General features: G+C 36.0%; 6 protein-coding genes, 4 long non-coding RNA genes and 1 pseudogene across 11 annotated transcripts; 2 read left to right on the top strand and 9 right to left on the bottom strand.

Annotated features, from left to right (window-relative positions):
* Positions 1-5,329: 5,329 nt before the first annotated feature.
* Positions 5,330-6,617, bottom strand: LOC119072770. The gene is made up of 2 exons (XR_005086917.1): positions 6,467-6,617; positions 5,330-5,852 (listed from the first exon to the last, which is right to left on the bottom strand). It is a non-coding gene; the product is annotated as an uncharacterized LOC119072770 (long non-coding RNA).
* Positions 6,618-13,936: 7,319 nt separating this feature from the next.
* LOC119072771 lies at positions 13,937-25,425 on the bottom strand. Its single transcript, XR_005086918.1, has 3 exons — positions 25,414-25,425; positions 24,094-24,098; positions 13,937-14,062 (listed from the first exon to the last, which is right to left on the bottom strand). It is a non-coding gene; the product is annotated as an uncharacterized LOC119072771 (long non-coding RNA).
* Positions 14,901-16,382, bottom strand: LOC119072769 (annotated as a pseudogene).
* Positions 25,426-27,053: 1,628 nt separating the features above from the next.
* On the bottom strand, positions 27,054-35,465 carry LOC119072774. The gene is made up of 2 exons (XM_037178064.1): positions 34,191-35,465; positions 27,054-27,758 (listed from the first exon to the last, which is right to left on the bottom strand). Exons 1-2 carry the CDS (start codon positions 34,456-34,458, stop codon positions 27,163-27,165), a joined length of 864 nt encoding a protein of 287 aa, XP_037033959.1. The 5' UTR covers positions 34,459-35,465; the 3' UTR covers positions 27,054-27,162.
* Positions 35,466-40,762: 5,297 nt separating this feature from the next.
* Positions 40,763-50,371, bottom strand: LOC119072775. The gene is made up of 8 exons (XR_005086921.1): positions 50,274-50,371; positions 49,532-49,580; positions 49,260-49,338; positions 47,629-47,681; positions 42,128-42,228; positions 41,738-41,792; positions 41,077-41,132; positions 40,763-40,892 (listed from the first exon to the last, which is right to left on the bottom strand). It is a non-coding gene; the product is annotated as an uncharacterized LOC119072775 (long non-coding RNA).
* Positions 50,372-52,860: 2,489 nt separating this feature from the next.
* Positions 52,861-59,880, top strand: LOC119072776 (sarcolemmal membrane-associated protein-like). Of its 2 annotated transcripts, none has more exons than XM_037178066.1 (8): positions 52,861-53,220; positions 54,662-54,871; positions 54,937-55,092; positions 55,159-55,511; positions 55,575-55,737; positions 55,796-56,266; positions 58,564-58,657; positions 58,724-59,880. In XM_037178066.1, exons 2-8 carry the CDS (start codon positions 54,665-54,667, stop codon positions 59,710-59,712), a joined length of 2,433 nt encoding a protein of 810 aa, XP_037033961.1. In that variant the 5' UTR covers positions 52,861-53,220; positions 54,662-54,664; the 3' UTR covers positions 59,713-59,880. The 2 variants fall into 2 exon arrangements, with proteins under 2 accessions (XP_037033961.1, XP_037033960.1); XM_037178065.1 differs by having other exon boundaries at positions 52,864-53,009.
* Positions 59,881-65,386: 5,506 nt separating this feature from the next.
* On the top strand, positions 65,387-66,422 carry LOC119072780 (tetratricopeptide repeat protein 36 homolog). The gene is made up of 4 exons (XM_037178068.1): positions 65,387-65,654; positions 65,713-65,904; positions 66,014-66,183; positions 66,252-66,422. The coding sequence occupies exons 1-4, from the start codon at positions 65,522-65,524 to the stop codon at positions 66,321-66,323; spliced, it is 567 nt and encodes a 188-aa protein (XP_037033963.1). The 5' UTR covers positions 65,387-65,521; the 3' UTR covers positions 66,324-66,422.
* LOC119072779 (calcium/calmodulin-dependent protein kinase type II subunit delta-like) lies at positions 66,415-70,362 on the bottom strand. Its single transcript, XM_037178067.1, has 7 exons — positions 70,138-70,362; positions 69,625-70,066; positions 69,480-69,565; positions 69,207-69,413; positions 68,713-68,836; positions 66,844-66,956; positions 66,415-66,779 (listed from the first exon to the last, which is right to left on the bottom strand). Exons 1-7 carry the CDS (start codon positions 70,276-70,278, stop codon positions 66,483-66,485), a joined length of 1,410 nt encoding a protein of 469 aa, XP_037033962.1. The 5' UTR covers positions 70,279-70,362; the 3' UTR covers positions 66,415-66,482.
* Positions 70,363-70,897: 535 nt separating this feature from the next.
* On the bottom strand, positions 70,898-90,436 carry LOC119072782. Its single transcript, XR_005086922.1, has 3 exons — positions 90,301-90,436; positions 81,380-81,385; positions 70,898-70,911 (listed from the first exon to the last, which is right to left on the bottom strand). It is a non-coding gene; the product is annotated as an uncharacterized LOC119072782 (long non-coding RNA).
* LOC119072781 lies at positions 79,595-81,088 on the bottom strand. The gene is made up of 4 exons (XM_037178069.1): positions 80,970-81,088; positions 80,879-80,911; positions 80,654-80,811; positions 79,595-80,574 (listed from the first exon to the last, which is right to left on the bottom strand). Exons 1-4 carry the CDS (start codon positions 81,010-81,012, stop codon positions 80,350-80,352), a joined length of 459 nt encoding a protein of 152 aa, XP_037033964.1. The 5' UTR covers positions 81,013-81,088; the 3' UTR covers positions 79,595-80,349.
* An 18,517-nt stretch (positions 90,437-108,953) lies between the features above and the next one.
* LOC119072811 (zinc finger protein Gfi-1b) lies at positions 108,954-138,739 on the bottom strand. Its single transcript, XM_037178105.1, has 6 exons — positions 138,481-138,739; positions 134,175-134,325; positions 133,946-134,098; positions 133,395-133,882; positions 119,964-120,114; positions 108,954-109,370 (listed from the first exon to the last, which is right to left on the bottom strand). The coding sequence occupies exons 1-6, from the start codon at positions 138,574-138,576 to the stop codon at positions 109,126-109,128; spliced, it is 1,284 nt and encodes a 427-aa protein (XP_037034000.1). The 5' UTR covers positions 138,577-138,739; the 3' UTR covers positions 108,954-109,125.
* Between the last annotated feature and the right edge of the window lie 5,440 nt (positions 138,740-144,179).

Raw genomic sequence — 144,179 nt, forward strand, 5'->3', positions numbered from 1 at the left:
CATTCAAAGGCTTCCCGGTTGATTTGTAAAGGATATATCAGCCTTTTAAAATGGTGAAATTTTTAATTTTAGCCACTATTGCTCGATGAAGAAATTATCGAGAGCCTTAATTTTTACACTGTAAATCTTAGAATTTGTCCCTCTACCAATTCCAATGTAAATTTTAAGCCTCACCGTGCAGCAACCAGGTTTAGCTCGACATTATCTGAAGCCTGTTTTGAGCGGTAGACCTTTCAAACCATGTGTATATCGATATCCATCCGAGACGAAATGGGTCCGATTTTGATAGATGGATTTTCAAAAGAAAACCGTTATTCTGTAATATGTTGAACGACATGTAAGAAAAGCCAAAAAGACTACTTGCTTCATCGACTAAAGAATCTTCAAAGTGGTTGCAAGTGATCCCATCGAGTCAATTAGGATTACTACTGGATAACAATTCTGCTAGGATTGCTGTTGGTCTTCCTTTCTCTAGTGCAGATGTTCCGAATATAGTACAGCCCCAGGTATTTCAAGAGATGTTGGCAAATGACGTACGGTATGACTTTGATACCATGAAGTCATGGGAGAACCACTTGATTAATGCCATCGCCGTTGACTTCCAAAACCTTGCTACCCAGGACCCTAATTTGATTTCTGAAAATTTTGTGCATCATTCTGCCGTGATTCTAGAGAAGAGACGATCCAGTAGTATTGATTTGATTTCATCATCGAGCGTGGTTATTCCGAAGTCATTTGTGAACAACGAAAGTAATGGACATTGAATGTCGGTGGTCTTTTGACTCGTTTTGTAAAGTTTTGGAAATTCATTCCCAAAATCGATTTCCAAATAATAGGCCCTGACTGATGAAAACTTTTAGAAAAGATTCTTCAATTTTTGATAATAAAAGTAACAAACATCAAGACTATGGACTTCCTTTACATTTATTCTATTCTACTTTCTGAATTAAATCCTTGGAATTCGCCTTAAATTTGTTTGTTTATTAAAAATTGTAGGACATTTTATCTATTTGTAAAAAAAAAACTCGTGTGAATTATGGTCCTCGCTTCGCTCTGGTCGCAAACTTCACACTGGCTAATACTTGGAAGATTAATTGGAAATTATTTATTTATTTATTTATTTCGTCAATGGCATCCGCCCCCTGACTACTTGCATTTTTACTTTTACAATAAAAGAACAGAAAAAGATTATACATGTCAAGTTGAATGAAAAAAAATAGAACAAAAACATAAATAAAAACATTCACCAACGTCACATAGGAGTGAGTCACGTCTCGTTTGACCAATAACCAGAAAGTCGTCAATAGATCGTTTTCTGAGCCACCTGGAAATGAACGGTTAGTGGTTAGTGGGAGCCAGTCGACTAGACTGGCTCGATTCGGCACAAGTCGATAAGACTCGGAGTTAAGTCGTGAGACCACTTTTTAAAGTCGTGAGACCTAAATAACCTAATCGATACCGATTAGAAAAAGAACCATAGGTCCAGCATATTTGCAAGTGAAATGAAATCAGTCATGACATTTTGATCTTACCATTCAATTTGATTGGAATCTTCAACATTCTAACAGTCGTTTTGAATGAGTTCCGCGGCATACCCTGAAACCAAAGCTGTGAGAAACGGTTAAATTCCAAGCACATGTTATTTATTGGTTCATGGTAACCATACTTAGTCCTGTGTTCATCGACAATGAGTAGATCGTCAGCTCGAGTGGGACGAGGATTTAGAGTAATTCTTCTCGTTATTTCAAATGAATCAAGACCACCACTTAAAAGGTCAAAAGTAAACAATGCACAGGCATTTATCCTGCGTCTAGCAAGCGGTTCAATGTCGATGGAGCAACATCTGTCAATGTAAGGTGGAAGTTTATAGTTCTCGTCACGTCTCACTGATCGTCTGAGTGCAAACATCAAAAACTTCTTCTGAATCGATTCAATCCTATCAATGAAAGTTTCTTGATACGGGTGCCAAACGACCGAAGCATTACTGACGTGATTCGTTCTCATCGAGTAATATTTTTCTTAGAAAATCTGTTGATAAATGGACGAATCGTCTCGCGATAAAGAAAATGTTGTTTCTAATTTAAGTTATTTAGCGAGCTCGATTCCAGGACTTGTCTCAACCCGAGCTGGAAGCTGAAAACCTCTTTTTTCTGTATTAAGCAACGAGGGAATAAGCAAGAAATGATTCACGAAATAAGTCCCATGTCGCCACACCAATGTCATCCATCTAAGGACTCAACGTCAAGCACTTAACCTGTCATACAACTATAATATCCATATGTTATCGATAACGACGACAAAAATAGTGACAAACTCTGAGTAATATGGTCCTTTATATGGTAAAATGCATGTTGAAAAAATTGAAGTACAAGATTTTAAATCAACAGACTAAAAATACTTTGATCCAGGGCCGTAGCTACTAATGGGCTTAGGCGGGCTGGGCCCGCCTTGGAATCTTGCGAGCCCGTCCTGGAACTTCTAGAGTTCATCTGGAAATTCTGTTAACTTAAAGACATATCGATTGAAGTTGATGTCTCTCATATGCCTTATGTATTTATCAACCTAATTCTGTTTGTTCATTTGCTGTGTATATCTTCTAAGTTCATAAAAAAAAGTCTCGCTGCGCGGCTATTTACATAGTAGAGACTTAAAACAATTTTGAGTTTTAATGCAGGACGTTGTATGAAAAACATTCAAGATGCTCAAAACGTTTTTTGCTTCAATCTTTGGCTATCCTAATCCCGAATTACCTTTGATGGACGTGTTGAGACAAAAACTTGCTTAGTTGCTTAAACACGAAATTTTTGAAATTTTTCCTTTTTGAGTCATCAAGTACTTTTGTTCATCTAAATCCTGATCAAGGTTTGAGGGCTCGGAATCGGGTAAATTCAGGTCAAAAATGAATGCTTTAGGTCTGATCTACGCTGAAAGCTGAAGGTCATAAAAGATGTTCAGCGTTCACTTGGCTCAGTAGCTACATTTTTCGCATTTTGAATTTTAAATGGTCGTAAACAAGTAACTTCCAGTGTAGCTACATGACTTTGTTAATGACATTGAACAGCTTTTCTGTACGATTTGCTTTCTCATAAAAAAAAATCGTTCTTGAACTACTAAAACCTGCTTCTAAAGATATCGGATCATGGCAGCGGTTTTCATAGACGAGTTGAGACGGCTGTTGTACCGCTAGAAAATTTTTGGAAGTTTTTTCTCAAAAATTTCATGTTTTTGATTTAAAATATTTCCTCAGCTTTCTGACTTCAAGATCACTGACAAAAAGTAAAAATTTTAGATCAGCCTGTAGTTTCTTGTTTGGAACAAATTGAAGCTATTCAGAGAATTTTGTGTTTCCTTAGTTTCTTCCATCCTTAACAAAGTTCAAGAGTACAATTTTTGGCTGGAAGTAAATTTTTTTTATGAAGCAGTGACTTCAAAAGTTATACTAAAAGACATCACTCTTCTTATTTTGAACTACATTTAACATACAAGCATGGATTTTAAAAAGGCAGTACGTTTTCGAAATCTAATTTTTTTTTGTAGTCAATTCTCAATTCTTTGAGTCTTTCTTGAGGTGATGGCCATTTCTTTAAGTTTTCAATAATGAAAGGGCGTTGTTGCAATAGTGAAGTCTCGGCATCAAATGGCCATCCTGACTGCTGATGTTATGTTCAAAAGAAATCAAATAAAAATTGAAATTGTCTCTATCATTATTACTGAAAAAATTTCGCTCGCTCCGCTCGCGTTGTCACAACTGACTACTACTTTACACAATCTAGTTTTAGTAAACATAAACAAAAATAGTAATAGTATAATAAATTACGACAATCGTTTTAACATCTGCACAATAAACGTAAAGCTTTTTATAAAGTTTCGATCTAAGGGCTTAAGCCCGGCCTGAAAATCTTGTCTAGCTACGGCCCTGCTTTGATCGATAATAGACCCGATTATAATACTGGTCATTTGCTTGCCGTCTGTAGAAGGTAAACCTTAGTCAACTCCAGCAAACATTTTGAAAAACGGATAAAAATTCCTCAAGCTAATATAAGAGGAGAGCTTTGGGAGAGTGTTATGCTATGTCATGTTTTGTTATAGACATTGGAAAGGAGGAGAAAAGAGAGGTTTAAAATTTAAAGAAAATCACGGACGTAATATTGAAAAATGGTTTTCTCAAAATTGCCCTGGATCAGATCTGAATATAAACGTTTCAGTCTCTTCATTTTTCGATTTTTCAGATTCAGATCGGGTAGAATCCGATCTGATCTATCTATCTGAAAATTGTGCATGAACATTTCAGAATAATTTGGATCTGAAACTCTTCTGAATGAAAAAAATCAAATTTTCGGATTTCAGTTTGACATAGATTCCAGATTCAAATCAGATTAAGATTACTTGGAAGACTTATCTGAAGTAGAATCACAAGAACCTGGTGTTGCTTGTTAAGTCTCTACATCTTTTAAAAAATCGTTTTAGGTTAACGAGATACTATACTTTTCGAAAATACCAAAAATGTCAGAATTATGAATCAATTGACTATCTAAATCCATAAAATAGAAACATTTGAATACGTATTTAAACCTGTTATGCTTAGTGCGGTTGCGTAAATTATTATCGCACCATGCACGACGCGTCATGACAAATTTTCAGCGTCGCGGTAAGTGAACTGTATGCATATAATGCAGACCTGTTGTGTGTATATTACTGCGAGTTGTGAAATAAACAGAGTTTGATATTTCCAGTTGAATAGAACCTGCTGTACGAAAATTATCAATTTGACCATACATTCACTGTAGTACAGTAGTGCTCAGAAAAAAAAACCCGATTCATTGAAATGGCACCAAAAATTCGTTCAAATTCTAACAACAAGAAAACCAGTGTGAAAGAAACCAAAACCGCTCAGTGTGTTGAAGTGAAAACTGATCGAAAATGCCGTGACTGCAATCGAATGTACGGAAATGCGTTCCTATATGCCAGCTATACACTAATGGTGCACCAGAAACAAGTCCAGTGTCCCGTGCTCGAATGCTGTCGGAAGCTGAAAAGTACTTCCGGCTTAATGAACCATTTCCGAACCACTCACAAAAATGCTTGCAGCTTGTGTGGACATTCTACCAAAAATAGGAAAGGGCTTCTCGTGCACCTGGCACTCGTTCATGATCTGAAACTCTGCGTCTGTGGCGTTTCCCGACGTGAGCGAATGAACGAGAATTTTGTTTAGATAGAGACTGTGCATGTCCACTAAAATTAAGACTCCTCCATTTTGTGGACACGAATTCAGATTTGTGACGAAGAGCACCCCGACTTCCATTAAGGATCCTAAATTAAACATTTCTTCGGTACACAACATGTATATTTATTGCGAACACTATACAAATCTGATGTAATTAAGCTGGAAGACAAATAAACTTACGGGTCGTACGTTTCTTAATTTACAGGATTTTATTCACATTTTGTACACTACACAATTCGCTTGTGATCAACAATTGTGCATTGGAACTACATCAAATTACGTTCACTGCTTCATTATATCCAGCAAACATTTTCTTGTTCAACTTTTTCGTCGTCCGTCCACTATCATCACTTCAACGGTCAAATCCAATCGACTTTACTTTGGTCGAATTTTCTCATAAAAATATTTCTGCGTCAAATTCTTCCCTTGTAATCGGATGTTGTTGCGCAATTTGTACAAAAAATGAAATTGCTGCAACGCAAATTCGTACAGTTCGTTTTCCATTTTCCAAATGGGAGACTTTGTTATATCACTTATTGTTTTGCTAGTCGGTTGCAGTTTCGATGCCGTCTGTCGCAGATGCGACTTGCTCGAATTCAGATAGTGGTCCAACGTTCCGTTGAATATTCTGCATATTGACGATAATGAGATGATCGACTATCAATTGGCCCCACATCCACAGTAGCTCAATCGGTAGAGCATAGGACTCATACCCAAGAGGTCCCGGGTTCGAATCCCGGTGCAAAAATGCTTGCCTGGTTTTATTCTAATCACTTGGTGATTAAGCACTCGCTATTAGTTATCTAATGGCTGTACGACCGTAACAAAGTCGCAAATTTCAAAGAAATCCAATATTCGATTTCTTCGCAACAATCACGCCATATTGACATAATGTCAATGACACAATTCACAATATACAACAGACTGTAGGATAAGCGCCATCTATGATCGACTAGTCGCTCATTGGGAAAATGCATGAGTCATTAGTGATGGTTGTGGTTGTGTTCGTTGTGTTCGCATACCACTCGTGGCTTAGAGAATTCACAACGTATGGGACGTTTACACGGTCGATTTGTGAACTATCTGAGTCCGGAGAGATATGATGAAAAATCACAATTCATATGATCAAGTGACTTGTGCAATAGCACAACAGGCCCACTAGAGGCTTAGGTGCTGGGCTAACCCCCTTCCCATCCAAATCCAATCCAATCCAATCAATTGGCCCTAATTAAATATATTTACCTCGGCAGTGAAAGTTCCAATAAATTGATGAAATCTTCCATTTGTTCCGTTACACCGACTAAGAAATAATTATTTACTAAATTTTGTTTTGCTTGGTTGAGCGCCCATTCATTGCCTGGGATCCTGGAATCAAGAAAGATATTTTATGGCATGATGTTGAACAGTAATAAGCTTACAAAAAGGGTACAGAGGTCGACAGAAATTGCTTTGTCGTAAAGGCATACCTCCCAATTATATCCTCCGATTTAGTTGTAAAAGTATTTGTAAAAAAAGGGAGTCTGGCAACACTGCAGTCAAGGCTAGATTGTAGGCTAGATATGTCTTTAATCAATTAATTTTACATCATCATTTTTGCTAAAGATTTGAAGTAGTCGCAAAACCAGCTTCAAAGCTTTGCAACTACTTTTACAGCTACTTTTTGATGAAATATAATTTGTTGTCTGATGAAAACCACTGACGAAATCGCATAATTTCCTATCGTTCCCTATTATATGGTCGAACAATATATTTCTTTTAAGTATTTCGTAAAAGGATGAATTGCCTATGGTTGAAAAAATTGCAAAAGTAGTTGCAAAACTACTTTTACAACTACTTCAGCAACCACTTAGTTGGTATTTAGCCTACAATTTAGCCTTACAGTGTTGCCAGTAGGGATTGCAAACCGAACTCGAATTCAAAAACCGCGGTTTCGGTTTTATTCCACTGAAAACTGCGATTAACCGGTTCACCGCGGTTTTTTCAACCCTAAGATCAAAAAAAAAAAAATTCTCTGAATTTCACAGTTTTAATACTTTTTTCGCGTTTATGACGCGGTATTTCATATTTAATTCAATGAAATTAAATGAATTTGTTTGGGAGGGAATTTGGGTTTATCTTTGCATCGACACATAAAATATCTTAAGTTTCTGCAGAAAAACTGGTTTATAATTTCGGAGGATTGCATCTCTTGACTTCGGCGCAGGATCTCCTCATCGAAGATAAACCAATTTTCGTATCACTTAATCTAGAAAGTAATTTTCTACATATAAAAGTCCAGCATTCGAAAATGTTCTCTCAGTGTCAACACTGTCAACATTTAAGTAAATGCTGATAAACGGTCCCTAGATTCGGTCCTCAAACACAGCCATCTTGTGTTTAATAACGTTTTCGATGTTGCGACTACCATTTGTCTACCATGAATGAGTACTGTCGCTAACTTCTGTTTTCTGCCTTATTCGTGCCTTCGGTGCTTCTATTTATCAACTACACATTTCACATGTCATGAGGAGTGCAAGGACCACAACGCCGGCTTCGATTTTTTGAAGTTTTTTATGTTTATTTTGAAATCATTAAAAATGTCAAAATTCCGAGACCAATGTTTTGCACCTCACATAGAGTTACACTCTATGGCACCTCATATCACACATTGCTCATGTCATAATTATTAGGAAACAAGGATAACTAAAATTGGAATTTTTGTTGCTGAACCATGGAAAAGTGGACCAATACAAAAATAAACTGAAGCAACCAATTGCCGATAAAATGAGGAAAATAAATCTATTTTTACAGATCATTTTCATTATTTTATTTTTGGAATCTATTTGGTGATGAATCACTGTGACACACACTCGATAGCACGGAAAGAAATTCACATTTTGAACATACAATCCAATTTTCCACTGGATCGCAATTTTTATTGCATAGCACCCAAATCGAAACAATCGAGGCAAAAAATTTCACTTTCGTGAAAATTGTTTCGTTTTTGTGTTCTGTCGTTTGACAGATCGAACTGAGTAAAGCTAACACCGAGACGTTTGTTTTGCAAAATGAAAAGTTATCGTTACGTTAGGCGGGTATATTTGAATATCGTGCTATGAACATAAACCAGGCCTGAATTTCATTTTGATTACTGCGAAATTTGAGTTTCGTTTTATGGAAACATTTCTCCGTTGAAAAAGTAAGTTACAAGCTGAAGTGAATACTGAGTCAGAAGAGTCGGACTATAGATCATCTTCAAGATAAGGTACTTTCAGACGTAACCTCACTTTAGTTTCGTTAAATGTTTCGTTTATTCATTCATTTGTATGAGATTTGTTTAACGTGGAGGGCATTTCTTAACGTGGATGGCATTTCAAACGGCCTTAAAGATGACCTATTATGCTCACGCTTATACAAAAGTCATATTAGTTTTGACGATTGGATATGATTGAGGGGTCAAAGTTTTCGAACTATTTTTAGCCCCATACGAAGTACTGGGGGCTTATAAGATTAATATGCCGTTTGTAACACGTCGAATTGGAAGCAGACAGTAAGGGTAAAGCATTTGGTTATGTTAATAGATGACGAATCCGCAATAAAAAAAATGTCCGTCCGTCCGTCTGTGACCCCTCTAGCTTGAGTAAATCACAACCTTTTTTGATAATTCTTTTTTTCCCCGATTGGTATCGACAAAAGTAAGGTCAAGTTCGAAAATGGGCATGGTAGGGTCGGCCCTTCCAGAGCTAGGGCCTTATAGGTGCTTTTCAGTCTTTCGACGATATCTACCGAAATACGCACGCAATAGCTGCTTGTGATATATCAAATGAAAGGTATTGACGAGTAGAACAAAGTTGCTAAACATTGTTTTTGGGTAAGATGCAACGTGGGCTTGTTGGGAGAGCTTAAAGGTTGTTACTAGGCCCTAAGTGTTTTTTGCACATAAATCGAGTAAATCTCATCCGATTTTGCCAGATTTAGTTTTTTATGGAAGGTAATTGAATACCGAAAAGAACGTGGCGAAAAAAGTTTCAAATTTGGGCCCTTGGACTAAGGCCGCTACTCGGCCCTAAGTGTTTTTTGCACATAAATCGAGTAAATCTCTTCCGATTTTGCCAGATTTAGTTTTTTATGGAAGGTAATTGAATACCGAAAAGAACGTGGCGAAAAAAGTTTCAAATTTGGGCCCTTGGACTAAGGCCGCTACTCGGCCCTAAGTGATTTTTGCACATAAATCGAGTAAATCTCATCCGGTTTTGCTAGTTTTTGTTTCATTTGAGAGATAATTGAATGTCGAATAGAATGATGGCAAAAAAAGTTTCAAATTTGGGCCCTTGGACTAAGGCCGCTACTCGGCTCTAAGTGTTTTTTGCACATAAATCGAGTAAATCTCATCCGATTTTGCTAGTTTTTGTTTCATTTGAGAGATAATTGAATGCCGAATAGAATGAGGGCAAACAAGTTTCAAAATTGGTCCCTTGGACTAAGGCCGCTACTCGGCCCTAAGTGTTTTTTGCACATAAATCGAGTAAATCTCATCCGATTTTGCTAGTTTTTGTTTCATTTGAGAGTTAATTGAATACCCAATGGAAGGTTGGCAAAAAATTTTGGGTTTCTAAAATAATGTCGTAAATTGTTGGTTTCATTTGAGAGGTACTTCGTACGGGCTTTCGTAATTGCGCTATGCGCAATTTTAGTAAATTGATAAGTTACTATAAGACGTCATAAATAAAAGACAACTTGACCGAATGCTTTTCGCAATTAAATGTTTTTGAAAGGTACAAACGCATCGCTTACCAGTTTCATTTTGTTCTCCAATACGTCTTTAGCTTCGTTTCGTGGCGATTTTTTAGTCTCGTGCAGGGACGCCGACTTGTGTTTGGGAGTAGTGGTGCTCATACAACAAGCGAATCTGGGAGTAGTGGTGCTCTTTCAAGTAAAACTGGAAAGATGTAGTGGTGCTCATCATTCGAGTAGTGGTGCCCGAGCCTCGCTTGTCCTTAGAAGTCGGAGCCCCTGGTCTCGTGTTGAATCATCATCTTCAGTTCGTTGTTCGTATACGGAACACTGACTAATGGATTTGTGCATATGTTTTCTATAAAATCGGATTTCTTCGATTGTTTTTTTTTTTATAAACATTTACGGCCTTTATTCATCAATCAATATCCTCGTTACAAAGATTTACATTAACTCAGATTTCTTCGATTTCTTCGATTGTGCGACCGTCTTCGCTTTGTTTTTGCATAGTTTTTCGAGTAACAATTGTAGTTCTGGTATCTTCCATTTTTCTAAATAATTGTGAAGATCCACCAATGATATCGGTTCCTAAATTGAATAAGAAAAACTGGTATAAAAACATAGCTAACGCCGACCCGTACGAAACACCTAATTTCAAAAACTTTTTTTTCCCTGATTGGTACGGTCAATACCTATCTAATAAAGCTAAAACAGACGAAATATGTTCAAATGTGGCCGACCTACAAGCAAAAACTGCTTGCCGCCCTGCCTGTTCCACACCAAGGGGTCTAACTCACGAGTCGGTCATCCGATTTCCATAAACTTTTTTTTGTCGATCGGTATTGTAAATACCTTTTATTTGACGTATCACTTACAAGTTTAACGTTTAAATGTTTGGAGATATCGTCGAAAAACACTTAAGCACTTATTGGGCCCCAGCTCCGGAGAGGTCGATCCGAAATCACCCAACTTCGAACTTAGCCTGTCTTTTGATAATACCAAACGGGGAAAAAAAGAATTTTAGAAATCGGATGTGTTTTACTCAAGTTAGAGAACGGACAGACAGACAGACAGACGGACATTTTTTTTTTCACTGATTTGGCATCTCTAGACAACCACAATAGGTTTCCCCTTACTCAGGGAGTCCAATTCGACGTGTTACAAACGTATGCGTAAACCTATAAGACCCCAGTACTTCGTACGGGTCTAAAAAATGCAAATTTAAGAAACTATCAATCAAAGAATTAGACTGCAATGAAACCGAAGGATGCATCTCTCTGAGGTCAAAAAATCAAAATTAATTGAGAAAAAAGTAATTAAAAGCGATGAATTGAATATCAAAAATCATATTGACAGATAATAGCTGGAGCTCGTTTGTCACTTAGCAGTATAATGGATCTGAAGAGCACCATTGATTGTTTGGAAAATGCAAGATCTCAATTAAAATCAAAAATTACTACAGTGTATGCTGGATATTTGTTTTGTCGGAACGTAGCTTGTGACTTGAAAGATGTTGACTAAGCGTCGCGTCGTAAGAAAGGTTTCTTTAAACATTTCATAGGTCAGGATATGTTTGTACAGTAACAGTTACGTTCTGACATTGCATTTCAACCATTTGATTCTTATTGAGATGAAAAAGCCGTGAATAGATCTTACAAAAAAATAAACAAAAATTACCGCTTTTGCAACGGTGATTGGCCAGGCGGTGTCGATTTTGTTGATTGCGAAGTCAATTGAGTCCAATGTGGACAATGTGGACAATTAAAACACTCCCGTCCAAGTATGCCTTAAGTCAAACATTTTTTTTTCTCAATTCAGGCTCTAATGTCGTGACGAATGTTTCTTTGAACAATGAGACGATTCGTTTTTCAATGAATTTTAGGTACGGGTCGCCAATATTTTTTGATATGGAGTCTAGGACGTACAAAAAAAATAGTCCCCGCACCTTACTAAACATTGTGACGATTTTTTGTGGTTCTTTTTTGGCTGTATCGTTATTCGCAAGTTCGGTTAATCGATTGATGTCGGCTTTGTTATTGGTCTTCAGTTGCGCCAGCAACTTTTTAAATTCTTCAAAACAAGACATGACAAGCGTACAACAATAATTCGTGCTATTTTATTGATTACACTTTCGTTCACACTTTTCAACAATAGTAACAAAAAATACGGATATCACGAATGTCATCGAAATAAAAACTGAAAGGACGTCTGAATGCCCAACAAAGTCCTAGTAGAAGGGGAATATTTTTCAATGTTTCGGACTCCGTAAAATGTGTTAGTTGAAACAATGAAAATATTTTATGTCAATCACGTAAACGTACAGAGTTGCGGGAAAACAAAAATGTGCCGTGATTTGGTTTTGAATTAGTTCAAAAATAAAATCAATTCAAGTTTTCTGACTTGTTATTCAAAAAGTGAAAATTTTCATTCATAATTTGCAATTTATGAATGAAATTCGGAGTTGGCCAGTAACGCTGTATGTATGCAACGTGAAGATAGTTCCACTTTTGAAACTTTTTGGAAATGGGGTGGCTCGATCTCGTTTTCTAATTTTTTGGACAGCATTCTGCAAGAAGAAAGTTTACTTTTTGTGGGAAGGCTTTCCGTGATAGGAAGATCTATGATTTTTGGGATGGCTTTTAGGAAACATTGTAGATCGACCCTAGCCATCTCCAATTTATGATCTCTTAGAAAACACTCATAAACCATAAACCATAAACGACACGAAAATAAAGGGTGTAAACATCTTTAAGTTATAAGACCCGGAGTAAGTCTTAATCAGATTAGTCGATATTTTCTGAATTACATTTCTTGTGACTTGTATGACTTGTGTGATTCGATATATTTTTACTAAACCACAACCAACATCAGCAACCCTTTTTCTCTGAAGTAAAGATATGGTAGAGATATGAAAAAAAAATCGAATTCTGATGTTGTTATCAGTGTTCGACCAATTGTGCTTATATGCATGTGTTGCACCTTTACTAACATTTATAAGAAAGTCTTTAAGACTACATCCTAGAGAGGTCCCGCTCTGAAGATGATCGCACGCGAAAAAGAATTGCAACTGAGTTGCCCGACTAATAACGAACTAGTGACACCTCGAGTGACACTAGTCTGCGTTAATTTGCTGGTGAAACAATTTAATTTTATAACTATCGAATAATACTGAAATAACATACATCCGATAAAACTAAAATTTTGTTCGATCTAAAATTGGGTGGTCTCCGTTGCGATGCAAAAATTAAGATTTGCACAATTTAGTTTGGTTAATAATAATGTTGACCTAAAAAACGAGAAAGTAGCTATTTTTTCGCCTCATGCTTTTGTTTCGGGGAGAAAAACGTTAAATCAAACCTTACAGACATGAAAAACGTTGTGTTAGCCTCGGGGAGAAAATAGGAAATTCCAACACGGGCGAATTGCGGCCATCGCTTCGCTCAAGTCGAAAGCTTCCTTTCCTATTTTCTTCCCTTGGTTAACAAATAACTAGTTCAACCTTTTCAACCTTTTTCGATTTCATTTTTATCACTCATGACAAAATATGATTTTCGCCTTAGTATTTTTTAACAATTGACAGGTAAAATGCGAATCTTCAGTCGGTTCAGCAGATGATATTTACTTGGCAGCATAATAGTGATGAAAAGTAGTTACTTTTAGTCACTTGTGATGAAAATTAAAGACACCAGGTAACCAGCGAAAAAAAGACCATGCATACGTCACCCAAATCGAGGCATTAGAAAGTTCACTTTTCGCAACAAGTGACGAAAAGTAAGACCTTCCGTTCAAGGCTGCATACTTTGGGGACGTCACGCAGTTTGCCATTTTATTAGATAATACACACCACATCTGATGATTTTATGTAAAGAAATTCACCACATCATCAAGACGACGAGAATCATCACAAGAGGTGAATTTTTGTATGAAATCGGCCATTTTATCATCAACTGTGATGTGTATCCCGCGTATCTGCATCTGCATGACCTCCCCAAAGTATACAGCCATGCTTCCGTTGCCTTTATTGCGAAAAAAGTTGTATACAACTCTGAGATAAATGATTTTTTAGGCACACGATGTGTATTGTCACACTTGACCTGCGGTCTCGAGTGACAATCACATCATTGTCTAAAAAAGCATTTATCCCTCGATTGTATAAATTACTATTTCGCAGCGCCGTTACAGAAATTCCTATTTTTAAATATTGTGTTGATTAATTTTTTACAAAATGTTTTTTTTTCTCATAAATTGGTTTTTGAATGCGAACCATCGATTTCCTATCAAAATTACGCATTATCTTGACGAATTCATAAAATTTAAGCACAGCCCCAAATTTAAATTATCGAACACCTCATTAGCCCAATATCCCATATTGCCCGGAGTCAGAGCAGGCCTAATGAAGTAAACACATTGTTAAGAATGTGTTTTGATTGTTTATCATACAATAAGTGTGTGTTAGTACATCCAGCTGGTGATATTCAGCTGGTGCTAATTCTGCATATATGAAACTTTTAACAATTGTACATATTCTCATTTTCTCAAAATGAGAGAAACGAAGAAAAAGATAATATGTAGCAAATAAGTAAAAATGGGAACATATGAACATAATATTGTGCATGACATACAGCCTGTAAATATTTTTCATTTTTACAGGCTGTACAGTAACCTAGAGTAGGTAATTTTTGTGAAATTTTGGGAATTTTGTGAATTTTTGTGAATTTTGGGAATATTTGTGAATTTTTGGGAATTTTTGTGAAATTTTGGGAATTTTGTGAATTTTTGTGAATTTTGGGAATATTTGTGAATTTTTGGGAATTTTTGGGAATTTTTGGGAACTTTGGGAATTTTGAGAATTAATTCCCCAATCTTAGGGCCTGGTTGACACGTACGGGATCACGTACCCAAACTCCCATAGACGATCTGCGAGCACCCAAAGACATTTTAATGAAAACATTGCCCGGTCAAATTTTTGTAACAAAATTTATTAGATTACTCCTCATCATCGGACATATCTTCGTCAGCATCTCCTTCTTCCTGCTCCATATCATCTTCAGCATTGCCACTGTCTGAGGCCGTTTCGTCATCGACAATCGCCTCAAAACCACCGTCTTTTGTCCAGCAACATTTTATCTCCAAATTGAATGTGGCCATTGGCTTAGCGATTAATTTTAAAACTCTGAAAAAACGAAACATTCGATTATGTCGAAGCAACATTGGATGTTGGCTCATTGTTCTGTGTACCTGGCTTGTTCGGGCGTTAATGCTTTATCCTTGACACAAACTGTGTGCTCTTTATATAATGTAACGATTCCCTTTTCTAGTTTAGTTGGCAGACCATTGGACCTACGAATAATTCGTTAATGACATCATCTCTCCACAAATCAGTCATTTCTATTGTTCCCTACCTTCAAGTAAAACAACAGTTTCTGTTGCCACGAAACCACTTCTTGCGTAGTTCTGAGACCATTCTATAACTTCTTCTTTTCACCTTTCAGTGAATAGTAAACCGCATTGACCCTGCAACCGTTTAGCTAGCTGATGATTGAATCAAATATTTAGATAAAATGAGATAAAATGAGATAAAAGGAGATGCGGAGGCACATTCATCATCTATACCTTATGTAGATCCACTTCAGGTTCATCACTTTCTGATTTTCCGAGTCCCAGCTGCATTATCCGATTTTTGCCGAAAATGAATCGCGAATTTTTCTTCCACTCCTGTCGGAGGTCTTTCAGTAGGTTGTTTCGCATATGTCGTACGGAAAACATGAAAATGTTTGGATACTTTGTAACACAGTTGCGAATGTCATCGACTATCTGTTGTTTCCACTGTAGACCTTTTCGCGTTGTTTTTGTCAACGAGACTAAAACAAGATTTTCGTTTAGTTTCTTCGTCAAGTAAAATGTACGGCTAAATACTGACCTTTCTTATCTCTCTTTGATCTAGGCATCACGAATTCAAATCAATTAAATCGGTTAAAAATGCGAGCTTCGGCAGCACAAGTTTCAAGGCACTTCGGATCGAAAGGAGGTCGGTATTGTCGCCAACATAGCTTTCTTGAAATCCACCTTGTCCCAATTAGCCTCCATTTGTTCAATTTGTTCGGTTGATATATTTAGACCCAGCTCCTGGATTACAATTACAAATCATATTTTGTTATTTACTTGACAAGAAAGCATTCAATTTCAGCACTCACCTGCTCCCCTTTAGCCAGCATAATCCACAACTTGCGCCAAGTGGAAAATTTGTGCTGATCACTGAAAATGTACAGCATTTCTTTGCTAGCATAGCGTGTGCTCAACGGGGACACTCATAGGTGTTATGATTGCTTTCCATTTTTATTTTCTCGTTTAGTATCCTCCCAAAATCCTTAGGAAGTTTCTCTGGCAAAATCGACTGTAGTTATAGAACTTCTGTGCAACTGTTACGACTGAAAGTCAATTTCAGTTGATAACAGTTAGCAAAGCAACAAACAACGTTTAATGGAATAACAAAGAATGACGTAAATTCGTTCCAAAAACGTTTTTTTCAACTCTTTATAGAAACGAGCTAAAATAAACGTTTTTTTCAACTCTTTATAGAAACGAGCTAAAATAAACGTTTCTTTCGACTCGTAATACAAACGAGCTAAAATAAACGTTTTTTTCGACTCGTTATACAAACGAGCTAAAATAAACGTTTTTTTTCGACTCGTTATACAAACGAGCTAAAATAAACGTTTCTTTCGACTCGTTTTACAAACGAGCTAAAATAAACGTTTTTTCGACTCGTTATACAAACGAGCTAAAATAAACGTTTCTTTCAACTCGTTATACAAACGAGCTAAAATAAACGTTTTTTTCGACTCGTTATACAAACGAGCTAAAATAAACGTTTCTTTCGACTCGTTATACAAACGAGCTAAAATAAACGTTTCTTTCGACTCGTTATACAAACGAGCTAAAATAAACGTTTCTTTCGACTCGTTTTACAAACGAGCTAAAATAAACGTTTCTTTCGACTCGTTTTACAAACGAGGTAAAATAAACGTTTTTTTCAACTCTTTATAGAAACGAGCTAAAATAAACGTTTCTTTCGACTCGTTTTACAAACGAGCTAAAATAAACGTTTTTTTTCAACTCTTTATAGAAACGAGCTAAAATAAACGTTTTTTTCGACTCGTTATACAAACGAGCTAAAATAAACGTTTCTTTCGACTCGTTATACAAACGAGCTAAAATAAACGTTTCTTTCGACTCGTTATAGAAACGAGCTAAAATAAACGTTTTTTTTCAACTCTTTATAGAAACGAGCTAAAATAAACGTTTTTTTCGACTCGTTTTACAAACGAGCTAAAATAAACGTTTCTTTCGACTCGTTTTACAAACGAGCTAAAATAAACGTTTCTTTCGACTCGTTTTACAAACGAGCTAAAATAAACGTTTCTTTCGACTCGTTATACAAACGAGCTAAAATAAACGTTTCTTTCGACTCGTTTTACAAACGAGCTAAAATAAACGTTTTTTCAACTCGTTATACAAACGAGCTAAAATAAACGTTTCTTTCGACTCGTTATAGAAACGAGCTAAAATAAACGTTTTTTTTCAACTCTTTATAGAAACGAGCTAAAATAAACGTTTTTTTCGACTCGTTATACAAACGAGCTAAAATAAACGTTTCTTTCGATTCGTTTTACAAACGAGCTAAAATAAACGTTTCTTTCGACTCGTTATAGAAACGAGCTAAAATAAACGTTTCTTTCGACTCGTTTTACAAACGAGCTAAAATAAACGTTTTTTCAACTCGTTATACAAACGAGCTAAAATAAACGTTTCTTTCGACTCGTTATAGAAACGAGCTAAAATAAACGTTTTTTTTCAACTCTTTATAGAAACGAGCTAAAATAAACGTTTTTTTCGACTCGTTTTACAAACGAGCTAAAATAAACGTTTCTTTCGACTCGTTATACAAACGAGCTAAAATAAACGTTTCTTTCGACTCGTTTTACAAACGAGCTAAAATAAACGTTTTTTTCAACTCGTTATACAAACGAGCTAAAATAAACGTTTCTTTCGACTCGTTATAGAAACGAGCTAAAATAAACGTTTTTTTTCAACTCTTTATAGAAACGAGCTAAAATAAACGTTTCTTTCGACTCGTTTTACAAACGAGCTAAAATAAACGTTTCTTTCGACTCGTTATACAAACGAGCTAAAATAAACGTTTCTTTCGACTCGTTATACAAACGAGCTAAAATAAACGTTTTTTTTCAACTCGTTATACAAACGAGCTAAAATAAACGTTTCTTTCGACTCGTTATACAAACGAGCTAAAATAAACGTTTTTTCAACTCGTTATACAAACGAGCTAAAATAAACGTTTCTTTCGACTCGTTTTACAAACGAGCTAAAATAAACGTTTTTTTCGACTCGTTATACAAACGAGCTAAAATAAACGTTTCTTTCGACTCGTTATACAAACGAGCTAAAATAAACGTTTTTTTCAACTCTTTATAGAAACGAGCTAAAATAAACGTTTTTTTCGACTCGTTATAAAAACGAGCTAAAATAAACGTTTTTTTCGACTCGTTATACAAACGAGCTAAAATAAACGTTTTTTTTCAACTCTTTATAGAAACGAGCTAAAATAAACGTTTTTTTCGACTCGTTATACAAACGAGCTAAAATAAACGTTTTTTTCGACTCGTTATAGAAACGAGCTAAAATAAACGTTTTTTTTCAACTCGTTATACAAACGAGCTAAAATAAACGTTTCTTTCGACTCGTTATACAAACGAGCTAAAATAAACGTTTTTTTTCAACTCGTTATACAAACGAGCTAAAATAAACGTTTCTTTCGACTCGTTATACAAACGAGCTAAAATAAACGTTTTTTTTCAACTCGTTATACAAACGAGCTAAAATAAACGTTTTTTTCAACTCGTTATACAAACGAGCTAAAATAAACGTTTCTTTCGACTCGTTATACAAACGAGCTAAAATAAACGTTTTTTTCAACTCTTTATAGAAACGAGCTAAAATAAACGTTTTTTTCGACTCGTTATAAAAACGAGCTAAAATAAACGTTTTTTTCGACTCGTTATAGAAACGAGCTAAAATAAACGTTTTTTTTCAACTCGTTATACAAACGAGCTAAAATAAACGTTTCTTTCGACTCGTTATACAAACGAGCTAAAATAAACGTTTTTTTTCAACTCGTTATACAAACGAGCTAAAATAAACGTTTCTTTCGACTCGTTATACAAACGAGCTAAAATAAACGTTTTTTTTCAACTCGTTATACAAACGAGCTAAAATAAACGTTTCTTTCGACTCGTTATACAAACGAGCTAAAATAAACGTTTCTTTCGACTCGTTATACAAACGAGCTAAAATAAACGTTTCTTTCGACTCGTTATACAAACGAGCTAAAATAAACGTTTTTTTCAACTCTTTATAGAAACGAGCTTAAATAAACGTTTTTTTCGGCTCGTTATACAAACGAGCTAAAATAAACGTTTCTTTCGACTCGTTATAGAAACGAGCTAAAATAAACGTTTTTTTTCAACTCTTTATAGAAACGAGCTAAAATAAACGTTTCTTTCGACTCGTTACAGAAACGAGCTAAAATAAACGTTTCTTTCGACTCGTTATAGAAACGAGCTAAAATAAACGTTTTTTTTCAACTCGTTATACAAACGAACTAAAATAAACGTTTCTTTCGACTCGTTATAGAAACGAGCTGAAATAAACGTTTCTTTCGACTCGTTATAGAAACGAGCTAAAATAAACGTTTCTTTCGACTCGTTATAGAAACGAGCTAAAATAAACGCTTTTTTTCAACTCGTTATACAAACGAGCTAAAATAAACGTTTTTTTCGACTCGTTATACAAACGAGCTAAAATAAACGTTTCTTTCGACTCGTTATAGAAACGAGCTAAAATAAACGTTTCTTTCGACTCGTTATAGAAACGAGCTAAAATAAACGTTTCTTTCGACTCGTTATAGAAACGAGCTAAAATAAACGTTTCTTTCGACTCGTTATAGAAACGAGCTAAAATAAACGCTTTTTTTCGACTCGTTATACAAACGAGCTAAAATAAACGTTTCTTTCGACTCGTTATAGAAACGAGCTAAAATAAACGTTTCTTTCGACTCGTTATAGAAACGAGCTAAAATAAACGTTTCTTTCGACTCGTTATAGAAACGAGCTAAAATAAACGTTTCTTTCGACTCGTTATAGAAACGAGCTAAAATAAACGCTTTTTTTCAACTCGTTATACAAACGAGCTAAAATAAACGTTTTTTTCGACTCGTTATACAAACGAGCTAAAATAAACGTTTCTTTCGACTCGTTATAGAAACGAGCTAAAATAAACGTTTCTTTCGACTCGTTATAGAAACGAGCTAAAATAAACGTTTCTTTCGACTCGTTATAGAAACGAGCTAAAATAAACGCTTTTTTTTAACTCGTTATACAAACGAGCTAAAATAAACGTTTTTTTCGACTCGTTATACAAACGAGCTAAAATAAACGTTTCTTTCGACTCGTTACAGAAACGAGCTAAAATAAACGTTTCTTTCGACTCGTTATAGAAACGAGCTAAAATAAACGTTTCTTTCGACTCGTTACAGAAACGAGCTAAAATAAACGTTTCTTTCGACTCGTTATAGAAACGAGCTAAAATAAACGTTTCTTTCGACTCGTTATAGAAACGAGCTAAAATAAACGTTTCTTTCGACTCGTTATAGAAACGAGCTAAAATAAACGTTTTTTTTCAACTCGTTATACAAACGAGCTAAAATAAACGTTTCTTTCGACTCGTTATAGAAACGAGCTAAAATAAACGTTTCTTTCGACTCGTTATAGAAACGAGCTAAAATAAACGTTTCTTTCGACTCGTTACAGAAACGAGCTAAAATAAACGTTTCTTTCGACTCGTTATAGAAACGAGCTAAAATAAACGTTTCTTTCGACTCGTTACAGAAACGAGCTAAAATAAACGTTTCTTTCGACTCGTTATAGAAACGAGCTAAAATAAACGTTTTTTTTCAACTCGTTATACAAACGAGCTAAAATAAACGTTTCTTTCGACTCGTTATAGAAACGAGCTAAAATAAACGTTTCTTTCGACTCGTTATAGAAACGAGCTAAAATAATCGTTTCTTTCGACTCGTTATACAAACGAGCTAAAATAAACGTTTTTTTCGACTCGTTATACAAACGAGCTAAAATAAACGTTTCTTTCGACTCGTTATAGAAACGAGCTTAAATAAACGTTTTTTTCGACTCGTTATACAAACGAGCTAAAATAAACGTTTTTTTCGACTCGTTGTACAAACGAGCTAAAATATACGTTTCTTTCGACTCGTTATAGAAACGAGCTAAAATAAACGTTTCTTTCGACTCGTTATACAAACGAGCTAAAATAAACGTTTCTTTCGACTCGTTATACAAACGAGCTAAAATAAACGTTTTTTTCGACTCGTTTTACAAACGAGCTAAAATAAACGTTTTTTTCGACTCGTTATACAAACGAGCTAAAATAAACGTTTCTTTCGACTCGTTTTACAAACGAGCTAAAATAAACGTTTCTTTCGACTCGTTATAGAAACGAGCTAAAATAAACGTTTTTTTTCAACTCTTTATAGAAACGAGCTAAAATAAACGTTTCTTTCGACTCGTTTTACAAACGAGCTAAAATAAACGTTTTTTCAACTCGTTATACAAACGAGCTAAAATAAACGTTTCTTTCGACTCGTTATACAAACGAGCTAAAATAAACGTTTTTTTTCAACTCTTTATAGAAACGAGCTAAAATAAACGTTTTTTTCGACTCGTTTTACAAACGAGCTAAAATAAACGTTTTTTTCGACTCGTTATACAAACGAGCTAAAATAAACGTTTCTTTCGACTCGTTTTACAAACGAGCTAAAATAAACGTTTCTTTCGACTCGTTTTACAAACGAGCTAAAATAAACGTTTCTTTCGACTCGTTTTACAAACGAGCTAAAATAAACGTTTCTTTCGACTCGTTTTACAAACGAGCTAAAATAAACGTTTTTTCAACTCGTTATACAAACGAGCTAAAATAAACGTTTCTTTCGACTCGTTATACAAACGAGCTAAAATAAACGTTTCTTTCGACTCGTTTTACAAACGAGCTAAAATAAACGTTTCTTTCGACTCGTTTTACAAACGAGCTAAAATAAACGTTTCTTTCGACTCGTTATACAAACGAGCTAAAATAAACGTTTCTTTCGACTCGTTATACAAACGAGCTAAAATAAACGTTTTTTTTCAACTCGTTATACAAACGAGCTAAAATAAACGTTTCTTTCGACTCGTTATACAAACGAGCTAAAATAAACGTTTCTTTCGACTCGTTATACAAACGAGCTAAAATAAACGTTTTTTTCAACTCTTTATAGAAACGAGCTAAAATAAACGTTTTTTTCAACTCTTTATAGAAACGAGCTAAAATAAACGTTTTTTTCGACTCGTTATACAAACGAGCTAAAATAAACGTTTCTTTCGACTCGTTATAGAAACGAGCTAAAATAAACGTTTCTTTCGACTCGTTATAGAAACGAGCTAAAATAAACGTTTCTTTCGACTCGTTATAGAAACGAGCTAAAATAAACGTTTCTTTCGACTCGTTATAGAAACGAGCTAAAATAAACGCTTTTTTTCGACTCGTTATACAAACGAGCTAAAATAAACGTTTCTTTCGACTCGTTATAGAAACGAGCTAAAATAAACGTTTCTTTCGACTCGTTATAGAAACGAGCTAAAATAAACGTTTCTTTCGACTCGTTATAGAAACGAGCTAAAATAAACGTTTCTTTCGACTCGTTATAGAAACGAGCTAAAATAAACGCTTTTTTTCAACTCGTTATACAAACGAGCTAAAATAAACGTTTTTTTCGACTCGTTATACAAACGAGCTAAAATAAACGTTTCTTTCGACTCGTTATAGAAACGAGCTAAAATAAACGTTTCTTTCGACTCGTTATAGAAACGAGCTAAAATAAACGTTTCTTTCGACTCGTTATAGAAACGAGCTAAAATAAACGCTTTTTTTTAACTCGTTATACAAACGAGCTAAAATAAACGTTTTTTTCGACTCGTTATACAAACGAGCTAAAATAAACGTTTCTTTCGACTCGTTACAGAAACGAGCTAAAATAAACGTTTCTTTCGACTCGTTATAGAAACGAGCTAAAATAAACGTTTCTTTCGACTCGTTACAGAAACGAGCTAAAATAAACGTTTCTTTCGACTCGTTATAGAAACGAGCTAAAATAAACGTTTCTTTCGACTCGTTATAGAAACGAGCTAAAATAAACGTTTCTTTCGACTCGTTATAGAAACGAGCTAAAATAAACGTTTTTTTTCAACTCGTTATACAAACGAGCTAAAATAAACGTTTCTTTCGACTCGTTATAGAAACGAGCTAAAATAAACGTTTCTTTCGACTCGTTATAGAAACGAGCTAAAATAAACGTTTCTTTCGACTCGTTATACAAACGAGCTAAAATAAACGTTTTTTTCGACTCGTTATACAAACGAGCTAAAATAAACGTTTCTTTCGACTCGTTATAGAAACGAGCTTAAATAAACGTTTCTTTCGACTCGTTATACCAACGAGCTAAAATAACCGTTTATCATACCTAGGACCCGTCGGATATGAAAAATATTATTCGTACCACGGACTAAAAGTCTTTTTTAGCGGGTCGGCTTCGGCTCTGTCTGGAATCCTCTCACACGCTCACGTTATCGATGTTTTACCTATTGACGTTACAATGAATTTTAATTACTGAACAATGCAAACGTCATTTAAACATCTTTTTATCAACTGATAAAGCATCGATAAAAAGTGGCTGAAATTGGTACCCAGCTTATCAGAACAGGTAAAACTTATACAACCAATGTTGAAATCTAACACATTCGTGATCGTTATTGCGGTCTTATATTTGTGAAAAGGGATTCTGGTGATCAAAAGTATCATCTTTTCAAGAGCTCACCGTTTCTTCAGAAATTCGTCGATTATTGTCGCAGTTTCATCAACTTTCAACTTAAAAAAATATTCTTTTTATAAATTGTTAGGAAACGGCGATTACCTACGGCACGAAGAATCAACAACTTCCTGAAATAACGGTGAGCCCCTGAAAAGACGACAACTAGTCGCTGTATACTTAAGTGAAGTGATTGTCACAGACCAAATCTTGAAAACGCAAAAGAATTTGCAAGTTACATCAACGGTTTAATAATTAGAGCAGTAATGTAGTAACAAGTAACAAAGGTTGGTAAAAATCGTCAATTTCAAAATGTATGAAAATGAATTTCTTCATATGATCTTTCAAAGTTTGAAAGTGAATATCTCGGCCAAATTGAACTTTATGAGGCGTGTGATAGTTCGTTGAACTCGTATGGACGCCTAGATTACGAATAAAATAAGTGGGTAGGGGTAGGAGCGAAGAGGAAAAAGTCAAAAAAGTCGTGTATATATGTTCCTTAGTCCTATGGAAAAAAAATTTTCAGTGTGAACGGACTTGCGTCACGGCCCTTCACTAACGTAGGGCATGATCCTTAGTCCTACGGAAAAAAAAATTTTGAAATTTTTTAGTGTGAACGAACTTTTGTCACGCCCGCTTACTACCGTGCGGGCATGATCCTTAGTCCTACGGAAAAAGTTTTTTTGAAATTTTTTAGTGTGAACGGACTTGCGTCACGCCTGCTTACTAACGTGCTGGCATGATAGTAAAGTTATAAAGTATGTTCAATTTTGGACTCAATTAAAAGTAGAATATGAAAACAAAGACCTTTAGCTAAAATTGTAGCCTTGTAGTCTACACTTGGTAATTTCGTCTTTTATTTTCGATGATATCTTTTTATATTTTTTTTCTCGAAAATGTGGAATGTGCAAATGTGTCAGATTTCAATAAACACTACGATTTAGTATAGTAAAACTAAAAAAAGTGGTACTATTGTAACGCTGCATATATGTAGCGTTACAATAGTACCATTTCTTAAGAAATTAAGAAAAAAAGTAAACATAGCTAACGCCGACCCGTACGAAACACCTATTCGTATCAAAAGCCTTTAATGTGAAACTCTTCATTTCTCTTACTTCATTTTCTTCTCTGCTGAAAAACTATTCTCCCTTTAAAATCACTTACATTATCCACTCTTTGCCTTGTTATCATATACAACTAAATTGCCGGAGGCAATATAGACAGCCCCGTACGAAGACAAATTTCATAAATTCCTATTTAAACAGCTATATACCGCTATATTTACCTATAAATAAACATTCCACAAATGAATATGCTATTATATAGCTCTATATGCCTGTATATAGCTCAATATAGCTGTATATAGGTATATATAGATGTCCATATATGGAATGCCTGAAACCCCTCACACTTAACACATTATTTCCATGTTAACAGAAACTCTCTAAGTATCATTTTTCCCAAGATATTTCTATTTTACTAAAATCCAATATGGCCGCCGGCAGCCATTTTGTTAGGAGACCGGAAATAGTACCGACGCTTTACATTCGTTAATACCTTTCAAACAAAAAAAAATTCATGAAATTCGGTCAAAATTTACTCGAGATATTGTCAAAATACACCACGTTCACTGTACTTCCGAGTAGCCAGATAAGAGCTCACTCCAAGAGACCTAGCTCACGCTCCGGAGAACATAATTTCATAAAAATTTTTTTCCCTAATTGGTACGGTCAATACCTATCTAATAAAGCTAAAACAGACGAAATATGTTCAAATGTGGCCGACCTACAAGCAAAAACTGCTTGCCGCCCTGTGCCTGTTCCACACCAAGGGGTCTAACTCACGAGTCGAACATCCGATTTCCATAAACTTTTTTTTTGTCGATCGGTATTGTAAATACCTTTTATTTGACGTATCACTTACAAGTTTAACGTTTAAATGTCCGGAGATATCTTCGAAAATCCGTAAAGCACTTATTGGGCCACAGCTCGGGAGGGGTCGATCCAAAATCACTCATCTTCGAACTTAGCCTGTCTTTTGACATTACCAAACGGGAAAAAAAAGAATTTTCAAAATCGGATGCGTTTTACTCAAGTTATCGTGCAGACAGACAGACGGACAGACGGACATTTTTTTTTCGCGGATTTGGCATCTCTAGACAACCACAATAGGTTTCCCCTTACTCAGGGAGTCCAATTCGACGTGTTACAAACGTATGCGTAAACCTATAAGACCCCAGTACTTCGTACGGGTCTAAAAAGTGGTACTATTGTAACGCTGCATATATGTAGCGTTACAATAGTACCATTTCTTAAGAAATTAAGAAAAAAAGTAAAAATAAAAAAGTGGTACTATTGTAACGCTCCATATATGCAGCGTTACAATAGTACCACTTTTTTCAGTTACACAAAAAAAGTGGAACTAAAATAGTGAAACTATTGTAACGCTGCATATATGGAGCGTTACAATAGTACCACTTTTTTAGTTGCACAAGCTAGCCGTTTCCAAATTTCGCTAGCTTGTGAAACTGAAAAAGTGGTACTATTTTAACGCTGCATATATACAGCGTTACAATAGTTTCACTTTTTATAGTTCCACAAAAAAAGTGGAACTAAAAGAGTGAAACTATTGTAACGCTGGTGTCAAAAATGGTGTGTGATATGTCAAATGAAAGGTATATTGACGAGACGTAACAAGGAAAATTGCATATTTTCCTACTTATCCTGTTTTCCCGCACCTCTCTCACTATAATGTCTATTTCGAGTAGAGACCATCGCGACAATGTCAGCAACTATATTGGTCCTCATGATTGTAGGAAACACACACTCCGCTAAATTCGTCTCATTTTACTATGCATTCCATTGTCGTGGAGAGCTTTGGATTTTCATGGGTCAAGATGACGTTTTCTCAATGCATGGAAGATTTACTCAATTCGAGGGCAAACTTGTCACACCTAATTCCATTGGCGTCGTTGGTGGGTATCAGTGGCTAAATATGAATGTTTCATCCATTTTGCTATTACTGTAAATCAAGAGATGGTAGCCAGCACTAAGACAACCGTTGACACATTTACCTTCATTGTCGTAACCTTGCTTCTAGTATTTCAAGAAAATAACTGCAAAGTTTGTTTTTAAGTTGTCATTGAACTTTAATCGGTAAAAAAATACAATTCGAGCCACACATCGTCTATATAACAAATAAAAATAGTTGAAACCCCGACACATAAACTTTAACACAATGAACCTCTGTGTTCCAGATGGCGTTGATGGCCCTGAAAAGCAAAATTTTCCAGGCCAATACACAACGATGAAGATCGATGTGAATGTGGAGACCATTTGATTTCCGGTCTTGACTTTTCTATTTCTTTGCTAATATTAAGGCTTCCTAAACTATTACTTATAAATACTGGATTGTGATTGGATGACTGTTCTCCATTCATTTGGTCACTTTGTTCGGGTGGATCGACAACAATTGAGCATTTAAACCGATGACTCGCTGCATTCGTATTCGATAACAATGAACTTTGGCTGAAATTCAAATCGGCAGAACCGTCAGTCGTACTGTGTGGTTGTGATCTGATTGAATCTTCATATGTTGGCACTGGTATATCTGGTTTTTGTTTCTTGGGCTTATCTTTAATGGAACCGAACATTTTCATAATTGTTTGATGATTGATTAACAGGTGGTTGGTGCTTCGTAAGCGTATTTGTTCCAGTGCATCATCGTAGGTGGGTAGTCCCGAAACCAATGTGTAATTTGGTAAACATTCTATGTCGCTACCAAGTCCACCAGGTGTGCTATTTGGCATTCTTAATCGTGCGTCATCTACACCAAACGAAAGAGAAAAAAAATTGGGAAAATTAACATTTGGTTTTCGGAGAAGCTTTTCAATTAAACATCAAACTGACGAGTGACGCCTAACATTGAAACAAGCAGACAGAAATGTGCAAATTCAAAAAACAAACAACTTTGTCACCGACTTCCTATATGCTAATGTTTTTCGAGTGAATGACGTCAACTCGATGAAGGAAGATCTTTTACACTCGCGGTAATACTGTCGCATTTGTCAGGTCAAAGACTTTAAGTAAGCAGTCAGATCCCACCGTTCGTTCATTCAACTACAGATATTTTAATATACGCGTCATGATAGTTACTGCGAGGTCTCTATTCCATTCATTTAATATTTTTCAAATTTGAATTTTTTAAGTGTAAAGGAAACCATTATTGTAACGGTAACAAGGACAAAGTGTACATTTTCTCTAGAGTTTAATTCTACATTTTACGAGAGAATACTCGTAGTAACTCTAGAGTAATCATGTGCCATGGGAGCATTTGTAATTTGAGCATCCGTAATCTCAACCTGTCACATACGGCTATTCATCTGTTATCGATAACGATGATAAAAATAATGACAAGCTCTGGGTAATATGGTCCTTTATATAGTAAAATGCATGTTTAAAAAAATGAAGTACAAGATTTGAAATCGATCGATTAGAAATACTTTGACAAGAATTATTTGTAAACAAACTGTATAAACTTGATTTGATTAAACGAACAATTAAAAAAAAAAAATTACTGGTCATATGCTTGCCGTCTGTAACGGGTTAATTAAAAATAATTTGAATTGCACTAGTAGGAAAACACCCCTACGTTTTGTGTGACGTTGTTACGTAGGTATCGCCACTGAATAAGCTATCAAAAATCACAGAGTCAACAACAGTCCCAAGTTTTTTGCATTCAAATAGCTGTAAAAGAGCTTTTGCTATAGATCACATTCAAGGAAGTTTGAAATGCCATCGACGTTAAAACAAATCATTATAACAGTGTAACGAAGGTGTGTTGGAAATCTATAGTTGTCCCACAGATCAACTGTACTAACTTGACACTAACACTATAGTAAGTGTAGCACAGATAAAACCATAGAAGCTAATGCTTAGTTTCCTCTTACTAAAAAAGTACTCCGTGTGAGAGACAAAATTGAATTTTTTTCAATTTTTTCTTTGTTTTTTTGTCAGCTCGCTCTCTCACGGAATACTTTTTGTTGAGTGCAGTGGACACTTAAAACTGTACTAGATGCCCGAAGTAAAACACTCTGTACACATGAATGAATGAACTAAACATTTAACGAAACTAAAGTGAGTTTACGTCTGAAAGTACCGTAACCTGAAAATGATCTATGCCTACTGGGATACTGAAAGCTCTAAATTATATGAAGGCTGGTACCAAAAGATAGTCGAAAACAAAAAATTTTGAACCCGCCTGATGCAAGATTTAAGACCATCCCTCTGCATAGTTCCATTTCCGAAGTTGTTCACTTTTATGCCGCGGGGACACAATAGAAGAAAATAGTTTCGTGTTCACTTTTGCAATTTTTAGACCCGTACGAAGTACTAGGGTCTTATGCGTTTACGCATACGTCCGTAACACGTCGAATTGGACTCCCTGAGTAAGGGGAAACCTATTGTGGTTGTCCAGAGATGCCAAATCAGCAAGAAAAAAAATGTCCGTCTGTCCGTCTGTCTGTCTGCGCGATAACTTGAGTAAAACGCATCCGATTTTGAAAATTCTTTTTTTCCCCGTTTGGTAATGTCAAAAGACAGGCTAAGTTCGAAGATGAGTGATTTTGGATCGACCCCTCCTGAGCTGGGGCCCAATAAGTGCTTTACGGTTTTTCGAAGATATCTTCGGACATTTAAACGCTATACTCGTAAATGATACGTCAAATAAAAGGTATTTACAATGCCGATCGACAAAAAAAAAGTTTATGGAAATCGGATGACCGACTCGTGAGTTAGACCCCTTGGTGTGAAACAGGCACAGGGCGGCAAGCAGTTTTTGCTTGTAGGTCGGCCACTTTTCAACATATTTCGTCTGTTTTAGCTTTATTAGATAGGTATTGACCGTACCAATCAGAAAAAAAAAAGATTTTGAAATTATGTTCTCCGGAGCGTGAGCTAGGTATCTTGGAGTGAGCTCTTATCTGGCTACTCGGCCATACAGTGAACGTGGAGTATTTTGTCAATATCTCGAGTAAATTTTGACCGAATTTCATGAATTTTTTTTTGTTTGAAAGGTATTAACGAATGTAAAGCGTCGGTACTATTTCCGGTCTCCTAACAAAATGGCTGCCGGCGACCATATTGGATTTTAGTAAAATAGAAATATCTTGGGAAAAATGATGCTTAGAGAGTTTCTGTTAACATGGAAATAATTTGTTATGTGTGTGGGGTGTTTCAGGCATTCCATATACGGACATCTATATATACCTATATACAGCTATATTGAGCTATATACAGGCATATAGAGCTATATAATAGCATATTCCTCTGTGAAATGTTTATTTACAGTGAAATATAGTTAAATATAGCGGTATAAAGCTGTTTAAATAGGAATTTATGAAATTTGACTTCGTACGGGGCTGTCTATATTGCCTCCGGCAATTTATTTGTGTATGCTAACAAGGCAAAGAGTGGATAATGCAAGTGATTTTAAAGGGCGAATAGCTTTTCAGTAGAGAATGAAGTAAAAGAAATGAAGAGTTTCACAGTAAAGGCTTTTGATACGAATAGGTGTTTCGTACGGGTCGGCGTTAGCTATGTTTTATATGGGGAAGTTGTTCACTTCAGCTCTTTACAGTGGCAACTCTTAGAGGCTGGTCTTAAACCTTGAAGGAGGCAAAAACAAAAAAAAAATTGTTTTGGACTAAGTTCACGGACATGTCTACTCGTGAATCACCACAGTCAACAACAAAAATATTTCCCGTATTTGAGATCATTGTGCAGCGAAATTGCGAAATAACGTTACAAGACTTCAATTTAACGAATTTTTTGGTGATAATTGAATCGATACAATGAAACAGATTTGCTTTTACAAGCAATTTGAATAACGTTTCCTTCATTAGCACCTTTACCCATAAATATTGACGCATGTGGCGCAGTTGGTAAATTAGTTTCGTTGTTTTTACAGACGTATTTTTCAGATCGATCGAAATTTAGCATGTGGAGGTCGGAGGAATATTTCATTTTTGCATGAGCTGGGTTTTTCCGGTTGCTTTTGGCTTTTGTTTTTTCTGAAACACAAGGTGTTTACTGGAAATCATATGTCAATTTAGAATTGAATCAACAAATCCTACAGATTAAATTCGAAGGCCTAATGAAGGTCTATCGAAGGTCAAGGAATTTATTTTCTTATTTAGGCGACGAGAGATATATTCCATTTTAGGAAAGTGAAAGAGTGGTACAGTTTTAACGACTCTCCTTACGTTGATCGTTTTGACAACATGTGGAACGATGTGGAACCACTAAAACTGTAGGACGTAGGTCGTCAAACACATATAAAAGAGTCAGAGTCAGAGTATCGCAGTACAAATGTGCTACTTCGCTCGTTTAAAGTGTCCGATAGAAAATCTATTACTTCAATGTTTTGAGGTTTTCCGTTGTCGTAGTGGATCGATGTCTACTCGTTCATAGAATGAGGATGGTTAACAACGGTCTTAAAGATAAGAACCCAAAAAATTGTTCTTTATATTCTTCCACGAATTAGAAATTCAATTGCAACTGTAAAGCATTGTTTTGCTCCAACAGTCCAACACACACACACACTCATTGTATAATAAGTTATTAAACAATCAAAACACAAGAATGTCTTCGATACGCAATACGTGCATCTGCGCACGTAGATGACTTTAACGTATATAGCGCTTTAGTACCTTTGTGTAGCTTGTCTTTGGATTGTTTACTATTCAGAGAGTGTTTGTCTGTGGGTGAATAGGTGAATTCAGCTGGAAAAAAACCAAGCAAAACGAAAATGACTTCGGGAATTACGCATTCGAACCATTTATATATCCTCATGTCAACAGCTATTGAGTCATAGATTTGAATCATTCTTTTCGTCTTAATGGTTCAAGAAAGAAAGCTTTCCGGTTGACTTAACTTAAAAGGGCATGGGAAGACGCTAGGATGTATGTGAATTCTCGATATTTTTTCGCGATTTACTTAAGGAAAACCACAATCCATAAAATGGATTGTTTTAGTAACAACATCTAGTGCTATAAGGATCATGTCCGGAGCGATAGCGGAGGACTTGACGCAGTCTAACTTCCAAAAAAAGAACGACGAAATTTTTTTGAGACGCGGCAACTATATATAGCCGAACATTTCAGTTTCTACCCTTTGGTTTATATCACCACAAAACATATTCTATCATATTCTCGCTTCAAATACGAGCAAAACGAGCTATCACTCGACTATGTTGGTTTAAAATTGCTGCAGATACATCGTTTTGAAATTGGCACTTTTCATAGAAAATGCACCAAATTGACTTTTCCCAAACAATCAAAATCTTTCAACTTACTCTGTATGTTTCTATCTATCTGTCTATCTATCGACGGTCGATCTCGGAAACTAGTCAGCCAATCTCCATGAAATTTTGCAGGAACCTCAGGGCGGGCATAAAAATGAAAATTTGATACGCCATTACCCCAGGAAAAACCAGAATTTTGTTTTATTGGCCTCGAAGTGGTTTCTGAGTGTGGTTTTCGAGGGTCGGGAACGCGTTTTCGGCTGTAGCTTAGCTGTTTTGAAACCTACAGAGGCGTGCGACCCATCAAATGAAAGGTATTCGTAACACGATTCGAACAAAAAAATAATTAAAAAAATCGTGTCACATTCGTTTGAGCTAGAGTGATTAGAGTGACCAAATTTTGAGCTACTCGAGCGTAGGATGAAAGGACTAATATTTTTGCGATTATGAGAGATAGAGAGTCACTTTCTTCGGCAAAGTCTCAGAGTTTTACGAGTAGAACAGAGGGGCATTTGCGAAAAATGTCGAAAGTTGGAAATGGGTGGGTCAATTGGGGTTTTGGAGATATTTCTTGAATGTTGGCAGATAGAGAATTACTTTCTTCGTCAAATTTTCGAATTTCGTCAAATTTTCGAATTTCGTCAAATTTTCGATTTTCGTTAAATTTCGTCAAATTTTCAAATTTCGTCAAATTTTCGATTTTCGTCAAATTTTCGATTTTCGTCAAATTTTCGATTTTCGTTAAATTTCGTCAAATTTTCGATTTTCGCCGAATTTTCAAATTTTGCCAAATTTCCGAATTTCTGTTATAAACTGTTATAAAAAGCAGTGTTCTAAAACTTCTAAAAATTCTAACACCCAACAAAAATCTCTTCGAGAAAAGTGTGACGCAGTCTTTGAAGTACAATTTCTAAAATGAATGATATCGCTAGAGTTGACGCTTTCAGCTTCGTTACGCAAAAATTTTACACCCAATTTTAGTTCAAACAAGCTGGCTTAGTTTTTCTCGTCATCTGCCAAATAATTTTTACCAAAAAAAATTTGACTGGAAACAACCAAAATTTTACCAAAAAAATCTGCGTCGCATGTGGCAGATAAATTTTCTTGCTGGTCTGTTCCTGAACATTTGCCACTTTGCGACGCAGATTTTTTTGGTAAAATTTTGGTTGTTTCCAGTCAAATTTTTTTTTTGGTAAAAATTATTTGGCAGATGATGAGAAAACCTAAGCCAGCTTGTTTGAACTAAAATTGGGTGTAAAATTTTTGCGTAACGAAGCTGAAACCGTCAACTCTAGCGATATCATTCATTTTAGAAATTGTACTTCAAAGACTGCGTCACACTTTTCTCGAAGAGATTTTTGTTGGGATTGTCATAATTGTTAACAGCGTACAGCTTGGAGGTCGTTCTAAAAGTACGTAACGCTAAAATCTCCATTTTAAATACCCTTCTCCTCCCTGTCACGCAAAGTATATTAGATTTAAAAAAAATTAGCCTTTCTTGCGTTACGTAATTTATGAATGGCCCCCTTACACCCAAAATAACGTAAATTCAAATTTGAAGAGCTGATGTCACAGGTAAAACCTATGAAGTATAAAATTACTTTATTTACCTGTAAAAACACATATGTCCCACAATAATCGCTCATTCATTCAATTATGTGGTATAATTCATCGAACAATAAAACGATAGAAAAAAAAAACAAATTTTTCTACATCGATTGCTTCAATGATTGCTATTTAATGCAGTGTCTTATCAAGGCAAGGTTAGAAACGTAGAAACTGTAGACAGGTATCATTTTCATTCGAATCTATTCACTATTAAGTCAGTTACTAACTGGTAAGTCCCTTATTTCCAGCTTTGTTTGATAACTTGTTAAGTGTAATGAGAGAGAAAAATTGCTTTGTGAAAATATGGTGAGACGAGGGAAAGGCGGATATATCTCAAAATGAACTTACGATGTCTCTTCCACTGCTGAAACTTATGATACATGTACCAGGTGCACAACGAGAAGACAATGATAACCATCAGCATGGTTAAAACGATTCCAATCCACATATCATTGACGAAACGCTCATATTCATCGGGTGACATGCCATGCTGATAGTTTGATTTTTCCCGTCCGAATGCAATGCGTTGCAATTCGTGCACGAATAGGGTATAGTTGCTTGGTAAATTTTCTAAATCTAAATCAGTCGAAATTTCGTATTCTATTTTCGTTTCCATGTCTTTTTGTTCGCATAAAAATTGAAGAAATTTTTTTTGTTTCGTTTTCTTAATTAACAAATCGAAAATCTCAACAATTTCAAGAATAGCCGGTTTCACGACCACTTGTGTATCCAAATTATTATCAATTTCACTTCCACACTCATAATATTATCATCATCGCATCTATACACAAAAATTGGAATGTAATTTTATTATCAACACAAAATAAACAAATTATTCGGCGCAGAGCTTATAAATATTGAAACACAGCCCGTCAATTTCAATAATAACAATATTGAATATATATCTCGTCGACACTCGATCGTGGAAAATTAAAAACACCAACAAATCAAGCTTTTAAATACAGCGCGTAAGATCGCGTTCAATATTTCGTCACCGCTTTTAAGATATTGTATCAACCAAATGGAATTTAGTGCACTGCATAATCAACCACACAGCATTCCGAAAACTGTTCATTATTCAACCCAAATGAATTTCCACAGTATTCCAATTTTTCGAAGAAAAAATTATTTTGTTTTCTTCTTCTGAAACATTTGTTATACTCAATTCAGTTACGATTATATGTGCGTCTTCATTGGAATACCTTCACGCGATAACTAACTGCGGTCTCATCAACACTGTATTATACACAAACCGCGCTATATAATATTTAATGAAACACACATCTCTCTATAACAATAATGTATCGATCCCGAGTCGATTAACAAAATTTGAATTTTTAAAAACTCAAAATATTTGCGTTTAAATTGTGTCTTTGTCTTGTTTGTTATTTGTTTGTTTGTTTATTTGGTGTGCATGGCTTCCACATGATGTGTTTGTCTCCGTATTATTAAGCTCAGTCAAGAAATCGAATTAGCATTTTCACCGTTCACACAAAGCGGAAAATTATCTTTTTGTAGAGAACATGTGAAAGAAACACGTTGATGATTATCTTATCAATACCGAACAGACACTACTAACTCATCGACAATTCCGACAAATTAATACCAAACACTCGGCCACATAAGTGTTCAACAACTATTGCAGTTCGAATGTTTGCCCCGCTGCAATGTGTTCCCAGAATTAATTATTAGTTTTAAAGTTGAAGTAGTGTGGTTTTGTGATAAACAACCAATATATATTGATGTGGTATATATAACACAAATGTGTATTTCTCTCTCTCTCTCTACGCCAGTGTCATCGAAACCAGTTTCATTTTTATATAAAAATAATTTTATTCTTTTTAAACGAACCCAACTCGATTTTACAAGATTATTCATTCGTCGAACAGTATCAATTAAGTAAAAAGTTAAAAATAGGAAAATTTCTGTATGAATTTTCAATTAATTGGATGTTTTTGTGTGACAAACATTTGTCAACTGCCGGATGGGCGCTTTCGTCAGAATTATATAATTTCTTACAACAATTCTACCTCACATTGTTGGGGGAAAATAATTCACCGAGATATTGACAATTTATAGCGAATTGATGCGAGTTATTGGAAAGAAAAGAGTGAAACGACTGAGGGGCTATCGATACATTTTTGCGTACTCTCTTTATGGTGAGAGTTTTAAGAAAGAGTACTTTCTAATTCTCGAAGAGATTTCCGATTTTCACTTTCTCTGGAAACACTGTACGTAGATGGAGTTCGCACCAATTTCCTAAACTCTCGCACACACAATTCGCATTTCTAAAATTACGAAGATTTCATCAAAAAAAAAATTGTAACGCTAGATTACTGCCCTAATGCTTGATTTCCTCTTACGCCGTTTAGGCTGCGTTTAGCTAAACCACGCCTCTTTTTTATTGTTTAAGAGTGATATCGCCAAATCTTCAGGTGATTTTTTTAACTTTGGAAACAAGCGGTCTCCGATTTTAATGAGTGATAGCTCGTTGGATTCGTCTTTCAATTCTAGGAAACACGTGTCTTTCACTTTTTCTTAAAAAAAATTGTTTTCCTTGAAAAGCGCTCAAAAGTGAAGACATGCCAGAGGGTACCGAAAACAGTTTTTCGGCAATAACTCAAGAAAAAATTATTTTAAAGGGTTGTAATGTTGTACGATTGTCGGCATTGAAAAGACCTACAGGTGGAGTATACGCACCGCTTGGTGCTAGTTGATCCATTAGAGTTATGACTAGATATATAGTGAATGTTCGAAGAGTCCACCTTCTCTGCAGCTTCGATGCACCACGGAACTGAGTATGGGGTGTTGTAGCTGGCCTCACCCACTATCGTTGCACATATAAATGAATCCAGTACTTTTGGGATGCAAGCCTACAGAAGTCTTGAAAAAAAAGTTGGTGCCAAAATGTAGATTTTTTCCTTCTGTCTGAGGGCCCAACTGCCAGAACAGCGTCTGGAACAGTTCTACGTGAGTAATTTTGGATCGTCTACTATTCCCTTACCGTATACGCTTCACTTTGACTCGAATATAGGTCGTTACAACATATCCAGTGTTAGTAATTCTTGTGAAAAATTATTAAATTTTTCTCGGAGGATTTTAGTCAAATAAAGTGTTAGCGTATAGCAAATGACCTCAGGAGTCCGGAACAGTAATTAGTTTTTCAATTGGACCAATATTTGCTATGCGACAGGAGTTTGGAAAAACGATACGATCAAGTGGGAGCAAACGGTTTTCCAAACTCCTGTCACGTAGCAAATATTGGTCCAATTGAAAAACTAATTACTGTTCCGTAGTCCTGAGGTCATTTGCTATACTAAAATCCTCGGAGAAAACTTTAATGATTTTTCTCTTGCTATTACTAACATTAGATCTGATATATTCGCGACATAGCGAAGCGTTTTTCTATTGATAAGGTGAAAGAATAGTAGACAATAAAAAATGACTGCCATAGTACCGTTCCAGATGCTCTTCTGGCAGTTGGGCCCTCAGAAAGAAGGAAAAAATCTACATTTTGGCACCAACTTTTTTTTCAAGATTTCTCTAGGCTTCCAGCCCAAAAGTACTGGGTTCATTTATATGTGCAACGATAGTGGGTGAGGCCAGCTACAACACCCCATACTCAGTTCCGTGGTACATCGAAGCTGCAGAGAAGGCGGACTCTCCGAACATTCACTATATTTCTAGTCATAACTCTAGTGGATCAACTAGCAACAAGCGGTGCGTATACTCTGCCTGCAGGTCTTTTCAAGGCCGACAATTGTACAACATTACAACCATTTAAAATAATTTTTTCTTGAGTTATTGCCGAAAAACTGTTTTCGGTACCCTCTGGCATGTCTTCACTTTTGAGCGCTTTTCACAGAAAACAAATTTTTTTAAGAAAAAGTGAAAGACACGTGTTTCCTAGAATTGAAAGACGAATCCAACGAGCTATCACTCATTAAAATCGGAGACCGCTTGTTTCCCAATCACCTGAAGATTTGGCGATATCACTCTTTAAAAAGAGTAAACGGAGTGCAAACTGAGCGTAAACGGCGAAAGAGGAAATCAAGCATAAGTACGATCCTCGCAAGTTGCGTATTTTTTTTCCGTCAATGGGCGCGAAATTACTCAGGAATTTACTCATTACAAAATCGCTACTAACTAAGGACGACACTCATGACATTACTCAATCTACCGATCTATTGAAAGATGATTGTGAAACTCGTAATTTTCCATAATGCAAACCTTGTGAATGTCTTATTATCATCTGTTTTACTCAGCAATAGGAATAAATGATGGAATTTGTTTATGTACTGTCCGTTTGACAAGTGGATCGCCACGGTTCAGCAGGGGGTTTTGAACATTTGTTTTTTACACGTTTGCACACGTGCTCTTGTCAGATTCTTTTTACGAAGGTTACGCTGATTATACTTTGTGAAAAAGGCCAATACCTTGCAAATATGTCACATCTTGGAAAGAATTTGACACTGCAATATCTGCAACATGAAAAAACTAAATGTTCGAAACCCCCTGAAACCCCGTGCTTCCACCTACGTAATATACAGAAACTAGGTGAGCCAATCTTAATTTATAGTGAGCTGTATGATGTGCTTCCTTTATTTACCAAAATGTTTGTTCAAACCACTGAAGTAGTAGATTTTGTATCACAATGATCTACAATGATCAGAAATTAGTCATAACTCACCATGTGTTATAAGTTCAACAAGGTTGCCGCTGAATATAAAATGAAAAAGAGAGGACAAGTTTCACAGATTCTGAGACTTAATTAACCGATCAATTCGCAGACATCTATAATCTGGAGGACATCTTCGAGACGGTATTTGTGAATGATCGTTGTGAATACCTCAGGAAGGAAAGAATGGTATAATGACGAGCGAGTAACGGCTGTTCGAAGTTAAGAAACTATCTGATTTCGTATGTCACGTGAAAGTTCAATTTTGACTTGACAGATGATGAAAGGTTGACCAATATGAAGATAGACAATTACGTCTTGAGCAACCTTTCTACGGGAAGTCGATTAATGTTCACACGAACGTAAATACTTTCGTCAAGTTGCTCCTTCACATCACAGCTCGGGTATTATTTGCTTACATTCATTAGATAAAATAGAAAATAATTGTTCATATTGATGCTATGCATACAGCCAGTAGATGTAGAAGCAATAAAGCCAATTTCTTGTTAAAACATTGCACCTAATACAAAGTAAATCTCATCATTGTTATTACCTTATCATAATGATCCGTCTATGGGGACGTTGGCTGTATTTGATTAATGTATTTGATTAATAACGTTTATGGCGACGGGTCGTTGAGTTTTAATTGAAACGGAATTGATGAGTAAACGCACAGCTAAGGTCTCGTTGGGAGCCATGACACAGGTACCTCTAAAATCGCTTTTCCAGATTGAAAATTATTGAAACATTCTAATGCTAACATTATGGGACGCTTAATGCTCGGAACAGGTCAGGTTAACTTGAAGTCTATCTGAATCTGCTTCGATAAATTTTGACCTGAAACCTTAAACATAGAAATGAAGGCAGCAGGTCCGATTTCAGGTTGACGGGAATTTTTAGGTCTTTTTTCTTTTAGAAAAAAACCCTGTTGTGGACACTTCATCTGTCCGTCTGTCTGTCTGTCCGTCCATGTGTCTGTGTCACAAATAAAAAATGAGACGATAACAGCCTTGATTCAAAATTGCAATGCTACTATGAGCAAATCAACACCAGGCAAATAATAATTATTTGTTATCTGATAACCGATCGCTCATAGTTAGCATTGCAATTAGAAAATTTGGTAGTTGGTAGTTGGACTACCAAGGCTATAATTGACCACCAAATGTAATTTTTGGGGAGGAGATGTTTACTATTCGAGAACTACGCACCGACTGACGAAATTATTCTACATGCTCGCCTATTTATAAATCGAAAACTTGGTAGTTGGTAGCTTTGGTAGTTGGTAGTTGCGAGCTGGATTGACATTCAAAATTGCAAAGCCACCATGAGCATATCAACACCAGGCAAATAATAATTATTTGTTATCTGATCACCGATTGCTCACAGTTAACATTGCAATTCGAAAATTTGGTAGTTGGTAGTTGGACTACCAAGGCTATAATTGACTACGAAACGTAATTTTCGGCAGAGATGTCTACTATTCGAGAGCTGCGCACCGACTGAAAAAATTATTCTGCCTGCTTGCCTATTTAAAGCTTGAATTTTTGGTAGTTGACTACCAAACTGGTAGTTGACTACCAAACTGGTAGTTGACTACCAAACTGGTAGTTGACTACCAAACTGGTAGTTGACTACCAAACTGGTAGTTGACTACCAAACTGGTAGTTGACTACCAAACTGGTAGTTGACTACCATACTGATAGAGAGGTGGTAGAGATGTTAACTGTTTGAGAGCTGCACACCAACTGATGAGATTATTTAGGCTGCTTGCCTATTTATAATTCGATAATTTGGTAGTTGACTACCAAACTGGTAGTTGAATACCAAAATGGTTGTTGAATAGTTGAGTTTGGTAGTTGAATACAAAATTGGTAGTTGACTACGAAACTGATAGAACGAAGGTGGCGATGTTTACTGTTCAACAGCTGGATATCGACTGAAGAAACTATTCTTCCTGCTTGCCTATTTGTAACTCACGTATTTGGTAGTTGGTATCTCGAGAAGTGAGAAAATTGAGAGAAAGAAAAAAGACCTCACTAGGCTTATAGCCGGTCTATTCTTGTTTAATCTGAAACCTAACCGTGAACCTTGAAAAAAATTTGTCAAGCCAGGTTCTGGTCAAGGTCAGGTTTTCTCATAAAATATGCCTGACCTATCCAGTAGTTCGGGTCATGTTTTCTTCTGAAATAACGCTTCCAGGAAGCTTTCCACAGAGTATCAAATAAAACCAAATGAATTTGTCGAACTCATTCTCTGTATATTTTCTCACAAAATGACTCACAGATTTCATTAGAATTGCACACGTTCGTGAATTATAATCAATTTACAAAATTTAACGAATGATGTCCAGCGACTGGATTTTTGTTGATTCACTGGAAAAGAGAATATAATTTCACTGTCAAATTGCCGTCAATTCAATTTTCTTTTAACGAAATGAAGTAGTAGATTATCAGATTTGAACAAATATTTGGAGTAATCAAGAAAATTTCATTAGTCCGAACATATGCTTTTCATCACAGGAATTCATATCGATTAAACAAAAGCTCAGAAACTTACGCTGATCGTATGGCCCCACATCTGTTCATCGATCGTGTCAGTCACTCCATATTGACCTGAAATTCGGGAGTTCGGATATGATTAGCAACCGGTTTATGGTGAACAGAATGTTAACTGGATTTAGTTCGGACAATCAGTTGGTGGTGCATGAGTCTTTAATCATGATTGGATCATGGATTTATCTCATTTTTGTCATCATTCGTAATTAATTCTCTCACATGAAGTAAGACAGACAAAAGGGCAAACACCAGAAAAATAGCAGCAGCCAAAGGGATTAGTTAAAATGTCTGAACAGATGGACCGAGTGCCGCGCATAAGGCAAAGGTTTGAAACCAATGGATATACTGTTGAACTACACAGAAGTGCCGAATTAGATTGAAATTTGAAAACAAATTTTTTTATTGAAAGGCCTGTCGTTGTTGACGAGTTCAATAAATTTTGAGTTGTCAGGCAGGAGTCTCTTCAATCAAAATTAAATTTTGAAATTCCAATCTTACGTTGGAACCGACTGAGATGTACGACACTAGGGCCACCCCCGCTGTGTTAGTAGCGTTACAATGACAGCTTAAAAACGCCGCGCATTCGGTTATCATTGGATGAATTTACTTAGGTCGCCGAAAGAGACCACGAATTTTATCGCTTAAGACGTCAAATTACTTACCTCAAATTGCCACCCTATGAACCAATCGTGCATCGTGACTCGACCAAACATCATCCTGAAAGAAAGAATGAGACAGACGTTAGTGTGGCCGATCTACTCAATGAAAATGATGTTTTTGATTAATTTTGTACGTTGATCAGTTGGTGGTGCATGAGTCTTTAATCATAAATTGTCTCATAGATTAATCTCATTTTTGTCATCATTTTTCAGGGGATTCATGGGTGTGCAGTACTGTGCACTGTACGGTAAACATATGTGTATTCTCTAGGTCAAAGATAAAAAGGAAAGTAGGACATGCATACGGACTATGCTGACTGCTGATGGTATTACAAGCTTATAACGAGATAGGTACCGGAAATGATTGAATGATTGATGAAGAAAATAACTTACCGCAATCAGCGCGATACTGAAACCAAAGGGATCCGCGTCATCATGAACCGACCATATTCTTCGTTGACAATTTTCTGCTCAGCCTTACTTTCAACTGACATCTGCAAAATTAACGTGAACGGTTAAAGTGGGACCGACTAAAACAACTTTTCAAAACATTTTTACCGGAGAGGCGAGTGTAACATTCAGATTTGAACAAATATTTTGAGTAATCAATGGATTCATTGGACATTAGTTTTCATCATTTGATTGCAAAGGGCGTATGGAATTTTGAGAATTTTAAGGGTCGCGATAGCCTGTGTGCGGAAAACGTAGATCATTGAAAACTAAGTCCAGGCATATGGTTGATGGATCCGAAGGTGCCCGGGAAGAAGTCCCACCGGACGACTTTAACTTTCAAATGGTCATAACTCGGAAAGTTGAGAGTATTTCTGAAAACAATGTTCTAGCAGGATGTAGAGCGTTAAAAACTCTACAAAACTGCCAAAGAAACCGATGGTCCAAAAGGTGTGTCTGTCGAGGTTTTCTAACATCGAAAGTTCGACATTTTGGTTTTTGACTTTTATTTCCTGAGAGACAAATTATTAACTTTAGCTTTTGGCATGAGGTTGTAGAGGAGGTCGAGTACTACCAGTACACTAGGCATTGTCCCGGTCGGCGATCCATCCGAAACCACTTTTTCAACATTTTTGAATAGACTTTTTAAGTGCACCCACGTCGCCCACGAAGCCCACCTTGGCCAGTAAGTGCACATAATATTCCATAACGGTAGCTGAACTCTTTTACAAAATATTTAAGAATTCGGTGTAGCACATTTTGTCAGGGCCGGACTGGCTCCCAAAAGGCGCACTTGTGCGATGAGCCAAAAGGCGCAAGAAACGGCAAGAAACGAAAACTTATTATTTAGAAAGAATGTAAGCATATGCTTCCTTTCAGCTGTTACTTGCACAAATACTATATATTATTTCGGATACAGTTTGTTATGCTACAGTTGAAATTGTTGAAAGTACTAAATTGTATACTAGACGAGCAGAGCGAGCGATTTTTTTTAATGAACCGTTCAAAGCTGAAATTTTATTGAAAACTTGCTTTGGAGTACAATTAAATTATTAGAAAATTTTTTAGTATTCCTGTGAAGAATCGCCAATATCAAATCACAAAAAAAAGAAATTGCCAAGAAAAATCGACAAAGTGTAAGGAAACGCCAGAAAAGAGAATAAACGCTAAGAAATGTGAAAAAAGCTACGAATGGAAAATTTGTCTTTCTAGCGTTTCTTCACACTTTGACGATTTTTTCTGGTGATGTAACAAATAAATAAAAAATGGTCAATCGACAAGAGGAATCACCAAACGCAAAAAAAATCGTCGAGGTGTGAAAAAATACCAAAATGATTTTTTTTATCTTCACGTTTCTTCTCACTTTAGCATATTTTATTCATTTACAAAACGTAAGCGTTTAGTGCGATCCTAGCAATTTTATCCTTCTACGAAATGTAATATAAAGGCACATCGTGCAGGGCTTATTATTGGGAATTTCAGTTCTCAAAATTCTAAAAATTCTTAAAAAATTCTAAAAATTCTCAAAATTCTTTAAAATTCTTAAAAAATTCTTAAAATTCTTAAAAAATCTTAAAAATTCTTAAAAAATTCTCAAAAAATTCTAAAAAAATTCTTCGAAAATATTTTGCATTTAATATGATTAAATTTTTCGTCTACTTCCTTGACTGAAAGTCAGGATTTTATGACAGATATTTTGAAAATGTTCTACATTGGCATAAAACGTTAAATACGGAAAACGTCCGTACTCTTGTTGCCGCGATAACTCAAGTAATTCTTTATCGATTTTCAAAATTTTGGGCTCATTCGATGGAGAATGAAAATCATGAGGTTAAGTTCGTAGATTAGCAATATTGAAGTAGTGAGATGGGAGTAATTCTATACACAACTTCTTTTCTTTTTATTACCACGACATTTTTTCGTTGGTTGGTAGACTAGTCATTAAGTTCTAGTTCTAGGGTTTGTCATCGCTCGCTGAACCTTCAACTCACAGCTCTCTTTGTTTCTTCAGAAAATTAAATTAATTTTGAGTTTTCTAAACAGTCAGTGAAAATAAAAGAGATTCACAATTAATGATGTAGCAAACAGACCATTCTTGAAAACACCAGCTTATTTAAAAATGGTAAGGGACTGCAATTATTGGAAAATTTAGTCAGTCAAGCGGCCTGACCCACCTAAGAGGTAGGGCCTAGTTTCAAACTCAAAATGGTCTTAACATTAACAATGGTTTTTTGTCGCTTTGACAATGCTTTCATTTGAGTTTGTGAGCGTTTTGTCCAGCTCGTTTAAGATGGGTCGGCACTATGTCAGGGGCGACTTCATCAGTCGAAATCGTATCAGACACAACTTCATCTGATAAAATTGAATTTTGAATTGTTCGATTATATAAACGTAAATGACAAATGAATTGCATGAATTTATCTTTTTACAGCAAAAACAAAAAATTCTTAAAAAATTCTTAAAAATTCCTAAAAATTCTTGAAAATTCTTAAAAATTCCTAAAAATTCTTAAAAATTCATAAAATTCTCAAAAATTCTTAAAAAGTTTTAAAAAATTCTTAAAAAATTCCCAATAATAAGCCCTGACATCGTGAGATCATAGTAATTTTATCATTTTACAAAATGTAACATAAAGGCGCTTCGTAAGATCCTAGCAATTTTATCATCTTTTGTTGATTTGCTAAATCACCAGAAAAAACTAAAAGTGTGAAGAAACACCAAGAAGAATCGACGAAGAAACGCCAAGAATGGAAAATTGGTCGTTCCTCACGTTTTTTGGCGTTTCTTCACAATTTGTCGATTTTTCTTGGCGTTTCTTCACGCATTGCCGATTTTTCTTGTGATTTAACAAGTTAACAAAAAACAATGAAACGCCAAGAAAAATCGCCAAAGTGTGATGAAACGCCAAAGTCTGAAGTAAATTCTGAAGAAATTTTTTTTTTGCGATTTGACTTTGGCGATTCTTTTTGACTGTTTTTTAGGCATAGGTAAATCATAATCATATGAAAATCGACCAAATAGAATTTTTCGTTTAAAATCCCAAAGTTTCTAACTTATTAACGTCGTAAGATTATTTCCTTGACTGTGAGTCAGGGAAAATGTTGGTCACAAATTGTTCACTATTCCTTGGAGCGAAGCGTCTGTTGCAAGGAAAGATAGTTTGTGTATCCGTTTCGTTGGACATTGCGTTCCTGTTCGATAAATCCGACGTTCCCTAATACATGCATGTATGATCAAAAACCTTAAATGCAAGAAAATGTTTGTCAGAATTTAGCAATTCTTTGATAACACGACGGAGATTTAAATTTCCGATGTGAAGTTCGAAGATGGGCTATGACGGACTTGTGACTCGGAGTTATTCCCGACAGAAAATTTGCCTCGTCACTTGATACCTTGAGTAATTCTCAACATATTTCCAACTTTGTTATTCGACGAGGAAAACATCTAAGTAGTAATCTAGGAATTATTCCTAAAAAATTTCTCGAAATGATTTCTTGGTGTTTCTTTGTATGGAATAAAAACGGATTGTTCTATTCAATGGGTTTCATTTTCAATTAAGGTAACCAAAATCGAAATTCAGACAGTCAGTCAAAGAATCTGAACCATCCAAAAAGTCCTACTTCTTGTTGAAATTAACAGTTCAAAATTTTTGGAACCAAATTTTATCATAATGATCAGAGAAGACTCTAAGCGAAGTAAAGAGTTTGTACTGAAGAATGAACTTCTTATTATTTTTAGTAGTAGTAATATTGGTCTTTTCATCTGGAAGATTATATAATTATATTAAAAATATATTTTTTTACCAAAAGTAATAGAGTAATTACCTCTATCAAAAAATGGTTGATTGATAAAATTCCTGAGGTTCGTTAGATTGAAATTGTAATCACATCGAAATTTTTATTTCCAACAAATATAGCTTGAGTAACTATAAATTACTAACGTTCAACAACTCGCAGATCGTATAATTGAACTAGGAGAATCAAAAGAAATTGATTACAAGCTTAACTTCAGATCACTTCAGTTGCCGAAACTATTGTCAGAACTTGTGTGCAACCTCTATCGTGTGCAACCGCAGCTAATTTTTGTGCAACTACACGTTCTGTCAAAAATTAGGCTTGTTCAAAATCAAGTAGACGAAGTATTCACACGCTTAAATTAGCCCCTACGACGCAAGCACCTAAAGAAAACTCATTTATTGCGCCTGAAATCGAAGGTGAAACTGTATTCCGTTGAAGGTTTAAGAACTATTTTCATTAGCGCCGAAGGCGAAAATTTTCGCGTTTTTGAACGAAAAAATATAAAAATTACAATTAGCGCCTTTTACAATTCATAATATGATAATCTAGACAGGCGATACAATAGTACATTTTATTTTTGAAAAGCGCAAAATCCAAAAAGCGCACTTGTGCTTTGCCTAGTTGCCATATATGGCCAGTCCGGGCCTGCATTTTGTACTACAAAATCTGAGAAAGTGAAATTTGTGAGAAAAACAACAAATAATCGTTTTAATTAGTTATTTGACCCACGAACAGTAGTAAGAAGTCGATTTCGTTGCAAATACACATTTTTCGATATTTTTACAAAAGGTTGAACTTCGTGGTATACCCTGTCAATATAATGTGCTACATCGAGATCCCAAATATTTTGTAAAAGATTTCAGCTACTGTTATGGAATATTATGTGCACTTACTGGCCAAGGTTACCTCGACTCAGCAACACCGGTTACAGTGTCTGCACTGGCTTCGTGGACGACGTGGGTACACTTAAAAAGTTCATTCATTAATGTTGAAAAAGTGGTTTCGGATGGATCGCCGACCGGGACAATGCCTAGTGTACTGGTGGTACTCGACCTCCTCTACAACCTCATGCCAAAAGCTAAAGTTAATAATTGGTCTCTCAGGAAATAAAAGTCAAAAACGAAAATGTCGAACTTTCGATGTTAGAAAACCTCGACAGACACACCTTTTGGACCATCGGTTTCTTTAACAGTTTTGTAGAGTTTTTAACGCTCTACATCCTGCTAGAACATTGTTTTCAGAAATACTCTCAACTTTCCGAGTTATGACCATTTGAAAGTTAAAGTCGTCCGGGGGGACTTCTTCCCGGGCACCTTCGGATCCATCAACCATATGCCTGGAATTAGTTTTCAATGATCTACGTTTTCCGCACACAGGCTATCGCGGCCCTGAAAATTCTAAAAATTCGATACGCCCTATTGCAAAGAGGATAACAAAGGGAATTTTATAAGCGATACTCATGAGTCAGAAATCTTGCAAGTGTTCTCCGAACAATTTTTGTGTTCTCATTTGAATTTATCCAAATTTAACACCCAAAATTCTCCCAAAATTTTAAAATCCGAAATGTTATCCTAGCGTTGCTAGACTACTATGCAAGATGTCTGACCCATGGCAATACTAACAATAACAGTAGGTCCATTAACTTACATGGTTTCGTCATTGTAATTGAACAATCGAATTGCACTTCAACGGTACTCAATCTGAAAGAAAATAATTTGAACTGTGAGCTTGATGTGGCCTTTCAAAAAGAATCAAAATACGGCTTTTTTTGGCAAGAAATCAGTTGGTGGTGCATGAGTTCTTAATCAGATCCTTAGATCATAAATTTATCTCATTTTTGTCATCATATTTCTTTGAAGAACAACTGCGTGAAGTAATAGATCTGGTAAGGTAGAGGGAAATTCACGTTTGAAACCACAGAGGTGTGACAGTCAGGCACCATGATTGGACTAATTGATTAAGTTATCACCAGCAACACAAAATACACACAATTCATGATTGGACTTTTTTGGATTTTTTTTAGTTGTTCGCATTGTGAACTTTAACGAATGCGAGACTCGTTAGGAAGGTGAAATTATGAGCGAAAACTCATCGGAAGGTCAGACACTAGGGCGTATCGAATTTTGCAAATTTTAAGGACCGCCATAGCCTGTGTGCGGAAAACGTAGATCATCGAAAACTGTGTCCGGGCATGTGGTTGATGGATCCGATGGAGCCCGGGAAGAAGTCCCCCCGGACGACTTTAAGTTTCCGATGGTCATAACTCGGAAAATTGAAAGCATTTTTGAAAACAATGTTCTAGTTGACACCACATCGACATCACAATTATTTTGTGAAAGAGTTCAGCTACTGTCATGGAATATTATGTATAATTATTGGCCAAGGTGTCCTCGACTCAACAGCACCGGTTGCAGTGTCTGCACTTGCTTCGTGGGCGACGTGGCCACTCTTAAAAATTCCATTCTAAAATGTAAAAAAGTGATTTCAAGTGTATATCCGATCGGGACATGCCTAGTGTACTGGCAGTGCTCGACCTCCTCTACCACCTCATACCACAGCGGTCCTTAAAATTTGCAAAATTCGATACGCCCTATCAGACACTCATAATTTCTTCGATAAGTTAACCTCACTCAGAAGTAAGACCAACACTTAAGAGTGATATCGCCAAAACATCGAACAAAATCAGACATTTTGGGACAAGCGGTCACAGATATTATCGAGTTATAGCTCATTCGATTCGTTGATGCGAGTAAAACGTAGTACTACGTTTGGTGAACTTTATTTTGTTCTCATAGCTCGAGGTCATGAAGTAAGGGTCTGCCAAAAGGGGCCCAAAATCGTTTTCTCGCTATTAGTCGAGTAAAACCATTTTGGGAAAAAAACTTTTTTAGCTACGTTTGAAGGCCTTGAAGAGACGACAATTTTGAGTATAAACACCACCAGGTCCATGTTGACCTGTTGGTAATATCAATGATTTTAGGTGAAAAAATAGATGATTTTCCCAAGTCCCTGACCGGCTCCAGTGACATAAGTCCGAGACATGGTATGTATGGTGACATAGCCTAGCCTCTGTAGTACCATAACATACAAAAACATCCTTGGATAAGTTTCACTGCAAAGGGTTGGAGCGACTTTAGCGGAAGTCCACCCTAAATCGACGAAATTTCACGTCAACATCGGTTGTAAAGCAGATAAAACTCGCTGACTCAGGCAAGCATTATTTACAGACATCGGAAGGATTAATACGGGCGACGGTGATTAGTAATGCATCAACATACCTGGATTGCATACCGACTTCGATTGGCATAACGGTCGCCCCAAAAGTCAGTGTTCAGTTCTCATTTTGCCATCAGATTGCTGAAAGTTAAAAACAAATTTTAGTATTCGGAACAGGACGAAATCGTTTTGCTATTTCAATGTGAGTGCGTAGTCAGATTTGAACAAATTTATTGTAATCATTGGATATCATTAGTCCGAACATAAATTATTTTATTCATCACAAACACAGAGAGGATACGGTTTTTAAATGAACTGCAAATGAATTACTTACCAACGATGATCGAACGTTCATTCATGCTCACGGAAATGGAACCATTTCACTGTAACAAAGAGGAGTAAATTGTTAAAGAAGTGGCCAACACTTAATGTCCAGACGAAATATTTTTTTATTAATTTTGATCAGTTGGTGGTGCATGAGTCTTTAATCATAAATTGTCTCATAGATTAATCTCATTTTTGTCATCATTTTGTCAATTTTTGCGAACTTTTTTATTAAGATACGGTCAGAAATGACGGCGCTCAGAGTTTCAAATTATATGAACATATTAAGACTACAAACGCTTAAGGTGGGGCCCTCACAGTCTGCTGTTTTCATTCCTATCGTTTATTGTACACGGAGGCAAAACGGAACGAAACGGATGACTGAATTTAGACCTAAAATTTCTGCTTAGGGCCACGGCCTGTCATTTGAGTAAAACCTCGCTAAAATTCACTAAAATTCTCTACAAAAAACAGCGAAAATGAGGAATTTTAGCGAATATTTTTCTCAAATAATAGGCCCTGCGCAAGGCACCATAACGCCTTAACATTGCGATTATAAATTTCACAGGCTTAGAGGTATTTAACATAGAGCTTGGTGTAGAAATCGCGGAAAGCATGCTCTTGACTAACCCTACTTTTCACCGATATGACAAAATCTTGTCCGAAATTATCAATTTAAAGCATTCGCTTCTTTTACCATGAAATATTTTCAATCTAAATTTGAAGCGTTACGAATATGTTAGACAACTTACATTTTAGACGAATTAATTCTAACGCCGATGATAAAAATTAAATTCCGAGACATTTCAGCTACCCACTTCGAAAAGCAGATAAAGAGAAAGAAAAAAAAAATCGACACGTTGACAGCAACGACATTTACACATTCCACATACAATCCACATACTGTGAGTTGCCGCGTCTGTATCATAATTCTATCTAAACCCATCTAAAGAACTCGTTCAGGAACTAAAAATTCGTTACCCAAAGTGAAGATTTTGACATATTTTATATGAGAGAAGTGTCAGAATCCTCACCAGTGAAACTTAACGAAGAGTTTCTGAACGAGCTCTTTGAGCGTAAAAACGTAAAAAGGTTGTATGTGACAAGGTTCTGAAAGAGCCTTGGTGTGTGACTGTGTTGTCTTTCAGTTATTAAATTGATATATGTCTGTTCCAAGTAACTGTAAACACGAAATTTGACTGGCCGAACAAACACGATTTCATCCACAGAGCTCGGTTTTCATACAAATATTGATGAGGTCATGTCTCTATGGATGAAATTTGACAGTAATTTGACAATTTGTATGGCCTTGGAACAGACTCATTGAGACGTCAAAACATATCTGAAACGCATTTAACCTTATTTTCTCCATTCAAAAAACCATGAGAAAAAGATTTTTTGTTGACGTTTCGTCTGATGACAGTTCGAAATATCATCATCAGCTGTCATCGTAATCCTCGAGGGAGGATAGAGAGTCTACAAATTGTCGCCATCGTATTCGGTGCGAGTGCCTTAACTTCTGTTCATCCTTTCCCGGGCCTCGCTTCGTTTTTTTTGTCTAATGCTATTTATTGAAGATCTCTCACATGCCAGTAGATTTCTGAGAATAATTCTTCATCATTCAGGTTTCGTTGCAGTAAATCATTTTTCATAACTGACATTTCAGTTAATTTCAGTTAATAATTATGGTCGGAAGTTTGGTCGGTTAAATTACATAATGGACTGTTCATGATACCTATCCGGTTCAGGTGTTTATATAACAGGTCATGACCATTCACTTCTCAGAAATTTGCCACGACCACGACCAGATCTACCTTTTTCTCCATTTGGCCAAAAAGGAGCCATCATGGCTTCATGGTGAAGAATCGATCTTGGTCAGGAATATGTCAGTAAGTTTTATGATTCTTTAATTTGTTTTCTCTTTCACTGTCTACTAGACTCCGATCAATTTTAACTCTGTCTAAATTGTACGGTACATTTCATAGTTCTGTTCCAAGGCCATACGAATTGTCAAAGTTCATCCATAGAGACATAACCTCATCAATATTTATATGAAAACCGATCTCTGTGGATTAAATCGGTATAGTTTGACCATTTAAAATTGTCGCGATGTTTTGTTTTTACACGATGTTACACATTCCTAAACATTCTCATAAGAAGAATTTTGAGGGTTTTCTTGCTTCAAAAAATGTTTTTTTTCTTTCTTCTGCACAGGAATGCCTGACTAATTCAAACTAAACACTGAAAATATTTGCCAAGAAAGCAAATTGCCATATCATCATCTCTCTGAATCTATATCAAGGTAGAGGTGAGTGGGCATACCTAATTTTTATGCCCGCCCTGCCCAAAGCCCAATAATTTAAAAAAAAACATGCCCACGGCGCAGCCAATGCCCAAGAATTTTAAAAAGCATGCCCACTGCCCAGCCCATGCCCAAGGCCCACATCGGAAATTTTCGCAAAAAATTTGAAAATTGTCAATCTGAGGCGAAACTGAGGTTGACAGCACATCGTTCGTGCAAAATTCCAAGGCTGTATACTTGGGGAGGTCACGCAGATACGCGGGTTACACACCACAGTTGATGATAAAATGGCCGATTTCATCAGAAGTGGTGTGTTCCCGCGTATCTAATAAAATGGCGGTCTGCGTGACCTCCCCAAAGTATACAGCCATGCAAAATTCTAGTAAATTGATGATTTGGAAACACGATTTTATGTGCGAAAGCCGTTTTAAAATTTCTTGATGAATATTACATCGTACGGAAAATCTTGACTACACTTAAGACTTAAGTTTGTGGGCTCACACATTTTTGAAAAGTGCCCATTCTGCGCCCTATGCCCACCAAATTGAAAAATGCCCATGCCCATGTCCCGTGGGCATGCCCATGGGCGTGGGCAGCCCACTCACCTCTATATCAAGGCTTGATAATCAACCTTTAAACTTTTCAAAAAAGAAAATTCTTCTTTTACTCAACTTCGTGGGTTTCTTAAGTATAGTTTCCACTTAAAAAGAGCACTCCGTTTAGCCTCCGTCTACATGACAGTTGTAAAATAGAACAAAAGAACTGTCAAGCAAACGGAGTGGAAATTAAATTTATTTCAATTTTTTACTCCGTTTACGTAACAGTTCCTTTGTTCTATTTTAAAACTGTCATGGAGGCTAAACGGAGTGCTCTTTTTAAGTGGAAACTATACTTTAACCTGTTCTTTCCGAATCTAGAATTTAACCTCAGTGTTGAGTTGACAATACGAACTCGCGGTAGAAATTATTCAAATTCCGTGTAAACGGCCGCTCAACTATTCCATCTGGTCACCCATGCACTTCATCGATATTCGAATGTTTTTGTGATTTTTTTCTCTACCTTTTGCTCGTCAATTTTTTCGGGTCGTTCCATTTAATTAACAGGAAAAATTATCGCAATTATTACAATAGAAGTGCATTTATCAGTACCAGTAGTGATTAGATAAATAATTTGCGATAAAACCAATGTAATTTTACTATTATTGTTATCAATCAATGAAACAGTGACTCGAAACGTAAAAAAAGTTAAATGACATTTTATGGGAAAACTCTTTTGTCGGAAAAATTTTCACATTATTGATGTACCTACCTTTGCTTTTTTGTACAGAAAACATTTTTTTTTTGTTTTATGTGTGTCTCAAGCAACTAAAATATTTGTGCAATGATTATCTAAATTAGGTGAGCGATGTTTACATTTCGATCGTCGAGGAAAAATCATTTAGCCAATGCACATCGACCCCACTAACCACTCCTTTCTGCACAGTGTTTTGATTTTGATTACGATGTTAGAAATTTACATTTTATAGTTTTGCAGAATCACAAAGCTCTCTCATCAAACCTATTTTTGGAATGTCCATTTTGGAAAATTTCTAATAATTTAGATTGATCTGCGAGTGTCGATGACTTTGATTTATAAATTTTCGGTTGATTAACAAGCACTTATCCATATTTCGACATCGAGTGTGTATATAGTGGGTATACCACCATCGGGTCATCGGTCATCAAATTGGATATTAAACGATAAATGAATGTTTACGCGAGATCCATTCACTGAATTTTGTTCTTGCTGTTGTGATGAACAAATTCTTTTCTGCTTCACACAACTTCTTTCAATTGAATTTATTATCTTCGCAGTCACACACAGTCATTGTTTTATGTAATTTGACACCCGTTTTGCCTGCATGGCAGTGTTGTGTGTTACTTTCTTTTGAGTGAATTTAAAGAGTTGAAAAATGTGAATGTTGTTTTGGGGGAAGCATGAATTATGAGTTACGCACATCTGAATGGTATAATCTATGGATGTCTTAAGAAATTCGCACTGTAGGCTCCCGATCTCCCCTAGCATCCAATGACATGTCATTTGACAGCTTCATGGTTCTGTCATATCTCAGTTTTCAAAGAACTTTGTTTTGGCTTTTCCCCGATCTTTGAGCGAACATGTCCTCTTATCATACCTTTTTCAGATGTCAGTGCCGTGGCTATGACGGGCTCAGGGAGGGTTGTCATTTTTTTTAAATTCTCTCAAACAAACAAAACAGTCGTCGAAGACGCAAGGAAAGCCGAGAAAGAATGGACGGAAGTGACGGCACTCCCACGGCACCTAATACGATAGTGAAAATTTGTAGACTCTCTATGGATTAAGATGACAGATGATGAACAAATTTTGTTTTGAAAAATCTAGTCTGAGCCCCCATGCACAGACTGCTTGGACCCTAATCATGTAAATCGAAGTAATTCAACGCTGCAAAAAACTGGCAGTTCGCTTCAAATGTAACCATTCTCGTTCCCTAGCTTCGTAGATCGTATAAGGATTGGGAAGTCCGAATGTTACAAGTTCTGAAGTACTCATGCGAAGTCCGTTTGATTTGCATGAACCTAATTGTTGACAGTCGCTGATGGAGTGCTTCAAAATGTGTGACATTTGAAATGTAACTGTGAAGTGCAGCTCGCTCTGTAGTCCTTCGCAACGTTTTAATGAAATGTTTTTCCTTCAAAATGACTGTCCATTTGACTCAGCTAATTAATTAGCAGAACGAAGCTTTTCAAAAACATTTTTCGTTACTAACAACCCGATGTGAGGCGCCAATCGTAATAATTGTCGAAAAATGCTAATTTTCAGGACATGGTTTATGTCAGGAAAAATTTGCTAGACCATGAAGCAGCCGTCTTACGTCAATCCAATTTAACAGCAAAAATGAACGACACAATTTCATTGAACAATGAGGGAGAAGTGCAACAACAACCACAAAATAACCAACAAAATGGATCCATCGTTAAACAGAAACCGCGAGCATTACTTCTATGCCAACCGAATTCGCATCCGTTTCAGGTAGGGAAGCAAAACATTTTACGTCGCTTGATTGGCGTCCAATTGAAGCTTTTTTGTTCGTTCAGCCGCGTAACATAGTATTCGATCCGGCTCAAGAAGTAAAAGTTGGTCGATCCATCACTCGCACGAAGATAGCGGACAACAATGCAGTTTTCGATTGCAAAGTGCTGTCACGGAATCATGCCGTATTATGGTACAAAGATGGCAAATTCTTCTTGCGGGTAAGACACAATTCGATTCATTCGAAAACCATCGAGAATCGAAATGATTCCCTTTCGTTCTATCAGGACACTGGCAGCAGCAACGGCACATTCATCAACAGTCAACGCCTTAGTTCAAATTCCACATCATCCGAGCCATATGAGATACGAACCGACGACATTATTCAATTCGGTGTTGATGTTATGGAAAACAATAAGAAGGAAACACACGGCTGCATCGTGTGCCTGGTGAAACTGTTTGTGCCCGAGGGCGAAGAGTGTAAAACGGCACGAAGTGACGGGGTCAAAATCGAGTCATCAAGGATGATCCCGTCGACGGATCTGTGCCGATTAAATCAATATCTACAAGAGGCTATTCAGCGAGAACAGGTGCTGGAAACGAAATTGTTTAATTTGCAAAAGATTGTGGAAACAACGAGGTAATTTCGGGTTCGGAGTGGCGGTTTGTTGCATACGATGTACTCGTCGGCTTATTCTTTCAGAGAGAATTCCAAATCAACCTGGCACGCAATGATCGAAGAAGATCGACTGCTCAGTCGCATTGATATCCTCGAGAATAAGTTGCTATACCTACAGAAAAACGTCACCGACGACAAATTGCGTGATGATATGATGAAACTGTTGGAGGAGAAATGTGTCTATCAGGTAAGTGCAACCAACGAAAGCACTCTTTCACGATGTCTAATCTCCCCGTCGATCCCAGAATTCTGCCAAAGAAGCGTTGCGCAAAATTTACCAGGAACGAAACGACGCCGTACAAAAACTGGCTACAATGGAACGAACACTGTGCAGCAGCGAAGACGAATGCTCGTATCTGCGTGATCAACTACTGAAAAATGAGGAAAATCTCCAAACGGCTATGACCCAATTGGCCACCACCGAAGAGATTCGCTGCGAATTGACCGATCAGTTGCAACGATCCGATCTGCGCGAAAGTCACAAAGATTTGGAAATTCAGAATTTGTACGAACAGATCAAATTGCAAACGCAACAGTACAAAGAGACGTTGGAGAAGATGGTGAATTTGAACTTCGAAAAGGATCTGCTGCAGGAACGACTCAAGAAATTGGCACCGAAACGACACAACGTCAACAATACGATAATGAGCTGGATGGAAAATTCCAATTTGGCGGGAATGGCCAGCGGGAAGAATATTATGGATGCAATTTGTAACGTAAGTGTCCGTTAATAGAGACTGATAACATGCACACAGCGGGTGCAGATTCTCCTCTTGTATAAACCAAACTTTAGTTGCAATCCATCAACGGTGTTCAGACTTCCATTGTTGCTTAGAGTGTCCATACCTTCCAATAGAGTTTTCCAGTTCGAACAGTAAGCACAGTTTTCGAACAGTTGAGGCTACGGACTACAATTGTGTTATAGCTTACTGGAACACTATGTAACCTTTCGGGTCTGATCTGATCCCAATGTTATTCTGCCAGGGTAAAACGTCTGACTCAGTTTAATGAGCAAGATCTTGTTCTTTTCCTAAAATTATAAATCAATTTGCAAGGTAAACTACCAAGGAGGCAGACACAGGAAGGTCTTTCGACCGGATGTGTCGCGAAGACATGGAGCGAAGAGCTTCTAAAACTCATGAGATTATAGTTAAGGCGTGTAGCAGGGGCAACCACGAATCACTGCAGACTTAGCAATCATTTCCGCTCTACAGAAAAGATCTGTCAATCGATCCTATTTGCTCTGTGTCCTAGTGTAGCAAGTGATAGCGAGACTGGTGTACACATCCTTAATGATTGTCCGTTTTACACCAGCCTCAGGTTTCAAACCTTAGGGTTTTATGAGCTCCAGTAGGAGGATCTCCCATCTTTAGATGGAAAACGCTTCAATGACTTCCTAACGAAACCCGGGAAATTGCACTCACAATGGATGTGTGGAAACAAAGAATCTGGTTTTTTGATTCTCGTTTGAGGAGCCTCCCACAGTCAGCCAATTTTATCTAAGTCAACTTCCAACATTGGTGGAGATGTTGGTTTTGAACATTGATGCACCCGAGGACCGAGTCGCATATACCTTTTAAGGAACGGTAAAGTCACGACTCGTCGAGTGCTCTTGATCTTTAAGAGTGATATCGCCAAATCTTCAGGTGATTGGGGAACAAGCGGTCTCCGATTTTAATGAGTGATAGCTCGTTGGATTCGTCTTTCAATTCTAGGAAACACGTATCTTTCACTTTTTGTAAAAAAAATTGTTTTCTGTGAAAAGCGTTCAAAAGTGAAGACATGTCAGAGGGTACACAGTTTTTCGACAATAACTCAAGAAAAAATTATTTTAAATTGTTGTAATGTTGTACGAATGCCTTGGAAAGACCTACAGGTAGAGTATACGCACCGTTTGGTGCGAGTAGATCCACGAGAGTCACGACTAAAAATGTAGTGAATGTTCGGAGAGTCCGCATTCTCTGCAGCTTCGATGTTCCACGAAACTGAGTATGGGGTGTTGTAGCTGGCCTCATAGAAAAGAATATTTGATGATAAAAAATGACTGCCATAGTACCGTTCCAGATGCGGTTCCAGCTGTAGAGCCCCCGGAAAGAAGGAAAAAATGTGCATTTTGGCACCAACTTTTTTTCCAAGACTTCTGTAGGCTTGCAGCCCAAAAGTACTGGGTTCATTTATATGTGCAACGATAGTGGGTGAGGCCAGCTACAACACCCCATACTCAGTTTCGTGGAACATCGAAGCAGCAGAGAAGGCGGACTCTCCGAACATTCACTACATTTTTAGTCGTAACTCTCGTGGATCTACTCGCACCAAGCGGTGCGTATACTCTACCTGTAGGTCTTTCCAAGGCCCGACATTCGTACAACATTACAACAATTTAAAATCATTTTTTCTTGAGTTATTGTCGAAAAACTGTTTTCGATACCCTCTGGCATGTCCTCACTTTTGAACGCTTTTCACAGAAAACAAACTTTTTTGAGAAAAAGTGAAAGACACGCGTGTTTCCTAGAATTGAAAGACGAATCCAACGAGCTATCACTCATTAAGATCGGAGACCGCTTGTTTCCCAATCACCTGGAGATTTGGCGATATCACTCTTAAGACTTGCGATTTCTGTATGGTTATGTCTTCTAGAGGGATCTGAGTCCTTGAGAGTTGGTTCTGAAGAATTCTGCACCTCCAAGGGAAGGAATTACAAGGACGAATTACAATCAAATTGGCCCGAAATCATTTCATGTCAACCAGTCAGGTCAGGTTACAGTGAGCCTGCAATTTTCATACAAATTATTCAGTTAGTCTGACACTAATTCATGTGTGGTCGAAATCATATGAGATGCAGGGCAAAGGAGGCTCATGTGTTTTCAGCTTAACCTAACTCGTATCATTTGTCGCAGTGAATTTTGCCACTCTCGCTAATTGCGGAGGAACAGTGAATAATAAGGGAATCTAGCGACACGACAACTACTTTGTGACTGTTGATTGTCAATTCTTTCTCATTCCATGATTGCAGGAAGACGATAATGAGCATCCCAGTTTATCGGAGACGCACGAGAAATTATTAGCTTTAGAAAAACAAATTGCCTCATTCGAAATTCAGATCAATGGTGAGTTCAATTTGGCCGCCAAATATTCTCGTTCCATGTTGGTAATTGGTAATTTGTCCGTAACAGGAAGCGACAGCACCACTGAGTCGAACAATCATTTGGAAAACGAAGCACCACTGGTCAGTGATGGAAATCAAAATAATCAACAAAGTTCGGACGCCGTACTGTCGAACCACAGCAGCAACAACGAGGAAAGTAACAATGAACTCAATGTCAAATCGCTGCTAAAGACCACCGTCAATCAACTGAAGGAAATTTGCGAGGAATTGTGTTCGCAAGTGGTCTCAATGAAATCCGACGCCGATGCCAAGGATAAGATCTGCGCGGACGAAATTAAGTCGGAGGTGGACGACGACGAAGACGATGAGGAGGAGGATGATGAAGAGGAAGCCGAAGAGAACGACAAATGCACCAAAACTGACACTGATGAATCTCGTGAAAACATTCAGCTGGTGTCTGAATTGCAAAAGTCTCGCCGTATTATCGCCGAATTAGAGGCAAAACTCAATGCATTTAATGGCCAACCGGGCACACAGAAAGTTACTGTCCAAACCGATACGGACGAACTGATTTTACTGAATGCATTTAACGACTCATGCGAAACGCTCCACCATGCATCGGTGGAAAATCTGACCATACGCAAATACGCAACCGATGCCGTTACACAAACGTCACCGCCGGTGGTGATCGCAACGCCAACACACGATTCTTCCGTTTCCGATGCATCTGGCACGGCCGACCAACCGACACATATCGATTCAGATAAATCTCAACTCGATCATTCACTACCTGATAGAAATTTAGACGTACAATCGGACAGCGTGGCTGATGATATGAAAATGCTATGCGATCCGAACATTGAACGGGAGGAGCAGCTGATCGCATTTAAGGAGCGCTGTGCCGAATTGACCACATCGAATTTGCAGCTGAAAAATCAGATGAACGACATGCAATTGAAATTGTCGAACGGTCACGCAATCATTTCGAATCGGATGGCAATCATTGCACCGATTGCTGTCGCTATTATTTGCTGGTTAATTTTGCCATATTTGTAAACTAAACGAGAAAAAAGGATGAGAGAAATGAAACGCACACCGCGTGTGTCTGGAAGATCTGGTTTATGGATGAAAAACGGAAAGCAGAAATTGAGCGGAACCATTTTCTTTGTTATTTATTAGTGTTGTTACGGAAAACTTATACTTGGAAACAAAACAGAAACAAACGGAGGAGAGAACAATGATGTGCAAAACTCTACAAAAATTTTTAGTTCAATTGTCGCATGGAAATATAGTTTAAGATTGAATGCAGAACACAACTCAGATGAACCACTCATTCGTCCGGTTACAAATTACGGGAATTTAGCATTTTTCTTTCGGGGGACCATAAGAGTTCATGAGTCTTCATTTCCGGATTAGATTTTCGTTTCGATTTTAATTTTGTGTAGTGAATGTATTCATGTTAGGAACATACTAAATTCTCGCTTACTAATTGTCCATCATTCAAGAAAAAAAAAGAACGAAAACGAAAAATGTTTGTAGTTCAATCTCTCATTAAAATGAATTCATTATTCTAACGAAAATTAGCAACTTTTTTTTTTCATTTATTTATTTATAATATATAAAATAACAGCGCGCTGACATACAACCCACATGAAAAATTATTAAATTTACATTTTGCAAAAAAAAACAAAGTTTTTTCTATTTCAACTCTGTATCAATGTCATCTTGGAAAGCAAATTAAGACGAAACATGAAACAATAGCAAGCGAGGCGCGCATTAACAGTAATGGATACTAATAAACGACCGATAAATTAATTCAAAACTACCGATAAAAAGTAATAAATGACCGATAAATATGGTACCGAGAGAAAATAATAAATGATCGATAGGAAATCCACAAGTACCGATAAAAATATTCAAAACTACCGATAATTTTTTACCGATAAAAAGTACTAAAATACCGATAAGTTGGGATCTTTATCGATCGTTAATCACTCTTTATCGGTAATCTATTATTTTCTATCGATCATTCATTATATTCTATCGGTAGTTCAATATTTTCTATCGGTAATTTACTATTTGTTATCGGTAGTCTATTATATTCCATCGGTAATTTATTATTTTTTATCGGTATTTCCGTTTTTTCTACCGGTAGTTTATTATTCTTAATGACCAAATACCGTTTTGTCTCGCCGGGATTTTTTTTTTGTTTATGGGAAATATTCCTCGAAATATTCGGCTCGAAATAAAACCATCTCAATAAAAAATATTTGAGCCAGACAATAATATACTCTTACGGCTCTTACAGCCAAGAAGAAATATTAACAAAAAAAAAACAGAAAGGTCACGATCCCACAATAATAGAGGAATGATACGAATGTGGTAATAGTGTGGTGATGGTGAGGCTCCCAGTCTATAATTTTCAACGGCCCTTTATATATTGCTAGAAGGATTGCGCAAGTGACTTATCTCACTCATAAATCTGATTTTATAAGTTATAAGTCAGATGGTCATAAGTCGTAAGTTATAAGTCGACCCCGTACGAAATCATAGGTATACGTCAAAGTTATAAGTCATAAGTTGGTAGGTATGGAAATTCTGGAAAATTCGTGGAAATTTGTGTGAAATCAGGGAAATTCGTGGAAATTTGCAGAAAATGAGGAAAATTGGGAAGACTCGAGGAAAATCAGATAAATTTGTATAAATTTGAGGGAAATCGGGAAAAATCCCTTAACTAAAAGTCAAGAGTCTTACGTCAGAATGGGCGATAATCGGTAACCAATCGGATAAAATCTGATAATTCGTGGAGACCTGATGTGGTGGGTATAAATGGAAAATCAAAAATTTCATGAAAAGTTTGTCACTGAGATAAGTCGAGTAAATGTCGTCCAAAGCCTATTTTTGGTAATGTTTTAAAGAATTTTCAAGAATTTTCAGGAATTTTAAGAATTCTGAGAAATTTTTGGGAATTTTACGGAATTTTGATGAATTTCTAGGAATTTTCATGAATTTGACCGCAAGAAACAAGCGAATGAATTGGTTTCATTGTACGTGTAAGGAATCATCATGATGAAAAAAACGTAATTTATACTTTTTCACGCCGTGAAATGGTTTTCCTCGCCGATGCTTCTTCGATAACACCTCTATTTTTGGTCTACACACCTATATCGTCCGATCTTCTTGATTTATGTATCAGTAGAGGCGCGTTGGCACAAAAACGAACCCTATTGATATTCATTCCCTGTAGCATCTATCCCTGAGAAATGAGAGAAAAAAAGCTTTGGTCCAAGCCTGTGAACATGGAATTTTTGTCACTGCGATAAGTCGACTATATGTCGTCCGATCTTGGTGATTTATACGTCATCAGACGCGCTTTGGCACAAATACGAACCCTATTGATATTCACCCCTGTAGCATCTATCCCTGAAAAATGAGAGAAAAAAAGGTTTTGGTCCAAAACTCCAAAAAATGAAAATTTTGTCACTGAGATAAGTCCAGTAAATATTGTGCGATCTGTGTTATTTATGTATCAGTAGATGCGTATCAGTTTAAGTAGATCACCACTGTAGGATCTATCGCTGTTTAGGTTCAAAATCCTAACTTTTGTCACTGCAATATGTTCACTGATTCGAGTTATTTATAAATCAGTTGATGCATTTCAGCGCAAACATGTACCCTACTTATAATGATCTCCGTAGGGTAAATGGTTGTTTAGGGCCGAACTCTAATAATTAAAATTTTGTCTATTATAAGAAGAGTCAAACATGACTTGCTTACTTCCAATCTCAATGTTATTTCAAAATTATAGATGGGGATAATTCTCTATTATTGTGGGATCGTGATTTTTCTGTTTTTTTTTTATATTTCTTCTTGGCTATAATAATCCAAAGCCGTAAAAGTACATTATTTTCTGGCTCGAATATATTTTATTGAGTTAGAAAAAACGGAAGTACCGATGAAAAATAATAAATTACCGATGGAATATAATAGACTACCGATAAAAAATAATAAATTACCGATAGAATATATTGAACTACCGATAGAATATAATGAATGATCGATAAAAAATAATAGATTACCGATAAAAAGTGATTAACGATCGATAAAGTTCCCAACTTATTGGTATTTTAGTACTTTTTATCGGTAAAAAATTATCTGTAGTTTTAAATATTTTTATCGGTACTTGTGGATTTCCTATCGATCATTTATTATTTTCTCTCGGTACCATATTTATCGGTCATTTATTACTTTTTATCAGTAGTTTTGAATTAATTTATCGGTCGAATATAATATCCCAATAGTAATACGCTCAGTACCTCTAACACCTCGTCCTCCGTATAATTAACAAAATTATGAATGTGCTTTGGGACCGTTATTTGTTGGGCTTCCTCTTGGCAGAGAACTGATAAGTTGGTATGCCTGTGGCGAGACAGAAGGAATCTAGGGTTAAAAATGGTGTACGGTATGGGAGAGAATTTCATACGAGTTCTCTCAAGAGAGCTCTAGGTGCCAATTTTTTCGACATGCTGCTTCTATCTCGCCACAGGCGTACCAACTTATCATTTCTCTGCCTCTGAGCTTTTTTTTTTACAGAAATTATTCGTACTAGATCATTGATAAAAGAGACTATCAATCAGATTAATCAACGAGCGAAAGGTGTTGTTCATATCACCGAGTGATAAATGATTCTTTTGAAAAACCACATACCGAAATCGGACCCATTTCGTCTGGGATGGATGTATAATGCGTCTGAAACTGAAAGGTCTTCGCCTGAGGAATTCAAAACATGCCTTGAATGTCTCCATCCATCCTTGGTTGCTAGTAGCAAATCGTCAAAGGTCGATAAATGGGTGTGTTTTGGACTCCTTTTACGGGCAAACATTTTACGAGATCTGAATGAGAGTGGTTTCGTTGGATAGCTAAGGTCAATTACTTTCAGGGCATGTCTTTCCGTTGATGTTGCATTCCATATGCCGTGTTTGTGAAGTGAATGTGAAGAAACGCCAAGAAAAATTGCCAAAGTGTGAAGAAACACCGGAGTGCAATTTTTCTTGGTGTTTTTGGGCGTTTCTTCACACATTGCCGATTTGGCGTTTCTTAACGGTAATACTAGGACTTGCAATCAGCAATTTGAGTCGCCACGAGTTCCTATGAGAGGACAGAGATCAACGGTTTTTTTAGAAGCAGACTGAGTGCAGTGCGGATGCAATCAGACATTATTTTAACTTTCTTTTGGATCTTCACGGTAGAAGTGCAATGGAAGGACAGGCTGATGATAATCGACAAAGACTTCTTTTGTGTGGCTTGGATCTTTTTTAAGATGAGGGGAAGCCGAACAGTTGCCCCAGACACTCATAATGTTCGAATGTTACTCTTGAATATGAGAAGTTAGTTTTGACGTTGATCTGGTATTTCCTGTTAATCAGCAAGCAAATGATCTTTATGTACTTTTGCGCTCGTTCAGTCACGAACTTACCGTGGCCATTGAAAACAAGTTTACGGTCAAGAAGTACCTGCAGATATTTCAGTACCATTCAATTTCAGTCAAGTTGAACTTCGGGGGAGGAAAGAACCTCTTTGTTCTACTGCAAAAAAAAACTGCATTCCCTTGCTTAAATTGATTTTCTTTTCACTTTCCATCCACTGATATATTCAACACTGACAAAAAAGATTTGAAAATCTTACCTGTCACAGGTAACTTTGTCTCCAGGTAATCCACATTGACTGTCACAGCTGTACTTTTTGTATGGGGAGCTACAGCTGTTGCAGCTATTGTGGATTACCTGGAGACAAAGTTACCTGTGGCAGGTAAGATTTTCGACTCTTTTTTGTTAGTGAATCCCGGGTAAAAATAAAACTCTCAAAAAATCGAAAAACCTATGCCCAAAAGACAAAGGATTCGAAACCGTGAGTATACGTTTTTCGAACTCAAACGTAACTCTTTCTAACGTATTCATATTAGAGCTATGCAGTACAGTCTATTCTTCTGTTCATTCGGAACCTAGATTGTTTGGACATTTCCCTTTTAGACAAGTGAGTTCATAGTCACACTCGTTAAAATAAAATCGTCCGCAGAAGATCCTCCATCTCAAACATCTCTGTCTCATTTTTTATTCTTTCAATTTTGCATTAAACTTTCGAACGCAACGCAGACGGCAGGTATGTAACTAGGTGCGATTTGATATAAATTTGTTTTTCTGTTTTTAGTTAAAAAAAAATTAATTAAATGATTCGAAACAAATGCAAACTGGTTTGTTTAGAACAAGTTTATTTGAATAAAAATTTTGTCTTAATCGACCTTAACTGAAAAACCTCGTATGTGGTCGCTATCACAACTCTTTCTTACCAATTGAGAGATTCAAAATCTGTCTCCGGTGTAGATGATGCCTTTATTTCATCTGTTACCGACAGTGACGACCAAAGTAAGTAATGATGACTGACCATCGAGACCTTATATACAGCAAAATTTATAACGACAATTGAAGTAAAAGATTTTGTTTCAATCTCTGTGATGATATCTCTGCTGCATACGAAAGTTAATTGCGAAAACTGTGATGCAAGATTTATTTGTTCAATTTTTGTAAACAACTTTTTAATCTTCGAACCAGTAATTCTTGCATCGCTAAGGCAACCGTTAAGGTATCAACGGATAGTCGGCATAGTCTACCTACCTCTAACAAAACTATTTTCTTTATCATAATATGCGCACAAGTCCCAAGCTTTCCGTAAGAAATAACTTTTTGTTGCTTTAGAAATCACTGCTATGAACAGTGCAGACGATAGGTTCATCTAAGTCGCAGTGAATATCGCATTTTCAGTGTAGAAACATCCTAACATTTGTTAGTAAAAGTAAATCGAACTAAAAATGGCCCCAGTCTCATTAGCCGAGCATTTGAGCGATCGTGACAAAATGGTCTTGGAGGCAATTTTTACGCCAACACAAATTGGCTCAGATGTTTCATTCTCATATGACGAAGAACTTCCGGTTGAGCTGAAGGGTAATGTTTGTGCGGCCTGTGAGACCTATTTCGACGAAGTAAAACCATTTACTTCCAGATCCGATCGAAGAATTGAATGAAACTGTTATCGAATCAATGGATTTGGAAGCAAGAGCGATAATTGCTGCTCAGGAAAACCGTTACGACGATGCACTGAATCTATTTGGAAAGGCAATAGACGTGACCCCGGCAAGAGCTTCACTTTACAACAATCGAGCACAAACGATGCGTCTTCTTAACGATGATACAGGTAAGGGAGCTGACAGGGAATTGTGTCAGATTCTCGAAGTGCGTTTTAAGATGAAATCTGCCATTCTACGGAAGTCGGAGAAGCTCTCTAATTCGGTTCCGTTTCTCAGGAGCACTAGCCGACTTAAACACAGCGTTAGAATTGACTTCTCCTGGTAGAACGAAATGCCAGGCTCTGTGTCAACGAGGTTTGCTTTACCGCAAGCAAGAGAAACTCGATGAAGCAAAACTGGATTTTACCGAGGCCGCTAAATTAGGCAGTAAATTTGCGAAGTCACAGGTAGGAAACTCAACTTTGTATTAAGGATGAGGCTGTACGGATCTCCCTTCATAAACAATTCATTCCAGTTGATCGAGATAAATCCGTATGCGGCGCTTTGCAATCAAATGTTGCGTGAAGCTTTTGACAAATTAAAATGAGCCCTGGCGAGTCACGTGACCAGAGCAAGATGCACAACGCTCTCTTGTAAAAAGTTGAAACAAATAAAAATTTTCATTGGGAATTTTCCGTTACACATATGATCGCTCGTCTCTTAGAAAATTAGTGGAAAAATGTCCGAACAAATGCGTCCCTGTCGTTCAATCTTCAAACAGAAAGGTAAGGCCACTATGAAAGTGAACAGCTTTCCATTTCCCATCTCGCTTGCGCCAAACGAGCGTTTCGTCGGTTTCTTGAAGGTACACCCGACCTGAATATGTCAAATATTCGGTCGATCGAACGTAGGCAATGTACGCAGTTTTACTGCTCAACAAATACACCCAAGGCTTTGATATTTGTGTGTTCCATTCGGTGTAGCCTTCGACCGGAATATTTTCGGTAAAGAAATGTTCCAAATCGATTCCCAACAGAACTTTGCCGGAACCGAATGCTGTTACCTGTGCGAAGAAGATTTGGACTATTAACTGTTACAGGCGAACAACAGTCGATTTGTGGAGTTACATTCGTATCACAAAGTTTTTCAACGGTCGCCGAATCACGAGCTTCGCATGCATTGATTAGCTGTTCGGTTAACTTGATGATCTCTTTCTTCCGCACTGCCTCGGAGTCTTGATCTTTGATTGAAATTGAGAATTTTGAATTGACCCAGCGCTGTTATCTCATCTGTTCCTTTTCATGCAAAAGGAGCAGATGGATGCTCGACAGTGAACTAGGGAGCAAGAAGTGGGCACATCTAACGATTTGGTAACATTGCATCATTGGAAGTTCCCACGTTCATGCAGGGTTTGTGTACAGGCACTGATTGGTTACAGTCAATTCAAGTTAAGAATTGTGAAAAGTAGGAAATGAATTTACATTTCAAAGATGCGAAATGCAATTACGTTTGTTTGGGATTATGAAGTACTCGCAGGTTGTGAAAAAAAGGCTCGAAGCAGGTCAAATTACAGGTCTTTCAAAATTAACTCAATCGCATTTGTAGTCGATGTCATGGGCTTTCCATTGTGCAAGTAGCTTACACGCTCCCTAAAGATACATGTGCATCGAAAAGCCATTGCAATCCATGCTGCAAATCTTGTCATTATAGATCAACAATCCTCTACAATAGGGCGTATCGAATTTTTAGAATTTTAAGGGTCGCGATAGCCTGTGTGCGGAAAACGTAGATCATTGAAAACTAATTCCAGGCATATGGTTGATGGATCCGAAGGTGCCCGGGAAGAAGTCCCCCCGGACGACTTTAACTTTCAAATGGTCATAACTCGGAAAGTTGAGAGTATTTCTGAAAACAATGTTCTAGCAGGATGTAGAGCGTTAAAAACTCTACAAAACTGCCAAAGAAACCGATGGTCCAAAAGGTGTGTCTGTCGAGGTTTTCTAACATCGAAAGTTCGACATTTTCGTTTTTGACTTTTATTTCCTGAGAGACAAATTATTAACTTTAGCTTTTGGCATGAGGTTGTAGAGGAGGTCGAGTACTACCAGTACACTAGGCATTGTCCCGGTCAGCGATCCACATTAATGAATGAACTTTTTAAGTGTACCCACGTCGCCCACGAAGCCAGTGCAGACACTGTAACCGGTGTTGCTGTGTCGAGGTAACCTTGGCCAGTAAGTGCACATAATATTCCATAACAGTAGCTGAACTCTTTTACAAAATATTTGGGATCTCGATTGACACGGTATACCACGAAGTTCGGCCTTTTGTAAAAAGCTACTGTTATGGAATATTATGTGCACTTACTGGCCAAGGTTACCTCGACGCAGCAACACCGGTTACAGTGTCTGCACTGGCTTCGTGGGCGACGTGGGTACACTTAAAAAGTTCATTCATTAATGTTGAAAAAGTGGTTTCGGATGGATCGCCGACCGGGACAATGCCTAGTGTACTGGTAGTACTCGACCTCCTCTACAACCTCATGCCAAAAGCTAAAGTTAATAATTTGTCTCTCAGGAAATAAAAGTCAAAAACCAAAATGTCGAACTTTCGATGTTAGAAAACCTCGACAGACACACCTTTTGGACCATCGGTTTCTTTGGCAGTTTTGTAGAGTTTTTAACGCTCTACATCCTGCTAGAACATTGTTTTCAGAAATACTCTCAACTTTCCGAGTTATGACCATTTGAAAGTTAAAGTCGTCCGGGGGGACTTCTTCCCGGGCACCTTCGGATCCATCAACCATATGCCTGGAATTAGTTTTCAATGATCTACGTTTTCCGCACACAGGCTATCGCGACCCTTAAAATTCTCAAAATTCGATACGCCCTACTCTACAAGTCGATTGAGTCAATTCCCTAAACCTTTGCTAGAAAGTCAACAAGCCTCGCAATATGTTCATTGCACATTTATCGCATTTCCATGTCTGCAGTTACCTCTCTTAACCATTGGGGTACCCGGCTGACCGTAGTTGTCTTGCAATCGATTCACATTTTTTAAACTACTGCCCGAACCCTTTTTGAAAAATTTCTGAGCTGCTACGGCTGCGAGAGCAAGTCCCTGAAAATTAAAGAGAAATGTGTCCCACATCAAATACTTGCGGAAACAAGAAATTTAAGTGCGACATGATCTTAATGCATCAAGATCAGCTACAAACCCGTTCAACAAATGTAAACCTAGTGAGGGATTCCTTTGGAAAACAGCCTACCGAATTTGGACGAATTTACCAGTGTGTCTATACCTTTCTAGAGTCTAGAATCCAGGCATTAGAAATCCCAATGGAAAATGCGCCCGATTTCGGTAGGTTTCAAAAGAATCCCTCCGTAGGATTCATTAACATCTATATCGATAGCTATAATCCAACTCCGAGAAATATTCCTCTCATTGCAGTTGGCTACCAATTTTGTTTTTGTCAAAAACCTGAACTTACCCTGAATTTACGCCGTGCATTGAATTTCTTCAGATGGCCTATAGTCTTAGCTAAATGTACCCTTGGTGCCACTACTTCGGGTTGACGGATCCATGGATGTTTTAACGCTTCACTAGCTGTAATTCGTTCATCAGGATTCAATGTTAGCATTCTTTTAACAAAATCTTTTGCTTCCGCCGAAATGGAATCCTTTCTACTTGTTGGGTACTGTTGAACCGATAAAAGAGAAACGTGAACGCTTGTTTCACTAGAACATGGCATAATGTACCGTACATGGTAGACACCAGCCTTGATTTTCTTATTCAAATCATTTTCAGTTCTGCCAACGAAAGGTTCATCACCGATTAGCAACAGATACACTATTATGCGGGTGAAAATGGTATTTATGGAAATTGAGAGCTCTAATCTGTTCCCTTACATATAACACCACACGACCACATATCAACAGGCTTTCCATAGTGGTATCGTTCAAGAATTTCCGGTGCCATATATAAAGGAGTGCCGGCCATGCCGAACCATCCGCGCTCATCACCACGTACCTCCACAGCTAATCCGAAATCGGCAATCTTGATGGAGCTTGGTTTCGTTTTGCTGGTAAGTAAAATGTTTTCCGCTTTTAGGTCACGGTGCACAACCCCATTTTTGTGGCAGAATTTGACGGCTTGCAAAATTTCTTGCATACACTGTGATGCAAGCACTTCCGAGTAAAATTGCAGATTCGTAACGTCATGGAATAATTCACCGCCAACAACTAAATCGAATACCAAGTACAATTGGTCCCTTTCATTAAACGTTTCGAGTAATCGCACTATGTTTGGATGTTGCAATTTACGGCATATCTCTGCCTCGTACAGGACATTCTGTTTGAATGTATCCCCCGTTATGGAAGCTCATCGGTAATGAGAAAAACTATAAAATTACAAATCCTTACTTGCAGATCGACCTTTCCCATAGTTTTCTCTATAATTTTTACGGCGAATTCTTCGCGTGTCCTTTTTTCAATGCAACGCCGAACTGTTCCGAAAGCTCCTTCTCCCAATTTTTCATAGGTTTCATAGTAATTTTTAAACATTTTTTGCAAAACAAAAAAATAATTTTTCAGTCAAACTGAGGGCGATAATTTTGTGTAAATGTTACGGACTACTGAGCTTACATTTGCGTTTGGGGTGGTAATTTTCCGATCGGTAGTGAGCAATTAAATGGTTCTCTCCGTTTACTGACCGGTTACGCTTCAACAAAGGAAGCAATTTTCCGTTTCGTTCCATACTTTAAGACTTGATTTCCACTTACGAAAAAACAGCATCGTTTTGTCTCCGTTTAGCTAAGCCACGCCTCGTTTCTTTTGTTTGTCAACGGAAAGAAAACTGAATGCTTTTTTTGTAAGTGGAAATCAAGACTAAGTATGGTTTCTACTCAACAAAAAGGATTCCGTGAGAGAGCAAACTGTCAAGTAGACAAAGCAAAAATAGAAAGAATTCAATTTTGTGTCTCACGCGGAGTACTTTTTTGGTAAGTGGAAATAAAGCATTGAGCACGAACCACACTACACCCCGTTTACTCCAAGGTTCTGAAAGAACCAGGTTAAGACAACTCTGAGTTGATCACGATGGCGGTGACACACAAATTGCGTTCAGCGGCTACGAAGTTTATATGAAAAAGGCAACGTAACAAAAACAAAATTCCGAATTTTCCTAAAAAACATTTTCTTCAAGTTGATTTAATCGAGATATATGCAAAATACACATAGGGCCGAGTAGCGGGCTTAGTCCAAGAACCCAAATTTTTTTTTCCAACAACATTCTATTTGGTGTTCGATTACCCTTCAAATGAAACAAAATTTAGGAAAATCGGATCAGATTTACTCGAGTTATATGCAAAACACACTTAGGGCCGTGGAGCGGCTTTTGTCCAAGGACCCAAATTTTAATTTTTTTTTCAACAACATTCTATTCGATGTTCAATTACCTTTTAAATGAAACAAAAATTAGGAAAAACGGATGAAATTTACTCGAGTTATATGCAAAATACACTTAGGGCCGAGTAGCGGCCTTAGTCCAAGGACCCAAATTTTTTTTTTTCAACAACATTCTATTCGGTGTTTGATTATCTTTCAAATGAAACAAAAATTACGAAAAACGGATGAAATTTGCTCGAGTTATATGTAAAATACACATAGGGCCCTAGTAGCTTTTCACTTCTAAGGCCCTAACTCACGGTCCACTCACCCGATTTTAAAAAACTTTTTTTTCCTGGATTGGTATTGACAATACCTATCATTTGCCGTGTCATTTACATTTCCATCGTTTATTTTGCCATAAGTATCACCAAAAGACCTTAAAGCACTTAGGCGACCCTAACTCACGAAGGGCCGACCCAAATATGCCCATCTTCGAACTTAGCTTCACTATTTTGACTATCTTTCAGGAAAAAAAAAATTTTTGAAATCGGATTTGATTTACTCAAGATATCGACGTGACGGACAGACGGACAGACAAAATTTTTATTGCGGATTCGTTATCTATGAACATAGGCAAACACTTTGCCCTTACCGTCTGCTTCGAATTCGATCAATTACACACGGCATCGTAATCCTATAAGCCCCTTTGTACTTCGTACGAGGCTAAAAATTGCCGTCATTTTCGGCCCGATTACATGAAAAACATAATATAGCTGAAATTAACTCACTTCGTACTCTAAACAAGGTATTGAAACTTGACAGTGTGTCAAACGAAATAGTATTGAGGGATTTTTTAAAAAGTGGACCAGGCTCCGTTGAAACTTTTTGTTAGCGAAGGATTACTTACATGGGTGGAGGACCTCCACTGTGCAGGTTCAAAAATCGAAAAACGGTGTTTTTAGCCCCGTACGAAGTACGAAGGGGCTTATAGGATTACGATGCCGTGTGTAATTGATGGAATTCGAAGCAGACGGTAAGGGCAAAGTGTTTGCCTATGTTCATAGATAACGAATCCGCAATAAAAATTTGGGCCGTCTGTCCGTCTGTCCGTCTGTCCGTCACGTCGATATCTTGAGTAAATCAAATCCGATTTCAAAAATTTTTTTTTCCCTGAAAGATAGTCAAAATAGTGAGGCTAAGTTCGAAGATGGGCATATTCGGGTCGGCCCTTCGTGAGTTAGGGCCACCTAAGTGATTTAAGGTCTTTTGGTGATATTTATGGCAAAATAAACGAAGGAAATGTAAATGACACGGCAAATGATAGGTATTGTCAATACCAATCCAGGAAAAAAAAGTTTTTTAAAATCGGGTGAGTGGATTGTGAGTTAGGGCCTTAGAAGTGAAAAGCTACTAGGGCCCTATGTGTATTTTACATAGAACTCAAGTAAATTTCATTCGTTTTTCGTAATTTTTGTGTCATTTGGAAGGTAATCAAAAGCCGAATAGAATGTTGTTGAAAAAAAAAAATTAAATTTGGGTCCTCGGACTAAGGCCGCTACTAGGGCCCTATGCGTATTTTACATACAACTCGTGTAAATTTCATCCGTTTTTCGTAATTTTTGTTTCATTTGAAAGATAATCGAACACCGAATAGAATGTTGTTGAAAAAAAAATTAAATTTGGGTCCTTGGACTAAGGCCGCTACTAGGGCCCTATGTGTATTTTACATATAGCTCGAGCAAATTTCATCCGTTTTTCGTAATTTTTGTTTCATTTGGAAGGTAATCAAAGGTCGAATAGAATGTTGTTGAAAAAAAATTAAATTTGGGTCCTTGGACTAAGGCCACTACTAGGGCCCTATGTGTATTTTACACTGAACTCGAGTAAATTTCATTCGTTTTTCGTAATTTTTGTGTCATTTGGAAGGTAATCAAAGGCCGAATAGAATGTTGTTGAAAAAAAAATTAAATTTGGGTCCTCGGACTAAGGCCGCAACTAGGGCCCTATGCGTATTTTACATACAACTCGAGTAAATTTCATCCGTTTTTCGTAATTTTTGTTTCATTTGAAAGATAATCGAACACCGAATAGAATGTAGTTGAAAAAAAAAATTAAATTTGGGTCCTCGGACTGAGGCCGATACTAGGCCCTATGTGTATTTATACTCAATAAATTAAAATTTTAGGTCAATTCGAAATTTGTGTTACATTTAAAAGGAACGTCGTACGGGGCTTCGTAATTGCGCTATGCGCAATTTTTAAGACGTACACATTTCATAAGAATTTTACTTTACCGACGTTTACGGGCGCAGTAGGTTTACGGTAAGAGTAGGGCGACGGACGAACTAGGGTCACGTACGCAATAGATGTACGGGTTTGTACGGGGCTCAGTCGCAGCAAACGCTCCGACTGTTCTGACAGCTCGTTTGTCTATAAATTACTGCCGCTACATACTAAGAAACTTCATGTGTTCATTGGAGAGGTGCTGTCCGGGAGATACGGGGCAAGCACAGATATCTTACATGTTCGAAAATAACAAAAGAAATGTTTCAGCCGAAGAAGGTCGGAAATTTTGATGAACTTCAAAAGGTGATATCTCGCACCTGGCGAATGTTTTTCTTTAGATTAGTGGACTCTTTACTGTTCAATGGAACATTTATAAACAGTCAAACATTATTTATATGAAATCAGTTCGATTGGTAACGATACCTTTCAAGTTCGCGTTTTTAATGTCATTTAATCCCCTTGGTGGATTAACCTTCATTTTACAATTACAGCTTTATTTTCCGACCGACTGGCTACAACATCTAAGTTTTACGTTTATTTTCCCCCTGATCAAACATACACTCTTGCTCTGCCGCAAAAAAGAAAAACAATTAAATTATCAAACATTGCACTTTCACCTGCCATTGTACGCCAATTTATTATTTATCTCATCTGTAGGCATAATGTTAATTGACATCAGATTGAAGACAATGATATGAAATAAAATTAAAAATTGTTGTCTTTAGCATCATAAGTGCGCGCGCGCTCATGGTAGAAGGCATAATTCGAAACATGTATGAAAAATATGCCAATAATTATTCACCTTATTTAACGATTGCATTTAATCACTTTTCATCGGCTTATGCTTTTACGGAATTTAGAGCACCGCACACTTTCCGGGACAATGTGGAATTTCAACAAGCGTTTCAACGACTTTGACCAGACATGAATATAATAAGAATTCTTGTACATAAGACGTACGTACAAGAAGACAATCTTGTTACGGAACACACAATTTCTGAAAACTATATGTACAGTAGTGCGATGAAAGTGTGTAAATGGATTTTCGCACTAGTGCGTAAAAGTGACGGTTGAAAAATGACGATCCCACTACTGTACATAAAATCTGTTCTTAACTTGTACCTAACCAAGATTTTTAGGCGTACGATATCGAGGGGAACATTACCAATGGAAGAAATTACCATGTCCAGTGTGATCTCTAAAGCGACAGCCATTAGTTATTTACGCAACCGAGTGATATACATGCTTTTCTAGAACCTATGCCGCAACTGGGTTGAGAATAATATTTTTTTCGACCTAAGCTAGAATCGTTTCTGATTTTTTGAGCCGCATATAAGCGCTATCCGACTAATAGTTCGAAAAATATTATCAAAAAACCCATTGTCACCACTACCACTAGAAAATGTTGAGGTGTTGCAAAGTCAGCTTCTCTGCAAAGTTTTTTAACATTCCCTAAAGTGCCCATTCCACTTAAAAAAAGTACTCCGTGAGAGAGCCGTTAGAGCGCCGTGAGAGAGCAAGCTGTCAAAGAAAAATTGAAAAAATTCAATTTTATCTCTCACACGGAGTACTTTTTTTGGTAAGAGGAAACTAAGGCTGCGAGCGCACTTACGCCGTTTAGCACTCCGTTTACGAGTGAACAATGGAAGCTCCTCCCACTTTCCATTGTTAAAACGTAAACGGAGAGCTAAACGGTGTAAGTGCGCTCGCAGCTTAATGCTTAGTTTCCTCTTACCAAAAAAAGTACTCCGTGTGAGAGACAAAATTGAATTTTTTCAATTTTTCTTTGTTTATTTGACAGTTTGCTCTCTCACGGCGCTCTAACGGCTCTCTCACGGCGTACTTTTTTTAAGTGGAATGGGCACTTAAGCATAAGTCGAAATCAACCGAGAATCTTTTTTGAACACGTCGTTCACACATTTTAATCTTTTTGAAAAAATTCTCGTCATGGCACATTGACCCAAGGCTGTAAACTTTGGAGAGGTCACGCAGATCGCCATTTTATTAGATACATACGCGGGAACACACCACTTCTGAAGATTTTACATTTAAAAAAAATCACCACGGCGACGAGAATCGTCACAGGAGTTGAATTTTTGTATGAAATCCGCCATTTTATCTTCAACTGTGGTGTGTCACCCGCGTATCTGTATCCAAAGTTCTGAGAGGAAACCTGTTCTTTCAGAACCTTGTCTGTATCTGCGTGACCTCCCCAAAGTTTACAGCCTTGGGTCAATGTGCCATGACGAGAATTTTTTCAAAAATATTATGAAATTATTATGATAATGAAAATCAGTTGAGTAGTACCAGAGATGGAGTAGTTAAGCTATTTTCTTAAGTAATATTGCCTTCGATATATTGTCAAACTCGGCTTCGTCTCGGGTTGGGAATTTTCAAAAGTTCCAATTAGGCCCATGCTATTTTAAAATTATCTATTGCGCTTAACTAATCCCTATTCTGAGCTCTGTAAACGAGTCTTACAAGAGCCCAACATTTTTACCTTCTTTGTTACCAAATGGTCAATCATCGCAGTAAGATTCATTCTCAAAATAATTGATGCGATCGGGTCAACATAATGTTGAACTTATGTTCGGGTGTCTTATTCCACACACATAAGGGAAAAAAGAGAATGAAAAGAGAAAAACAAATTGGCACGCGCCTTGTGGTTTCTATTCTGTTCATGTCCTTGTTTTTTTTATTTCTTCTTTTTTATATTCATGAATTTACATATTATTACGTATAATACTGGATGGTGACTGCATGCTATGCTTGCCAACGAATTATTTATGGCTTTCAACGATTTTTTACACCTGCTTACAAAATACCAATAAAATTTAATATCAAATCACGAAAAGGTGAAAGAACTTCTTCTTTCTTTGAAGATTTTGTTGTTGTTGTTATTTTGGTTGATTTTATCGACGATCATCAAATGCATTTTCCGTCTAAATGCTCTAATGTACGAACGTAAGAGAGTGGCATATAAACACAATTGAGAGGCAACGCATAACATGGACTGAAATTTTGAAGATGAAACAACACCCGAAAAAAATTGACTGAACTTATAGCTTAGCCATAATGAAGAGGCGAATACGAAAAACGGTCTCTCTTTCTTCAATTAAATGGAGCAATTATTCTAAAATGCTCGCAAAAACTCAAATCACGTCCTGGCAATTTTCTCTGAGAGTTGTTTGCGGTTCATCAAAGAAGTGGTCTAATGTAATTACATCAAATAAATATACGAACGTGGTTGCGAAGCAGTTATGTGCAATTTTCGCGTCAGCAATGCCATTACAGTATGTTTTATAGGCCAAATTTAAAAGATTTTTGTCGTGCTTTTCATTTCAAGACAATCATTATCACTCCAATAAGGAAGTGGATTGCACATTCGGATCTGAAGTTATCGTCTCAAATCGCATGCACTTAAAACCGGCGATGATTGAACCGGTTGACGGGTTGCATTATTCGCAGAAAAACACACATTTCAGAAACTAACGATTGACAGAATGAATTGACAACGCAGGTGAGAAAATAGTAACTTTCTCACCTCAGCTGAAACTTCGGAAGCCTTTGCTTTGAAAAACGTCGGGAAAAAGTAGGAAATTCCATTTTTTTGGGTGAATTGTGTCACTCGCTACACTCTGGCGTCTGGCCACAAGCAAAAACCTCGAAAATCTTAACTTTCATATTGTAGGCAATATGGGCAAGCGCAGATGAAGATTGTAGATTTCAATTGGGACCGAACGTGTACTAACGGCTATTGAATCTGAGGCAGAATGGGAATTTCTGCGAGTTGTTTTGGAAAATTATGGATTCGGAAGGAAGTTACATCTTGACGAAAAAAAAATTAATTTCATGATTGCATGACTTTACATCCATCGATACAGTTATCGCGATAGACAGCCAAATGCAGACAGCCGAATGTGTTTTGTCAATTCATGTTGAATTTACAACGGGAACATCTTTACTGTATCGCTTGCTTATTTTCGTTTCGTTGGTAGATAAGTGGAGGATTTTATCACGGCAGTGTAAAATAAACCAGGTAGTAGCAGTTCATTTTTGAAACGTCAAATAAGGGACCTAATACACTGTATGAAAATGAAGTTAATGAACTCAAATGAACACTGACGCAAATTGAAAAATTTTATTCGCAAAAAAAGGCTGCTAAATAATTCAGTTCCCTAGTCAAATCAAGCGCTTCTGCCTGGTTTACTTTACTTTGCCGTGCCTTTATTTATAGAGAAATTTCAACTCATCCAGAGTGAGGGTAGTCCGTTTGATATTCATTAGCATTCATCTCAACGTACTCATCGCTTAAGTTGATGGAATGCTGGCAACGAAACTAAGCTGACCTGAGTAGTCACTAAAAACGAGTTTCTCTATTTTATAAAAAAATTTCTGGTCTTCCTTCCAAACCATCAAACAATGGCCTCGACTCTGGACTAAAGTTCCAACAGTGCAGAGCACTATGTCATCAATCTTTCAATATTATGTTATTCAATGTTATGGTACGAGAGGTGGATGTGAAGCAGCTGCACACGCAACGAGAACATTTGTCAAGAAAAACAGAACAGGTCGAGCAGTAGTCCTGAAGATAGACTTTCGCAACGCATTCAACGAACTGGACAGAGACAAATTTTTGGAAGAAATGCGAACGAATTGTCCCAACATATACCCATTTCTATACCAATGCTACCATCACTGCTTTTCTATGGCGAGGACATGATATGGTCAGAGAACGGAGCACAACAAGGAGACCCATGCGGCCCATTGCTATTTTGTTCAGCAATTCAAGCTACGGTAGCGGCCCTAATATGAGAATTTGTTGTCTTTTATTTGGACGATGGAACCATTGCAGGAGAATCGGAAAACGTGCTACGTGATTTCGAAACAGTCATAAACGAAGTGCGAGCTCTACTTTTGTTTGGAAGTCGACGCGGAGATTGTCAACAAATTCGAAGCGATGTCTCCTGGAATTATAATAGTGAACGAATTAACACTCCTCGGAGCACCGATCACAGACAACGCTTTCGTTAAAGTTTTCAAAGACAAGTTGGATCAGTTAAAGCTTCTCTTCGGAAGGCTTACCAATCTGGATAACTATCAAATTGCGTATTACCTACTGAGAAACTGCCTATCGATTCCCAAATTGGTTTTCCTACTAAGAACGTTACCCACGTGGAACAACATCGAGTCCGAGATTTGGCTTTACCCGCTTTCCTGTTAGTATTATGTTACATTTACCCACGCTCACCATTGACGAAATATCCGGTTACATGGATGGTATTAACGCATGGCAAGAACTGAATCCCGACTCCAGTCACCCAGAACGTCCCCAACTGCAAAAACAATGGGATACAATCCAAATCGACCGTTTGTTCAACGAACTACGCTTCGACAACGACGAAGAAGTGGCGAGAATTTTGACAATCAGAAAACCTGAATCTGGTGCATGGCTTAACGTGCTGCCATCACGGAATCTAGGAACTCTACTCGAAAATAACTCATTCAGGATCATTATCGGACTCAGATTAGGCGTGGATATATGTACACCACACCTTTGTCGCTGCGGATCGATGGGTTAAAATGCAAGAAGAGCGCTGGAAGAGGACCAAGACACTCGGACCTCAACAACACCATAAAACGAACCCTCACCACAGTAGACATTCCAGCCAAATTAGAACCGCCAGGGCTATTTCGAGAAGACGGAAAACGGGTCGACGGAATAAGTTTGATTCCATGGCACAAAGGTCAGACACTGGTATGGGATGCCACTTGTACCGACACATTTGCCCCCAGCAACTTACGTTAAAACACCAGGGCAGCAGGAAAAGCAGCTGATGACAAGGCCAAACGAAAAGAATCCAAATACGGAACTTTGATCGACCGAAATTACCATTTTGTGCCGCTTTCAGTAGAAACCATGGGAACGTGGTGTGAAGACGCAATTAAATTTGTCGAAGAATTAGGAAAGATGATAGAGCTGAAGACTAACGATCCAAGGTCAAAAACTTTCCTCAAACAACGCATAAGTATGGCCATACAGAAGGGTAATGCGGCAGCGGTAATGGAGCATGGAGCCTGTGATTTTGTACTAATGCTGCAATAAATTTTATATTAGAATATTATGTATCCCGGCCCGACACATCAAATCGTAATTTGAACAAATAATCAGCCTTATCATTTGAAATACAATTTAATTTTCCATTCCCTGGTGCTTTGAAACAGGTAAACAAATAACAATTTATTGGAAACAGGACACAATTTCACCGGACGCAATGATTTCGTTTTAAAATCAAATCCAAAACTCCATAGATTTTAGGATCCTAAGCAAGGCTATATATTGTTGGGGATGTAGCGCCAACCGCTTTTTTATTAGATGTAGGCTGCCACCCCACTTCTGATGGTTTTAAATACAAAAGTTGAGAGAGTGATTCAATACATTTTTTGTATTTCGCATAGTTAACTCCGACTGTGACTTCGCTATCTCCCCAAAATTATACTCACTCAAGAAAGACTTAAACGTGATGGGAATGTACACAATTCTCGCTCACTGCACGTAGCAGATTAGTAGAATATTCTGAGTTATTTGCAAACAAACGAGATAACTTCTCGTCTTAATTTTACTACTCGAATCAATCGGAGTTCAAAATTTTGTCTCACCAAATTTAATAGTGATTGAAAACGGTTCTAATGAACGAAAAAAAAAATTGGCGTAACGTACCAAAAAACGGACATTAGTTTTGAGTATAGGGACTCTAGGTGCGGTATAATCAGTGTTCAGTAGAAACTTCAATTAATTTCAGCTCCACTTGATACTGCACCAAATGCAGTTTTGTCATTAAAGTTTCCATTATTTCCATTTTTTTTGCAAAGAAACCGAAATGCTCGTCGGTTTTAGTGAAACATAAATTCTAATTAATTACAATATACCCATCCCTACCAACGCCGCATAACTACAATATCAATTTTCTCCTCGACGTTTCGCTCTGGCTAAAGCATCGTTACGGTTTTCTCGTTTGAAATCTTTTAGAAAAGTTGTTGCTTCTTCCATCGGACGACCGAATATTGTTGCTGTTACTATGCATACTGTTGTGTTCGATGCATTCGCATCCCACACATGAAAATCACTGTCGTTCACATAAAAAGTGCTCCCAGTTGGAAGGATTTCTGGCAATTCGTCATTCACCTGCAACAGAAAGGAATGTCAAGTAGACGAACGAGAACGTTTTCGGATTCATTTTTTTCAGTTATGATTTCTCATGTACCTGAAAAAGTACTTCTCCTTTAACGACATAACCGACAGCCGGTCCTGGATGAGTATGTGCAGGAAGTCCCGTATCACCAGGTGGCATAGTTATTAACAATGTTGTAACAAGAACGTTTGGTCCGACATTGGGAACCACTAATGGTTGGTCGAGAATAGCTGCGACAACATTTTGAACGTGCAAAAATATTTGAATTTTTCTTATGTCACTTGATTCGAAACTTACTCTCGATCTGCAGTCCTTCGGCAATGGGTATACCTTGAAGAAGCAAAAATAAGAATTCGATTTCAATTGTGATGTTAGTGCAAAGATTTACATTCCAGTTGGAAGCATAGCAATACTGTAATTAGTATCAACATTAGGGATTTGATACTTTGCTTATTTGTCAAATCGAAGTTCCCGATAAATAGCCCAAATTCGATAGATATCCACCGACTCTTTCCAAGCGACTGTGATAAGACAGACAAACTATGTCTTAAGTAATGAGATTTACGGCTCTCTCACAGTCTCAGTTGACAATGCCGACTACAGCGACCCCGATAGGACAGCTGCGTCTAATTAAATGCGATTCTAATCTAATGCTGAAGCTAAAGGTCTAAGCATGGAATCATATTCTCAATATAATAAATCGAGTTTCGTTGACGGTGCTAACTTCATTCTAATCAGTAAAATTAGTGTCTATTCGCAACTCTTTTGTTTACAAATGGTGTACTTTGACCGTATTACCTTTTGCTGGTTCGCTGATGGGTCTTAATTACAGCTGTGATTCTATGCAACATTGTAGTTGACGATTGAACGGACACGGTCCATGAAAACATAATCGACTTATAATAGCACATTTTTCAGCAACTTGAATGTAGAAATGAAACGCATAGTCACTATTTATACTAGGTTCCACGTTTTGGTTGGGTCAGGTTTCTTGACTGATATGTTCTTAATAGATTTTTGTAATTGTAACAATAGTATCGTAGATTTATAGCATCTCAAAGCAGCTATTTGTCTCGGTTTGTCATAAATTGTTCGCTCCTTTTATTTTATTGAAAATCAATTTTTAGAATAGACAAAGGCAACTTATTTCTACATTTTCAAACAAAAGATGCTTCAGTATTGTTGTCGGCGAAAAGACCCTGTAAAGAGGACGTATTCCTTGCCTACCTCCTGGATAAAAATTAAACTCGTGTGAATACAGCCCTCGCTTCGCTCTGGCCGCCAAGCTCGCACTCGTTCAAATTTTCTAGATTATAAGACTTTTTTAGCAAATACATCTACTGAAAATTTGCCCTATTTGCTCATGAATAATTCAATTCAATTCAATTCAATTAAACACGCGAAACATCCAAAAAAAGCCGACCAAGCCTCACGTACAATGGTACAATGTACTACATATTCCTAGCAGTCATTTCGTCTACAGTTTTGATGGAAGTAGTAGAAGTAGTGACTAAAGCATCGCGTTGGTCATCCGCGTAAAACCTCTAAGATAGCTAAGCGATTACTACTCAGGACTATGCGATGTCTTTATTATTATTATTATTATCCATTTATTTCAAGAAAAAAATATAAAGGTCACAGTTTCCTTTCTCTAATTATTACATAAAAAAAACATTAAAGCAAACGTTAACAAAAAGAATAAGTCAAAAAAGGAAAAATTAGCCTGCGTAGCTTCAATTCGCAATTTTAACGATTCAAAGAAGCTACGAAAAATGTCTTTGGACATCGACAATGCATCTGGCTAAAATGGTAAACAATTCATTTAAGAGTCAATTCGCCAAAACTTCAACCAAGTTGTATGAAACATGAAAACAAGCCATCAGCGATTTTCGGCGGGTACACAGTAATCGATTCAGGTGATCCTCCTGAGTCATTTGCAACAAAAAAAAAATCCTCGAAATAATTATGTTTTCACGCCAGAAATCATGAAAAAATGTACTGCGCGAGGGTGACCAAAATAGTTTTTGTTGCATATCACCAAGAATACGTAACGCATTTATCTGAAATTATGGTCATTGGTAGAGGTGTTGACGCCGCATAAGCTGGCCTTTAAAACATTTCGAAATTTTTCGTGTATGTGGTGCAGTAGCTATTTTGGGGGAAAAAAATTCCAACTTTTGCAGAGTGTTTTCAAAAAGTTACAACGATAGACTTCGAAGATATGGGTGTCGTTGGGTAGGTAGTGACCTCTACTATCCATGACACCATGAACCTACCGCGGCACGATTTTCATTGAGCTTCAATTTTGATTGAAGTATACTAACACAAAAATTCTCTATAATTCCACTTTTCTTCGCGTCTATTTCAATTTTTCTGACGTATGTGACAATTTTAAATCAGGGCTGCAGTTACTGGCACCTTACGCTTCGGGAAATTTCGTTTAGGGCCTATAAAATTTGAAAAAAAACCAACTGATTCAATTGTGTCATATGTTCCTCGGGTATCTCCAGACTTCCTAGTATGGCCAGTGCGGTACTGTATAAATGTAAAATATGTCGAATTTTTCGTATTCGTACATTTGTGAAAATTTTCCAAATCCTTCCGGTAAGTGGCTAAAGTACAAAATATGATTCTAATATGCTAGTAAACACTTGATACAGTGCCGCACTGGCCATACTAGGAAGTCTAGAGATACCCGAGGAACAAATGACACAATTGAATCAGTTGGTTTTGTTTCAAATTTTATAGGCCCTAAACGAAATTTCCCGAAGCGTAAGGTGCCAGTAACTGCAGCCCTGATTTAAAATTGTCACATACGTCAGAAAAATTGAAATAGACGCGAAGAAAAGTGGAATTATAGAGAATTTTTGTGTTAGTATACTTCAATCAAAATTGAAGCTCAACGAAAATCGTGCCGCGGTAGGTTCATGGTGTCATGGATAGTAGAGGTCACTACCTACCCAACGACACCCATATCTTCGAAGTCTATCGTTGTAACTTTTTGAAAACACTCTGCAAAAGTTGGAATTTTTTTCCCCCAAAGTAGCTACTGCACCACATACACGAAAAATTTCGAAATGTTTTAAAGAACAGCTTATGCGGCGTCAACACCTCTACCAATGACCATAATTTCAGATAAATGCGTTACGTATTCTTGGTGATATGCAACAAAAACTATTTTGGTCACCCTCGCGCAGTACATTTTTTCATGATTTCTGGCGTGAAAACATAATTATTTCGAGGATTTTTTTTTGTTGCAAATGACTCAGGAGGATCACCTGAATCGATTACTGTGTACCCGCCGACAATCGCTGATGGCTTGTTTTTAAGTTGTTCGAAGTTTTGGCGAATTGACTCTTAATCATTTCGGTCACAACCTTTACCGAATGTACTTCACCATTAGGGTGGCTTGTATTTCCATTTTTTTAAAGGCCTGACCCCAGGCTGTACTTAGAATTGAACAAGGAATCCGAAACAGCTTTTTTTTCAAATTTGAAAATTTGATTTTTTCCTTGACTCTAGGCTGAGTTTTGATTTTTGAGGTCGTAGAGCAAGACTGCACACATTGCTGACTGATATATCAAGCATTTGGGATCAGAAGGCATTACTACTAACTGTAGTTAATAGCTTAGGAGCCCAGTTAAAAAATACAATAAGGTCTACGTCTTCACTCGGGCAGAGTGACTCTTTCAGTGTTCTCGACTAAGACATTTCGACCAAAAATTTCAACAAAATAAAATCGACAAATCATGGCATAAAACGTCGTGTGAGGTATTTCTGAACAGATAATCTCATAGGGAATCTAGTGCGGAAAAGTTTTTTGTTAACGAGTTAGAAATACTCTCTCAGAAGCCCTGTTCCTGAAACCCAAAATTGCCAATTTTTTGTTAGAGTTACATAAAGCAACTTTTTAAAATAAAAACAAATTGAAAATACGACCCACCCTATTCACTCTAGCTGATGTAGTCTTATCTATCTAGTTAAATGTTTGTTGTAAGTAACGAAGTAAAAGATTTTGAATATCAATGTGTTGAAGGTACTTAAATCAAAAGAAGAGGATTTGACCTTAGCAACACTCTCCATTTGAAACAACGTTTCGTTCTTGTTAAATTCTCTAACAACTGAACCCAAACACTGTTCAAAATTAGCACGGTTTTAATCAATTAATGTGTGCAACTTTTCAGACGATTAATTTATAAATGCTGCATCATGTTGAATGCCACAAGCAAACCATAACATACCAAAACTACGTAATACTTTGTTTAATACATTAAAAAAAATCAACCAACGATGAAACGAAAATATGATCACCTCTTACAAAATCCAATTTAAACGCACCAATACACTAGCGGCTATCAAAGGGCACGTGGATAAAAACGAATGGCAACAGCTGTGATCATACACACATTATTATATATGGGATTCATAAATGAAATAACGCGCGATGACTGCAAGAGAATAAACGACAACAGATTGTCGGAAAGCATATGTCAATTTCGTTGGTCTTTTACAATAAACATCGGACCTAATTAGAAATCAAGAGCAGATTTATAAAAAAAAGAACGTTTTATGGGTAGGGTGGTGTACATCACAGAATTATATTTTTTTCATTCTTTCAGACGAAGTGATTTTACCTTAACAATAATTGTATTGTCTGGTCCGATGTCTAGTCCTGTTGGTTGGTATACCTACACGAAAGTATTTTTTTTTTTGAAAATAATACTGATGTTCGTTTGTAGGGATAGAGTGAGAACATTTTCTTTATTTTATTAAATAAAGCGACTCACACTGTAATCGTCTCTGACCTATTGTTATTGTTGTACAAATCTTCTAGGTTGTGGAAAGCTTACAAAAATACGGGAAGCGATTGTTGCGATTTAACGGATTTGCTGAACACGGTGCAGTGTGCGCAATTACATTTTTGACGAACAATTTATTATTTGTAATTGAATTACAGGAATTTAAATAGATTGTTATTCCACTTGAATATACTAAATGTAACATGAAATATCTGTGAATGTCAAAATCTTTTACTTCATTTGTTCAAACATTCACTTTGTTATATCATGGGCGCGCGTTAGCATAGCGCCCGTGACGCAAGTCCTATTACTAGAAAAAATTTCAAAATTTTTTTTTTGTCGTAGACCATATATACAGCAAATATTGAAGTTCTGCAATTCAACGACAAATGACTCCAAATTACCATTAAAAAAAAATAGGCGTCCGTACGAGTTCAACGAGCTATCACACGTTCTTGCAGCTTAAAATTTGGCCACGCAAAAAATCTTCCAAGAAGCCACATTTCCATACATTTTGGTCAATTTCAGTACTTTAAATGAAATGAAAAAATCCTACGTTACTTTGTTAGTCCGTCCGTCCGTGTTTCCTATCTTCTAAAGTCTTCTTTAGATTTTGTTGAAATTTTGGGAGTAGATTCTAGTCGTCATTCTAAGACATTCCAGAAAAAAAAATTTGGGTGGAACCGGCCTCGTTTCGGAGCTAGGGCTCCTCGAAGTTCCCATATAGGCCCCATATAAGAACACCTTTAAGTGTGTGTGTGTGGATGGGAACAGATTTGTTCGCTTTTGGTATTTGGTAAGCTCTGCTGGCCTCAATTTTTAGCCCCGTACGAAGTACGAAGGGGCTTATAGGATTACGATGCCGTGTGTAATTGATGGAATTCGAAGCAGACGGTAAGGGCAAAGTGTTTGCCTATGTTCATAGATGACGAATCCGCAATAAAAATTTGGGCCGTCTGTCCGTCTGTCCGTCTGTCCGTCACGTCGATATCTTGAGTAAATCAAATCCGATTTCAAATTTTTTTTTCCCTTTAAGATAGTCAAAATAGTGAGGCTAAGTTCGAAGATGGGCATATTCGGGTCGGCCCTTCGTGAGTTAGGGCCACCTAAGTGATTTAAGGTCTTTTGGTGATATTTATGGCAAAATAAACGATGGAAATGTAAATGACACGGCAAATGATAGGTATTGTCAATACCAATCCAGGAAAAAAAAAGTTTTTTAAAATCGGGTGAGTGGACCGTGAGTTAGGGCCTTAGAAGTGAAAAGCTACTAGGGCCCTATGTGTATTTTACATAGAACTCAAGTAAATTCAAACCGTTTTTCGTAATTTTTGTGTCATTTGGAAGGTAATCAAAGGCCGAATAGAATGTTGTTGAAAAAAAAATTAAATTTGGGTCCTCGGACTAAGGCCGCTACTAGGGCCCTATGCGTATTTTACATACAACTCGAGTAAATTTCATCCGTTTTTCGTAATTTTTGTTTCATTTGAAAGATAATCGAACACCGAATAGAATGTTGTTGAAAAAAAAATTAAATTTGGGTCCTCGGACTTAGGCCGCTACTAGGGCCCTATGCGTATTTTACATACAACTCGAGTAAATTTCATCCGTTTTTCGTAATTTTTGTTTCATTTGGAAGGTAATCAAAGGCCGAATAGAATGTAGTTGAAAAAAAATTAAATTTGGGTCCTTGGACTAAGGCCGTTACTAGGGCCCTATGTGTATTTTACATATAACTCGAGCAAATTTCCGTTTTTCGTAATTTTTGTTTCATTTGGAAGGTAATCAAAGGCCGAATAGAATGTTGTTGAAAAAAAATTTTAATTTGGGTCCTCAGACTGAGGCCGATACTAGGGCCCTATGTGTATTTTACATATAACTCGAGCAAATTTCATCCGTTTTTCGTAATTTTTGTTTCATTTGGAAGGTCACCAAAGGCCGAATAGAGTGTAGTTGAAAAAAAAAAATTGGATCCTCGGACTGAGGTCGATACTAGGCCCTATGTGTATTTATACTCAATAAATTAAAATTTTAGGGCTATTTGAAATTTTTGTTTTATTTGAAAGGAACGTCGTACGGGGCTTCGTAATTGCGCTATGCGCAATTTCTAAGATGTACATATTACATTACATAATAATTTTACTTTAACTACTTTAACCGGCGCATAGGCTTACGGTCAAAGTAGGGTGACAGACGCACTAGTTTTTCCTAAATTTAGCATTTTTAAAATTTTAAATTTCAATTTTTTTTACATTTTTCAAAATTTTTTAAATTTTTCAAATTTTTTTTAATTTTTCCAAATTTTTTTAATTTTTTTTTACACTTTTTAAATTTTGCAAAATTTTGCGTCACAAGTGGCAGATGTTGAGGAAAGTACTTTTTTTTAAAAATAGGCAAGAATATGTCCTAATACGTCTGAACCATCTGCCACTTTGTGACGGAATTTTTTTTTGGTAAAATTTTGTTTCTAGAATTTCTTTGGTCAAATTTTTGCTGTTACAGTTTTTGCGTACAAGCGCAGAATGCGTCACCTCCAGCCAGTGCCTATATTCGCGAAAATATTTTCACGAATTTTCTCAAATTTTCGCGATTTTCTCAAATTTTCACAAAACACTTTTTGCGAAAATTCACGAAAATTTTAGAAAATCGTGAAAATTTGAGAAAAATTGTAAAAATATTTTCGCGAATATAGGCACTGCCTCCAGCGATATCAGTTGTTTTGGAAGTATGCACAGGGACTTGCGTCACTTTTACTCTTTTGAGTGTTTTTGACTGATAAGACTTAAGACCACATTATCCAGAGCTCATCGCCTGTCTCTGTTGTCTGTGAGATCCGGGTTCAAGGGATTAACTGTTCTCTCTTCATCCAAAGGTCACAATATCAACAACAAACGACTAACTTATCGCTCAACAATTTCTTTTAATAATGCCAAAATCCAATTCACTAACATATATATAGTATATTTTTTACTGGTCTCTTGAAGAGACCGACTCTTTCGAATCCCAACTCGGACTGCTAACTTTGGATCGATCGAAAAACTAGCAAAACTCGCTTGACCGAAATATCAAATTCGAACTCGAATGAACTGCAACTGGCACAGATAAATTTTCCGCGAGCGTTGCATTTTATTCGCGAATTACTTTATATGCGCGCCCGGCTCGCATTGCGGATCGCTCGGCGTGTTAAAACGCTTTTTATGTACAATTAAAATTGGTATTGGTTGGACAGTCCAGAATGGATTCGTAAGTAGAAAGTTGGACAGTCCAGAAATAAGACTCGCGAAAAAAGTTGGACAGTCAAGAATTGATTCGTAAGTAGAAAATTGGACCGTCCAGAAATAAGAGTCGAGGAAAAAGTTGGACAGTCCAGAATTGATTCGTAAGTAGAAAATTGGACCGTCCAGAAATAAGAGTCGAAGAAAAAGTTGGACAGTCCAGAATCGGTATAAAATATATTATTTTATTAAAATGGACTGCCCGTTTTAAAGACACGCCTATTTCACTTAAATAAGACACACCTTTAACGTTAACATTTTGAACTTAAATTGAAAAGAGGCGGGTCTTTTCTTCTACAGGAGGCGGGTTCTAAATTTTGGACTTGGACTATCTTCGGACATGTAAATCAATATTTACTTGAATTTACCCGTTACGCGTTATGCAAATCATTAAAACAAAGTTCAATGATACAGGTGAAATGGCCTGCCAATAGCATCTACGAAAGATTTACATTATATCGAAAGAAGTAGTAGATTCGAAAATAAAAAACAAGCGGTTGGGGATCCTAAATATCTGGTAAGACGTACGAAACGCGTTAGTAATCTACTTATTTTCAGAGATAAAGATACAAGGAAAGTTGAAGAATACAAGGAAAAAACAGTTTTTATCATACCGACAGCAGACAGCGAATATATTCAAGTACCGGAAATTACACAAACAAAAAACTTAAAAGTTGAGTCTTCTGACTCCTACAATTTCCTTCAATTCATTGATTTTTTGTTGTTGACTTTTAATTACAGCTTGAGCCTCCGCAAGCTGGATAGATTTTTCAAAGTGTAGTTCTGACATCTTCTCCAAATCTATCTGCAGCTTTTGGATTTGTTCTTTGAAATCTTTTCTGTCCGAGTCAATGAAGGTCGTCAGCCCTTTGTATAAGGCATCGACTTTCATTGACTGGTATGTCGGTTGTGGAGGGGGTGGTGGTGGTGGTCTTGTGGGTGGTGATGCGACTACTGGTGGTTGCGATGGGACTGCTGGGAGTTGCGATGGGACTTCTGGTGGTGGCGGTAGAACAGCTGGCTGATTTCTGGCCGGACTAAAGCCCAGGAGTACCCGATTTTCTTGCAGCCTTGCCAATACACCTGCCATCGCCGGATTCACCAACTTAATTGCGTCGTTGATGGACTGGGCGTTTCCATTGTTAATTTTTTTAAGGATGGTCGGGTATGTACTCCCCATGAGTTTTCCTACCATTACTTTTGTAATTCTGTGGGTTGTTGTTACCAAAGCGATGGCGTCTAGTGCCATTGCTGACGTTCCATTGTTGACTGCAATCTGGTAAGCCTCTCGTCGGAAATCAGCTTGAAGCTGCACCACTTGAATAGGAGAAGTCAAAATTATTCTAGAGAATTACTCAGAGACAGTAAGACGAATCTCGAAAAACGCGCGAAAGTAGCAAAGTATTTTAATGTTTCGTCGTTCAAAACCAAGTCCATTGAAAATAGAAATCCATTGGAAAATGTAACGACGCTTCAAAAGCGAGGGAAAAATTGCTCGGGCAAATTGTGGGACAGGGAAATCTTGCAAAATCAGAGTGTGGACGAATAAAAATTGACAAAGTGTTGTATTGCTTTGACTTGACCAAAATTGTTGAAAAAATTTCTTTTATTCAACGAAGGGCGAACGAAACGTGTTACCGTTTACGATTCGTGACGAAACGTTTTACCGTTTACAATCATAATGCGGACGAACAACAGGACAAAACAATGCTGATTTCGGCGTATCACGCCATCATCAGTGCACCTATGTCTTGCGATGACTATGTGCATATCAGCACGACACAAACGAATTGTATCGATGCTTTTTGAAGTTTGGCATCGCAGCTGTGGGTGGCGCCACGGCTGCCATACTCTGCGCGGTTTTAGTAACAATTTATTTATTGTCACTAAAATTACCGAAAAACAAATTGTCGGATGTGAGAGATCCACAAAAGCTGTATGTGAGAGATATAGCACAAAAAACAAAACAAAACAAAGAGTTTTAACAAATGACGAAAAAGTATATATAATGCTCGTACAATTGAAGTGATTGCTCTCTTCAGAGAGAGAGAGAGGATAGAGAGAGAGAGGAGAGAGAGAGGAGAGAGAGAGAGGATAGAGAGAGAATAAACTATCTGTATTGAAATTTCCAGTGTGCCCATGATACGGAATGTTCCCGGTTGCTGGCTGACGACAGAACACCATGCAACTTCATCACATCGTACATGCCATTGCTAAATAATTCTTCCAAAACGAGTATTCACCGATTGTTCCGTCCTACGTACCTTGCCTTGTCTTCAATTCCTGAGTGGCATATGGGTGAAATTATCCAAATTGCTTTCATCCAGTTAACCAGCTGCATGAAGTGGATATAAAATTGGAAAGGCCAGCGAAACATTGAAGGTCAGCGAAAATGAACTTTGGCATTTCATTGAATTGAACGCAGATCGACTCGTCTCCGCTTCAGAGGACTCTTTAGTCGAAGTGATCGCGGCATCTCGGCATATCAAGTCTTGTCTCAGATTTCGTGCTCGGCATCAAGATTGAATCGTTGGTTGATTCACTGCGATCGAACGGTTGCACCATAAATTACTTGGAAAACAAGGGATGTCTACCACTCGCTATCGGTTCCAATGGTTTGAAGGGTGGCCTTTTACGCATGTCAGCAGAAATTAGTTAAAACTTTCGTGACATCCGTGTTGATGGGAGCACCGTACGCTCCCCAGTCGATGACAATTGAATTGGATCAAGAAATTCCGACCTCATTGTCGTACATTCTGATGACCATTCAACTGATGTCCAAATTGAACATTCACGTGGAAAAGCAGAGTCTGAATCGTTACCTCGTTCCGTGTGGTATCTACGAGAATCCGGCACCACAGTCACAGGTCCATCCGTTGGATCGCTTAAATCCGTTGACATCGACATGGCATCGATGACAGACTCATTAATGATTGCAGCCGTTTCGGGCACATTAGCTTGTGGAGTGACTCAACTCCGAGGCGTATCCAATCAACGTGTAAACGAATGCAATCGAATTGCCGTTATGGTCAACGAGTTGAACAAAATTGGCATTCGGAGTGGCGAGTTGGAAGATGGAATGTGGGTAGAGGTTATCGGTGATTGGGACTTCTGTGAACGAGAACGGTCTGGACAAGTCGACTTTTGAAAAAATTCATTGAAAATCCGATCAATGGAACAATTATTTGCTGCGGTGGCGGAGTGGTGGAGAGTGAAATGGCCCGAATGTTGCTGAAAAACTATGCGAACGTCGTTCACATTGAACGTGAATTGGATTCGATCGTTTCGAATTTGAATCGTGACATCGTCACTGACAGTGTCTACTCAAACAAGATGTATTGTTTGCTTCGTAGTCTGGCACCAAAGACTGCTTAGTATTGTCTTATACTGAAAAATGTATATTAAAGCGACTGAAGTAGTAGATTTTGCTCAACTTAGTGTTTGCCTACGGAGGGAAAAATAACTGTTTGTACTGGTTACTCGATATGCGGGATATACTCGAACATATACTCGAGACTTAGAATACCCTTGTCGTCCTTGCTATATATACATCGTTTCGGCAGAGGTTGTAAAATGGGTGACGGAAGTTCCGATTCTCGAAACGGACGCGATAATTATATTTGTGTAGTGTTGTGCGATTCAAGACATATTCATGGCACTATACCATGCATAATGAATGGTTGTATACAACTGTATGGGTTAGGTGGTTGACAGAACTGGGTCAATTCATCCTTAACAATTTTCGTGTGCTCTTTTTGTGGAATGTGAAACAGAATATTGATTTTAGAGTACATGTACCAAAGATGAATGAATTTGACTGAAAAATATCATGGGCGCGCGTTAGCATAGCGCCCGTGACGCAAGTCCTATTACTAGAAAAAATTTCAAAAAAAAATTTTTGTCGTAGACGCAGGACCATATATACAGCAAATATTGAAGTTCCACAATTCAAATACCAATGACTCCAAATTACCATTAAAAAAAACTAGGCGTCCGTACGAGTTCAACGAGCTATCACACGTTCTTGCAGCTTAAAATTTGGCCACGCAAAAAATCTTCCAAGAAGCCCCATTTCCATACATTTTGGTCAATTTCAGTACTTTAAACGAAATGAAAAAATCCTACGTTACTTTGTTAGTCCGTCCGTCCGTCCGTGTGTCCTATCTTCTAAAGTCTTCTTTAGATTTTGTTGAAATTTTGGGAGTAGATTCTAATCGTCATTCTAAGACATTCCAGAAAAAAAGTTGGGGGGAACCGGCCTCGTTTCGGAGCTAGGGCTCCTCGAAGTTCCCATATAAGCCCCATATAAGAACACCTTTAAGTGTGTGTGTGTGGATGGGTATGGTAGAACAAATTTGTTCGCTTTTCTGCTCGCCTCAATTTTTTTTCCTAAATTTAGAATTTTTTAAATTTTTCAAAAATTTTTAAATTTTTCAAAATTTTTCAAAATTTTTTAAAATTGTCAAAATTTTTTACATTTTTCAATTTTTTTTTAATTTTTCCAAATTTTTTATAAAATTTTTAAATTTTTTCAAATTTTTAAATTTTTTACATTTTTTGAATTTTTGAAATGTTTCAAACTTTTCAAATTTTTTAAATTTTTAACAATTTTGAAAATGTTTAAAATTTCTCAAAAATTTTCAATCTACTAATTCTTCCAAAAGAACTGATATCAGTCAAAAACACTCAAAAGAGTAAAAGTGACGCAAGTCCCTGTGCATACTTCCAAAACAACTGATATCGCTGGATGTGACGCATTCTGCGCTTGTACGCAAAAACTGTAACAGGAAAAATTTGACCAAAGAAATTCTAGAAACAAAATTTTGCGTCACAAGTGGCAGATGTTGAGGAAAGTACTTTTAAGAATTTTTTTAAAATAGGCAAGAATACGTCCGAATCATTTGCCACTTTGTGACGCAAAATTTTTTTGGTAAAATTTTGTTTCTAGAATTTCTTTGGTCAAATTTTTCCTGTTACAGTTTTTGCGTACAAGCGCAGAATGCGTCACATCCAGCGATATCAGTTGTTTTGGAAGTATGCACAGGGACTTGCGTCACTTTTACTCTTTTGAGTGTTTTTGACTGATATAACATTACAGTTGTGGAAATTGAAATTCGCAATTTAGCCAAATTCCCTAGATTGGAATTTTAAAATAAAATAAAGAAATGACAAGCTCTTGCAGCTCCTATCTTATAAGAAAATTATGTTAAGATCATTGAAGTAAAAGATTTTGTACCAATTGAAGTAAAGAACTAAACAAAGTAGTTTGTAACATGGTTCTGAAGGAACAGGTGATGAGAGAAAGGCAATTATATCAACATTTATAGATTGTTATTCCACTTGAATCCACTAAATCTAACATGAAATATATCTGAATGTCAAAATCTTTTACTTCATTTGTTCAAACATTCACTTTGTTATAATAAGACTTAAGACCACATTATCCAGAGCTCATCGCCTTTCTATGTTGTCGATAACAGATGATAATTTAATGCCTGTTAATTTTGTTAAGCAATTATTTAGCATGAAAAACATCTTTTCGGTCATTTAGCCTGAACTTTCTAGTAAGAAAATTGTAAGGTTTCTCTAACTTATACGCTTTAATCACAATACGATATTTGACACCTAAACAGCTTAAAACGTTTTGCAAGGTGCACAACCTTTAAATAAATAAAAATAGAGTTAATTCTGTATTTAATCATGGCTGAACGTTTGTATGTGGGATGTAGTGATGCTAGTCCAATACTATAATCATTTATTACATTTATGGTCTCGTAGGAATTTCGAAGAATGAATAAGTTAATCTACGGTTTGTAACACTTGACATTTCGTACGGAAAGGATGGAATGAAAAGTTCGTCGGATTTCCGAATCCACATTATTTTGGGCACAATTGACTCGACAAAATTCCCATTATTTCAAGAGATTATTTTTTAATTTTAATTTTTAACAAGAGCATTCGGGGTTCAATGTTCGAGTTGTAATTTCCTATTTTCTTCCAGAGGTAAGTACAACGTTTTCCATGTGAGTGTGGTGGATTTTGCCTTATTTTTTCGACTCAAAAAACCATTTCACGCTTTGATGATAATTCGGTGGATAAAATGTCACTCTTGCTTTGTTGACTGTCTCTGTGACCGTGTCACCTTTCTTTTTGATTTGAAGAATTGTGAGACAAATTGATGTTTTTGTTTCGTTGATCATCACTCCATCATTATGACAAACGTTGTGTTCACCTCTGATTTGCTCCACTCTGGCTGCAAAACTTTGCTCTTGTTGGAATTTCCCCATTTCTTCACTCTGTAAACAATTGTATTTTACATGCTACATGCGTTCGAAAACTGTGCTTTTCATGTCTCAAGCACTTCTTTCGACGCCCTCAGCATGTAAAATCCATTACATAACTCGTAATAAAAATGAAAAGTCTTGTTTTCGTGTGTTTATTGACCTCGGCTTCGCCTCGGATATACAAAATTCACACGAAAACTCTACATTTCATCTTTTTATCCTAGTTTTGTAAAATACTATAAGATTACTATGGATAAAAAGATGAAAAGTAGAGTTTTCGTGTGCATTTTGTTGATCCGAGGCGTAGCCGACACACGTAAACGAGACTTTTCATTTTATCCCGAGTTATGTAATGGATTTTAACTGCTGAGGGCGTGGAAAGTGGTGCTTGAAACATGAAAAGTACGGTTTTCGACGCATATAGCACGTAAATAACTATTTCTCTAGTATAGCATTTGTGAAATGAGTTGACAAATCAACGCTGGCTGAGGACAATTTTTTGACACGTTACATTTCCGCGTAAAGTTGAGAGCGTCACTCTAAGCGATATCAGTTGCTTCAGAGGTGCGTAGTGCTCACGTTTAATGTGTATTATACTTTCCTTTCTTATGAAGTTCTGTTTGATAATTAATGTAGAAAATAGCAAATACACCAAATTGACTTTTCCCAAACAATCAAAATCTTTCAACTTACTCTGTATGTTTCTATCTATCTATCTATCTATCGACGGTCGATCTCGGAAACTAGTCAGCCAATCTCCATGAAATTTTGCAGTAACCTCAAGGTGGACCTAAAAATGAATATGTGATACGCCATTACCCCAGGAAAAACCAGAATTTTGTTTTATTGGCCTCGAAGTGGTTTCTGAGTGTGGTTTTCGAGGGTCGGGAACGCGTTTTCGGCTGTAGCTTAGCTGTATCGAAACCTACAGAGGCGTGCGACCCATCAAATGAAAGGTATTCGTAACATGATTCGAACAAAAAAATAATTAAAATCGGGGCAGATTCGCTAGAGCTAGAGTGATAAAAGTGACCAAATTTTGAGCTACTCGAGCGTAGGATGAAAGGACTAATATTTTTTTTGGTTATGAGAGATAGAGAGTTACTTTCTTCGGCAAAGTCTCAGAGTTTTACGAGTAGAACAGAGGGGCATATGTGAAAAATGTCGAAAGTTGGAAATGGGTGGGTCAATTGGGGTTTTGGAGATATTTCTTGAATGGTGGCAGATAGAGAATTACTTTCGTCAAATTTTCGAATTTCGTCAAATTTTCGAATTTCGTCAAATTTTCAAATTTCGTCAAATTTTCGATTTTCGTCAAATTTTCGAATTTCGTTAAATTTTCGTCAAATTTTCTATTTTCGTCAAATTTTCGAATTTTGTCAAATTTTCGAATTTCGTCAAATTTTCGAATTTTGTCAAATTTTCGAATTTTGTCAAATTTTCGAATTTCGTCAAATTTTCGAATTTCGTCAAATTTTCGATTTTCGTCAAATTTTTAAATTAAAACTGTAAACTGTTATAAAAAGCAGTGTTAACTACACTTCTAAAACGACTGATATACCAACAAAAATCTCATCGAGAAAAGTGTGACGCAGATTTTTTTTGGTAAAATTTTGGTTGTTTCCAGTCAATTTTTTTTTGGTAAAAATTACTTGGCAAATGATGAGAAAACCTAAGCCAGCTTGTTTGAACTAAAATTGTGTGTAAAATTTAATTTTTGCGTAACGAAGCTGAAAGCGTCAACTCTAGCGATATCATTCATTTTAGAAATTGTATTTCAAAGACTGCGTCACACTTTTCTCGAAGAGATTTTTGTTGGTATAAGAATTAGATCCAAAACTGAAACGACGTTATCTATTTAAAAAGAAGCGCATCTTGTACCAAATGCTGAACAAATAACTGTAATTAACCTGTTGCAGACGGCAAGCATATGACCAGTAATATTATCGGGTCTATTACTTCCATTGAGCGAAGTATTTCTGATCTGTTGATGTCAAATCTAGTACTTCAATTTGTTTTAACATGCATTTTACTATATAAAGGACCATATTACCCAGAGCTTGTCATTTATTTTATCATCGTTATCGATAACAGATGAATAGCTGTTATAAATTATTCATCCGTTTGTTTTAATAAGTTGATGCTTCTTTCGTCATATAAACAGTCGATCGTAAAAAGAAACCGAATCTCTTTCTTTTAACATTCATTCCGTGCATGGTATATATCTCTATCTTACAAATTTTTCTGTTTTTTTATTGTAATAAAACATGCATTTATACGTATATATGGTCAATCGTTTAGCAATAACATCAGCTAAGGTCGGGTATAATAGCCTGGATTTTATAACAATATTTTGGTTTCGGCTCGCGTCATGTGGAAGATTTGTGTGTTTAAAAAGAGTTTTTGTATGGGAGAGGTGAAGTTTCTGTATGTTCGTATAACATTTGTTACGAGTTTGGTTCACCTGTCCCCCAGTGAAGTACACCAATACCGATATAACCATTAAGAATGCTCCCATACGTACTGTGCCTTGTATTACACGAACGAATTTTTTAACGAAAAAACAATGAACTTTTTCAACTTTTTTTTTAAACGTAGATTTTTATACCCGCACGTAAACTGATGTGTACGGAACGTTGATGATGATTTTTCAGTTTTTCACTTGGCTTGTTGCACCCCGACCCCATATTACAAAAGGGAAGAAAAATGATATCATTAATACGTTCAGGGACCTCTGACTGTATTAATATTTTGTTGTTGTTGTTGTTGTGTCTGTATCATCGTCCCTATGTCTGTCCTTTCGTTAGGCAACTCTGGTGTATTTAAATTATGTTGTAGAACATATATAGAGAGATCGTCCACAGTACCACATACAATTCTGTTCTGCATGGTATACGCATTGTTATAATATAGGCAGCACACGAACGAATCAAAGAATCAGAAAGCAGATGCTTTTAATTGAGTACAAGTAATTTAGCATTTTAAATGAACGAACAAAAAAAAATCCAATCATTTTGTACTGTGTAATCCAACGTATAAAACAATTTATTATGTTCAGTTACTCACCTAATGTTCTCGTTTGAAAATATAGGAAATCGAATTTGTTTTTCTTTCTCTTTCTCGTCGTGTTTGTTGTGAATTTGTTAAATAAGGGGTCAAAGAATTGTGGTGTACAAATTTTTGCCTTGCTTTGTTTAACATAAGGTTAAGTACATAAAGGTGTTGCCGACATGTCGAATACGACAACAGATTTAAAATTCTGAAATGTTTTTTTTTTGTAAAGCTGCGTGATCACCTTATTGCTTTTTTGTGGGTCGTAATCTCCAGGTTGACGGTGTGGAATTTAATGTGTAATATTTTCGGGGTCCCTGCGTGATAGAAAGGGACCTGGAAAGAGCTCAATAATAAGAGAATGAGTAAGGAGTATACATGACACGTTGGCTGGTACTTTGTTGTTCCCAAAGTAGGACCTATATTCGCAAAGATATTTTCGCAAATTTTCTTCATTTTCTCAAATTTTCGGGAATTTTCTTGCAAATTTCCAGACAATTCTGGAACATTCTTGAAAATCTTATGAAATGTTGATATGGGTCCGAAACCGAAAGTTTTTGATTTGAACAATCTTTGGTAAAACTCAGTTGAATGATTTGACTGACGATGTTGATGATCCTTCAATAATATGTTCAAGAACACAACTGTTCTAGTTGAGTTCGTACTGAGCGTCATTCAATGACAAAATCAATTCCATTAAAATTTCTCTCAAGCTATTTATGTTTGCTTGTTACTTCTCATTAATAGAAAATCCCAACAAAAATCTCTTCGAGAAAAGTGTGACGCAGTCTTTGAAATACAATTTCTAAAATGAATGATATCGCTAGAGTTGGCGCTTTCAGCTTTGTTACGCAAAAATTAAATTTTACACCCAATCTTAGTTCAAACAAGCTGGCTTAGGTTTTCTCATCATCTGCCAAATAATTTTTACAAAAAAAAATTTGACTGCCAACAACCAAAATTTTACCAAAAAAATCTGCGTCGCATGTGGCAGATAAATTTTCTTTCTGGTCTGTTCCTGAACATCTGCCACTTTGCGACGCAGATTTTTTTGGTAAAATTTTGGTTGTTTCCAGTCAAATTTTTTTTGTAAAAATTATTTGGCAGATGATGAGAAAACCTAAGCCAGCTTGTTTGAACTAATTGGGTGTAAAATTTAATTTTTGCGTAACAAAGCTGAAAGCGCCAACTCTAGCATTTTAGAAATTGTACTTCAAAGACTGCGTCACAATTTTCTCGAAGAGATTTTTGTTGGGATATCAGTCGTTTTAGAAGTGTAGTCAACACTGCTTTTTATAACAGTTTACAGTTTTAATTCAAAAATTTTACGAAAATCGAAAATTTGACGAAATTCGAAAATTTGACGAAATTTGACGAAATTTGACGAAATTCGAATATTTGACGAAATTTGACGTAATTTGAAGTAATTCTCTATCTGCCACCATTCAAGAAATATCTCCAAAACCCCAATTGACCAACCCATTTCCAACTTTCGACATTTTTCACATATGCCCCTCTGTTCTACTCGTAAAACTCTGAGACTTTGCCGAAGAAAGTAACTCTATATCTCTCATAACTCAAAAAAATATTAGTCCTTTCATCGTACGCTCGAGTAGCTCAAAATTTGGTCACTCTAATCACTCTAGCTCAAACGAACCTGACCCGATTTTTTTAATTATTTTTTTGTTCGAATCGTGTTACGAATACCTTTCATTTGATGGGTCGCACGCCTCTGTAGGTTTCAATACAGCTAAGCTACAGCCGAAAACGCGTTCCCGACCCTCGAAAACCACACTCAGAAACCACTTCGAGGCCAATAAAACAAAATTCTGGTTTTTCCTGGGGTAATGGCGTATCACATTTTCATTTTTATGCCCACCCTGAGGTTCCTGCAAAATTTCATGGAGATTGGCTGACTAGTTTCCGAGATCGACCGTCGATAGATAGACAGATAGACAGATAGAAACATACAGAGTAAGTTGAAAGATTTTGATTGTTTGGGAAAAGTCAATTTGGTGCATTTTCTATCAAAATGACCAACTTCAAAACGATGTATCTCCGGCAATTTTAAAGTTACATAGTCGAGTGATAGCTCGTTTTGCTCGTATTTGAAGCGCGAATAAGATAGAATAGGATTTGTGGTGGCCTATATATAGTTGCCGCGTCTCAAAAAAAATTCTTCGTTCTTTTTTTGGAAGTTAGACTGCGTCAAGTCCTCCGCTAACGCTCCGGACATGATCTAGTAAAGTCCAATTCCTTCGTTTGAATTCTAATACCTGTAGATCGCATGTTCGGATTTAAAGAGAAAATCTCTTACTTGTCTCTAAGTGTGTCTCAAATACACAACGAACTGGTCGCTTCAATAGTTCGTTGGAGCGAATCTACTCCAACAAGAGCGAATATATGGGTGAGGTGTAGCTAACCGTTTTTCCCAACGATACAAAAGATTATTGTTCGAACAGAAACGGAATGTCCAACACAAACAAAGAAATTTCACAAATCTACATTGACCCAAAGAAAAATTGTTTGTGTTTCCGTTTGTGCTGGACATTCCGTTTCTGTTCGAACAATCTGACGTTCCCTAGAAACGTCAACTATTTACAAAATTTTTCGAAACAAAAAGAAAATTCTTATTTTCTCCCCTGAATATTTCCCCTGTCGAAACAAAAGACTTTTTCTCGCTTTAACTGTCAAATATCTTTGGAAAACTTTAAAAAAATCTGTAGAATTTCCATTAAGGCTTACTATCGGGTCATGTCAAACTGAAAATTTCAGGTCTGGTCAAAACTAACCTGAAACTTGAAATTGACCTGTTAAGTCAACCTGACAGGTTTCAGGTTGATCTGAATGACATGACATTAGCGCGTCATATTAGTTAATTGCATGTGTTTGAATGGGTTTATCAATTTTTCGTACAGTCGTACAGAGGTGTAATATAAGAAATTTACTTGAAATAAACAGACACAAATTGATAATTTTTTCAGGTCAACCTGATCAGGTCAGGTCAAAATACAAAATTTTAAATTTCAGGTCAGGTCAGGTCAAGACCTGTTACGTTAACCTGAAAATTCAGGTCAGGTCAGGTCAAACTAAATTTGTTTTTCAGGTCGACCTGACCTGACCTGACGTAAGCCTTATTTCCTTGATTTTCACAAATTTTCTTGATTTTCCCAAACTTTCTTAGTTTTCTCGAATTTTCTTGATTTTCATAAATTTTCTTGATTTTTACAAATTTTCTATTTTTTTTTTAATTTCTTGATTTTCCCAAATTTTCTTAGTTTTTTCCATTTTAATTTTATTTTCTCGAATTTTCTTGAAAATCTTCTTTGAAGGAAAATTCAGGGAAAATTGCAATAAAATTCTAAAAAACATTTTTTCAGAAATTTAATTTTTTATTGCCCTGAAAGTCAGATTGTCAACCCACAACGCCGAGCCACTTGGTATATAAATAACAATTTTTCTTGCACATTTTCATTTATCAACCGTTTTGCGTTATTTATTATTTTAATTTAAAAAAAAGCGACGCGACAGTTGCTTCAGCCGTTAGCTAAATCTTTTTATCCTTTCATTTTAAAACCAAACATGATATAATACCTCTACCTCTACAACAACAAACGGACATATATATCGTTTTATACTGGTTCAGGTGTTACTTTTATGAACATCGTAATAATAAAAATGTTTATGTTTGTTACATCCAACTAAAAGCTTAATAAAATTAGGAGTGAAAATGATGGCATAAAATAATGCTCAGAAATATTTCTTATTAACATGCATCAGCAGCAGCTTGTACACTGAAAGGAAAAGGTACAAATAAAAAATCACACCTGACTATGCACAGTACATAATAAATAAAACAAACGACAAAATAGTTGTAGAGCTAATTAAAAGGAACTTCAACCACTTTTGTGTGGTAAAATGTGTGAGTCTTTTCAAATTTACATCAATAGGGGCAGCGATAAAGTCTGTATATCTAACAGGAGATTATGCATGGGATAGGGGTCTTAGATATTCAATTCATAGCGGGATTATTGTTACCATCACCGCCAATAACAACACCGTATTACAGGCATAATTAGCATATAGTTCAAAGTCGAATATCTCCTGATGTTACATTAACTATCGTTTGTCTACCATTTACGAAAAAAAAAAGTTTTTTTTTTTGATTTCCGATTCCCATAATAGGTGGATTTGAGAACAAAACACCTTGCTTTCCACATCAGTTTTAATAGTTGCAGCAATACATTGAAGAAAATACCACAGCGAAATGAGAAACCTATTAACAATTAATGTCATATTAAAACCAACGACGACGGTTCCCTTCGTAACACACTCAGACTTTTTTCTTTAAAATATCCATGCGATCACCTGCTCTTTTATTAAAAATTCGTATAATTGTTCAACGCGCCGATTTATGAAAAAAAAACGTCTGTTAAAGATTGAGTGGTTTCTTCAGTCTTAATTCGACGTGATAACGGAAAAAATTTTACGTCGTTTTTTTGTTTGAAACTAATTTTATATGGGTGAAGCGACAAAAGGTTCACTGTGCCTGAGATGTGATAGGCAATTGTTCTGCATTTTAATTTAGTGGAAAATGTTTAACGGATTCTAGCCAGTTTAATTGATTGTTGCTGATGACCGCGACGGTAAAATAGAATGTTGTCCATCAAGTTGGAGAGCTATTTAAATTGGGGGATATGATTATGGAGAATCATGAGGTCATTCTTATCCGATCTGAATTTAAAACATCCGAAAAGCGGGAAAGAATTATCAATATGTTTTGCAGAAAAAACGCAATGCGCAAATTACGTAAAAAAAAACATCAGAAGAAGGCTCAGCAGCGTTTTTTCGGTGAATAGCATGAAAGTTGTTATATTATCATGTCCGGAGCGATAGCGGAGGACTTGACGCAGTCTAACTTCCAAAAAAAGAACGAAGAAATTTTTTTGAGACGCGGCAACTATATATAGGCGAGAATTTAAGTTTCTTTCCTTTGGCCTGTATCACCACAAATCCTATTCGCGCTTCAAATACGAGCAAAACGAGCTATCACTCGACTATGTAGCTTTAAAATTACCGGAGATACATCGTTTTGAAATTGGCACTTTTCATAGAAAATACACGAAGTGGTTTCTGAGTGTGGTTTTCGAGGGTCGGGAACGCGTTTTCGGCTGTAGCTTAGTTGTATTGAAACCTACAGAGGCGTGCGACCCATCAAATGAAAGGTATTCGTAACACGATTCGAACAAAAAAATAATTTAAAAAAATCGGGGCAGATTCGTTTGAGCTAGAGTGATTAGAGTAACCAAATTTTGAGCTACTCGAGCGTAGGATGAAAGGACTAATATTTTTTTGGGTTATGAGAGATAGAGAATTACTTTCTTCGGCAAAGTCTCAGAGTTTTACGAGTAGAACAGAGGGGCATATGTGAAAAATGTCGAAAGTTGGAAATGGGTGGGTCAATTATGTTTTTAGAGGTATTTCTTGAATGGTGACAGATAGAGAGTTACTTTCTTCGGCAAAGTCTCAGAGTAGAGCAGAGGGGCATATGTGAAAAATGTCGAAAGTTGGAAATGGGTGGGTCAATTGGGGTTTTGGAGATATTTCTTGAATGGTGGCAGATAGAGAATTACTTTCGTCAAATTTTCGATTTTCGTCAAATTTTCTTAATTTCGTCAGATTTTGGAATTTCGTCAAATTTTCGATTTTCGTCAAATTTTCGAATTTCGTCAAATTTTCGAATTTCGTCAAATTTTCGAATTTCATCAAATTTTCAAATTTCGTCAAATTTTCGAATTTCGTCAAATTTTCAATTTTCGTCAAATTTTCGAATTTCATCAAATTTTCAAATTTCGTTAAATTTTCGAATTTCGTCAAATTTTCGAATTTCGTCAAATTTTCAAATTTCGTATAATTTTCAAATTTCGTCAAATTTTCGAATTTCGTCAAATTTCGTCAAATTTTCGAATTTCGTCAAATTTAGTCAAATTTTCGAATTTCGTCAAATTCAAAAAAATCTGCGTCGCAAAGTGGCAGATGTTCAGGAACAGACCAGCAAGAAAATTTATCTGCCACATGCGACGCAGATTTTTTTGGTAAAATTTTGGTTGTTGGCAGTCAAATTTTTTTTTGTAAAAATTATTTGGCAGATGATGAAAAAACCTAAGCCAGCTTGTTTGAACTAATTGGGTGTAAAATTTAATTTTTGCGTAACGAAGCTGAAAGCGTCAACTCTAGCGATATCATTCATTTTAGAAATTGTATTTCAAAGACTGCGTCACACTTTTCTCGAAGAGATTTTTGTTGGGATCAGTCTACTACTAACAAGTTTGGCGCTTGTCGTGCAACTTACTGATAATACATTGGGACTTCAAAGAAATCTGCAATGGAAAAGCAAGGCGTTTTACGCACTCGCTATTCAGTTACGGTTTATTTTCTGGCCAACACACATATCTCCAGCTATCTTTGCAAGTGATCGTGACCCTATTCAATTTTGCAATACTCTCTCTAGCAAGCAGTCTTCGTTTTGAGGCTGTCAAAATACCAAATTATTCTTTTGTTTGTAGAGTCATGCACTGTTGACGAATTTCTAATTTTACCTGTAAAATATGCAAGCGCTACGTTACATTTTTACCACCTTAATAACTGTAGCTAAGTTGCTAGAGAGGATATTGAATATTGTCATTATCAAAAATGTGAAAGACTTGATGCATCATTGGTCATTGCATCATCAGTCATCACAAGGCAAACTTTCTAAAAACATTTTTAGAAATTTTACAGTGTACTTAACCTGTTGATTTCAAATCTTGTACTTCATATTTTTAACATGCATTTTACTATATTAGGGACCACACTACCCAGCGCTTGTCATTATTTTTGTCGTCGATATTGATAACAGATGAATAGCCGTATGTGATAGGTTAAGACAATAATTTAGAATTTCCCTCAGCTGCTTTACAGCTGGTCCATTTATAGAAACAAAAAAGTTATCGAACGTCTTCGTACGGGTGAAATAGTTACAAGCACGCGCGAGGTAGAAGTAAAAGCGTATAAAGTCTAACGTGCAGCTTTGTTTGTATGAGTCAGATTTCAGATTTTATTATTGGTAAATTTGTTTACCGAATTTACCGAAACTTACCGAAAAATAACCGAAATTTATTGAAGTTTACTTAAGATTTACTGAATCCATTTTTCGGTAAATCGAGTAAATTTTCGGTAAATTTCAGTATATTCGGTAATTGAATTTACCTATAATAAGCCCTGGTATGTGTAAGTCTTATATGTTCCAAAAAAAATTCTAAAAATTTTTCTGTGTTCGTTGGGGTCTGAGTAGATGATTCTTCTCTCAAATTTACGCTTCTCAAAGGTGATACTCATAAATGTTTAGTCTCATTCCAAAGCTGAGTTAACAATCAGTAAACAGGAGTTTTTGGTGTTTCTATTGATTGTCAGTTACAGAGGAACTGTTAAAAGTTCGTCAAATTAGCCAAACTCTTTAGTTTAGGTGAATTTTACCTTTCCCACGAGTACGTAGTTTTCAGGTGCCATTACCTCTCAGGGCACATATAAAAAAGACCGCTGAGAAATCCCTTTGTTCCTTCATTAACATTATGTGCGTATTCGACTGTGGCTCATGCGTCATGTGTCTGCGTCATTTACGAAAAAAAGGAAACAAAATTGAAATTATTTTAAAATTCATTTTTATTCACAATCCGAATTTTATAAAATCTTAACATGTACGAGAATATTAATTACAGTTTGTAACAACAATAATTCTACTTTGCTTAATTAATTAATTAATTGATTTTATCTTCCTTTTCGTTTACTTTGAAAGTAAATTGCTAAAAATGAGAAATTAGTTTTGATAGACACTTTAGTAAATTAAATTTATTCGAAATGAATTTGTTGTGGCTTTTTCCATCTTCTTTTTGTATACATAACATGGTAAAAATAGTGTTTTAAGGAAACTAGAAAAATCATTCACAGGAAATGTAATAGGAAACAGATTTGAAATTCGATTTTTACAAAATGAAATTTTTCAAGCAAAAAATTTAAAAATTTACTAAAAATAATTTAGAGTTTTTGTTTTGTCGTTTATATTCTTAAATCTTTGGTACTTTTAGCTGTTTCAAGATTCATTTATTTGACTAGGCAATGATTTAAGCCTTTTCTTTTATAATACAACAAGTTATATATGTCGGTAACCATTTATTTGTTTGTTTTGTTTTTTTTTTGTATTTTTAATAATTTAAAAGAGAAAAACGAAATGATTTAAGAATTGTCGCTTACTCACTAAAAAAACGAAAAAAAAAATATTTTAACGTTTGTCGGACAAGTTGTCTCGCGGCTCAATCATGTTACATATGAAAATTCCGTCGCGTAAACATCATTTCGGTTTGGTAGGAAATATTTTGGTGAATTTATTTTTTTACAACAATTTATTTTAACGAAGCAAAATATTGCGGTTTGGCCATTGGCCAACAAGCAAAATGTCTTCGGATTTTTCTGTCTCTGCAATTTTGTTCTGCAAATTGTAACACTTTTTTTATCTAAAAATTATTTTTTTAATAAATATTTTAGTTTTAAATAGATCAACATTATAGTTGCGTTCCTCTTAACAATGAACAAATTTGATCGTTGTTGAATACAATTCTCAAACTGACAACAATTTTTTTTACATTTTTAGTTCTAAATTAATTAGGTGCGGAAAGGTCACTCCCCCGAAAGGCACTTACCTCTCTTTAATGAGGTGTGATTTATTTTCGTTTTATTTCAAGATCTTTATGGCATTTATTTCCATTTATGGCCGTGTTTTGTGCAAATTTATAGGCTTCAGACTAGAGTATTTAGAAAATGGCTGCGTAATATTGTTTTACAATAAAATTTGGTGGCTGGCGGATATGTTTTGTCTTGCAAATATTTACTTTAACCGTTTCACCAATTCTTTAAATTTAATTTTGGAAAGAAATGTTCGACAAAAAGAGCGAAACATTGTTCTTTCTTCAGTTTCTGTACATTTCAATGGTTCGAGTTGAGAATATTGTCACCGAATTAAAACGAACATTTCCCGGTGATCGAATCTCGACTGTCGCCGTCTACAAAATTGCAACTCGTTAAATTTACGGAGCTACAGATACCAGTTATACGCTGATATAATTCTATTTCTCAAATATTTCGGTTCGAATTCGAAAAAAAAGCCACTAGTGGAATTAGTGGGTCGTGTCTGGAGTATAGTGGCATTTTTAGATTGCAGTGAAATGATTGGAAAGTAGCAGAATTTTTTTACGCCCCGTGCCACGTAATTTTTTTAAGGACAGCCATGCCCCTCAAGGCGTCACGTCATTTGTAAATGGCTTATAATTTAATGGAATATTGGAATTTTGTGGAACTTAATTTTGTGGAATATGAAATTTTAGTGAATGCGAAATTTTGTGGAATTTGAAATTTTGTGGAAGGTGAAATCTCGTGGAATACGAAATTTTGTGGAATTTGAAATTTTGTGGAATGCGAAATTTTGTGAAATTCGAAATTTTGTGGAATTCGAAATTTTGTGGAATGTGAAATCTCGTGGAATGCGAAATTCTGTGGAATTCGAAATTTTGTGTAATTCGAAATTTTGTGGAATGTGAAATCTCGTGGAATACGAAATTTTGTGGAATTTGAAATTTTGTGGAATGCGAAATTTTGTGAAATTCGAAATTTTGTGTAATTCGAAATTTTGTGGAATGTGAAATCTCGTGGAATGCGAAATTTTGTGGAATGCGAAATTTTGTGGAATTCGAAATTTTGTGGAATGTGAAATCTCGTGGAATACGAAATTTTGTGGAATTTGAAATTTTGTGGAATGTGAAATCTCGTGGAATACGAAATTTTGTGGAATTTGAAATTTTGTGGAATGTGAAATCTCGTGGAATACGAAATTTTGTGGAATTCGAAATTTTGTGGAATGCGAAATTTTGTGGAATGTGAAATCTCGTGGAATACGAAATTTTGTGGAATTCGAAATTTTGTGAAATTCGAAATTTTGTGTAATTCGAAATTTTGTGGAATGTGAAATCTCGTGGAATGCGAAATTTTGTGGAATGCGAAATTTTGTGGAATTCGAAATTTTGTGGAATGTGAAATCTCGTGGAATACGAAATTTTGTGGAATTTGAAATTTTGTGGAATGTGAAATCTCGTGGAATACGAAATTTTGTGGAATTTGAAATTTTGTGGAATGTGAAATCTCGTGGAATACGAAATTTTGTGGAATTCGAAATTTTGTGGAATGCGAAATTTTGTGGAATTCGAAATTTTGTGGAATGTGAAATCTCGTGGAATACGAAATTTTGTGGAATTTGAAATTTTGTGGAATGTGAAATCTCGTGGAATGCGAAATTTTGTGGAATTCGAAATTTTGTGGAATTCGAAATTTTGTGGAATTCGAAATTTTGTGAAATGCGAAATTTAGTGGAATTTGAAATTTTGTGGAATGTGAAATCTCGTGGAATGCGAAATTTAGTGGAATTTGAAATTTTGTGGAATGTGAAATCTCGTGGAATGCGAAATTTTGTGGAATTCGAAATTTTGTGGAATGTGAAATCTCGTGGAATGTAAAATTTTGTGAACTGTGAAATTTTGTGTAATGGCAATTTGAATGATAAATTAATTGGAAAGTGGTTTTCTCTGTCCAAACAAAATATTGTGTTTACACTAAGCATAAATATTGCGCTCGAAAAAACATATCCAAAGAATTGGTACAGGTTTGTCAAGGAGAGCAACTCAATCAAAGCCATTCGTTAAAAATAAATGCTTTACCGTCGAGAAAATATCTTTTTCCTTATCAGTTGTGGTAAAAATTGTTCTATTCGCTAAACTAATTTCTTTTTAAATAGAAAACTAATAATATAATTGGACGGATATTTTATAAGAGCACTTTTTTCTTGATTGCTACAAATTTTGGTTCCGTGTTTTTGTTTCAGTTTCAGTTTTTCTTTTCCTTCATTTTTTTTATTTAGAAAAATATATTTGATACGTTTTGTACAATATTTGGATAACATCAGCTGTGTGTTTTTAATCGATTAAAGTCTATCAATTTAAAAAATGGGAAAAAATAACTAAATTTACAACTAAATTTAAAGCGTTATGCTCACGTTAACAGCTACTGGACACCTCCATTTTGATGTCGGAAAATCGAAACGTGGGTGCCGTTGAACTAACATCCCCGTGCTGACTCTCTCGATGCCGACGCAGATCGACTTTGCGCTGGAATGCTTTGTCACAGTGAGGTGCATTACAGACGAACGGTTTGTACGACGAGTGTTTCCTCATGTGGGTTATTAGATTTGAACTTTGGCTGAAAGCTTTTAAACATACAACACATTTGTGTGGCTTTTCACCTGAAAAGAGAAGAAAAAAAATCTTTTAGTTTTGCCGGGCAATTAAGACATCAGTTTTAGTTGATGTAAATTTTCAGAAAGAAGTAGTCATAATGTCATTGATGATATGACAGATATTACCGGCGAGGAGCAGATAATAGTGAATTTTCTGGCCGGAAAAGCCGATAATATGAAAAGAGTGAAAGTCAAATATCTTTCGAACGAATCAGCTTTTTCCTGCAATTCTTTTTTCCTAGAAAGGTAGATCCTATACCGACATTGCTCGGAACAACTCTTTCTTCTGTAAAATAAAACGGCGTGTCCCTAAAAAGCGACCCTTAACACTTATCAATTTTTAAGGCTATAAATCTGGCCAATCCAATGATTGAAGATAGTTTCGAAAGCTAATTCCGGCATGAACCGATAAGTGATTCCCAAGGTATGAGTCAGGATTCACAAACAATTTAAATTTACGTTTAATTTTGAACACATTTCCTTGGGTATTGTTGTGCTGATTCTTTGATAAAAACTGGGAAATTTTCATCCCGATGATGGAAATCTTCCCTGTTCTAGAACCTTACCAGAATTTTTCTCTTTTTCGTCAATAAATACCATTATTGAGATAGTAAGAGGTCATATAATTGAGTCTTGGGATCAAAAGTAGGTCTCTTTCATCTGTCAAAGAGACGTTTTAAACGTCAAACATTAGAAACTCTGTAAAACGGTCGGTAATTTCGTTAATTCTTCCTTATTTTTTTAAAAATCCAGTTAGTAAAAAACAATTTAAGAAAAATCAACGAAATTACTGACAACTTAAACGATTTATTATGTTTGACGTTTAAAACGTCACTTTGACAGTTGGAATAGACCTACTTTTGATCCCAACGGACTCAATTGATCATTCTCCATCGCGAAATCTAATAGTTACTTCTTCCCTGTTCTAGAGGGACAAGTTTTCTTCAATAAATGCCATTTGTCAGTCCTGTCTTAACGAAAGAAATGTAAAGCCTATTCTCCACTACCCTCCAAATATTTTCTTTGTTAATGCTAGGAGCAGCGCTATGATTGCACCTTTTGTATTTGATAAAAAGGTTTTCGGATGAAATTTTCTAAATATCAAACGAACAAGGCAAAGAGTAATGATAATGAACCGTCTGTATGGGAGAAAAGGATGTGCGAATACGGATATCAATTGAAGAGTCTTAGAGAGTGTGATTAGAAATAAAAGAATTCTTCGTTAAGTAACTAACGGATCAGATGTGGAGTCCAATATGTTTGTACCGATAAAATCAATTTAATCTATTGAACAAAACTATTCGTTGCGTAAACATTGGAACGACAGTCACACTGGAAAAGGACAGGAAATTAAGCTTGTCACTTTATAATTATGTAAATGGATAATAAAATGCCTCGAATTCATATAATAAACAGAGAAAATGCAATTAAATAAATTAAATCAGATATTGTTGTGTTTCACCCAGGCCTATTTTAATACGGCCAGAATGTATATATTGTATGCGCGGACTATATTTGTACTTGTGCCGTTTAATATTTATTTCCTAAATGGATATTAATATCATTTCACTTTATTCACGTTTAGGAAATGAGTATTTATATTAAATGAATTGTCCGTGCGCGGTCTCTTATTAAATATTCAAATTTTATTCGTTTTTAATTGGATTCAATTGTGTATTAGCTTTGTTTAATCTAAATCAAAAATCTTTTTGTCTTTTATATTTTCGATGCATGTGTAGAAAATGTTCTCTATCCAAAATGTAACAAGTTATGTACAGAGTTGGGGCAACACGGCGTATTACATTACTTGACAATAATACGAAGAGAAGAACTAATAAATTAATGTTGACTTTCAATGAGCGCTTTCTGCTTATTGTAATAATAATAGCTCAGATTTGCATGCAGTTTAGTTTTAGTTTTAAAAAAAATCGTTTTTATTAAATGAAGCAACAGCAGAGTGTATTTAAAACATTGTGTGGCTTTTGTCTTGTTTATGCCATAAATAAAATGCATATTTGAGAATTGAATGTGCATTTCTTCGATAATAATAAAAACTTTTATCAGATTTCATTTTGCGCATCGTCTGTGAGCCGATGCTACGACTAAATGGTAAATTGTTGTTGTAGAACATTGTGATATGTGGGTGAATTAACCTCCGTACGTACATTCCATTTACAATTGTACAAATTGTATTTTTGTAAATCTTTGCAAGAAAATCATTCAATTAAAATGTTCTTCTGTGACGCAGCCGTTGTTCATTTACCCAATGCTCAGAGATCGTTTTTTAGATTTGCTATGTTGAGAATGTGAAAAATCTGACCGTAGAATATCGACGCCAATAAGAAAACCTTACGTTTTCAGCAGGGAACAGTTTCCCATTTTTTCACAAATTTTCTCACATTTTTCCAATTTTCCTTGATGATTGCCAGGCATGAGCGCTGCCGAAAATAAGCCGCCGATCAAGCCGCCGCCGGCCATTTTTGAGCAAGCCGCGACGCAGCCGAGCCGGTGCCAAAAACACGGCTCAAGCCGGCTTGAAACGGCTGGAAAATGAAATAAAGATTTCGAAAGGTGAATGGGTGAAATAATTTTGAAAACCGAGATTCCTGTTGATCCTAAGCAGCTCAAGTACTTTTTGAATTTTTTTTACAAAATTAAGAAAATTTTGAAAATTTTCTTGAATTTTCATGAATTTTCCAGAATGGTATATTACGTCCTCGCTTCTAAGTTTGTTGTTTTGGCAAGTAAGACCTTTGCGGAACGAGCCGAAGGCGCACAATCAGTTAATTCACAAATTTGAGAAAACTTTATCGATCTTTGCGAATTTTCTCGATTTTTTTTTCTTTTCAATTTTTACTTGATTTTCGTGAGCTTTCGATTTCTTCTCGAAAACCATTTTCTTAATGAGTTAAATGAGTGCACCGGAGCATGATTTTCCATTTAGTTCAAGTTTTGAGGCAATAAAACTTGACGTGTTAGTGAACCTTAGACTTAGAGACTTGCTTGTAACAAGACCAGTTCCACTTTGAACAACCTCATCTACCTACATTTTCGCTTTCCGTACAATTTCATTTTTATGCTTACTAGTTCATTTTCCATGAATTTATCTAAACGTTTTTATTTTGAAAAAAAAGTTAAAAGGAACCTCCAGCCGAGCCGTTTTAAGCCGGCTCAAGCCGACTTTTTCGCCGCCGCCGAGAAATTTTTTTCGCCTAGCCGCCGCCGAGGTTTCTCCGTCGGCGCTCATGCCTGATGATTGTACTTTTTTTTCCACAAAAAAACATTTTTGGGAAAATATAGAAAAAGTGGGAAAACGTGGGGAAAATGTTTTCCCAAAAAAGTCCCACCGATTCTACTCGATCTGACATTTTACCTGGATGAGTTTTAGACCGCTCCAACGCAACAGCCTAAATCAATCACCTTTTCCCTGACTCAAATTGGCATTGTTAAGCACAATCTTCATCTTGGAAGTTTCTTCTGCTACATATACCGTCCGGTGTACAGAAGAGAACTCCTAAGGATGTAAACTTCTGGTCAGGTTAAGAGATCTATACTACTAGGTAGTGGATTCTTAGACTCGCAGTGGATCGATCGTGGATTGGCTTTGTCTACTCACTCTTTCTCTCTTAAAATGTAGTGATCGACGTTAAGTACAGGTAAAATCACGTCTAGGATAATGTGGTGTAGGCTCCAGAAGTTGTTTGAATATTTCAGAGATTCTAGTCGGTGATTTCGCAAAAGTGGCATCTGCTCCATACACCTTCAACGTCTACATCATCTTTTATCGGTGGTAGCGACGAAAATAAAGGTTCATCGTGTCAGCGAGGTCATTTATTGTAACGTTTATGCTAAAACAATTGAAGTAAAAGATTTTCCATTTTTATTTTGAAAATGCTTCCGATCTGACATTCCAGCTGAATAATTTTTAGACCGCTTAGTAAAAGCTCCAAAGCAACAGCCCAAATCTATCACCGTTTCCCTGACTCAAATTGAAATTGTTCTTCATCTTGGAAGTTACTTCTGTATTACATATACCGCCCGGTGTACAGAAGAGAACTCCTAAGGATGTGAACTTCTGGTCAGGTTAAGATATCTGTACTACTCGGTAGTGGATTCTTTGACTCGCAGTGGATCGATCGTGGATTGGCTTTGTCCACTCACTCTTACTCTCTTATAATGTGATGATCGACTTAAAACGTTAAGTACAGGTAAAATCACGTCTAGGATAATGTGGTGTAGGCCCTAGAAGTTGTTTGAATATTTCAGAGATTCTAGTCAGTGATTTTGCAAAGGTGGTATCTGCTCCATACACCCTCAACGTCTACATCATCTGTTATCGGTGGTAACGACGAAAATAAAGGTTTATCGTGTCAGCGAGGTCATTTATTGTAACGTATATGCTAAAACAATTGAAGTAAAAGATTTTCCATTTTTATTATGAAAATGCTTCCGATCAAAAGCAGTAACAGACTCGATAATTATGTGCTGGTCATATGCAGTTGCTTCTTGCCGTTTGCAAAAGGGGCGTGTTTACTGATTTTGAGCATCCAGGACAAAATTGCAATTTAATGAACAACCCAAATATCGTTCAAAAATAACAAGAAAGAAGTGGGGAAACGCAAGGACAAGAAAAACTTCTTCAAAGAATTATTATTTAGGGAAAAAAAATCAAAAGAACTTGCGATCAGGCATGAGCGCCGCCGAAAATAAGCTGCCGATCAAGCCGCCGCCGGCCATTTTTGAGCAAGCCGCGCCGCAGCCGAGCCGGTGCCAAAAACACGGCTCAAGCCGGTTTGAAACGGCTGGAAAATGAAATAAAGATTTCGAAAGGTGAATGGGTGAAATAATTTTGAAAACCGAGATTCCTGTTGATCCTAAGCAGCTCAAGTACTTTTTGATTTTTTTTTACAAAATTAAGAAAATTTTGAAAATTTTCTTGAATTTTCATGAATTTTCCAGAATGGTATATTACGTCCTCGCTTCTAAGTTTGTTGTTTTGGCAAGTATGACCTTTGCGGAACGAGCCGAAGGCGCACAATCAGTTAGTTCACAAATTTGAGAAAACTTTATCGATCTTTGCGAATTTTCTCGATTTTTTTTCTTTTCAATTTTTACTTGATTTTCGTGAGCTTTCGATTTATTCTCGAAAACCATTTTCTTAATGAGTTAAATGAGTGTACCGGAGCATGATTTTCCATTTAGTTTTAGTTTTGAGGCAATAAAACTTGACGTGTTAGTGAACCTTAGACTTAGAGACTTGCTTATAACAAGACCAGTTCCACTTGCACTTTGAACAACCTAATCTACCTACATTTTCGCTTTCCGTACAATTTCATTTTCATGCTTACTAGTTCATTTTCCATGAATTTATCTAAACGTTTTTAATTTTGAAAAAAAGTTAAAAGGAACCTCCAGCCGAGCCGTTTTAAGCCGGCTCAAGCCAACTTTTTCGCCACCGCCGAGAAATTTTTTTCGCCTAGCCGCCGCCGAGGTTTCTCCGTCGGCGCTCATGCCTGATGATTGCACTTTTTTTTCCACAAAAAAACATTTTTGGGAAAATATAGAAAAAGTTGGAAAGCGTGGGAAAAATGTTTTCCCAAAAAAGTCCCACCGATTCTACTCGATCTGACATTTTAGCTGGATGAGTTTTAGACCGCTCCAACGCAACAGCCTAAATCAATCACCTTTTCCCTGACTCAAATTGGCATTGTTAAGCACAATCTTCATCTTGGAAGTTTCTTCTGCTACATATACCGTCCGGTGTACAGAAGAGAACTCCTAAGGATGTGAACTTCTGGTCAGGTTAAGAGATCTGTAATACTAGGTCTAGGTAGTGGATTCTTAGACTCGCAGTGGATCGATCGTGGATTGGCTTTGTCTACTCACTCTTTCTCTCTTAAAATGTAGTGATCGACGTTAAGTACAGGTAAAATCACGTCTAGGATAATGTGGTGTAGGCTCTAGAAGTTGTTTGAATATTTCAGAGATTCTAGTCAGTGATTTCGCAAAAGTGGCATCTGCTAGATACACCTTCAACGTCTACATCATCTGTTATCGGTGGTAGCGACGAAAATAAAGGTTTATTGTGTCAGCGAGGTCATTTATTGTAACGTGTATGTTAAAACAATTGAAGTAAAAGATTTTCCATTTTTATTATGAAAATGCTTCCGATCAAAAGAAGTAACAGACTCGATAATTATGTGCTGGTCATATGCAGTTGCTTCTTGCCGTTTGCAAAAGGGGCGTGTTTACTGATTTTGAGCATCCAGGACAAAATTGCAATTTAATGAACAACCCAAAAATCGTTCAAAAATAATAAAAAAGAAGTGGGGAAACGCAAGGACAAGAAAAACTTCTTCAAAGAATTATTATTTAGGGAAAAAAAATCAAAAGAACTTGCGATTGAGAACTCGAATTTCGTCCTTCTCAGAAGCCATCGCACTACAAAAACAAAACAAAAAACAATTTCAACCGAAAAAAACACCGCCGATTCGTTTCGAAAGAAAAGACGTCTGTCATATTAGCCTCTAATTTCGTATTATTATCATTCAATCCATTTTTTTGCCAATGAATGGTACGGTTGAGTATATTGACACTTTTTCAATTAAAATAAATAAAATAAAAAAAAAACACCTTTCGGCACCTAGTCTATCACCAAGGCTGAAGATTTAAATTATACTCCGTCAAAATATTTATTAAGCAAATAATTTGCATAACTCGTTACGGGTTTATTTTCAGTCAAATGAAAAATAGAGACAAAATTATTTGGATTTGCATAAGAAAACAATTTTCCTTCAAACACTTGAAAAAGAAAAAAAAATAATTGGAAAATATATGTCATTTTAACCTTGAGTTTGTGTAAAGATCGTGTATCTAATTCAAATATGAACAGTTGAAATTTATCTCGCGCGTGTGATAACAAAAAATTTTTTTTTGGTGGATTTTTTAGCACTTGTACGTAAACACATAGGGTTGCCATACGTTCGAAATGGAAAATATTTTTTTTTTATTTTGTGATTATGGTAATTTTCTGCCATACCATCAGAATAATAACGTCAACTCAAATGTTTTTTTTTTTTATTTTCTCTTTCAAAATAGATTAAACACTTGAACAGACAAGTTTCACTGTCTGTATGATGCATGATAAACGGAATTTATGCAAAGAAATTTGATTTCATATCTAATGGATTACACTAAACTATGTAATAGATTAGGAGTGATTTAGATTCGTTGGAAAGCCACTGTCATTACCTTTCCAACGACACCTAACAAGCGACTGGAAGAATCGCATAGAGTGCATTTGAATCACTTTTGGAAATTTTCGGTAGTTCACCAATTTCCCTAGCAACAGAATCAGATTTCTTCGGTCTGCAAATACCAAGAAATTTTGGTAGAGACAAAATAGAACTAAAAAAAACTTCAATGGTGTGTTGCCTTGAAGTTGGTTGTTGTTGCAAAAGTAACGTCAGCAGCTACATGACAGTCTTACCCTTACTGACTACTGCCTCTCTTTGAAAAATTATTTGAACTTTGACCCTGGTTTTCTGTAATTTTCTAAGTTTTTCGTGGATTTTCTTAAAAAAAGATTTTGAGAAAATTTTAGAAAATTCGGGAAAATTAAGAAAATTCCAGGAAAATCAAGAAAATGTCAGAAAATATTTTCTTTAAAATAGATAGTACAACTACCTGTAAGCTCTTTAATTTTGCCTTGTTTGCGATATTCAAATTGTCCACTAATTTAGTGGCACTAAAGTCGGTTTCAAACATCAGAAAAAATTATTTGAAGAAGCCCATTCAATGAACTAAAGTTATTGCCATAAGCAATCATTAAATATCAATAAATCGGCAACTACCCCGCGACTACTCACGGAATGTATAAGTCCAAATGTAAGATATGATATTTACTCGAGCAGTTTTCCACAATGGAAATTTGGATCACTAACAGTAAAAGAATCATTGAAGTTTCAGTATGAATTTGTTGCTTCATTAAGTGAGAATAGTGGTAATGAGTACGAAAGAAATAGAAGATGAGGATCATATTATGCCTTATTGTTGGAGGATACGAACCAGGGCCTATTTTCAAAATTTATTTCACAAATTTCATTAAATTCATGAAATTTCACGAATTTCACGAAATTTCATTAAATTCACGAAATTTCATGAATTTCACGAAATTTCACGAATTTCACGAAATTTCACTAAATTTCATTTAAGTTTTCCGCAGTGTCATTTATATCAGAATACCATTTATTTCGAAGTTTTTAGCCCCGTACGAAGTACGTATTGCGTGCCGTGTGTAATTGATGGAATTCGAAGCAGACTGTGAGGGTAAAGGGTTTGCCTATGTTCACAGATTTTCTTTCAGTCTGTCTGTCACGTCGATATCTTGAAGATGGGCATATTCGGGTCAGCCCTTCGTAAGTTAAGGGTCGCCTAATTGTGTCAAGGTCTTTCGGGGATATCTACGGCAAAATAAACGATAGAAATGAAATGAAAAGATAGGAATTGTCGATACAAATTTAGGTAAAAAAGGTTTATTGAAATCGGTCCTAAGTGTGTTTTGCACATACATAAATCGAGTAAATTTCATCCGATTTTGCTAATTTTTGTTTTATATGGAAAGTAATTGAATACCATAGTTATTTGTGTGTCTGTTTTGGACTCACTTCGTTCGGACTACAACTCGCGAAATTGCCTAAAATTAATCGTCCAAAACAGACGCACAAAAAAATTTTCATGTAAGGGGTCGAAAACCTAAGAAAAATTTCAAAACTCCCTCCCTCACATGAAAAATAAAATTTTGTTGAAAAAATTTTAAATTTGGGTCCTTGGACTAAGGCCGCTAATCGGCCCTAAGTGATTTTCCTAATTAAGTTTAATTTGGAAGGTAATCGAACACCGAAGAGAAGGTCACACGATGTGGTTATCAAACGAGCGAAGCGTTATCTAGTGACGAAAACAACCACTTTTCGCAATTTGTTGCATAAATAACTATTTCAAGTTTTTTTCCACCGTTTCTTGAACTCACTTTTGCACATGTACATTTTGCACATTTCATGATAATTAAACTTTAACTACGTTTACGGGCGCAATAGGTTTACGGTCAAGTAGGGTGACTATGTTTGTTATCGTTCTTGGATGATAGAGGCAATAGGTGACAGTAGGGTGACAGTCACACTAGGGTCACGTACGCAATAGATATACGGGGTCGTATGGGGCTCAGTCGCAGCAAACGCTCCGACTGTTATGATAACTCGTTTTTATTTAAAATGAATGATTAAATTAAATTAAATTGAGAAAGATTTGAGAAGAATCATTATTTCTGACGTTGTCGCTTGATTAGACTAATCTAGAATATTTTTATTTCTTAATTAAATCGTGAGCTCTTTCAAAATAGATTTTAGTCGTTTAACACACATATATAACAAAGTGTGATCCCAAAAGGGCGACGACCGATCATACCTTACACCGTAGACATTGTTAATTTTTTATATGTAAAAACAATAAAGCGGAGCCAAAAAGCCAAAACTCAACAATGGTTCAACTGCGTTTTCAAGGATTGTGGAATCCGACAACGGAAGGCTCGAATGGTCAAATTTGGATTTGTTGCATTATTTGTAACAACATTTAAAAACCTACAATGATACAAGGTTCTGAAAGAACCAGGTTAAGACACCCACGAAGGCGGGTGACACAAGAATCGATAAACGTACTCAGTACAGATTGTGTGTGAACTCAACTTGAAGAAAATATTTTTTAGGAAAATTCGGAATTTTGTTTTTGTTACGTTGCCTTTTTCATATAAACTTCGTAGCCGCTGAACTCAATTTGTGTGTCACCGCCTTCGTGATCAACTCAGAGTTGTCTTAACCTGGTTCTTTCAGAACCTTGCAATGATAAACAGTGAAACGATCGCTAAAAGTTCTCTTCGTATTTTGTTTCAAAAATCGGTTCCCATTGGATTTTTGCAGAAATTGGATTAATTTCGTGAAATTTACGAATTTCATGATTTTTACAAAATTTCACAAATTTCACGAAATTTCACGAATTTCACGAAATTTCACGAATTTCACGAAATTTCATGAATTTCACTAAATTTCACGAATTTCATGAAAATTTCACGAAAAATAGGCACTGATACGAACAATACCTAAAGTACCAGTAAAGAAACTGATAAGATTAAAAAAAGCTTTTCGTTTAAGCTTTTCAAGCTTTTTGTTTGAGCTTTTTGAGCTTTTCGGTAAAGCTTATATATGCTTTACGCTAAAAAAAAATCATGTGAAAAATTTGAGTCATTTCCCGTTTTTTTTCTCTCTCAATTTTTTTTGCTTAGTTTTGTGCCGCACAACAGAGATGACATTGAAACAAGAACCGAAAATTATTTCTTTGTTACTGTTTTCAAGTCTGACGAATTTTCTAATGAAAAATGTTGAAAAGCTCGTGATTCATCACGAATTGTTCAATATACAAAAAATTTATAAAAAATATTCTCGACAAATGACTAACGAAATTTTCTGATTTTAAATTTACAATTCAGGTCACAGATACAGCAAGGGAACAAAATAATTATTTTAAATCCACAAAAAAAAATTAATTTACCTGTATGAATGTACGTGTGTTTCTTCATATCCGATTTTTGATGAAAACGTTTTCCACAATAGGTACATGGGTATGGCCTAGTATCGCTATGTATTAATAGATGTGTCGACAACGTAGATGATCTTTTAAATGTTTTCGCACATATTCTACACTGGAAATGGAAAGAAAAATGTTTTACACTAAGGTTGATCGTTGTACTTACATTTACATAATAAGTTACACATAACATGCGGTACAGTTTACAAAGCAAAAAAAAAAAACGCAAGAGAACATTTTACGACAAGTGTCACTGGAAAACTTTTATTTTCAGTTGTGATGATGGTATGTGTTTTCAAAGCTGTGACAATTTTGTTATTAAATGTTCTATTAATCATATCGAACGAAAACAGCCTGTGAAAATCACAAGTTTTGTTGACAAAGTCGAGTATCTTTGAATATAAATTCAAGCTTCGCAGTAGATATGATGAGGAATAAAAAACAATTTCTTAGGAAAACAACGTCTAACATCAGAAAAAGGCTGACAATATTTCTGATTTTGTGGGGTAACAAGCCGTTGGTTAGAATTAAGTTTCGATAGTAGGCTTCCTTTCCTTCGTTCAGAATTTTCATTTCACAAATGTTTCACATTGCCCTCAAACAGTACAGTAAACAGTAAGCACTGTGATGTGTATATGTATTCATTTACCTGCATATGATTAAACTAGAATTCTTTAAATTCAGAAATCATTGACCTTACACAGCCGCCAAACATGTCACCCAACATACAGGGCGAAAAAAGCGAAATGCGACATGTTTTCTGATTTCAAAAGAATTTCGTTGAACAAATAAACATCTAGATTTTAACATGTTACAGATGGCTAGCATAATGATCAGTATTATTATCAGTTCTATTACTTCCATTGATCGAAGTATTTTTGATCGGTTGATGTCAAATCTTGTACTTCAATATTTTAAACATGCATTTTTACATATAAAGGACTACATCATACAGAGCTTGTCATTATTTTTGTCACTGTTATCAATAACAGATGAATAACCGTATGTGAACTTTTTGTTAGGCTCCCGACCCGAAGGGCAGGGCTGTATTCCCCACTTGTCAAATAACAACTTGGAACCTCGTAAGTACAATGCTTTACGTGATTAGGCAATATAAATGAAAATGAAACATGCCGTAACACGTGAAAAAAGAAAACCTAGATTTTCATTCGTTAAACAAATTTTGCGTGGAATCAGTTACAAACCACAACATGTAAAATTTCCCTTGTCTATCCCTAAGTATTTTCAACAGATTAATACAGAATCTTTTACTTCATTACTTGTAACACTGATGTTACCAAGGTATTGTAAGAGCACGTCATATAGTGCTTATTTTTGACGCCGCTGTTGATAACGGAAGACGTGAATGTCTGTCAAAGGTAATGCGAAACCTATTGAAACTGTTTACATAAATCAATCTTCGTTAATTGAATGGTTCAGAGTCTGAACTTCAGACTCATACGCAATTAATCCCATTTTCGTTGTTGTCGACTCAATAGCGCAGTGTGTAAGTCGTTAGCCTCACACTGAATTATTGTGCTGAAAGTTCGTAAGTTCGAAATCGCTGACACATTAATAAAAAAATTATTAATGCTATGTGATATACGAATCCAACGAGCGAATACATCAGACACCAATCGCCATCTATCAGCAAATGGTGGGAACAAAAAGCTCTTCAGTCAGCAGTCAGCAAGCGATTTAGTAAGGTGCTTGGCTACGTCGTAGAAGACATTCTCATAGAATTTCTGGTCGGTATTATCATGGGAAAAGCTCTTCAATCAGCAATCAAGCAAGCGATATAGTAAGGTGCTTGGCTATGTCGTTGAAGAGAATGTTCTCAAGGTCTGGGTTGCTGAAATACAGATGTCGCAGTGAACGATGCTACCATCATCAAAATGAGATCCAATCAATGGAATGGAAAAACTCACACACGTTCGGCTGGTTGTCTCTAACAGAGAGACAGTTGGTAACATTTGTCATCAATAGTAATAAATTAACATATAAGTTAAGATTGTACTATAGCATACCAATAAAGGTGTCAAAACATGGTTTCATGCCATGTTTTTTTAAAAAAAAAAAAAAAAAAAAAAAAATTTTCGTTGTTATGTATTGCGCATAAAAATTCAATATCCATTTGATCATCAAGTTCAAACAATAATTCCCTGTATCAATAACAGTAAAAAACTTCAACTTTTTTGGGGGGGTATGAAGATCCGCGATTACATTAAGCTATAGATTATATCCATCCATCCAAGTATTTTATTTAATTATTACTTTTCAAGTTATTAGGTTAGAATTTATTTATTTGATAATACAATTATGAATGTGCGTGTTTGGCCGTAATTATTTTTACTTTGTCGAAACTGAGAACTTATAAGGTATGCATGCAGAGGGGGATGGTACGAAACAAATGAAAATGTGAATTGTTTATTTGTTGTCACTATTACTGTAATTTGTCATTGAAATTGGTGATTCTCGTCGAAATTACAATTGATTTTTTGACCTGTAAGATTAGAGGAGATCTCTTTGTTTCAAGTTCAGTCGCAGCACCGCCGGCTTTAACATACAATCGTAAGCGGTGGCTCGGTGGAGGGACATTTCCACACCGTCAATATCGTCAGGAACGATATTATCGTTTTTTTGGACGATACTATCGTCTAAAAAACGATACTATCGTCTAAAAAACGATAATATCGTTTTTAGACGATAGTATCGTCCAAAAAAACGATAATATCGTTTTTTGGACGATAGTATCGTCTCAAAATCGATATTATCGTTTTTTAGACGATACTATCGTCCAAAAAAACGATATTATCGCCCAAAAAATTTTCATACAGGACGATAATATCGTCTAAATTGAAAAATTCTAAAATATTGTCTGGACGATGGTATCGTTTTCTTGTCGATATTATCGTGCAAAAAACGATATTATCGTTTTCTGGACGATATTACCGTTCTAGAAAATCTAATGGATATTTTCGTTTTCTGTACGATAATATCGTTCAAAACGATAATATCGCCCTGGGCGATAATATCGTTTAAAACGATAATATCGCCCTGGGCGATAATATCGTCCAAAACGATAATATCGTCCTGGGCGATATTATCGTTTTCTTAAATGATAATATCGTCCAGGACGATACTATCGTTTAAAAAACGATAATATCGCCCAGGACGATACTATCGTTTAGTTTTGGGTGGTAATATTGTCCAGGACTCAATTTTACTCAGAGGTGCAGCAAGAACCGAATTCTCTTCCAAAATATCGAAAAACAATTGTCAGAGGAAATCACCTACACATCAGTGTTTAAAAAAGGCGTTTAGTTCGTCCCTAAATAATTCATCTTTTTACGAAATGAATACCAACTTTGATTGTACATAAAAAGCGTTTTAACACGCCGAGCGATCCGGCCCATTGCCCCGGAGCGAAGCGGAGGGCCGCAATGCGAGCCGGGCGCCGGAACGGTGTCGGAACTTAGGAGTTAATTTTTTTTCTCGCATCGTCTCATAATTAGTCTGTGTAATTTTTCTATATAAAATTTAAATTTACGGAACCAAATGAACCAATTTTTAATATATATTTGCCGTCTATAAAAAGGTGTTTATCTACAAGATTTTGTGTTTCGTCTTCAACAACCATCCAGAACGATAATATCGCCCAGGACGATATTATCGTCTCAAATTAAAAAAAATAAATTCATTAAAAACGATATTATCGTCCCAAAAATTATCGCACAGGACGATAATATCGTCCAAAATAACGATAAATTTGTTCAGAAAAAGAAAATAACGATAATATCGTCCAGCGGATATTTTCATCCAGGACGATATTATCGTCAAAAAAAACGATATTATCGTTTTTTGAACGATAATATCATTTTTTAGACGATAGTATCATAAAAAAAACGATAGTATCGTCCAAAAAAACGATATTATCGTTTTTTTAAACGATAATATCGTCAAGAAAACGATAATATCGTCAAGAAAACGATAATATCGTCCTGAAAATATTTTTAAATTTATAATTTTAGACGATATTATCGTCCTGGATGAAAGTTTTTTGGACGATAATATCGTTTTTTAGACGATAGTATCATCAAAAAAACGATAGTATCGTCCAAAAAAACGATATTATCGTTTAAAAACGATATTATCGTTTAAAAACGATATTATCGTTTTTTTAAACGATAATATCGTCAAGAAAACGATAATATCGTCCTGAAAATATTTTTAAAATTTATAATTTTAGACGATATTATCGTCTTGGATGAATTTTTTTTGGACGATAATATCGTTTTTTAATCGTTTCTAAAAAACGATAATATCATTCCTGACGATATTGACCGTGCAGTTATGTCGCCTCATCTGTGGCTCTTATCACTAAAGACTCCACATTTGACATTTGTTAATTCAGTGTTGATGCAATGTTAATGTTAGGAGCAGTAGCTGGAAATACTTCAATTGAAGTAATAGATTCGGTTGGGTCATTTTACGATCTGATTGCCTACTGTAAAATGGGAAATTAATTTTGAATTTGTAATTTGAAATAAAACTGAGTTGAGCAGAGTCTTTTCAACGTTGATTCTTTGGTGTAATTTGTTCATCACCAGTAGTAACTCTTGTGAGGACTGTTGAAGATAGTGTTAGCAATGTCAGGGAATTTTTCTTTGTGAAAATTTTCCCTGTAAGCACACCCAATTCCAACGATGATACAAAATTTAACACTGATTAAATAACATCATTAAATGTTATGTTAATGTAACAATCAAATAGACGAACACGATTTACATGACATAATTTAATATATCACTTCATACTAATTATTAAAATGCCAGCCGAAAGTTCTTGTGGCGTTTTCCGTTGTGTTTTTTTTTTCGCAGGAGGGTAGAGTATATTATACGTACTTCATCACTCAATCCAACAGTGAATATCTAGATATACAAGTGTATTACATCAACTTGTAATTTAATAATTGTATTTCTGTCGTGTCATGAAGATATCCATAAAAATTTGATTAAACACGGACAACGAAACCATCAAAAAATAAAAGTTTTTTTTTTCGGGTTCTGTGTTCCATTAATTGCTCGATTTTATGTTCTACCATAAATTGATTTAATGACGCAATCCGGTCGTTCGTAATGATAACAACAAATTAAAAGGATATTCCGTTTATTTACACAACTAGTCGACAATTTCGGACAAAAACGGACAAAACAAAATTTCCCATTAAATCAAATTTGTAATTTAATCAAAAACCGACACATTTTAATGAAGCTTTCGAGTATGGGCGACCCGCCACGTGCCATGTTGATCGTTTATCTAGTGAATTAAAAGTACAACGGACATAGAGATAATTAAATCAACGGGGTAATGTTTCGTAATTAGGTTTGTTGTTATTGCTTTTAAGCATAATTAAAGTGTGTGGACTGGATGCAATTTGAATCGACCACGTTCCACCAACGTTTCCAGTTCTATGACTATGTGAAAATTAAACAGTTCTGCGTGAGACTCGTATTTCTAATTGAAATTCTTTTTATTCTAAAAATAATTTTCATTTGCGTAAATAGATTGATGTAGGTACATCAGTAGACAATGTCAACCTAAATATTCTATTAATACTCATTCAATACTGCATCAACTTCAATTTGAAAATATTGTTCTTTCTTCGCCATCGAAGAGACAGGCGCTGTTATTCGTAAAACGTTTCACGTTAATTTTCGTGGCTTCACTTCTCTTTGATTAAACTTGTATTTTAACAGATGGAAATCTTGATGATAATTTTCTGTTATTTGAGTCGAGTACATTGACTATTTGGTGGTAACATTGACTGGTAAATTTTGATATTTCCAGCCAAAATTTTGTTAGGACACGTTGAAGCGAAATTCGGGAATTTCGGAACATTTTTTTTGGTTTCAACTTTACGCTCAGAAGAGTTTTAGTTGTAAGATCAAACTGTTAGTGAACGAAATTGGTTGAAATGTACCTACTGCTTTGCCCACGTAAAATAGTCATTTACATGACTAGGGATAAAAAGATGAAAAGTAGAGTTTTCGTTTGAGTTTTTTGATACGAGGCGAAGCCGAGGTCAATAAACACACTAAAACAAGACTTTTCATCTTTTTCCCGAGCTCTGTAATGGATTTTTCATGCTGAGGGCGTCGAAAGTAGTGCTTGAAACATGAAAAGTACGGTTTTCGACGTATGTAGCAGCATGTTAAATCCCATTTTCGTATCTACTCTGTTACTGCTCTTCCTCTCCGTTTCTCTGATTTTTCACTCATATCGTTTGCTATTTAAAATGGCAAAGACAGAAATCAGAAAAATCAAGAAAATCAGCTCGGACACGAAAATGTAATTGTTTTCGTGTGCAAAACAAGACCCCTATAAAAATCCCACAACTTAAAATCAGTTGTGAATCGGTGAACATCTACTTTCTAAAGGTTCTATCCACCTCGGTGAAAGAACTAAATCAAATAGATGTTAGAACTACCAGAGCGTATGAATAAAATAAGCACGTAAAAATGACTTCTTTATTTGTCCTAATCCTCAGGACGAATGAAACAAAAAACAATTTGTTATAACATGACCTAATATGATTACTTTGAATTTATGTAAATGCCTCCTTCAACACTTCTTCTCATTCACATAAATTCCAATTTAAAAAAAATCCTTAATCTTCAGATCCTTCTCCTTCTTCTAGGTCTTCTTCTACTTCTTCTTCTTTTCTTTTCTTCCTTTTCTTATCTTCCTTTTCTTTTCGCGGAGTAGAGTTCAATTTGTAGGCTGATGATATTTCACTTGTAGCAGTTGCAGTTCTTTCTTTTCGTCGTTGGTATTCACCAATCAACTTTGAGCATACAATACCCGAAGTAAGTTCTTTATCACGAGATTCCAACACTGTTGCTAGCGCATCGTAACTATCTGGTAGCGAACTAATTAAAGTCGCACTGAGAATGAATTCTGGTTTCAATTCTTCACCGAGAGCTAACAATTTTTGAAAGAGTTCGTTCATTTCATTGACATGAGTCACCATGTCAACATTTTCTTCCAACTTCTTTGTCATCAATTTTCGCAGGATTGCCACACGACTGTTCGGTGTGTTTTTCTCATGGAATTCCTTGAGTGAGATCCACGCTTCATTCGCACTTTTACAGTTTCTAATATGACCGATTTGATCATCTTCGATAGACAAGGCGATAAGAGCGTGAGTTTTCTCATCTTTTTCCGTCCATGCATCAGTTACTGGATCAGGTTTATCGTCCTTAATGACCTTCCAGCATCCCTTTCCAATGAGCAACATTTCCATCTTGTAGCGCCAATTGAAATAGTTATTTCCGTTCCGTCAACGTTACTTTATCATTCAAATCCATTTTTACTTTTAGATTATTCTTTTCTGGGCCCATAACCTGTTAGAACTACCAGAGCGTATGAATAAAATAAGCACGTAAAAATGACTTCCTTATTTGTCCTAATCCTCAGGACGAATGAAACAAAAAACAATTTGTTATTACATGGCCTAATATGATTACTTTGAATTTATGTAAATGCCTCCTTCAACAATAGATACTCGCAATGGTATAACTCTTGAGTTACGTAAAAATAACGAAAAATTTCTATTCCTTTACTATAGGGAGGGAAAATAGAGTCCTTCGTAAACGAAAACGTCATACTTCACTCGAGAAATAATTTGATATTTCGTATCACGATGAGTAAAAGTACCTCGGGATAAAGCCTTCGGACACTTTTACTCATCTGGATACGAAATATCAAATTCCTTCCATTGTATAGTAATATGCTATGGTTTTCAGCCATTTTCCTATTGTCATAAAATGTCAAACTTGCATTTGCTACCAATTTTCTTTGATTGATTCATTTCACAAGTTTGACATTTTACCCAATGTGAAAAGAGCTGAAAAGAAATTCTTCGTTACTTTACATTGCTATCTAAATCAGCAGAAAGTATGAGAAAACATAGGATGAAAGTGGAGAGAAATTAACGAAAAATTAACGAAAAATTAACGAAAAGTCTTTAATGAGAGGCCCGTTATAGCGAAATTAAGCTTTGATATGTTCAACGAGTCACATTACGTATTCGCAAACTACTGAACCGTGTCTAAAATCAGAAAAAATGAAATTCCTCCAGATTAAGTATAAGAGTTCTCAAATGGCTTCAGGACCCAAAGATGCGCTATTGTAAAAAAAAAAATTGGTTTCAATGTGTCATCTCATTAATTAATACGAGACTTCATTTACCCGAAAAATAAATAATATTAATTCGCCGTCTACGTCAATTAGAGCACTGAAACAACTGAAAAATCTTTAATTAAACTTTGTTGTTTATAATTCTCAACATTTGATTAAACATCCTAAATTTATACCACGTGAAGTCATATATGCTGATTCAAAATTATTTTAATATTTGAAGGTGTTCAAAACAATGCGCAACAACCAAATAAAACTCTCAATTATTTTTCAATGAATCATAATTAATCACGTAAATATACATCTTCAACTTCAATTTCAGTTATCGGATATATAAATCGACGTTCTACCAATATCTAGATACGAAATTTGTATACGCTTTCTGTCCACCAATGATATGGAGCGAGAAGAGTATAAAATGCTATTTATTGGGACCCGAAAAAAATGTAACTATTTTTCCAATAACAATTATTAATTGACGTCACTGCATATGTACACAACAGATAAACAAAAGAAAATATTGTTGAGAAAATCTCATTTATTCAATAAAACACATTCTATTTGAATTGGTATTAAATACTAATCCGATGTTAAAATCAAACAAACCACGATAGAAGATGTGTAAGCCGTTTTTTCCATTTCATCCCACAACAGACCCGAACACACATATCAATATGAATAATATATTAGATCAATGTGACGCCATTAAACTGTTGATATTATGGGTGCTGAAGGTGGTGAATAGTCTATATATATATTGTAACAGTGTTCAGAAGAGACGAAGAAGAAGAAAAAAAAACCGAAAAATGAAATTACATTAAATGCCATTCAATATTTTTCGTTATTGAAACAATTGGTTTTACGAATTCAAAATTTATTTGATTATGTAAATCATTTACCGATATTTATTTTCGAGCACAACGAAACCATTTCTCAATCTACTATATACCTGTGTGTTGTTATATATGTGTGTTATCCATCATCATCATTTTCATTTTCATTTTACAACATAAATTCATTATACCTTGGTATATATATACTATACGCGCATCTATGCTGTGTATATACAGATATTCCCGATGCAGTCATTTCAATCTACAGGTTTTTTTTACTTATACCCCATAATGTCGCCGAACGTAAATATTGATACAAGTGGAAGTGATAAGAATGAAAAGAAGAAACCTATATATCGATATGGTAGGCCATATACATTACGTATACACAAACAGTTTTAACTCTTTATTTTTTCTCGTCTTGAGAAAGATGAAAAACCCGGGAGCTATTATTATTCGTACCACGATATACCATAAATTTGTTGAATTACTATTGTGATTTAAATGAGCCGTTTTGGAGAATGATAATGTTTTGACTTTTAACACTTATTAATAACGTGAAGAACACAGAGTCGAAGAGTAATATAATGACAATATAAATGAAACACACCACACCATTTCTTAATATACCGTAGCCGATATAATTTAACAATACTAATTATTGTTGTCACATATATGTTTACGAACACATAATTTAAAGGCGAAAAAAGATAAAAATGGGAAGTAAAGAAATTTCTAAAAAAAAGAAGAAAAAGAATTAATCTCTTTGCTTTTCTGTTATTTAGTGAATTTTAAGTAGATTCAGTCCACACTCATTTTCTTTTCATTTCGAAAACCGGATGAAGCGATACAATTATTATTTATTATAAATACGATTCATTGTGCTCCAAGCCGGTACGTCTAGACAGTTTAGCGCTTTTTTTTTATGAATATTATTATTACGTTTCTAATATTGTTCACATAAATTTCCAATTTTCATCGCATTTCAACCATTCTTGCCAACCATTCTCATGTCGTTAACAATAGTTGCCGATGTCATTAGAATGGAACGGAACTAAAATTGCGTTTTGGTTCAGTTTTTCTTCGGGATAAATTGAGATAAAGAGTACGAAATGAAGTAAATAAATTTTAAAAACATAGCTAACGCCGACCCGTACGAAACACCTATTCGTATCAAAAGCCTTTAATGTGAAACTCTTCATTTCTCTTACTTCATTTTCTTCTCTGCTGAAAAACTATTCTCCCTTTAAAATCACTTACATTATCCACTCTTTGCCTTGTTATCATATACAACTAAATTGCCGGAGGCAATGTAGACAGCCCCGTACGAAGACAAATTTCATAAATTCCTATTTAAACAGCTATATACCGCTATATTTAACTATATTTCACTATAAATAAACATTTCACAGATAAATATATGCTATTATATAGCTCTATATGCCTGTATATAGCTCAATATACCTATATATAGATGTCCGTATATGGAATCCCTGAAACCCCACACACATAACAAATTATTTCCATGTTAACAGAAACTCTCTAAGTATCATTTTTCCCAAGATATTTCTATTTTACTAAAATCCAATATGGCCGCCGGCAGCCATTTTGTTAGGAAACCGAAAATAGCACCGACGCTTTACATTCGTTAATTCCTTTCAAACAAAAAAAAAAATCATGAAATTCGGTCAAAATTTACTCGAGATATTGTCAAAATACACCACGTTAACTGTACTTCCGAGTAGCCAGATAAGAGATCACTCCAAGAGACCTAGCTCACGCTCCGGAGAATATAATTTCATAAAAAAAATTTTCCCTGATTGGTACGGTCAATACCTATCTAATAAAGCTCAAACAGACGAAATATGTTCAAATGTGGCCGACCTACAAGCAAAAACTACTTGCCGCCCTGTGCCTGTTCCACACCAAGGGGTCTAACTCACGAGTCGGTCATCCGATTTCCATAAACTTTTTTTTTGTCGATCGGTATTGTAAATACCTTTCATTTGACGTATCAGTTACAAGTTTAACGTTTAAATGTCCGGAGATATCTTCGAAAAACCGTAAAGCACTTATTGGGCCACAGCTCGGGAGGGGTCGATCCAAAATCACTCATCTTCGAACTTAGCCTGTCTTTTGACATTACCAAACGGGAAAAAAAGAATTTTCAAAATCGGATGCGTTTTACTCAAGTTATCGTGCAGACAGACAGACGGACAGACGGACTTTTTTTTCGCGGATTTGGCATCTCTAGACAACCACAATAGGTTTCCCCTTACTCAGGGAGTCCAATTCGACGTGTTACAAACGTATGCGTAAACCTATAAGACCCCAGTACTTCGTACGGGTCTAAAAACGGATTTTTAACGAACGGATGCTGGTAACTTCTGTTAATTTATTGATCGTTCTATCAATTCTATCAAATTTTGGCAAAAGAAATTCATTTGAATTCAATGAAAATGTTAGCTGAGTTAATAGAGCAAGATCTATTTTAGACAAATTTTGGTCATTTTTATTGAAACTTAGTGAAACCCTGGAAAAAATTTCACTTATTTATGAGAACAGCCTAACGAACTCCTCAAAATTGGTGAAATTCTAGTGAAATTTAGCTAAACGCCATATAGGGTAAACGTACCAATTCTCGGACAAGGATCAGTCCTTGGGAACCTATTGTTCTTTCATTATTTTTTTTTGTTTTTGAATAATGAGGGAGCAATATGTGTCAGACGACTCATTATAGTCCGAGGATTGGTACGCTTACCCTATATACCCTGTATGGTTTGTTGTTGTTTTTATGACCAGGGTTTACCTTTGGTCAATTTTTGTAATCTAAATCTTACTGAACTTAACACTTAATGGATTTTTTCAATAAAACTATCAAAACTTCACGAAATTGAAACTGGTGAAACTTAGAGAAACAATTTCACTGAACTACGCTCTGCTATAAAAGTCGAATTTTTCAAGTGCACGGAAAAAACGGAAAATGTCAATGTACGTCTGATTCGATCACGATTTACGTGTGAGTCGCAAATACTACATCTCCTACGTAGTATGTACATCGAAGTCGTGAAATTTTACATCTAAATCGTACAATAAACGGCTGAGTGAACCATTGGTTTTGTACATTGTAGTTGAGTGAGGACAAAACCAATGGTTCACTCAGCCGTTTATTGTACGATGCAGACGTAGAATTTTACGACTTCGATGTACATACTACGTACGAGACGTAGCATTTGCGACCCACACGTAAAACGTGATCGACTCAAACGTACATCGACATTTTGTGTTTTTTCCGTGTGGACAAAGAAGGTAGGAGAACTCGGATATCCTTTTTGAATACCCCTTTTTCATCAAATGAATTTCACGGAATTTTTAAATTTTTCTAGACCCCCACCCTTATTCCTTAAAATCGTTGTTAAATCCATCTCGTGCACGTAATCACAGCTTAAGTAAGATCGTTTCATTAAAAACACGGAGACTTAGTAGTACAAAGCCAAAAAAAAAAATTCGTCTGATCCCAACGGAAATCGAAAAGACAACTCGAAATTTTTACAGAATGGAAAACGTCAGAAATGAAAAGGTTTCTATGAATGTGTAATATTTTCACCTGAATTATTTTTGTCTACATGAAGATCTACATGAAATTGTCTAATAAAGAATAGAACTCCCTTCACATCATGACAAATGAACAACTTTTTTGCATCTACAGTGAACGACATCTCAAATGTCTCACTGTCATTTTTTTCAGAGAATGTCATTGTGAATTTGCGCAATGACACAATAAAATTCTCAGAAAAATTTGACAGTGAGACATTTGAGATGTCGTTCACTGTAAATCGAGGCTTTTTTTAGTCTGAAAAAATTTATTTAAAAAAAAAGTTTTGAGATCAAGTTGATATAGCATATAATGATAGCCCAGTAAATTTCGGTGTTGACTCCTTGAATTTACACTCGATTCACCCGTGACCAATTGTTACACATCTTGTATGTAGCATGTGACACACAAAATTATTAATTATTCAATTTCGTGTGGAAAGGCTGAGTAATAGCACAGCGTCTTGAATGAATTGTTTGAACAATTTTTTTTTTCTTTTTCACGACGAAGTACCTATACAACTTTAATAAACTTTTTTTTTCGAAAAACTATTGACTTTTCATTTGGTTTTCAATTAATAATTTTAAGTAAACGAAAAAGTGTGTTCTGCTCATGCTTTACATTTTCGAATAATTGAAAACGGTTTCGAAAGAGTTCAATGCATGTATAGTGAACGAACCTTTTTGTAGTTAATTGATAGGCGCGATATTAGGGCAAAATATGAAAATGTAAATTTTATTTCGAATTCTTGCGCAAGAAACTTACCTGAAAACATCGATGTTCCCGCTTTCGGTCCTCCAGTCTTCCAGCCATTTTAAGATTTTCATTTTTTGCCGTCGAATCCGGTCGTGTACATTCTTTGTCACCAAAAAAGTCATTATTATTGTTAACGATAAAAATATCCGTGCGGTTCTGTCGCAGCATGTCTGTGTTTTTCTCGAAATGCGAAAACAAATCCAAATTTCTTGAACTAAATGGACTGTAAACCGACGGATCACTTTCATAATTTTTCACAAACTCTTTCACATCACTATTCTCACTCCGTCGACAGTGTTTGTTGTTCGACGGACGATCATTATCACCGTCAGCTTTGCGTTTCGGATACGATTTTCCGTCACTTAAACTATTGTCCGATTCGGCCGTTTCCTTTTCACACATACTAGCTGGTGACCAGATTAGGGCGCTAGGTAGATTCCGTGACGATGTGGTACTGATCGATGGTTTCGTTGACAAATTTAAAGGAACATCGTCATCTATGCAAACAAACAACGACCGGTTATGTTACAAATCTATCAAAATCCAAAATCAATTTTTACCAATTTGATCGTCTCTTTCCGGAGTTAATGTGTAGTCTCTAGTTGGTGGTGACTTTGGAGGAGACTGTGATGCCCCATGTGAATATGGAAGAAAAAGAGGAGGCCAAAATAACGGATTCGAATAGAGCAAGGGATTGTACAGAATTGAGATATCTGAAAAATGGGTTCATTGTTATATACACAGTCAGTGGATGAATGGGCGCGATATTTCGGGATGGGTGACACAAACCTCTTGTATTCCATTTGTGGGCGAATGTAGCGGCAAACTGGGATTTTTCCATCAGTGGTAATGTGTTCTTTTCGAGTGATAAGTGGCCCATGATTGGATATTTTTGACTTTGTATGACTGGTGGTGAGGGTGGAGGAGATAGATGGGCCATCTGAAAAAAGGTACAGGTAAATTAAAAGTAAACTCTCGACGAGTCTTACAAGTTCCGCCTGCACCGTTACACACTCACTGAATTAACTAAATGTTAATTCATATTTTAGTAGCTATTATACTGGTTGCTGGTCGGTTATATGGTTCTAGTATTCAAATTGTTGACAACATTACCCCGATCCAAAAATAAACAGAAATAATTTTGTGGAATTTTTTCAATTTTTTTTTTAAATAATTCCTCCCACGAATACCCGAGAATTTGTAGCTAATTCCATTTAATTATTAATTTCATAATCGCTTGAATAACCCTTTATCGATAAAAGTAAATTTCTGAATAATTTATGCCATGTTGATGAAATAAATCCTATTCAAATCAGAACTTCAATTTACCCATATAATTAGTAGGTAGTTGCATAGGTAGCAGTTGGCTTTTTTTTTTCTTCGTTAAGTTGGAAGCGTGTAATTAAACTAATTTGACAACAACTGTAATAAGTTCTTCGGGTATACTATTGTACGTTTAGGCATCAATAATTGCTGCTAATGGCTTTCACTACGCATTGTATAATTAATTAGTTATTATGTGGAGTACGTAAAGTTTCGATAACATTCAATCCACCGAGTCTCTTTTATAACAAATAAGTTTTAATGAGACGAAAAAAGGGTTTGATGTCTATTTATAAACTTTGAGTGGATTAAGTTCATTAAGCTTTCTGTTGAATATTGTGATTTACGTACACATATATCTTCATGTAACATCGATATGCATCGGCATATCTCTCTATTATTGTTATCAGTTAGTTCTTTAGTTGACACTGTTCAATAAACATCTTATTGAGATCACCACTGGTTTTACATATTTTAACAGGTTATGGGCCCAGTTTCTTGTTTCTTGTCTGAAACAATGGAAGTGGGAAATTGTTTCGTGTCAATCAAGGAACCGACCAGTTATCAATTAGCATTGCAATCCGAAGACAGTCAAAAATGGATCGATGCGATGGATGATGAGTTTAACACTTTCGCAGGAGATTTTTCTTTCGAGAATTAAACTCACTCTAAATTCCAGTGTTAATCGGGTTTTTGTTATGGCTAAGTCTTTTGTGGGCACGAGGTCAACTAGCTGTAAATGCACCCTGTTAGATGTACCAGCAAAAATAGATTAGATCTTCGAACTAGATCTCGGAACAGATTGTTCTGACCTGAACTGAATCTGAAAGAATGCGATCTGAAATTTGCAGATTCAGATCAGATCACTTTTGAACTAAATCTGAGTGTGAAAATTTTTGATCGATTTTTTTTGGATCCAGTTCTGATCGGATCGGATCTAAGATTTTTTTAAATGAAAATTTCAGATTAATAGGAAGCTAATCTGATTTGAAATAAATTGAAAAAATTCAAACTTTCAGTTTAATCTTAAAATAAACCAGATTGAACTGATCTGTTTCGGGCCCTATGTCGACCTAATTATAGCTATTTTCATAATAAGGTAGTAAATGGGATTGTTTTGCGCACTAGATGTGAGATTGCCGATACGAGCGAAGCGAGTTCGGCAACACATCGTGTGCGCAAAACAATCCCATTTACTAATGTGTTAGGAACAAGGTTTTATCTCCTGTAATGTCATAATCACCATAAAAAACAAATTTAAAAAATCAAACTGAAACATAAACACGCCGTCACTCATTCATATTCCCCACAAATAAAACACACATCTAGTATACTGTCAAGAATTTGTCAATTTTCAGTGAATAAATGAGAAATTATCGAAGTTTTCCGTGAATAAATGTGAAATTATCGAAGTCAGCCGTGCGCAAATGAGAAATTATCGAAATTTTCAGTTAATAAACGTACGTTCTGTGAATGACGTGTTTAAATCTAGCCCATTTTGATTCTAAAAGTGACACTCAAATTGTGAATATCATGACATTACAAGAGATAAAATATGTTATAGCTACTAAGTCTAAAACTGATCGGAACGCATTTTTTTTTTGTAAAGGGATCAACCATTTTCGATCTTTGGTAAAGGTTAGAGTCTCTGTAATCACGTAATTAACCCCTTTAATTTGCTGTAATTTGTATGAAGATGAATGATATTTTGACCATTCAAACCCTGGGTTCAAAGACCAATCAAAGAAACTTATGTTCAAAAAGCTCGCTTCATACACTTTTTTTGAAGGTTTTGACCGAGACATCATTCAACCTGTTACAGACGGCTGTCATCTGTTATCAACAACGACAGTAATAATAAACGACAAGCTCTGACTAAAGAGGTCTTATATAGCAAAAAGCATGTTCAAAACAAATGAAGTAACTGTTAGTATGCTTGCCGTCTGTGTCAGGTTAAGTGATTTTTTTTACCATGAAGCAGAGTTGGATCGGTTATCCGAAAAACCGAAAATTTCGGTTCGGATTAAACCGAACCGAGAATTTCGGTTCGGATTGAACCGAACCGAAAACTTTGGTTTTGTCGAAAAACAATATGAAATGAAGGCAGACTCGTCAAAATTGATTGATTTCATTATGCACTAACCAAAAAGAAGTAAATGGAGCAATTGCATGATACTTTTATTGAGAATTGAAAATCTCATAAGTTCTTGTCAAATTCGTTTTCTCATAAAAATCGCATGCAATTGCTCCATTTACTTCTTTTTGTTTTGTTCATAATGAAATCAATCAATTTTGACAAGTCTGCCTTCATTTCATATTGTTTTACGACAAAACCAAAGTATTTCAATCCGAACCGAAATTCTCGGTTCGGTTCTATCCGAACCGAAATTTTCGGTTTTTCGGATAACCGATCCAACTCTGCCATGAAGTCATGTTGGCTCACTTTTGTGCAAATGCACAAAATGAAGAAGCTTCATCGTAAAAAATAGATTCGAAGAGTGTCTTGGCCAAAATAATGTGACTAAGTTCTATGGGCAATTATTCCTTGGCTTAATAAATTTTCCTTGAAATGGTAAATAATGATACGTTTCGTACCTAGGACCAAAAGTCTTTTTTAGCGTGAGAGAGCTACATACGCTAAAAAAGACTCTTAGTCCGTGGTACGAATAGTTTCATACTGGACGGAGAAAAAGTGTGACGAAGTCGAAGAGTTATGTGTTTGTGTGAAGTTTGTTTATCCGAGGTGAAGCCGAGGTCAATAATACCACTACTCATACGAAAACATGACTTTTCAATTTTTTATCCACACACAGCTTTCAAACACGTACTACCAAACAAAGACGAAGAAAAACTTTACAGCCCTAGGGTTGTAAAATATGAAAATCTATCTTTCAGTACGGTGTGATATGTGTCAACAATCTCTATAAAAGATTACTAATTAAATGTACTTCAGCATAATTAACAATATCCGTGGTGATCAATCACACGTGCTATACCCATTAAGGTACAGCGAATCATTTTAATACATCGTAATGGAATATCTTTCTTCATGAATGATTAATAATGACCTAGTTCAAAATCGAGATCAATTAAACAAAGTTGGACAGTCAATCGGAACTGTCGACTTTAATTGTTGGTGGAATTATAGATGTAGACGAAATTAATTAGTTAATTGTTTCCTTATCACTTAATTTATATCTTTTGGGAAAGCGGTGGAAGGGAATGAGGTCCTCTTTTTAGTGTTATTGTTGGGTAAAGGATTTTAATGTGATTTTGTTGATTTGTGTGGTGAAATTGGTGAAATTTTTATCCGATTGAATTATACAATCTTAGTGAAATGAAAGATTTTTGGGGTACTAATTGTCTCCAATAACATTATTTTTTAACGTAGGAATTGCATCATTTTTTGTATATATTTCTGGTCGAAGGTAAATGTTTCGAATGTTAACAATAATTTCATTTCATCATTTGTTATCAATAGCGACCATAGGAATAAACGACGAACTCCGGTTAATAACATTTTATATAGCAAAAAGTATGGTGAAACAAATGAAGTAAAAGATTCTTTCGTATATAATATTAGGTCGGTACTTTGAACAAATGAAGGAATAGATTACGTCGCAATATTTTCTCTGAATTATAAATTTTGAAATTTTAAAAGTCCAACAAGTTATTAGGACGATGAGAACTGATAAATCCATGAACCGACGGTTATTCCGATTATAATTGTCGAGTTTAAAAGTTGTTTAATTGTTAAACTTCTTGAACTTACTTTATCGGCAAAATAATCCAAATCCGTCACTTTCGTCGCACAATTGTAATTGAAACCTTCGAATACTTCGTTGACCAAATATTTTTTCGCTTTCATAGAATTCACTTTTTAAACTTAACCAGGTAAAATAAAAAAATCAAAAAATTATTTGAAAATCAAAACTGCCGATTGAAAACAAAATTCTTCTTTTTTTCCTTCATAAAATACAACAGAGAATAAAACACGCCCGTGTGATTCGGTGCCTCGCACCTGACTGAATTCGGTGAATCGTTGAAGATAGAATGAAAGGTAATACGTATATGATATATACCTGGTTGAACATTATACCGCTTGAGTGTTTTTATATTTCTCGATGTTTTAAAGAACATGCGGGCTTCAACCAATACACATTCAGCCATCTCTCTATGTATACCTTTTTCATAGTTGCTGTTTTAATTTAGGCGTCACATCAATGTGTTTTTGATTTCAAAAAAAGAACAGAGAACAAAAAATTAATCCATTTTTATTAATTACGAATTCTTTGTTCGAGAAATGGTTATTATGGGTCAGCTGGTACAAAAAAAAAATTAAATAAAATCTGTAACGGAAAATTGGAAATATTGAATATTGAATGAGAAAAAGGCGGCAGTTTGTGAATATATATTTATCCGGAAGCAATGATACCACTTGCGGTGATGGAACATTAAGATGTCTGTGCTACGATTTAAAGCAGAAGAACATTGCAGTAACACACATTTGTTTCAATTCATTGATGCTTCACTAAATCGATTGTTCGTAGATTCATGCGATGATTAGTACGTATGAATCTAGTACATTAAATACATAAGCGTTCGGGTAGAGTAGCCTCACAGTGCGATTCGCAGAAAATTTGTGACACCTTTTTAAGCATAACATCTGTATCAACTTCGATAAGAATACAAATATTTGCTTCTGTCTTAAAGAATACATTTTTTTAATCGACAGACCGCACATGTTTTAAAATGACCTGATTTTCGGAGGTACTGTTCTTCCCCGCTAATGGGCTAGTATAAAATACGAATAAAATGTAAATTATGTGCAGTTTATTTGCGATTGATGTAGTCATTTTGTGAAAATGTCGAGATTTATTTCGAACGATTACACATAGGAAGTTGACAGTACAAACGTCAACAACAAAATAATTTCGTAATAATTTGCTGAAATCAACAATTGTGCTGCGTTTCTCATCGTAATCTGATTAGTAACATCCTTTGAACAATGGAAAAGGCAGCATACTTGTCGATATTAGTCACGTAAAATTGTTAGTGTGTTTTCAGCAGGATGAACTATTCCCGAACCCGACCAGGACACCATTACCATCCACATCATCGGCGTTTCGTATAAATAAAACAAATGTTTGATCTATTATGCCCAGCCGACTTCACACGCAGTGTCGTCGGCACGAGATACAAGAAATTATTGGAAGTAGAGTATTACTGCAGTTACATATAACGCTGTGAAAGAGACCCAATCCAAATTTTACTATTGTTCTTCTGTCAAGTTTGACAGTACAACAAAAGAAATTTTTTAAATTAGGTGTCATTCGGGTCGCTATGTGTAGTGTAGCGTAGCTAGAGTTAGCCTTGATTTCCACTTACTCCGTTTACGCTCCGTATGGTCTTAGTATACTTTTTAAACAATTAAAAAGAGGCGTGGTTTAGCTAAACGGAGGCAAAATGGTGTAAGTAGAACTCTAGCATTACTGCGTCTACACTGTTCTGATGCAATCCAAAGGCTACCTTTTGTATCGACTCAATTCACTGCGATATAGAAAACCTACTGTAGAGGCGCTACAATTTTTTTAGCACTTTGTTCTTTGTGATAACTTCTATCTGGTAAAATATCCATGAAATGTCATTACTGTTTCACAAAAAATAGAGCACGGACATCAGTGATATTATGACGAAATGTACTAGAATTATACAAAAGTCTATTACATTTGGGCTTAATTTTCACATTGCATTTACCTCCTACTCCGTTACTCTTTTTATTGAGCCTAGTAGCGAGCGAAGCGAACAAATGACCGAAAATGTATGAATTTTCTGTACGTTTTTCGCTTCAACGTACTAGAACAGCGAACATTTTTTGAAAACGCTTCGATCAGCTTTAATAGGTTGTTGAAATGATATAATTTGCCTGAAGAATATAAAATTTGTTGCAACTGGCAATTACGTAATGAGGCTCAAGTAGGAGGTACTTATATCATTCATGATGGGCTAAATCAATGTACGTACACCATATAAGATAAGAATGTCTGTGTCATTGGGAAATGATCATTATCCAATTGAATATTCATGATCATTAAAAATGTAACCAAAACACCTTAAACCAATTGCTACAACAAACAATCAGATTTTATTACCTCTCTAAATGCCTTAATGGTCTCTTCCGAAAAACAATAAAACTAAATCTTTGTTTCAGTTTCCGATTTGAGGACCAGACCGGAAACGAACATATAAAATGCTTTCGTTTAACAGAAAAATGCAAATTTCACACCAGCAATATTCTCACTCATCTTTACGGTATATAATGAAAACGCAGAAACGTTTTTACACTACCACATGCAACAACTCGACGAACGAACGAACGCTTTACATAATATTTGATTTTACCTTTTGCTATTTGATTTATATCACGTTGAACACATACAATGCCGGTATGTATTAGATTTTCTAACATTTTACTTGCTCAAGAAACACCTACTTTATTTTGGTAGAGGGAACGATGGGCGGTTACCTTTTCAAATATGAATGAGCATTTACAGTAATACTCCTTTATATTCGGTGTGTGTGGAGGGTAAGTGAAGCCACAATAATTTGCTTATTTTGTTTAACAACATAAATGGGTGACTGTTAATGACAAACACTGCAGATTGGAAATTAAATTTTATTCTGAAAAAAAAAAATCAAAATTGTTCAGTTCGGGTATATTGACAATATGGACTACTACCATGTCTAATGAATGGATTTTTCTAAATAATACAAATAACGATAAACGACCCGTTCAAGTTTTTAACATGTCACAGACGGCAAGCATATTGACAGTTTTATTATCTCATCTATTACTTCATTTGATCAGAGATTGTCAGAGATTGATATCAGAAATCTTTTACTTAATTTGTTTCGAACATGCTTTTTGCTATAATAAGACCTCATTAGTCAGACCTTGTCGTTTATTGTTGCTGTGGTTGTCGATAACAGATGACAGGACAAACTCGATCTGTTTTTAGTGTTTTTGTTATGGATCTTCTAAGTGAGTAATATATTGTATCCCTTGTGACTTGACCTCGGACTTGACTAAAAAAACATAGCTAACGCCGACCCGTACGAAACACCTATTCGTATCAAAAGCCTTTAATGTGAAACTCTTCATTTCTCTTACTTCATTTTCTTCTCTGCTGAAAAACTATTCTTTCTTTTAAATCACTTACATTATCCACTCTTTGCCTTGTTAGCATATACAAATAAATTGCCGGAGGCAATATAGACAGCCCCGTACGAAGTCAACTTTCATAAATTCCTATTTAAACAGCTATATACCGCTATATTTACCTATATTTTCCTATAAATAAACATTTCACAGATGAATATGCTATTATATAGCTCTATATGCCTGTATATAGCTCAATATAGGTGAATATAGGTATATATAGATGTCCATATATGGAATGCCTGAAACACCCCACACACATAACAAATTATTTCCATGTTAACAGAAACACTCTAAGTACCATTTTTCCCACTTTATATCACTTTTAATAAAATCCAATATGGCCGCCGGCAGCCATTTTGTTAGGAAACCGAAAATAGTACCGACGCTTTACATTCGTTAATACCTTTCAAACAAAAAAAAAATCATGAAATTCGGTCAAAATTTACTCGAGATATTGACAAAATACTCCACGTTCACTGTACGGCCGAGTAGCCAGATAAGAGCTCACTCCAAGAGACCTAGCTCACGCTCCGGAGAACATAATTTCAAAAACTTTTTTTCCCTGATTGGTACGGTCAATACCTATCTAATAAAGCTAAAACAGACGAAATATGTTGAAATGTGGCCGACCTACAAACAAAAACTGCTTGCCGCCCTGTGCCTGTTTCACACCAAGGGGTCTAACTCACGAGTCGGTCATCCGATTTCCATAAACTTTTTTTTTGCCGATCGGTATTGTAAATACCTTTTATTTGACGTATCACTTACAAGTTTAACGTTTAAATGTCCGGAGATATCTTCGAAAAACCGTAAAGCACTTATTGGGCCACAGCTCGGGAGGGGTCGATCCAAAATCACTCATCTTCGAACTTAGCCTGTCTTTTGACATTACCAAACGGGAAAAAAAAGAATTTTCAAAATCGGATGCGTTTTACTCAAGTTATCGTGCAGACAGACAGACGGACAGACGGACATTTTTTTTTCGCGGATTTGGCATCTCTAGACAACCACAATAGGTTTCCCCTTACTCAGGGAGTCCAATTCGACGTGTTACAAACGTATGCGTAAACCTATAAGACCCCATTACTTCGTACGGGTCTAAAAACCTTTAAGAAGTATTAAGCCAAATCCACGCCATTAGTCGTATAAATTTATACGTCAGAGAGAGCTTTTTTCTCCTTTGTTACGATCTGTCAGTTTTTCTATTTTGCGATTTAGTATGGAAATGAAAACTAAAATTGAGATATCTTTGCTGTTTTAAGTGGTTTTTCACATTTTTTTGGACCAAAATGTTTTAAAATGTGTTTGGAATCGATTGACATTAACAAAATAATAAAATAGAAAAAATATTTTCACACAATCTGTTAATTATAAACGATTCCAAACACATTTTAAAACATTTTGGTCCAAAAAAATGTGAAAAACCACTTAAAACAGCAAAGATATCTCAATTTTAGTTTTCATTTCCATACTAAATCGCAAAATAGAAAAACTGACAGATCGTAGCAAAGGAGAAAAAAGCTCTCTCTGACGTATAAATTTATACGACTAATGGCGTGGATTCTTTCGGTGTACTTCTATTGGAAAAGCTTCTTTTGTTCTTTCTCAGAAGCTTTTCCTAAATAAGTCAGTCGAAAGAATGCTAACCCTGAACGAAGAACTAGTCATGTCTTTCGAATAGCAACTCTATTTGACGAATGATCTTAATATTTGACGAGTATGATGCATGATTAAGCTTAATTTATACTGGTTGCACTTTATAGCATGGGTGATAACGTCCGAAAAGTTACAGATTATGCAAAGTTGTGGCACCAATCTAGAAATAATAAGCAACTTGTGAAGAGGTTGCCAAAATTAATGTTTTCAAAATCCTAGAACCACTAAGACGTTATCACTTATCACCTGCGATATAAGCAGCAATTTGTGTTCAGACAATGAATCAATTAACGACAGTGAAGATAAAGCTTAGAAAAGTACGCAGCCACATACATATCAAAGTCTGATGTAGTCTTGCTCTTTTCCTGTATTCAATTAATAACCCAGTAGCTTCTAACTGTATAAATCTTCCAACGAAACAAAAATACTTTTATTGAAAATCATAAATCGTTCAAATTTCCAAATTTCTCATAATTGACAGAGTCTATTGTATTGTGTGTGTGTTTTTTTCCGCATATATTGCATTAGGTATGACAGCAGGCACGCGCAAGCAGCACGCGGAACCAAGCGATATAAAAGAGGGAAATGTATAT

Source organism: Bradysia coprophila (genome assembly GCF_014529535.1).
Source record: "Bradysia coprophila strain Holo2 chromosome IV unlocalized genomic scaffold, BU_Bcop_v1 contig_84, whole genome shotgun sequence".
NCBI classification, from domain to species: Eukaryota; Metazoa; Arthropoda; class Insecta; order Diptera; family Sciaridae; genus Bradysia; species Bradysia coprophila.

What these genes read in the sequence shown, in the direction of transcription:
- LOC119072774 (XM_037178064.1), bottom strand. Translation starts at nt 34,458, where the DNA reads ATGGAAACGAAAATAGAATACGAAATTTCGACTGATTTAGATTTAGAA. An exon ending in TCAGCAGTGGAAGAGACATC is followed by an intron (nt 27,759 to 34,190) that starts GTAAGTTCATTT and finishes CGTTTGGTGTAG; the next exon opens with ATGACGCACGATTAAGAATG.
- LOC119072776 (XM_037178066.1), top strand. Translation starts at nt 54,665, where the DNA reads ATGGTTTATGTCAGGAAAAATTTGCTAGACCATGAAGCAGCCGTCTTA. An exon ending in ATGGCAAATTCTTCTTGCGG is followed by an intron (nt 55,093 to 55,158) that starts GTAAGACACAAT and finishes TCGTTCTATCAG; the next exon opens with GACACTGGCAGCAGCAACGG. An exon ending in AAGATTGTGGAAACAACGAG is followed by an intron (nt 55,512 to 55,574) that starts GTAATTTCGGGT and finishes TTATTCTTTCAG; the next exon opens with AGAGAATTCCAAATCAACCT.
- LOC119072780 (XM_037178068.1), top strand. Translation starts at nt 65,522, where the DNA reads ATGGCCCCAGTCTCATTAGCCGAGCATTTGAGCGATCGTGACAAAATG. An exon ending in ACTTCCGGTTGAGCTGAAGG is followed by an intron (nt 65,655 to 65,712) that starts GTAATGTTTGTG and finishes ATTTACTTCCAG; the next exon opens with ATCCGATCGAAGAATTGAAT. An exon ending in GTAAATTTGCGAAGTCACAG is followed by an intron (nt 66,184 to 66,251) that starts GTAGGAAACTCA and finishes AATTCATTCCAG; the next exon opens with TTGATCGAGATAAATCCGTA.
- LOC119072779 (XM_037178067.1), bottom strand. Translation starts at nt 70,278, where the DNA reads ATGTTTAAAAATTACTATGAAACCTATGAAAAATTGGGAGAAGGAGCT. An exon ending in ATGCACGGCGTAAATTCAGG is followed by an intron (nt 68,837 to 69,206) that starts GTAAGTTCAGGT and finishes TTTAATTTTCAG; the next exon opens with GGACTTGCTCTCGCAGCCGT. An exon ending in TACCCCAATGGTTAAGAGAG is followed by an intron (nt 66,957 to 68,712) that starts GTAACTGCAGAC and finishes TTTCAATCAAAG; the next exon opens with ATCAAGACTCCGAGGCAGTG.
- LOC119072781 (XM_037178069.1), bottom strand. Translation starts at nt 81,012, where the DNA reads ATGTTGATACTAATTACAGTATTGCTATGCTTCCAACTGGAAT. An exon ending in GCTATGCTTCCAACTGGAAT is followed by an intron (nt 80,912 to 80,969) that starts GTAAATCTTTGC and finishes TGCTTCTTCAAG; the next exon opens with GTATACCCATTGCCGAAGGA. An exon ending in AAGGAGAAGTACTTTTTCAG is followed by an intron (nt 80,575 to 80,653) that starts GTACATGAGAAA and finishes TTTCTGTTGCAG; the next exon opens with GTGAATGACGAATTGCCAGA.
- LOC119072811 (XM_037178105.1), bottom strand. Translation starts at nt 138,576, where the DNA reads ATGAAAGCGAAAAAATATTTGGTCAACGAAGTATTCGAAGGTTTCAAT. An exon ending in CCACAAATGGAATACAAGAG is followed by an intron (nt 134,099 to 134,174) that starts GTTTGTGTCACC and finishes CCCATTTTTCAG; the next exon opens with ATATCTCAATTCTGTACAAT. An exon ending in GGAAAGAGACGATCAAATTG is followed by an intron (nt 133,883 to 133,945) that starts GTAAAAATTGAT and finishes TTGTTTGCATAG; the next exon opens with ATGACGATGTTCCTTTAAAT.